Source organism: Salvia splendens, chromosome 3 (genome assembly GCF_004379255.2).
Source record: "Salvia splendens isolate huo1 chromosome 3, SspV2, whole genome shotgun sequence".
NCBI classification, from domain to species: domain Eukaryota; kingdom Viridiplantae; phylum Streptophyta; class Magnoliopsida; order Lamiales; family Lamiaceae; genus Salvia; species Salvia splendens.
Genome location: NC_056034.1, coordinates 6,454,436 through 6,594,242, shown reverse-complemented (window position 1 = coordinate 6,594,242; position 139,807 = coordinate 6,454,436). Strand labels below are relative to the sequence as shown.

General features: G+C 39.0%; 16 protein-coding genes and 1 non-coding gene across 24 annotated transcripts in view; 9 read left to right on the top strand and 8 right to left on the bottom strand.

The window, feature by feature from the left end:
• LOC121794612 (ADP-ribosylation factor GTPase-activating protein AGD4-like) overlaps positions 1–7,204 on the top strand; it is a 12,113-nt gene extending 4,909 nt beyond the window's left edge. For both annotated transcript variants that reach the window (XM_042192859.1, XM_042192860.1), the window contains exons 11-20: positions 62–277; positions 1,139–1,270; positions 1,726–1,944; positions 2,168–2,251; positions 2,355–2,612; positions 3,788–3,909; positions 4,522–4,606; positions 5,100–5,554; positions 5,930–6,063; positions 6,837–7,204. In XM_042192859.1, coding sequence (XP_042048793.1) covers positions 62–277; positions 1,139–1,270; positions 1,726–1,944; positions 2,168–2,251; positions 2,355–2,612; positions 3,788–3,909; positions 4,522–4,606; positions 5,100–5,554; positions 5,930–6,044 — 1,686 coding nt within the window. In that variant the 3' untranslated portion in view covers positions 6,045–6,063; positions 6,837–7,204. The remainder of the gene's footprint in view (positions 1–61; positions 278–1,138; positions 1,271–1,725; positions 1,945–2,167; positions 2,252–2,354; positions 2,613–3,787; positions 3,910–4,521; positions 4,607–5,099; positions 5,555–5,929; positions 6,064–6,836) is intronic.
• Positions 7,205–9,375: 2,171 nt separating this feature from the next.
• LOC121795015 (plant UBX domain-containing protein 7-like) lies at positions 9,376–15,163 on the top strand. The gene is made up of 9 exons (XM_042193443.1): positions 9,376–9,654; positions 10,352–10,578; positions 11,210–11,408; positions 11,973–12,050; positions 12,133–12,201; positions 12,749–12,892; positions 13,024–13,135; positions 13,995–14,251; positions 14,709–15,163. The coding sequence occupies exons 1-9, from the start codon at positions 9,553–9,555 to the stop codon at positions 14,871–14,873; spliced, it is 1,353 nt and encodes a 450-aa protein (XP_042049377.1). The 5' UTR covers positions 9,376–9,552; the 3' UTR covers positions 14,874–15,163.
• Positions 15,164–20,906: 5,743 nt separating this feature from the next.
• LOC121797199 lies at positions 20,907–24,244 on the top strand. The gene is made up of 6 exons (XM_042195945.1): positions 20,907–21,538; positions 22,450–22,548; positions 22,827–23,004; positions 23,433–23,530; positions 23,786–23,847; positions 23,945–24,244. The coding sequence occupies exons 1-6, from the start codon at positions 21,071–21,073 to the stop codon at positions 24,075–24,077; spliced, it is 1,038 nt and encodes a 345-aa protein (XP_042051879.1). The 5' UTR covers positions 20,907–21,070; the 3' UTR covers positions 24,078–24,244.
• Positions 24,245–27,647: 3,403 nt separating this feature from the next.
• On the top strand, positions 27,648–33,784 carry LOC121795423. Of its 2 annotated transcripts, none has more exons than XM_042193953.1 (9): positions 27,648–27,917; positions 28,699–28,933; positions 29,123–29,209; positions 29,356–29,525; positions 30,020–30,162; positions 30,838–31,427; positions 32,155–32,267; positions 33,018–33,261; positions 33,343–33,784. In XM_042193953.1, the coding sequence occupies exons 1-9, from the start codon at positions 27,748–27,750 to the stop codon at positions 33,565–33,567; spliced, it is 1,977 nt and encodes a 658-aa protein (XP_042049887.1). In that variant the 5' UTR covers positions 27,648–27,747; the 3' UTR covers positions 33,568–33,784. The 2 variants fall into 2 exon arrangements, with proteins under 2 accessions (XP_042049887.1, XP_042049886.1); XM_042193952.1 differs by having other exon boundaries at positions 28,699–28,942.
• Positions 33,785–36,323: 2,539 nt separating this feature from the next.
• Positions 36,324–38,099, top strand: LOC121794610 (E2F-associated phosphoprotein). The gene is made up of 3 exons (XM_042192856.1): positions 36,324–36,427; positions 36,514–36,679; positions 37,734–38,099. The coding sequence occupies exons 1-3, from the start codon at positions 36,373–36,375 to the stop codon at positions 37,975–37,977; spliced, it is 465 nt and encodes a 154-aa protein (XP_042048790.1). The 5' UTR covers positions 36,324–36,372; the 3' UTR covers positions 37,978–38,099.
• Positions 38,100–38,129: 30 nt separating this feature from the next.
• LOC121794611 (probable prefoldin subunit 5) lies at positions 38,130–42,033 on the bottom strand. The gene is made up of 4 exons (XM_042192858.1): positions 41,811–42,033; positions 41,629–41,732; positions 40,460–40,537; positions 38,130–38,373 (listed from the first exon to the last, which is right to left on the bottom strand). The coding sequence occupies exons 1-4, from the start codon at positions 41,989–41,991 to the stop codon at positions 38,290–38,292; spliced, it is 447 nt and encodes a 148-aa protein (XP_042048792.1). The 5' UTR covers positions 41,992–42,033; the 3' UTR covers positions 38,130–38,289.
• Positions 42,034–42,113: 80 nt separating this feature from the next.
• On the top strand, positions 42,114–42,185 carry TRNAT-UGU. Its single transcript has one exon. It is a non-coding gene; the product is annotated as a tRNA-Thr (tRNA).
• A 7,875-nt stretch (positions 42,186–50,060) lies between these two features.
• LOC121797196 (putative GEM-like protein 8) lies at positions 50,061–51,477 on the bottom strand. The gene is made up of 4 exons (XM_042195941.1): positions 51,041–51,477; positions 50,867–50,947; positions 50,497–50,771; positions 50,061–50,414 (listed from the first exon to the last, which is right to left on the bottom strand). The coding sequence occupies exons 1-4, from the start codon at positions 51,231–51,233 to the stop codon at positions 50,238–50,240; spliced, it is 726 nt and encodes a 241-aa protein (XP_042051875.1). The 5' UTR covers positions 51,234–51,477; the 3' UTR covers positions 50,061–50,237.
• A 3,136-nt stretch (positions 51,478–54,613) lies between these two features.
• Positions 54,614–56,786, bottom strand: LOC121794609 (transcription factor SRM1-like). 2 transcript variants are annotated; one of them, XM_042192855.1, is made up of 3 exons: positions 56,688–56,786; positions 55,972–56,606; positions 54,614–55,300 (listed from the first exon to the last, which is right to left on the bottom strand). In XM_042192855.1, exons 2-3 carry the CDS (start codon positions 56,340–56,342, stop codon positions 54,865–54,867), a joined length of 807 nt encoding a protein of 268 aa, XP_042048789.1. In that variant the 5' UTR covers positions 56,343–56,606; positions 56,688–56,786; the 3' UTR covers positions 54,614–54,864. The 2 variants fall into 2 exon arrangements, with proteins under 2 accessions (XP_042048789.1, XP_042048788.1); XM_042192854.1 differs by having other exon boundaries at positions 55,972–56,775.
• An 11,634-nt stretch (positions 56,787–68,420) lies between these two features.
• Positions 68,421–74,979, bottom strand: LOC121794608 (biotin carboxylase 1, chloroplastic-like). 2 transcript variants are annotated; one of them, XM_042192852.1, is made up of 17 exons: positions 74,759–74,979; positions 74,605–74,683; positions 73,974–74,299; positions 73,727–73,868; positions 73,212–73,310; positions 73,042–73,098; positions 71,631–71,702; positions 71,001–71,090; positions 70,435–70,494; positions 69,975–70,160; positions 69,780–69,872; positions 69,618–69,699; positions 69,417–69,523; positions 69,130–69,205; positions 68,892–68,938; positions 68,741–68,803; positions 68,421–68,643 (listed from the first exon to the last, which is right to left on the bottom strand). In XM_042192852.1, the coding sequence occupies exons 2-17, from the start codon at positions 74,653–74,655 to the stop codon at positions 68,590–68,592; spliced, it is 1,605 nt and encodes a 534-aa protein (XP_042048786.1). In that variant the 5' UTR covers positions 74,656–74,683; positions 74,759–74,979; the 3' UTR covers positions 68,421–68,589. The 2 variants fall into 2 exon arrangements, with proteins under 2 accessions (XP_042048786.1, XP_042048787.1); XM_042192853.1 differs by lacking the exons at positions 74,605–74,683; positions 74,759–74,979 and adding an exon at positions 74,586–74,603.
• A 5,631-nt stretch (positions 74,980–80,610) lies between these two features.
• Positions 80,611–83,220, bottom strand: LOC121794607 (zinc finger CCCH domain-containing protein 17-like). Its single transcript, XM_042192851.1, has 2 exons — positions 82,504–83,220; positions 80,611–82,268 (listed from the first exon to the last, which is right to left on the bottom strand). Exon 2 carries the CDS (start codon positions 82,194–82,196, stop codon positions 80,925–80,927), a length of 1,272 nt encoding a protein of 423 aa, XP_042048785.1. The 5' UTR covers positions 82,197–82,268; positions 82,504–83,220; the 3' UTR covers positions 80,611–80,924.
• A 1,177-nt stretch (positions 83,221–84,397) lies between these two features.
• On the bottom strand, positions 84,398–88,585 carry LOC121794606 (putative pentatricopeptide repeat-containing protein At2g02150). The gene is made up of 3 exons (XM_042192850.1): positions 85,937–88,585; positions 85,292–85,546; positions 84,398–85,202 (listed from the first exon to the last, which is right to left on the bottom strand). Exon 1 carries the CDS (start codon positions 88,368–88,370, stop codon positions 86,103–86,105), a length of 2,268 nt encoding a protein of 755 aa, XP_042048784.1. The 5' UTR covers positions 88,371–88,585; the 3' UTR covers positions 84,398–85,202; positions 85,292–85,546; positions 85,937–86,102.
• Positions 88,586–93,063: 4,478 nt separating this feature from the next.
• On the top strand, positions 93,064–99,123 carry LOC121794605. Of its 2 annotated transcripts, none has more exons than XM_042192849.1 (8): positions 93,064–93,717; positions 94,604–94,703; positions 94,877–94,933; positions 95,703–95,823; positions 96,084–96,166; positions 98,100–98,155; positions 98,233–98,329; positions 98,639–99,123. In XM_042192849.1, exons 1-8 carry the CDS (start codon positions 93,398–93,400, stop codon positions 98,693–98,695), a joined length of 891 nt encoding a protein of 296 aa, XP_042048783.1. In that variant the 5' UTR covers positions 93,064–93,397; the 3' UTR covers positions 98,696–99,123. The 2 variants fall into 2 exon arrangements, with proteins under 2 accessions (XP_042048783.1, XP_042048781.1); XM_042192847.1 differs by having other exon boundaries at positions 98,094–98,155.
• Positions 99,124–99,332: 209 nt separating this feature from the next.
• On the bottom strand, positions 99,333–102,486 carry LOC121793425 (inactive leucine-rich repeat receptor-like serine/threonine-protein kinase At1g60630). Its single transcript, XM_042191432.1, has 2 exons — positions 100,649–102,486; positions 99,333–100,191 (listed from the first exon to the last, which is right to left on the bottom strand). The coding sequence occupies exons 1-2, from the start codon at positions 101,934–101,936 to the stop codon at positions 99,527–99,529; spliced, it is 1,953 nt and encodes a 650-aa protein (XP_042047366.1). The 5' UTR covers positions 101,937–102,486; the 3' UTR covers positions 99,333–99,526.
• A 4,753-nt stretch (positions 102,487–107,239) lies between these two features.
• LOC121794604 (E3 ubiquitin ligase BIG BROTHER-related-like) lies at positions 107,240–110,399 on the top strand. 2 transcript variants are annotated; one of them, XM_042192845.1, is made up of 7 exons: positions 107,240–107,500; positions 107,885–108,194; positions 108,314–108,360; positions 108,833–108,874; positions 108,965–109,086; positions 109,393–109,501; positions 110,117–110,399. In XM_042192845.1, the coding sequence occupies exons 1-7, from the start codon at positions 107,339–107,341 to the stop codon at positions 110,162–110,164; spliced, it is 840 nt and encodes a 279-aa protein (XP_042048779.1). In that variant the 5' UTR covers positions 107,240–107,338; the 3' UTR covers positions 110,165–110,399. The 2 variants fall into 2 exon arrangements, with proteins under 2 accessions (XP_042048779.1, XP_042048780.1); XM_042192846.1 differs by lacking the exon at positions 109,393–109,501.
• A 1,092-nt stretch (positions 110,400–111,491) lies between these two features.
• On the top strand, positions 111,492–114,185 carry LOC121793739 (uncharacterized protein At5g23160-like). The gene is made up of 3 exons (XM_042191776.1): positions 111,492–112,004; positions 112,070–112,449; positions 112,778–114,185. The coding sequence occupies exons 1-2, from the start codon at positions 111,711–111,713 to the stop codon at positions 112,442–112,444; spliced, it is 669 nt and encodes a 222-aa protein (XP_042047710.1). The 5' UTR covers positions 111,492–111,710; the 3' UTR covers positions 112,445–112,449; positions 112,778–114,185.
• Positions 114,186–117,117: 2,932 nt separating this feature from the next.
• On the bottom strand, positions 117,118–130,747 carry LOC121794601 (serine carboxypeptidase-like 34). 2 transcript variants are annotated; one of them, XM_042192842.1, is made up of 10 exons: positions 130,386–130,747; positions 119,078–119,185; positions 118,859–118,957; positions 118,577–118,669; positions 118,383–118,471; positions 118,014–118,307; positions 117,801–117,940; positions 117,628–117,720; positions 117,443–117,551; positions 117,118–117,359 (listed from the first exon to the last, which is right to left on the bottom strand). In XM_042192842.1, exons 1-10 carry the CDS (start codon positions 130,633–130,635, stop codon positions 117,210–117,212), a joined length of 1,425 nt encoding a protein of 474 aa, XP_042048776.1. In that variant the 5' UTR covers positions 130,636–130,747; the 3' UTR covers positions 117,118–117,209. The 2 variants fall into 2 exon arrangements, with proteins under 2 accessions (XP_042048776.1, XP_042048777.1); XM_042192843.1 differs by having other exon boundaries at positions 117,801–117,937.
• Between the last annotated feature and the right edge of the window lie 9,060 nt (positions 130,748–139,807).

Sequence of the window (139,807 nt, the reverse complement as noted above, 5' to 3'; positions counted from 1 at the left end):
ATGCATGTGTTATATTGGTTTATCTCATTGTGATTCAGAGCTATTCTCTCTACAAGTTCAGGTGTTGACATATGCACAACAATCGAAGGAGCAGGCAAAAATAGAACAAGATAAACTTGCTAAAAGGATCCAGGAGTTTAGGACACAATCAGAGCTGGACCTGTTGCAGGCATCAAATAATTTGGCAACCTCCTCAAATGCTGTTGGGTTGAATGGATACCGCGTGGATGCTTATAAGAGCAAGGATGCAATTATACTGGCCACTTCTAAAGGTGAGGTGAGTTGTGTTGCTAACAGTTTGTTATCAGAAATTGAGTGCTTTCCTACTTACGAACAAATGCATGATTGACCAACGTCCAGCCCTGCCATTCAAGTAATTAATAATGTAGTATGCCTTAAGACGATGTCGTGGAGAGGCTATGCCTGGTTAACTTTTACAACACAGACCACGGATATGCTAGTTCCAGCATCTTCATCAGTAGTTACCCCGCACTAGGGGAAGAAAACTTGCGAATGAATGAATCTAAATGACAAGGAAAAGACAAGAATGTGAATATTCACATTTATTCAGAGCAAGAACTTATTCCTCGTTAGTGTTGGGTCTTAAATTTGACTATGCTTGTCAAGTTTATGGATGATATTAACGCTGTAGAGCTTCACCTATGAAAGAGGTGCAGTTTTGACTCATATCTCGTCTGGGTTGAGCCAGAGAAGATGGTAGCAGGATTTCCTGATTCTTACTCCATCCGTCAACGAAAAATAGTCCTATTTTGCCATTTTGGAATGCCCACAAAAAATAGTCCCATTTCTAAAAATGGAAAGTTTCTCTCTTATACTTTACCCACTTTTTCTCCCTATCTCTCTTACTTTACCTACTTTTTCTCCTTCTCTCTTATCTTACCAATTTCTCATTAAAACCCGTGCCGTCCATAAATGTAACTATTTTTTGTGGACGGAGGGAGTATTAAATTGTAGGGAATGATCAAAATTATGTCATAATCCAAATACAAGCTGTTGCACAGTTTCATTTTTACACCCAATGGATCTGAACACATAATGTTAATTTCCCAGCATTGTTACTAGTGAAAAATGATGCTTCATGCTTTATGAAACATCATACACCATTTCATTTGTTCAGGTCCAGACGATCAAGCAGGGGTATCTTTTAAAAAGATCTTCAAGCCTCAGAGCAGATTGGAAGAGGAGATTCTTTGTACTTGACAGTCAGGGGACTTTATATTATTACAGAAACAAAGGTGTCAGACCAGGGGTATGCTATACACTGTGATATTCAAATCAATGAGTTGCATTTCTTATGTGTCATATTTGTGTGTCCCTTATGTCTACTTTTTTTTTCAGTCAACTGCTAGTTGTTGCTGTGATATGCTCTCTATGTGCACTTTGATGTGAATGTTTGAGCACTGCTATTTATGTATATCTGCATTCAGCATGCCAGCATGAAGTGTATAGTTATCCTACTGAGTTTTGAGATTTCAATCATTATTATTTAGTTTGTGAACATGAAATCCCTTTTAGAATTGGGTCTGTGCTTGTTACTTTCTTGTGTCTCTGTCAGTTAATTTTAAATATTTCTGTCCATTGAATACCTCTCTACAAAATTTGACAAGAAATTGTATACCTTATTTCTGCCCACTCGATCTGGCGAGTAGTATGCTTCAGCACCTTCTCGTTGAAGTAGTCATGCTAATTTCATCTACTTCCCAGGTTTCTCCTTCACTGCATCCTTCCCACCCACCTGAGAATAATCATCGTGTATTTGCTAGATTCCGATCAAGGCACCACCGAGAATCATCTATTGGTGAAGAAAGCTTAGGCTGTAGCACAGTGGATTTGCGTACTTCAACAATAAAGATTGATGCTGAGGATACTGATTTACGACTATGCTTTCGAATAATTTCACCAATCAAAACTTATACATTACAGGTAATAGGTTGAGAATGCTCAAGTACATTGATGTTCGAAATTTTAATTTTTGTACCACTGCCATCAGTAATTTCTGTTTTCTGTTATGTTGCGTCTTTCCGGAAATTATGTTAGATAGAACAAATTTAGCTTGCGAATTGTCACGCTTGTGTACTGGAGAATTAGAGGTATTATTGATAGTCCATCACTCATTAGTTGTTTCATCTTTTGTTTGCCGAGATAGGCTGAAACTGAAGCTGATAGGCTTGACTGGATGAACAAAATCAGAGGAGTAATTGCATCCCTCTTGAATTCTCACCTGCACCAGGTGAAGTCTATACTTATGAGACTTGTAAATCAATTGTCTGAAATGTCTTATGGAAAGTGCAGTTCTTTTAACGAAGGCATTTATTTATTTATTTTGTTTACAGTTAGATATGGGGAATATTGGTGATGATAACTCTGGTGCGTCTTTTAATCAACAATTTGATAATGCTGGAAGCACTTCAGATGACACAAGAGTCAACCGAGCTGATTCTGTCTCCAGGATCCTAAGAGAAGTTCCTGGGAATGACCAATGTGCTGAATGCAGTGCTTCAGGACCAGATTGGGCATCTCTGAATCTTGGCGTATTAATATGCATCGAGTGCTCAGGGATCCATCGTAATCTTGGAGTTCACATATCTAAGGTATATACTTCATCCTCTTTGGGTATAATGTTGTTGGATCTAATATCTATCGATGTACTTCTTTCTGTAATTTGTTTTAGTTATTACGTATTTGATCTTCTCTTTGTTCTGAATTAGTTTAACATCTTTGGCAAATGCATAATCTGTGCTATTCCATGTAAAATGAAACAAATGTTATTCAAAGATTTCAAACAATCTTGGTAAAAAAGTTATGTATACTGACTACTGGGGGATTGGGCTTACCGTGTATGTTACCATACTTTCTTGTTTTTCTCTAAGTTTGAAGGCTTTATCAGAAAAATGGGGAAGTGATGGGTGATACTGATAGTATGCCTTGAATCCGTATTGTTGGCCGCTAGCGCCCCCGGCCCGACGCTATGCTATGTTTCTGTTTTATGCCCTAATTGTTATATTGGGCCTTGCCCGTCATCTGTGTGCCTATTTATATAGAAGTTGGGCACACAACTCTGTAATCTAAAAACAATCTAAATACAATCTCCTTACCTGATCTAAAAACAATCTGTAATCTAAAAACAATCTGATCTTCCTGCCCGTGGACGTAGCCAACACAACGTTGGTGAACCACGTAAATTTGTATCTTTCTGTCTGTCGCGATTACACAATTATTCTATTCTGTCACAGCAGATACATTTGGCTTGAAAGGAGTACGATTTGATTTTCGAGGATACATATGAATTTTTAGAATAGGTGCATGATAGGGTTAAGTTATAGAGTTGCTTGGTGGGTGTTAAATCGTAAGGAGTTTTAAGCTTTTACTGCATCATAGGTAGCTGGCAACTGAGTTGTATGTTGTACTTAGAATGTTCTCAACATTTAAGGCCTTTTGAACAATTCTTTCACTTTCAGAAAAATCGTCTCTTATCCAAAAACAGAAAAAAAGATACTCCCTCCGTCCCACTACATGTGAGACATTTCTTTTGGGCACAAGATTTTAGGTAGTTGTGTTTAGTTGAGAGAAAAAGTAAGAGAGAGAATGCCTCACTTATAGTGAGACGGCCCAAAAAGGAATACGCCTCACACTTATGGTGGGACGGAGGGAGTATGACATTTGTATTTTGGTTGAAAATCAGATGTACTTGAACTTTGTTTTCTCTATTCCAAGTTTCAATATCCTCCTTAGCCAAAGTTAAATATTCTTTGCCTGCCATTTACAGATTAGGTCAGTCACCTTGGATGTCAAAGTTTGGGAACCTACTGTCTTGGAATTATTCCAGATACTGGGTAATACATACTGCAATTCTGTCTGGGAGGAGTTACTTCCTCTGCACAGCAACTTGTAAGTTTCTTTAAACTTTACTGCAACCAAAGTGCATACGTAAAGAGGGTTACAAGGACCTCTACCTGAAAATTGACTATCTTTTGATTTATTACTGAATATGGAGTTTCCTAAATTATTAATTGAAATTATAGGTAAAAACAGAATTTAGTATACAAAAAGGTTACCCACTGTACAAGAAAATGGCATACCTGAAATATCTACCTATAACCTAGGAAATGAAAACTTAATCTGCAACACTCCCAAAAGAACTAAACTATATACACAAGTACACATACAGGATGAAACATTAGTTCATGAAGAGAATTTTTTTGAGGATACTGAGTGCACAACTAACATTAGATAATAGCGGTAACAGTAACAATGATGGTGTGAACTGTGAGGAGACTTGGCTCATGCTATTTAGTTTCAAGGAGAACCGGCTAAAATAGGTAATCTGCCAGGTTCTACTGATTCAACCTGGTAAAACATACCAAGGAGACTTGGGACTGATTGTATGTCCCGCACACATATTATACTTCTAGTTTTATTTTTATGAAGAAACTACTAATCACTTCCAAATTGTTTTGATTATAAAAAGTTCAAATTGATTTATGAAATCACTAAATGCAGAAATATGGAGAGCGAAGGCCCCGCTGTTACCAAACCAGGCCCAGAGGATACATCTCATCAAAAGGAGTTATACATTCAAGCAAAGGTATATTTCTTCAGAAATCCTGCTCATGTTATCTTTTACAGTACATTACTCAGTACTCAGCGGTGTATATTTTTATTACTAACTATTAGACATATCTCCAGTATTCTAATGGAAACAAATTACATGTGCTTGCCTAAGTTTGATATGGTAATTGGGGTAGGAATAGTCTTTTCTTTTGCGTATGCACTTAGGAAAGGAATGCATATCAGGAAGATTCAATAGTTCATAATTGGCATGATTAGGGGGCCGAGTCCTTTCTTTAATTGATACGGATTTTCTTGTCCTTGCTTTTTCTTTTTTTTTTTGTTGTTGGGGGAGGGCAGTACAATGAGGATTTAGCCAATATCTCTCCGCTTGATTGTCCCACAAGGGACTTGATATGGAAAGACTGTATTTGGTCTTACATCCTTGTGATATTCTTATTCTTCCTCTCTTTTGCGTTGCTTTCAACTTGTTTTTAGAAGACTGAGAGTGTTTAGTTACTATGATGCAGTATGTCGGCAAACTGCTTGTAAATAAAGAAGCTAGCACACCCAGAAATTTGTCTGCTTCCACCATCTGGGAGGCAGTTAGAAGCAACAATCTGCGTGAAGTGTATCGACTCACTATAGCATCAGATCATAATATAGTCAACTCAACCTACGAAGACATGGTTGCCTGCGGTTCGCAAAATGATGACATGGGTTCAAATGAATGCTCCCATGATACTAAAATAAAACAGTCCGATCCAGCGACATGCGAGAGGATAAACTCTTCTGGTGATCCCGGTAGCTGTCTGCAGGGTTGTTCTTTATTGCATTTGGCATGCCATGGTGGAAGTTTGGTTATGCTGGAGCTGTTGTTGCAGTTAGGTGCTGAGGTGAATAAGCATGACTATCATGGCAGAACTCCTCTGCAACATTGCATCATGAAGGGAAACAATGTGATGGCAAAATATTTGCTAAGAAGGTAATCCTCTAACAAAAAAGTAATAATAGTAATCTTCAATCCTTATTAAAAGATATTTGTTCATCTATACTCTATTGCCTGGTTTAACTAGCAAGAAGAGTATCATACATACAGTCTTTCCTTAAAGATGAGTTCCTGGGTATTGGTTTTATTCGAAGCTCTCTACTGTTCATTTTTCATATTGTTAACCGTCAAATGCACTGAAAAGCAAGGTTCAAAACAGTAACATGCCATTCCCGTATTTCATAATAAGTAATAATGTCATCTTTCAAAAATGTCAAACATCACATGTCATATGTTATGTATATTATCTGTCAAGGTATTGATTCGTTATCAGATGGTAGTCTCACTTTGTTTGCTCCACACATTAACCAGAGGTGCACGGGCGTCTATAAAGGATGGTGGAGGCTGCACTTCTTTAGAAAGGGCCATGGAGATGGGAGCAATAACTGATGAGGAGCTCTTCATCTTGCTTGCGGAGAGTGAGTGACTCGGAGGGCGTGGACAAGGTGAGTTTATATCCACTTCATCACTGTTAACATGATCATATCGTCATTCTTTCCATGATGCTTGTGTCTTTCATATCAAGTTCAGTTGTGACTCCTTTGCTAGTGAACCTAGTTCCCATCTCAATTCCTGCAAGACGAATAGAAAAAGGTTTCTAAGAGACTCACTATTCTAATGGTCCTGATTTTGATTGTTAGTTTTAAATAGTTTGAAAAGAGTTTTAGACATCTTCTGCACTTAGGGGCATTTACAATTCAGGATATGCCTCGATAGACAAAAATAGTACTCCCTCCGTCCCATAGTAGATGTCACACTTTCCTTTTTAGTTTGTCCCACAAAAGATGTCACATTTCCATTTTTTAAAAAAATTCCCTCACACATTAATATAAAAATTATATTTTCTCTTTCCATTTAACACAAAACAAAACTTCCTAAAATCCCGTGCCATCCCACATGTGAGACATCTTCTATGGGACGGAGGGAGTACTATAGGCTAATCTGTTATTTATTAAGATGGATTGAAAATTCTGCGATATCCTAAAGCCCTTGATTACTTTTACTATGCGAGATACCTTACTTTTACTGGATTGCAGAAATCCTTGTTGTGGCTAAGATAAAAATACTCAATCATGTATATTGTAAATCCTAAATAGTACTACTAGTAAATGGTTCCTTAATCATTTATATTGGTGCTTTGCATTTGCATTTGCATTACGTAACACGTTAATTTCCATAAGCTATTAGTGGTAGGCTTATATCCTCATTTTCTTCGCAGTTCTCTCCGTGCGTTTGGATGAATTTGTGACAAACCTGCCCAGAAAATTGAGATCGGCAATGAGAATCTGAATGCATAGTTTGATGTGAGACTTTTGAGGACATGATTCCTCTTGCAAGAACACAAGTATATGGTGGAAATCGGAACCAATATATTCACATCTCAAACTTTAAAGTAGCCATTTTGAGCTGTGTTTTTTTGTCTTTAGTTACAATGGCATGTATGAGCAGTTTCTTTATGACCGTTTCACTTCTATGTGAGTGTTGTCTGTTAATTTTTATAATCACTTTTGAATTTGAACAGATGATTTATTGGTGTACATTATTTGGGGACACTTTGCAAGTGCGCTTGACTGCTAAATTAGGTTTGATTGCAAATGAGTTCATTACCTTTTTACTCCCCCCACGATAAGAGTCATATTTTGTCATTTCGGTCCGTCCCACAATAAGAGTAACATTTTACTTTTACCATAAATGGTAAGTAAATCTCATATTCCACTAACTTACTTCACTCATATTCTATTATAAAATTAATATAAAAAAAGTGAACTCCACGTTCCACTAACTTTTGTAACTTACTATTCTTTATATTTTTTAAAACTCATGTTCTACCAAATGTGACTTATATTGTGGGACCAAGAAGGATTCATTTTCACGAGTTGATTTTACATATTTCATTATATGTTTATTGTAATTTCTTTAGGACATGTTCACTTTCTTTGGTGTGGGGGATGAGTAGAAATAAAACATAGGATGATTTAGTGGTGTTGGGCCCACATAAGTCAAACTCCGGGCAAGTGTTCAGTGACAAAGAAATAAGCCGTGTTTTCGTTATGGACAATTCTGTTCTAAGTAATTATTTTTCATTATGAGCTGACTAAAATGCCCCAACAAATTTGGCATAATTGGAGTGGGGGGAACGAAAATGAGAGGGGTACATGTGGAGTATTGCCTTCAATTCTATCGAGAATCGATGCAGTTACAAATACCACCTAAATATAGAAGAATTCATTTATGCCTATTCATGCATTAAACAGTGTGGGCCCAACATTAATTCTATGGCTGCCAAGAATTATACTCCTTGTACACAGAACGCTCATAAATACCTAGAAATTACCTCAAATCTTGCTATAACCTGAAGGGTGAATAGGTGGTTTTTTTGTTAGATAAGATTAAAAACTAGATAAAGATAAGTTATTGGTAACCTAGAACTATATCATATGTAAAATGACATTTTTACCTGGCCAATTTTCGGTCGGTCAAAAACTAACGACAATGAGGAGAGATTAATAAGCAGAAGGTGAATACTACATTGGGCCAAAATTATATACGGGCCTTGTTATTAAGAGCTCGTTTGCTTAAATGAGTTATCCCAAACATACTACTACGAACTTTTGGTTAATTTTTAATTAAATTTTAATATTTTCTTTGTGCCCCATTAATGATCATAGAGCACGGATTTTCAGAAATATAATAGAAAATAAATAAAAAAAAATAGTGAAATTTAAATATTTAAATGTGAAATTTAAATCCTACTTTATGAAGTATATTTAAATGTGAAATATTTATTTTTCAACCCATGATTTTATGTATTATTATTTACGAATTAATAAAGAAAAAATTTAGTGAGGTTGTTATTTCTATTTTAAAAAATATTTTATTTTAATGAAATAATAAAAAAAACATTTTATTTTAAATAGGATATAAATAATTAGTTTTATACTGATAAATGAGATTGAAAATAAATGTGCTTCGTAAAAAATCAATAGAAGGGGAGTGAGTAGTACACTGTTTGAGAGTGAGAAATTTCGGAATATGGGTTTAAATTCGCTGACCTTTCGAGATACGAGATTCAATTCGCTTACCTTTCGAAATATGGGTCCGACACATGCTTATTTTTCGGAATAAGGGTTTTACACCTTTTTATATTTATTCTTTTCATTTTTCTTATTATTTCCCTTTCAATAATTATAGATTTACTAAACTATCCTTTAACCCATTTCTCAAAAAGTTCAATTTACCTCCCTCCAAACTATTTGCGCTCCACTCTTAAAAGTCAATCTTCTCTCTCAAATTCTCACGAGAGAGTGATGATTCACTTCACATAATTAAGAAGCATGAATTCCTATCAATATCCAGTAAATGGTCATATAAAATATACTGACGTTAAGCTGCATTAACATTAACAACATTAGAGTCATATGGTATTTCATCACATTGTCAATACTATGTAACATTGTAAACTGAATTTTAAGTTGATTGAGAAAAGAAAGGGTTGTGATGGAATATAAAATACAACTTGTTCACATTAAGCAGTACCATTTGGAATTTGAATAATCTGTTCCTTTCTTCATTTAGACCAGTGAACTCGATTAATCCGGGCTAGTTTCCAGAAAATCTAGTAACACAGAGAGGTAAAATGAAATTTTTGAGAGATGGGATAAATGATAGTTTAGTAAATCTATAATTATTGGAAGGGAAATAATAAGAAAAATGAAGAGAATAAATATAAAAAGGTGTAAAACCCTTATTCCGAAAAATTCACATGTCTTGGACCCATATTTCGAAAGGTAAGCGAATTGAATCCCTTATCTGGAAAGGTCAGCGAATTTAAATTCATATTCTGAAATTTCTCGTTTGAGAGTCCTCTCTCTGAAAACTCTTGAATACTCTCTCCAAGAATCTAATTTCCAAGAATCAGGTGTGACAAAACGCCAATGGAGGGCGTCGTATCAGCTGTGGATCAGCAGTGCTTGGTTTCCTCCTTTTTGGAGATCGCCGTCGGCCAAACCGCTTACACTGCTCGCCAGTTCCTCCAGGTGCTTTGGATTTTTTTTTTATGTTTCAGATTTTTACGGCCAAACTCGATCTACTTATTCATGTAACCTACATTGCCAATGTCTCTCCTTAAACTTGTTCCTAATTCTTGTAATGTGCCTTTATGGTTCTTGAAGATGTTGGCTTTTCTTTGTTTTTTTTGGTAGTAGTAATAATTCTGATGTGAAGCATTGGGGATCTGAATTTTCTTCTAATCAGCGGGATTGAGAAATTGAAGTAAAAACCAATCTCACCAACTGCAAGTAACTTGTGATGGGTAATGAATGATGTTTAAGGATTAATAAGATTGTTTGGAGCAGGGGTCAAAATCATAATGACTTTCAGGCCTATTCTGTATCAAGATTTTACTAGAGACTAGGCTTGTATTGTCTAGATAGCGTATCTAATTTCTTAGGATTATTCCTATGCATTACTGAAATATTTATGTGTAAAAATTGCAACTTGGAAGGGAACCTTATCTTGTAAAAGGAATAGTTTGAGATCTCTATGCCCTGTTGTGTGTTGTCCAGATATCTTCAGGAGTTCTCTTATTGTTCTAGTGATATTTTAAAACTGCAGTGTGTCTATGCCTTGTTGTTTTATGTTCTGGAACATTAATTCTGTAATATATCTTGTAGCTAGCATATTAGAGATGGATAGTTTTCTCAGAAATTTAATGTAAAAGTTCGCATGACCCAGGCTACTAGCTGGAAGCTTGAGGAAGCTATTCAACTTTATTTTATTGGAAATGAAGGCAGGACAGGTCAACCTCCTGTGGGTTTTCCACCATTGGGAAATGATTTGCCCCTACATGATTTAGAGAAGGATTTGGGTGGTCCAGATGTTAGACAAGATGACACAGACGGTGTGCAGGCACCTTTACCTGTGAAAAGAGATGTTCTTTATGATAGTCCAATGCTTTATAGGTATCCCAACCTTTTTAATTGCTAAATCATATTTTTCATACCTTTATGATGTCTATAGCTTTATTTTATGACCCATTTTTTCTTGATTTTGTTTAATGGTGTCAGATCTTATAAGAACTTTCCTTTTCCACTTCTCTGAATTTGATTTTCCTTGTCAAGCTGATCATTTAGCATCATCCATGATTCCATGTGCAGGTTGTTAATTTGGCACCTTTGTATAATATAGTACTCTGTATTAATATATGTACATGCATTGTTTAGAGAGGTACTCCCTCCGTTCCTTGTTAATTGAGGTGTTTCTTTTCGGCATGGAGATTAAGAATAGTGTGTTAAGTGGATGGTGAATAAAGTAAGAGAGATGAAGAGAGAATAAAGTAAGAGAGATGGTTACTATTTGCTAAAAATAGAAATTACTCAATTAACTTGTAACTTTCCAAAATAGTAAAATGACTCTATTAACATGGAATGGAGGGAGTAGTTTTTAGTTTAGACATATTATCTGAAGGAGTTGTTACTGTCAACTTCTTTATTTGGTATTTTTTGTTTACCAGGTATAATTAATGTAATAGAAAAGTTTGCTAAAACTTCTATAGTATGGTATTGTTTAATATCATTTTGCTTTATCAAGCAGAACACTAAGAACGGGAGATTCATCACAGGGAACTCATTCTGTAGTTCCATTCCGCGATTTTCAGGAGGAAATGAAGCGACCTGGAGTATGGGAAGCGGAGCAAGGCTCATCGTCTTCTGTTCCAGATAAAATTCAGGATAATCTTGCCTCTCTATATCGTCCTCCATTTGCTATAATGTACCATGGCCCCTTTGAAAAGGTAAAATGTATTTTATGTATATATAACCTTGGGTTTTCATTTACTTTGGGTGGGGGTCACGGGGGGGTTAAGGGTCGAAATTCAAACTCTTTTTTAACCCACTTTCCCTTCTGAGCTTCAGTAAAAAAACCCTGCCTGTAATCTGTATCTAAATATGTTTTTAACATGGCATAGCAGCTTTTAGCACTCACTGGTATTAATATCAAACTTGGATGGAAAGTTTCTTATTGATTTTGAAATGTAATGCCTAATTATTTGGTGAATGATAGCTACGTATGTGATGAAAATAAGAAGAAACAATCTTTATTAGCAAAAGAGAAAATTAAACACCAACTCATTTGAGAGATCACTAATGTGGGTGGAGAAAAAAAACCAGGTTCAAAAGAGACATTAACGTGACATTTTTTTATCTGATGGGGTCTTTAACTTCAGAAAGTCATAGATAAAATATATGTTGGAGAATACTATTTGCTGAATTGCTGAGAACCTGGTTCACAAAACTTCTTGTATGGTTGATATGTTCATTGTTTGATTTGTTATTTGATGTCGGTCTATTTGTTTCAGGCTAAAGATAATGCAAGAGATCAGAACAAATGGCTCCTTGTCAACATGCAGTCCACCAAGGAATTTAGCTCCCATATGGTACTTGCTTTTATGTTCCTTCCCCTCCCCCAGTGTTTCTCTCTTACTATCTGAAACAATTATATTTTTGCCTGCTTTGCAGCTTAACCGTGACACTTGGGCAAATGAAGCTGTTGCTCAGACAATCAAGACATACTTCGTCTTCTGGCAGGTTTGTTTTATCATATGTTAACTGTCAATTTGGAACACTGGGCCTTATATTTATTTTAATCTCTACATGATAAGAAATCATGTTAAGGCTTGTGTGTTTTCTGCATCAAGAGGTTCTAATGTTGATACTGAGATAGGACAATCACATTTCTTGCATGTTCCACTTTAAGTATGCTATGTATGCTTTTGATGAGCAGGACAAAAATTTAAAGATGCATTCATATTTCGAGTGCTGGAATATAAGAGGAAAAAAATTGTTTGTGTTCAATTTTAAGGTCTTTCTGTTGCACACCGGGCACAACTGATGTATGATGGCTTTTGTATTTTATAACATCTGGATTTATGGCTAGTGATTTCTAAATTTAGCATATATAGATGTTCTTGAGCACTCTTCTTCTTTCTCGTGTAATAATTTTAGTGATAAACACTAGGAGTGTATGTAGTGATCTATTCCTTATTTTCTATGAGTTAAAAGCACTCTAATAGTTATTACCCTAGATGATTTTTTTAGTTTAATTGTTAATTTCTAGATGTTTAATATGCTTTAGGTATACGACGATACAGAAGAGGGGAGCAAAGTTTGTACTTACTACAAATTAGACTCTATTCCAGTCATTATGGTGGTTGATCCCATAACGGGTCAAAAAATGCACTCTTGGCACGGAATGATTCAGCCACAAAACTTGCTGGAGGTGAGTTTTCCATGTATTTCTCTTTCAACTATTTCTTGTTCTGAAATTAAATGTGTGTATGCTCGTGGAGGACTACATACTTTAAATTGAGGATTGTGCATTGATACTTTTCTGTTCATGACATGTTTTAGGATCTGTTACAATTTATGGATGGCAGCCCCTCAGATCTTCATGTCAGTCACTCACATAAACGACCCAGAGCAACCTTGAAGTCTCCTATTTCACATCCTCAATTAACTACAGGTTTTCTACTTCTACATCAAATCTATGCTTGCCATATGCAAATCACTAATCATTATTCAAGAAAAACGTTTATGTAAATATGTCAATATATGCTGGATAACATCAAGATTTTTGTTTCTGAATGTTCCAGTGTCACTTTGTTAATGTTCATTTTTTTGCTGATTGTGCAATTTTGGTGGTTTTGTGAATAAGTTTTGGTAGTATTGATTCAATAAACTAATGATTGAAGATCTCTTTCTACAAAGTAATAAATTCAAGTAAATAAGCATGAACTTCAATATTGTACAAACTCTTTGACCCAATGGTAATTTCAGTGTTGATTTGTTTGGCAGCAACTGATATGGCTAGTTGAGTCCATTTTAAAAATCGTCATATTCTAGCAAAAGGATATTTTCTGATTAAAACCTCTCTTCAATTGTCGACGATATTTTTTCATATTTTCAAGCTAGTTAATACAAAAAAAGTGTAAGATTGTCAGCTAGAGTTTCTATTAAGTTCCTTTACTTGATGATGGGCCAGTAATACATGGCAGAGAATGTATGACTACTCATCTTAATTGTTCTAGTGCATCATGGATGCCGTGATTACTGACTTTAGTGTTTTGTTCAATAGCTTCCCAGGCGTATATTGTAACAAACTGAATTGTTGAGTTCAATTGCACACTTTTAGCAACATTGGTAGCTAAGATGTGGTCCGGTTGTAATTACATGGATATTAATATAATACTCTCTCTTAAAAAAAATAGGCATGCCTCATGGCCTCTGCCTACTGAGTACTGCAGGAAGACTTCAAGCGTCCATTTAGTTACGATGTACTGACTTGATGTAGTTACTGATGATTGTTATAAATGTTTCAACAGCTGCAGATAACAGTATTGAGAATGATGAGGACCTGCAGAGAGCTCTGGCTATCTCTATGGATAATCAGAAGACGATTGATGTAGGTCAACCCAAGAAAGTGGATGATCCCTCTGTTGAGGCGCAAGTGAAGAGGCCAACTTATTTACCTTTGCCTGAAGAACCCAAATGTGACAGGAGTCTGCTTTGTAAGGTTGGAGTGCGCCTCCCTGATGGGCGCAGAATCCAAAGGAATTTTCTTCGTACCGATCCAGTTCAGGTAGATGTTCTACTATCTCTCTTTTGGAGTCTTGCTTAAGACACTTAGTGTTGTGTACTGTTTCAAATATTATAGCATTCCTCTAATCAGTGATTTGAAGAGAATCACATGCAAAGTATCAACTTATTATGGAATTAATGCTTTCCTCCTACTACACACCTCCATTATCCTCTTAGTCTTACCAAGTGCTGCAGTGCCAAGTTCTTACTCTAGCTATATGAACTCGATATGGGGTCCTGATAATTATATATATCGTATCTGGAATTGTATGTGAACTTAAATATTGTAGGATACTAGGATATTGTTCATCATAGAATAGCTTCTTAATTCTTTTGGAATCTCTCCAAATTCACATATGTAGAGGATGATGGTACACATGTCATGTGTTAGAAAAATTGTTGGTGTTGATACTGTGTTTGCTTTCAAGTGATTCCTTTTAATCGTTCATTTGGTACAGCTGCTATGGTCATTCTGTTCCTTTGAGCTGAAGGAAGATGGTAACCGGCCATTTTGCCTGAGCCAAGCTATTCCTGGTGCATCAAGAAGATTGGATTTTGATGTTAGTTCAACATTTGAGGAATCGGGTCTTGCCAACTCAATGATTTCGGTTACTTGGAAATGAAGACCAGGAGGATGAGATACGTAGGGGGTCCAAAACCTGCATTGGAGATGGGGTGGAAGGAAATCAGTCAAGGCTATTTATGCATCCCGCCTACAGTTTCAGTTTAACTATGAATCTGCAAATTTGTCGCTTTGCGGTGGTTGCCTTTTTCTTCCCAATTTAATTGAGTTTGTTTATGTTCTTTTTTACTTCTTTTAATCCCAAGCCCCTCTCTCTATTCACTACGAGATGTAAGAAATTGTCCAACATAAGAAACCAATAATCATTCAAAGACCAGATATCTTCACCAACTTCTCATACAGAATCCGGTACAGCGCACTTAATCAGATAATGCCTTCATGTATCCCAATTCTACTGCAAACAGAATAGCCAAAAGAAACAAACCTTGACATCCCGGTTCCAAAGGAACTTCCCTAACTTGTGGATTATTACCCTCTAATCTTCAACCTGAAAAGAGAAGAAATCAAGTTAGACACATTACTATTGATCTATTAAATATTGTCAGTGAAGGAAAAAACAACATGAAGGGGAATATCTTATAAGATTTGTTTGTCAATAGCACCCTTGGGTCTCAGATTCCACCTTGGCAACCTTGATTTTATTGTTTATATCATGATTGATAGGTGTCTCTGGAGTTTGCTCTGCAGTTTCTTGCGTTTTATTCTTTTCTTTCCGATCAGTATCACCTGCAACATCACTGCCTATCTTTTCTGCTTCAGGAAGTTTCTGCAAGGACACAGAAACAAGGTTAGAAGCACCACATGAAGCATATCTAGAGAAACTCATTAGCATCTTAGGGTTCGTTTGATTGCCATGATAGAAAATAGCAAGATAGTTATCTTAAGATAGCATTTTCGGGCCGAAAATGAGATAGTGTCTGATAGTATTTTTATGATGTTGTTTGATTGACAAGATAGTGTTTTATAAATAAGATGTAAAATGACAGAAATGTCCTTGTTACTAAATATATTTGTATGTAAATGTGTATCTCTATTTTATGATTAAGTTAAGTAAATTGGTGTTAATGATGATGCTATCAATAAAATTATTAACGATAATCAATATTGTAACGATAATCAACAAATCATAATTAAAATGTCCCAAGAAAAGATGAACAAATTAAATTTTCCATTGAAAATTTGAAAAAAAGATTGATTTTGAAGAAATAACATTCAGAATTTTGAATTTATCAACTCTAATATTTACGAGTTTTTAATTATTAAAAATGATAATAAAATTCTAAAAATAATTATATGCCTCTAATTAGTTGCATAATGATTTAATAGTAAAAAAATCAACTCCACCGCCGCCGTCAAGCTCTACCGCAGCAGCGGCAGCAGCCAGCGCGTGTACGCCGCCTTCAACCAGGAGCTCCAAATCCTGCTCCACATCCGCCACCCAAACATCGTGAAGCTCCTCGGCTACGCGGAAGATCAAGGCGCCCTGATAATGGAGTTCGTCCCCAACGGCACCTTGCACCACAAGCTCCATCACGCCTCCCACACTCCTCCACTCACGTGGAATCAACGCGCCGCCGTCGCGTTCCAGCTCGCCTCCGCCATCGCCCACCTTCACGATACCTGCGCCCCTCACATCGTCCACGCCGACGTTAAGCCTTCGAACGTACTTCTCGACGGCGATCTCAATTGCAAGCTCTGAGAAGCCCAACTCCAAAAATACAATAAAAACATCACCAAAATCATTCAATAGAATGAGCTTTGAAGATTTGCAGAAGATAGAGAAAAGTGAGTAAAATTGGGGGTGAGAGAAGAGTTGCAGGAGAGAGAGAGTGAGTAAAAGTGGGAGAGAAAGAGGGCAATATTGACTATCATAGGGGAACAGTACACTATCACTGCTTTTGCGTGGTGTAGTGTATTCACACATTTGTGGATAGTCCACCGGGCCTAGGCGGGCTTTTAGCAAATTTTCGGGCTTAGAGATAGTAGTATCATGGCAACCAAACACCTGATATACCTCCGATAGGCAGCCCTATCATGGCCTATCAGTACAACCAAACGAGTCCTTAAGATATATAATGGCCAAATGTAAGATGTCATGAGACGAGGTTAATGTTCAATGTCCCTGCATGTTCAAAACTAGTTGAGTCTAACAACTAATGATCTTGCCTCTTCAGGAGGAACTTGATGATGCCTTGCATTAGCCACTTCCTTAGACCTTAACAATACCAAGGACTTACTAAATCATTGTACTACAATCATAATTCATAAGAGTGTCCACAATGGTGGCCTTCAAAGGCCACCATTTGTGGCCCGGCCACCAATTGTGGCTCCCATGTGGCCTTTGTAATGACAAATGTAAAAAAGTCAATGCAAATTCAAAGGGCCACCAAATGTGGCCCTCTAAAATGTTAATTTTTTTTTGCTTTTTTTTAATGTTATTTTTTAATTTAATTTAATGTTATTAAATTTTAGTAGATTAATAATTTGGATAATAAAAATAATTTAATAAAGAGAGAAGTAGAGACAAATTTTCGTCGTACTATTAATAGGGGAAAATTCTACAACGAAAATATTTTAAAAACACAACATAATAATAAAAAGATAAAAAACGCCACCGCTTCCTACTCGGTGGCGTCATCGGAATCCGGCACATCTTCTTCACCTCCTCCACCGCCGCCGACACCGGCCCCACTGCCGCTTGCTTCGCCCGTCGCCGACCCATCGGAGAAGCCCAACTTCGACCTCAACCTAAGAATGAGGTCGTAGTACATCATCTTGGTGATAGGGTCCGTCGACTTCTCGTACAAGGACAAGTTATCCTGGAGTTGCTTCATCATCTGCACCTCCAGTGTTTGAGTCAACGCCGCGGTCGGTGTTGAATGGTGCGGTGTCGCCGCGCTCGCCCGAGAGACTTGGGAAGCGGATCTAGCTTCCCGGATGGCGGATTGTTGGCCCTGCGGGCGCTGGCGCCTCGACATTGTCGAGGGGGGCTCATCCCTCACATCGTCATTCAGGTCGAATGCACGTGAGTCGGTACCACTGCTGTACGTGCCGTCGGCCCCGATTTTTGTCCGCTTCCCAGTAGGACCGGTCTCATCGTCGCAGATCGCCTTGAATTGAGGGGAGTCTCGGAGAAGCATGTATTCATTCCAGTAGGTGAACTTGGGCCAGCGTTCAGTATTAAACAACTGAATTGGGAGGATTGGAATTGGGAGGATTGGAATTGTTGGGACGGGTTGTTGATCGCGTCCATATTCGGTCGGTAGTCCCCGAACCCCGATGGTTGGCGAACCAAGTTCCTCTGCTGGGATGGCTGGACCCGAAATTGGGGCGAGTGCGGACTCCACGTCTGATTGGGGAAGTTGTCGTATCCCGGGTCTCCATACCCCGGGGAATTACCATCTCCACCTTGCATTTTTTGTAGTGTTTGAGAGTGTAAAATGAAGGGATTGGAAGTGTAGAATGAAGTGAAAAAATGGAAATGAGAGTGTATATTTATAAAAAAATTTCGAAATAAAAAAAAAATTAAATTCCGCGGCTCAGCCGCGAAACGCGGCTCGATGCAATGGAGGGCCGCGGCTCAGCCACGTCTCTCGCCCCAGGGCCGCGGCTCTCGGCCTCTGCAATGGGGGGCCGCGCACCGAGCCGCGGGCCGCAGCTCCCCCATTGTAGACACTCTAAAGAAATGATCCAGGTCTTACCACCGTCAATTCATACTTATTCATAGCTAGAGAGAAACATAAAACGATAGACATTAAACTTTCTAGTTTTTCAAGGAAAACTGATTCGAAATGGAGTATCATTTAGGGATGTATCTAATTCAAATAAGAGATCCATTCAAATTATACTACCTCATGTCCCACAGTAGGAGGGTGGGTACAAATTTTAAAAAATATAAAGAAAAATGGGTTAAATAAGTTAGTGGACTTTAGGTCCCACTTATATATATTAGTTTTATAATAAAATGTGAGTGGATAGAGTTGGTGGAATGTGAGGTCTACTTACCTTATGGTAAAAGTGAAATGTGACTTTTATTGTGGGACACACCGAAATTGCAAAATGTAACTTTTATTGTGGAACGAGCGTAGTAAACTTTAGAGAAACCCATCATATATCGTGGATTGTTGTCAGTGAATAAGTAAGAACTAAGTAGAAATTTTTCTCATAGTGATTCTGATGATGCCTTCCACAGCTTAAGTGCCTTACATGAAAGCATTGGCAGACACACCTACACTCTTCCGCAAGAGCACAACTTCTACACAACACCCACATCCATAAGCATGAGTAAACTCTTACATCATTTAAGAGTCCCACCATTTTATTATTCAATTTAAATACTTTAATTACTAAAAACATTTCCACATATTAAAATGCATTCAAAATACCAGAAATACTATTACAAATTACTAAAAAAAAATTAAAAATTACAGTACATAATTAAAATCCTAAAAATTGAGATTGAAAGAGCTGTTTGGTGTAGTGTGATTTTTTGTGTTGAAATGATGGTATTTATAGATGAAAGTGTGAATATTTTGGATAAAAATAATGAAAAAATAAATTAAAAGTGTGGAAAAATGGATATATTTTATTAGGAAGTGGGAAAATATTTTTTTTATTAAATCTAAATTTTTCAGATTTTTTTGAATTTTTTTTAAAAAAAATGATAAACCAATGGCCAACCAGAGCATGCCACGTCTGCTGCTTGCCGTCGGCACGACGGTGCTCTTCGGCAAGAGCACGTCCGTGCCAATGGAAAGAGCGCAGCGGCGAGCACGGCGGCTGCTCTTACGGAAGAGCACCTCTGTGGATGCTCTTGAACCCATCCCAATAACAGGGTTTAACTTTTTGGTATTTTATACGTGTCCTAGTGTAAAAGCTCCTATCGTCACAATAAAACATGAGAACATTATTTTCTCAAAATTCTGAACACAAAATTTAGAATATATAGCACCTATGACCTCACCAAAACAATGTTCTAAGTCCAGCCCCGACTTGAAAGTATTACATAGACTCTAGTAGATAAAGAAAATTACTACACTTGATAGAGAATACATTAAAGTTTATAGAAAATACATTAAAATAAAATATATTCCTCCACCTTATTTCGGAGTACGCCCTGAAGGCGATCGTCAGTTTATGCTCCTCCTCCTCCATCATGTACGATGTATCATTCTTTTTGTGTTTTGAAGTACTGGTACATGGTCCTACTCATGTCGATGTCCTTTAATGAAACCGAAAAAATAGTTTACTTAGCTGGGTGAGGTTGATGGCTATGAACAATGCTTGATGTGGCCGTGTCTGTCAGTTCTTCAATAGCCCTAGATAGTTACCCAAGTTGTGTGTCCTACTTCGTATGCGAAGACTTCAGCAATAATGGGTAGTGCCTCAACAACTAACTCAATGACCAGGAAAGGTGTTAAATGAGGAATGAATTTTTAAGTGGTGAAGGGTAGGTATTTATAGAATTTGAAATTATTTTTAAAAGAATTCAAAAACCCTAACCCACACCTCGAAAACCACACCCACCCCAATTTTGCTTGTGGCGTCACGGCCCATAATGGGCTTCGCGGACGGTCACACCTCTCTCGGCATCGTCCACCAGCCTCCCCACGCCCGGCCACATCGGTTACAACGCCTCCCTAGAGCGGCGTAGCTTCACATATTGTAAATGCTCTTATCTAATTTTAATTGTGTGTTTGATGCTCATACTTGCTTTAGTGAATGACCCATACGGTCTAGAAATGTCCGTCTTGATTCCATATTTCAGCTTATAAAATTATAATTTTGGTGAATTACATTAACAGCTTTGAAAATTGAACCAAAATAGTGATTTAACTAAATTGTCCTTAAGTCTTTTTCACTCTCCATGCATATATATTATTAAAATTATTTTAGTCTACACAAAATTTTCTAAACATGACCTTCAAGCTTTTGCATCACACATAAATTAAAAACAACTTAAATTTTGATTATTCTATCAAACAGCACATGTAACTAGCATATATTCTAGAGTATTAAACATTAACATGAAAATCAAAAAATGAAATTAACTTCAAAATGATGGTGAAATTGTTGTACATACATTAATAGCTGTAGCCTGTACTGATTCTAGAAGGTATAACCCTCGCCTCACCCCCTACACTAGACGGCAGCCTGCGCCGATTCAAGCCCGCCCTCCGCCGCCCGCCTCGTCGGCACTCTACTCCTCCATCCGCCGCTTCTCTATCTCCACTCAACATGACCACTTGCAATGGCAGCTTTTGCTGCAGCTCTTCCCACACTTCAATCGACTCCTCCATTTCCCCATTCCCCAAACCCTTATCCTTAATTCCCAATCGCAAACCCTTCGCCCTTCAATTCGGTCCCACACTTCCGTTATTGACGCTATCCTCTGCTGCTTCTCGCCCGCTATTAGTAAGAGCGGCGGCCAGTAGCGGCAAGAGTAACAACATCGATACGAAGAAGGAAGCTGAAGCGGAGGAGGAGGAAGTGGAGGAGGAGCTTCCGTGGATACAGGAGAAGGCTCTGGATTTGGTCGAGTTCACTGGCTCTGTTACTCAGACCATTCCAGGGCCGCGCGTTGGGCAGAGCTCGCTCCCGTGGATGCTGGCGATCCCGATGGCTTATCTCGGCGTCACTTTCGTCATTGCCGTCGTGAAGACCGTCAGGAAGTTCAATTCCCCTCGAGAGAAACGCCGCAAATTGGTTGGTTTGCATTCCCCTCTGTCGGCAGTTTCTATGTTATGTTGTTTTACTTTATCTCAATGCGTATATTGTGTTTATTGGAGTGCAATTGTTGCGTGATAACTGTACCGGCGTTTGGTACTACTGATGATGGTTATGTGGAGATTGTTTAACTGTAGCATGTTCTCTGTTTTTAATGGTAGAATACCCGAAATTTGCAACCCTTGTGTTGGTGCAATTAGAAATGATGAGTACAGTATGCAATGCGTGAGTTTTTAGTAGATTAGTGTTAACTTTCGAATCGTTCAATATCTCCTCCCATATTGGTAACTGGAATAAGCCTCTCTCACTTTCTCACATTCGGAGATTGGTTCAAGTGCATTCGACCTCCATGTATTTGACAACCCAACTGCCATTGGCTTATAGCCTTATAGTACAACTTATTTTGGCTCGAGATATGCTCAGTAGTTGCTAAAACTTGTTACAACACACAGCCGAATGGTAAATGCTGATCCTGTCCTCTGACCAGAAGGGAATGATTGAACTTGTTCTATCTTTCTATGTAAGAGGAAGGAAAAGAAGAAGTGGAAGGACTACAATATCTAGCATGAAGCAGAAACTGTCAGAAAATATACAAGGCTTATGGATGTGGTACTTCAGTTCTGTACAAAATAGAGAGCTGATGGTCCAGTCAAGATGCAAATCACCTTCCGTCTGTGATATGCTGACTTTTCTCCTTTATACTATACTATTATTGTAGTATTTGCATGAAGTTGTGTAACTACTTTAACAGATAGTAATAAAAAGTGGTTTATTACATTCACTTAGCCATTATTGTCAGTAACATACTTTGTAGAAGTAGTGGGGCTTTATGTAAATATATTGTATACGGAGTACATGTTTGTTTGCTTGACAAGATTAGGATTTTTCAGGTCAACAAAAATGCTATGCTATGCATATCTCTGGATGAGCTGTTTGCTAAGGGGATGGGTGAAGTAAACCAGTCAGCTTTGAAGGAACTGATGCAAAAGGTGAGTCGCACATAGCAAGCATAATCCATGAATAAGTTATTTCCATAAAACTATTTAAATCTTTTGTAGAAGAATGGGAAGTCAAAACTTCATTCAGTTTACACCTCCCATTCTCATCGAAGTTTCTGTAATCTTAAAAACTCCCTATTGAAATCCATGAGATATTTCCCTGTCCCCTAGTATTACATACCCCAGTCATTTGTTTCCCACCAAGTGTGTTGATAGAGAACCATGGTGCCATGCAACTGCTTCATCTATTTTTGGTGTTGTATTTGCAGACAGGTTTTGACATGAAAGAGATTTTGCGTAAATACATCCGCTATGTGTTGAACGAGAAACCATTTAATCCAGATCTAATAGCGAATCTGATCCACCTCAGGAAAGAAACACAGTTGGAGGATTCCGAAGTGGCTGGCATTCTAAATGAGATTTCAGGAAGGATTGTAAACGATAAAGGTAACCATATGTGAACTTTTTGCTACTTATCTTCTGATGAAGTGTCCAAAACCTCTCTTGTTTCTAGACCAATGCAGTAGCATAGTACAACTTTAATTCGGCACTTAACCTAAAAAAATATCTTAACTTGCACATAGCTGTCAATGGGACTTGAACAAAAATATCGTCTAGCTCTGTGTGTGTGAGCAATTGCTGGTCAAGTTTGACACGGGCTGGAGGTTGTAGGGCAGAATGAACATTTTAGGGTAGGACTGTTCTTCTCGTCTTTTCTTGTAATTAGCATCCTACTTCCCTAAGCATTTTAGGGTAGAATGAACATTTCTTGTAATTAGGGCAGAAGAGACCGATCTACCGAGATTTAGATTTATAATGGCTAATTGATCCTCACCAAGCTCATTTACTGATCTAGAATTTGCATGCATTTTCAGGTCCGGTGGTCATGGATATATCAGGATATTCCGAAAAAGGATTCAAAAGGAAACTAGCAGTGCAAGCTCTGTTTGGAAAGATCTATTATCTGTCTGAGGTAAACTTGTACTCGATAGCAGCAGCATTTCATTTCCTATGAGAATATGTTAGAAATGATTGTTGCCTTTGATTTATTTGATCTTCGATATATAAACCCATAGTCATCCTTCATTATGGTCTTGAAACCACTTTAACATCTTGCCAACACCACAAATATGTGGTGGGTACAATAGTCAGATCAGATGTAGTAATCACTTAATTGAAGTTAATGTCAGTGCATTGGCTGATCATCTCTTCTTGTGTCATTGATTAGCTTCCCGAGTTCTGTTCCAGAGACAGCTCCTTAAACGTAAAAACAGCATTTGGTGTGACAGAGTAAGTAGCATTTCCAAAAATTTAAACAAACATAAAATTGTGATTTACCATCAGGGACATTAAGGAGCTGCACCTCTTTCTCTAATCCTTTTTTCAGTGAGGATGCTGAAAAGCTTAGGCTGCACACTGTCTCAGAAGTTGGGGATTTGGATTCACTAGAGAAGATGGTCGGTGAATCTGAAGAGGATGAGGAAACAAAATCAAGTGATGATTTAGCCAAGGCTTCTTGATGCTGCATCTATTGCACCGTTTTTGCTCTACGCAGAAGAAGTTAGCATAACAAGAGAATATATCCACTTCTTTGAAGACAATTTTCCTAAGATTTTTGTTCTATCAAATCCGGCTGACTGTTGTACGCGAGGTTTTCGGGATGCAGTGTCTTTGGATATTTAAACCATATGCTTCTGATTCTTCAACCATTAAATAAGGCCATCCACAATAGGAATAGCCCAGTAATAGCCCAGCCATAGCCCAGCCACTGCCACATCATCAACACTAAAAATCCTCCTGCCACAACATCAAAACAAGCAAATAGCCCAGCAATAGCTCAGCCATAGCCCAGTCACATACTATCCACATCATTATTAACAAATATATACAAAATGAAATAATTAAAAATCACACAATATACGGAATTAAATTTACGACACAAAAATGAGAAAATTCACTAATATTAATAAAATATAAAAAGTATATTAATTAAAATAAATTACATAATTAAAAAAAACTAACGGCGGTCAATCCTCCGTGCCCATAACTCTTCAATTAAATCCTTTTGGAGTCGAATATGAGCCGTCGTTTGGCGCATGTCGGCGTGTGCTTGTAAGAGGCCGGCTTCATTGTGAGGTACCCCACTCCGTACGTTGGGGGCGGCCACGCCGTGGCTTGGACCGGCTTCATTATCGTCGTTGACCCAATTGGTCAGTTCGCCACCTTCATCTTCGACAATCATGTTGTGCATGATAATACATGCGTACATGATATCAGCAATGCATTGGACTTCCCACAAACGCGTTGGACCCTTAATTGCCGCCCATCGAGACTGGAGCACACCAAATGCGCGCTCCACGTCCTTGCATGCCGACTCCTGCCGTGCCGCAAAGTAGGCCTTCTTCGCATCTTCTGGGCATCGGATCGTCTTCACAAAGACGGGCCACCTAGGGTATATCCCATCCGCCAAGTAGTAGCCCATATCATGTTGGTTGCCGTTGGCGACAAAACTGATGGCCGGACCGACGCCCTGACACTGCTCGTTGAAAAGTGGCGACGAGTTGAGGACGTTGAGGTCGTTGTTCGAACCAGCTATCCCAAAATACGCGTGCCAAATCCAAAGCCGGTAATCAGCTACGGCCTCCAGGATCATCGTGGGATTCTTTCCCTTGTAGCCGGACGTGTAGAACCCCTTCCAGGCTGCGGGACAGTTCTTCCAGTCCCAATGCATACAATCTATGCTGCCTAACATACCCGGGAACCCATGCTGACTCCCGTGCATCCGCAACAGATCTTGGCAGTCTTCGGGGATAGGCTTTCGCAGATACTGATCACCGAATACTTCTATCACTCCCAGACAGAAATTCTTCAGACATTGCAAGGCAGTCGTCTCACCGATGTGGAGATACTCGTCCCACATGTCTGCCGCGCCTCCGTAGGCCAACTGCCGGATTGCCGCAGTGCACTTTTGAATAGGTGTGTGGCCGGGTCTACCAGACGCATCGTGTCTGAAGCGGAAATGCAGATATCGAGACTCCAAAGCGTTGACAATACGCATAAACAGGTTCCTGGTCATCCTAAAACGACGCCTGAAAAGGTTGGCGTTGAACCGAGGCTCCTGTGCGAAGTAGTCTTCGTATAGGCGCTGATGTGCAGCTACGTGATCCCGATCAATCACACTGCGGCGGTGGACCACTGGGGGAGGTCGAGGTATCGCCGGCTGCAAGGCCCTTTCCATCCATTGGTTTATCGCGTTGGTCGTATAGGCGTCCAACGCCTCGGCCATTCGACGTTCGTACTCCTCAGCATCCCCTCTGCTACCACCACTACTACCACCAGCATTACTCATTTTGCGTTGTTGATCTTGAACAGAAATTAAGATAGAGAGAGTACTCGTTAAAACAAGTGGTGCGAATGAAAATGACGAACAAAGCGCGTATATATAGTGTTTCGAAAAAAAAATATTTTTTCGCGCTAGGCGGTGCGCTGGGCGATCCGGGCGCTGCAATAGCGCCGAACGGACCGTTCAGCGCACCGCCCAGCGCCACGCGACCGCCCAGCGCTGCGCGGTTTCTCTCTCCAATCGCCCGCTGGGCGGCTGCAATAGATCGCCCAGCGAACCGCCCAGCGCCGGCGCTCGGCTGGGCGGTCCCTGGGCGCCTATTGTGGATGGCCAAAGAGTGCGTAAGAGTAAGGTTAGTTTTATTCGTATCGATTTATTTTGTTATTGTGGTTCATCATTCTGAAATAAGAGATGCTTATAAGGTTAGCTTAGGTATTGTTTGTAACAAGTGTTATCTATTTTTTTTACTTTTATGGCTAGCATTTTTGCTTGCCTTGAGTTGTGCACTAATGTTATTTATTACTACTACTAGTTACTACTATTATATACTCCCTCCGTATTCAAAAAATAGAAACATTTGAAACGGCACAAGTTTTAATGCACAATTGGTAAATTAAGTAAGAAAAAATGATAAAGTAAGAGAGAGGAAAATAAAAATGAGTAAAATAAGAGAGAGGAAGAGAAAAAATAGTGAAAGTAGTAGATCGTATGTTCCATTTTAAAATTTTTACTTTTAAGGAACGATCAAAAATATAAATAACTTTTATTTTAAAAAAACAGAGGGAGTAGGTTAATAAATTAAACTAGTCAAATCTTTAACGCGCAAATTGTAAGAAACTAAATGCACGACGTTCTATGGATTTTCTATGTGTTACGTGTGTGGATACTTGCTAGTAACCTTACTTAAAAATACTTCATCCACTTTCAGTGGAAGATTTTCTAGTATTCAATATTTTTTCTTTTTTTCTTTTTTTTTATTTTAATTATAATATTTTTAAAAATACGTGCTAAAAAAATGACTCTAACTACTAAAAGACGATAATAAACCGATAAATATATAAATAATAGTAACTGTATTTACCTTTTGTACATAAAAAAAGGTAAATATATTTGTTCAAAAAAATTTACAAAATATAATACCTCCCAAAAAAGTGTTTTGTTTTAGAAAGACTTCAAATTTGGTCTTTTACATTTGAGCTAGAAAATTTTTGGGTTCAAAACAATATGTTTTGGTCCAGAATTAACATTTTTGATTAAATTTAACGGTCAAATGTGTTTTGACTAAATTAGTTACTTAATTATGAATCTAATTAGTCAAATTAATCTAACTAATTTAATACTATTAAATTTATAAAATCTGTATAAAAGTTACTGTTAAAATTGATAAAATATTTTACCTATAATTTTACATATAACAAAAATTAAACTTTTGAATATTTTATAATTTTAATTCAAATGTATTTTTATTATAGGTAAAAAAGTATTTTGTAACTTTTAATATTTATATTATATGTAAAAAATATTTTACGAGTTTTAATATTTTATTAGTGGAAATATTAAATTTTAATATTAAATTAATTAAATTAATATGATTAATTAGATTTATAATTAAGTCACTATTTTGATCCAAAAATTCTTTTTAGAGTAAATATAAAGCAAATTTGGAATTTAGTCTTTTAGAAAAAAAATATTTTAGATTTTACGTAAAAATGGTGGTAAACTAGGAATGTGAATGACGAAGAAAAGAATGTGTGTGTGATTGAGTCGGCAAAATAAACTGAAAACCAGCAACCAAATCCTCACAAACTTGGGGGGTTTTTCTATTTCCGCGGACGATTTCGAGATCAATGGACAAGCAGAATGCAGAACCGGCGCCAAAGAACCAAAGTCTCTGGATTTTGAAATCAATTTTCTCCAAGAAGACCAGCGCCGCCGCTGCCGAGAACCCGCCCAACGACAATCCGCCGCTTCCTTTTCTCGCACCTCACACCAACTCCGTTGTTTCTCGTTGCTCCAAGTAATTGATTTCGACTCTGTTTCTCACCCTTCTGTGCCATTCTATGTTGAATACACCTGGAACGGTAGATATTGTTGTTTCCTGATATGCTTGTGCGTTGTACGGTGGTGTCGGGAAAAGCATTGCTTGCATGCTTGCAATTACTTTAACAGGATCATACGATCGTCGCAGTAATTTGGGCTAGTCAATCTAGCTAATTTGATTCTCAATGCACTCCAATTTCTTACCCGTAATAGTATAAAACAGTGAGAAGGAAATGAGATAAATAACTACACACAAATTCAAGTGACTCCAACTTCCAGTTGTTTTGAAAATATCCAACTATTTTTGTATGATTGCTCTTGTTTCTTTCTTACAAGAAATGGAATAGTGATGAACATGATCTTTTGTAGTGTGTTAGATATATTCTATAGTTGATAGGGTTTAAAAAACACGTGAATACTTTGTATTGGCACACATGTGTGTTGGCACTATGTTTCTTTGTATCAACACATTAATGTATGACAAGGGATAGCGTTATATTATGATATCTTTAAAGGGGTTGTATATTATTTGTTTTATGTTTGCCTGTAAGTTTTACTTCAGTTGCGAATTCCCTTCATCAATTCGAAGATGATTCCATGGTGCAGGTTGAATCATTGCAATTAAGTACAGCTAATATAGTAATTACTGCATAATTTTGTTTCTACTGTTCCTTAGATAACACTTCATTGATTCCTTGTGCTGTGCACGAGTTATGTCTATATGAAGAATGATTTCTAACTCTATGAATTTCTTGTAGGATTCTTGGCATATCAGCCAAAGAGTTACAGGCCCTATTCGATGTTGAGCTACCTGATAAACTTAGGCAACCTCCATCCTACGCTAGGAACTTCCTTGAATTCTGCTCATATAAAGCACTGCATTTGGCCACCACAAAACCCAATTATTTAACTGACAAGGAATTTTGCCACCTGACATTTGACATGATGGTCGCATGGGATGATCCTGGTGTTGATAGTAACCTCATAGATAAAGTACGATTGGTACTAATATTTTCTTTGCCAAAAGTATAATGTCTATCAGATGATTGTTTGAATTGTTTTGTACTAATGGAGTACTCCACTATTTAGACTTTTCACAAGAGGGTGGGTGTGTGAAGTGAATTCCTGTTTTATTATCAGTTCGCTATCACTTTTGGTCTCATGAGTAATATGTCATTGCAGGAAACAGCTTCTTGCAGCAATCAGGACGTGGAGGGTGAAGATGGTTGGTCATTATTTTATTCCAATTCAACCAAAATGGCTTTTCAGGTGGTTTTATCACTCAAATGAGTTCAGTGTTAGTATTGACTATTAAGAAACTCGTGCTACATATGTTCTGGAAATTTTTTATTTATGAATTTGTTATATCATATTACCAGCACCATTTATGTCAATTATGTTATTGTAAACATAAGGTTGATGACAAGAAAACTGTTGGGCCAGAGGCTTTTGCTCGGATAGCTCCTGCCTGTCCAGTTATTGCAGATGTAACCACGGTTCACAATCTTTTTGATGTTCTGACCAGTTCTTCAGGTTCCCGACTTCATTTTCTGATATATGACAAATACCTTCGAAGTCTTGATAAGTATGCATCACTTCCTTTATCTAACTTCCTCCATGTTCTTTGTATTTGCTTTGCCTTATCTTTTTAAAGAACTTGATTCGTAGCAGATCTGAAGTAGTTGGGTTAGTTTGTTAAGTTTAAAGATGGATATAATCCCTGTAATGAATCTTATCTCAGTATTTTTTATCAAAATTTAACCACTGAAAGATAACAAAACTACCTTTGGTGATGCGTAGATGCTGAGAATCTCTCAACTTGCCTTCATTTGATTGAGTACTTTACAGCAAAAACAAATGTGCTTAAAACTATTTGCATCGTATGCACCCTGATAACTTGTTGTTTCACATTTGTTTTAAATGATAATTTCTAGTTGCATTTTTTTTTAATTTAAACTTTCTTAATAAATATTTATAGTGTGGTGCATGTATCTTTTCATCTGGGCTTTAGCTGAAAATGGGATGGATTGCCAATTATGTATGTTCTGGAAATCTTAGTGACTCCTACTTGTGGTGCAGGGTTGCAAAGTCAGCACAAAATGCATTGGGACCACAGGCCATTGCCGCTCTTTCACTTGCTGATGATGAAATTATTATAGATGTTGATGGCACAGTTCCCACACAGCCAGTTTTACAGCATATTGGCATGTCTGCATGGCCAGGTAAGCTGTAACGTCTCCTTTTGGAGCTGATTTAGTTGGTCTAAGATTCTCTGTAATATGATAATATCTGAATGAAACACCCAGGAAATAAGAGTATCACCTCAGACAGAAAAGTTATATTCTAAATTATTTCTTTAACGACTGTGCATTGTATGGTATTGTTTTATTCTATATCCTCTGGTACATCTTAAAATGATTGTAATAATGAATATCTGAATGTATCTACTTAGAAAAACAAGTAATTGTTAGATGATTTCACAATCTTAAAATTTAAAGATTTGCACTATGATTTGTGTTGCTTATAATTATTTGATTTAGTCTAGTTTTGATATTTGAAATGTTCACCATCTAACATTGAACCATTATCTTATATTGGCTGTCCATCTTGTTTGACCATTTTAGGGCGGTTGACATTAACAAACCATGCTCTTTACTTTGAGCCTGGCGTTGGTATATATGACAAAGCTGTAAAATATGATCTAGCTACTGACATGAAACAAGTTGTAAAGCCTGAATTAACTGGACCACTGGGTGCTCGTCTCTTTGATAAAGCTGTTATGTACAAGTCAACAACCACGTATGGTCTCTAGCTCATTTACACATATACATGTATTCTTAAATAATATAATTATATTGTGAGTCTTGACTCTTGACTCTAGTTTTGGTATATAGCAGAGCCTGTGTGTCTGGAATTTCCTGAATTCAAAGGTTGCTCGAGGAGAGACTATTGGTTAGATATCTGTCTGGAGATTCTACGGGCCCACAGGTTCAATAGGAAATATGGTTTAAAGGGAAATCAGCAATCAGAAGTGCTTGCTCGGGCGATTCTTGGAATTTTTCAGTTTCATGCAGTTAGAGAGGCCTTCCGCATCTCATTGTCCAACTACAAAGCATTGTTGTGTTTTAACTTGGCTGAAAGTCTTCCGGGTGGAGATATGATAATAGAAACTCTAGCGAGTCAAATGGCCCTCATAACTCCTAGTGCTGGCCAGCAAGATGTTTCTGTTTCTCCAAATGCAAATAGACGGCCCATATTCCCTGTTGCATTTCTGACGCTTATTAGACTAACAATTGTTTCACCGAAAGAGGAAGAAGTAAATGTAGAAGCAACATATCCCGCTGGGAATCTTCATGTTGGTGTAGCAAATCCTCTAGAAGCTGTCGTGAAGCAGTTGGAACAGGACACTGGAAAGGCTGAAGCTGCTCAAGCCACTGTGGATCAAGTGAAAGTTGAAGGGATCGATACAAATGTAGCAGTGATGAAGGTTCCCTTATTACATTAATTTTCCAGTTACATTCTTTTTTCCTTCTTTTTTCTTGATGCAGGTTTAACCGTTTTAGCATATAAGTGAACCTTTTTCTCCAATTTGCTGGCAAATATATACTGTGTATGATGCTGTAAGCTATTAATTTTATATTTTAATCAATGATGCTTCTTTGATTGACTTATTAATGTAAGTGAACTTGGTTTTCTAGATGATTAAAATTTGGTACACTCTTTTTTGCCTTATCGGGAAGGTATTGATTAACAAGTCTTAATTGTCAGAGTTTACTTCACATGAATGGTTATTTTGAAAGCTATATTCCATTTTAGATGGACTAGTGTTCCTAAAAAGTTTTTTGTGGCAGAGAAGTTATACTAGTATTAAATTTCAGCTGCATAAACATGTAAAAGATGGAAAGTAAGTACAAGGGAAAACTAAAGAGAAGATTCTGCCAAAAGCCCACACACAGTAAATGCTGCCTAAATTCCACCCTGTTTCTTACTGTTAATGTGTTTATATGATGACAAAACTCATGAAAGAAAATTTAACAGTGATTATTCTTCATATCATAAGAATATGAGATCATATTTCCTCTTGGAGAATGCCACCAATAGGTGATGGAAGAGATAATATGACTTTGTTTGGTCGGTTAAGTGAATACCGTTCTTGGGTTATATGTATCTTGTTCCTTGCTTTTCCCTGATAAATGATAGCCTTTTGTCTGCAGGAGTTGCTCTTCCCAGTTATTGAGATATATAGCCGGATTGAACGTCTGGCTTCCTGGAACGATCCCTACAAGTCATTGATGTTTGTGGTAATATTTAGCTATTTGATAGTTAGGTAAGAAACACTATCATATCTTTCTCTTATACTGCTGCACTACTCTTACTCTATAAACTGCACAAGATCATGCCACTTCGAGTTACAGGCTGTAAAAAATGTTTGAATTGCAAAAACTCCTATCACATCACAGGTCACACAAAATACCGTATCAACTTAGTTTAACTTTTTTACCAACTGATCAATTACCATCATGTCTGTGTGCATGTCTTGTTTGAACCATTTTATTCAATATGCTCTCAGGCAAAGTTCTTGTAGTAATAATCGCGCACAATCTTGCTTGTTTCTTTTAAAATTATTTTTGCTCCTAAACGCTGGATTTAAGAAGAAACCCGCTTTTGCTTGAGTCATACTTTCCAGGAAGAAATGAGAAAATGATCTCCAAAATTCTAGAATTGGACATTTTTTTTATCTAAGTTGTTTATATGAGATGGGCATGCTGTTCCCAAAAATTCTTTTTGTCCACAGCCCACTAAGGGAAATTCTTTGGTTCTCCTGCTTGGGTTATAAGCTATAGGAATCCTCTAATGTTCAGCTGAATTTTAGTTTCTCCTCTGATCTCTAAACATAGGATATAGCTGAGGCAAAGGTTTCAGACATGTATTCATAGACTTGTTAGTGATTATTAGGAAATTTGAGTAGTTATAAAGGGAGTTGTTTGCTTAAAATTGTGTAGCATCTAAAAAATGGGGTTGTACCAAATCCGTTGCAAGTTGTAACTGTATGTAAAAGGTGCATTACAATTTTCAGGGGTTGGAGCAAGTACTTAGTACCATCCATTTTGGTATTTATGGCACTCGTGATGCTGTGGCGCAAATACTTTTGGAGAAGAAGACAACTGGAGGCATGCAAAATTGTAGCTCCCCCTAGTAAGAATGCAGTGGAGCAGCTGCTACTATTACAAGAAGCAATATCGCAAGTTGAGTCATTAATCCAAAGTGGCAATGTCGCTTTTCTAAAAATAAGAGCACTTCTTTTTGCTGTTGCACCACAGGTATATTCTTTTCGGCAATGTCGACTCTTATAAAACTAGATGTTGTTGCTGTAACAATGAGATTTGTGTTTTGAATGGCAGGCGACGGATAAGCTGAGTGTGGTGTTGATTGCAATGGCTTTGGGACTTGTATTTGTGCCATTGAGATATGTGATCTTGATGGGTTTTCTGGAGTATTTCACGAGATATATGCCGTTGAGAAGGGAAGATACTGAAAGAGGGATGAGAAGGTTGAAGGAATGGTGGATCAGGATACCAGCAGCTCCTGTTCAGATTGTCAAGCTAGATGACAAAAAGAGGAAATGATCACCAACCATTTTCTACTTTCTCTGTGTAAATATTTTCCCTTAATGTATTAGGTTGTCTTGGAAAAATACTAGTGCAGGCCTATATATTTGTCAACATCAGTTTAATTTCACCATTATCCAGGTGAAATGTTGTGTTGTAGTACTATTATATACTCATGCTAAGAAGGCCATACATGCTGTAGACCCTTTCCTCGTATATATTAAAAATAAAAGGACTATTGGTTCCTAAAATTACAAATTTTGGTATTTGAATATGATTTAGAATTTCGGGAAAATGTATGAGAGATTTTAAAACTAAGTAAAACACAAAATAATATCATTTACACGTAATTAAAAGCGCTTCTTATGTTGATTGTTTTGTTTAATTTTATTATACGTGTCACGTCAAATTTTATTTAGGGAAAAATTGAACTTATGGGAAATTCTTTAATATGCATAAGTTCATTGATCAATTTTAACTAAAATTTCAATTAAAATTTGTGATTTTAATTTCATCAGCTGCCCAAAGTAAAAAAAATTATGAAGCCGCACTCCAGAGTCCAGAATGTCATACTTTCCTTTTTAGTTTGTCTCACAAAAAATGTCACATTTTCTTTTTTGGAAAAAGTTCTCTCACATTAATATAAATATATTATTTTCTCTTTCTACTTAATACACAAAACAACACCTCCTAAAATCTTGTGACAATCCCCAAGTGTGACATCTACTATGGGACGGAGGGAGTACTACTTAATAGTTAATACACAAATTTTAATTGAAGATCTTTTTCGTCACGTGTAGGGTTAGGGAATTATACCGAAATACCTGAATACCGGACTTACCGTACCTAAAAAATACTGAAAATACCGATTTTTCGGTATATCGTAGTTTTCGATACGGTACGATACCGTACCGAAAGATTACGTAGGGTAACGGCATTAGATTTTCTATACCGTGGTATACTGAATCGTAGATATATACTGACACTTCGGTATACCGTGGCATACCGGTATACCGATTGATTATTGCATATATAAACATATATTTATAGGGGTGATGTATTCATTTTCAAAAGGTAAAACATTTGTTATCTATTGGATCTTGTAATCTAACGGTTAAATTAATGTCACGTGTCATCTAATAAAGTAGATTATTAGTCTAATAATATAACTTAACTAATAATGTACTATTTTAGTAAAATAATGTAGCATTTTAGTGTAATAATGTAACTTGACTAATAATGTAATATGTAGCTTATCACAACCATCAAATCGAATGATTCAAAGGCTGTGATCTGTTTGATGCTTAACACTAAGGAGGTAGTAGGACCTTAACGTTCCCCATATATATATTTACACTTAATTAAAAGCGCTTCTTATGTTGACTGTTTTGTTTAATTTTATTATACGTGTCACGTCAAATTTTATTTAGGGAAAAATTGAACTTATGGGAAATTCTTTAATATGCATAAGTTCATTGATCAATTTTAACTAAAATTTCAATTAAAATTTGTGATTTTAATTTCATCAGCCGCCCAAAGTAAAAAAAAATTATGAAGGCGCACTCCAGACTCCAGAATGTCACACTTTCCTTTTTAGTTTGTCTGACAAAAGATGTCACATTTCTTTTTTTAGAAAAAGTTCTCTCACATTAATATAAATATATTATTTTCTCTTTCCACTTAATACACAAAACAACACCTCCTAAAATCTCGTGCTAATCTCCAAGTGTGACATCTAGTAGGACGGAGGGAGTACTACTTAATAGTTAATACACAAATTTTAATTGAAGACCTTTTTCGTCACATGTAGGGTTGGGGAATTATACCGAAATACCGGACTTACCGTACCTAAAAAATACCGAAAATACCAATTTTTCGGTATACCGTAGTTTTCAATACGGTACGATACCGTACCGAAAGATTCCGTAGGGTAACGGCATTAGATTTCCTATACCGCGGTATACCACGGTATACCGAATCGTAGATATATACCGACACTTCGGTATACCGTGGCATACCGGTATACCGATTGATTATTGCATATATAAACATATATTTATAGGGGTGATGTATTCATTTTCAACATGTAAAACATTTGTTATCTATTGGATCTTGTGATCTAACGGTTAGATTAATGTCACGTGTCATCTAATAAAGTAGATTATTAGTCTAATAATGTAACTTAGCTAATAATGTACAATTTTAGTAAAATAATGTAGCATTTTAGTGTAATAATGTAACTTGACTAATAATATAATATGTAGTTTATCACAACCATCAAATCGAATGATCCAAAGGCTGTGATCTGTTTGATGTTTAACACTAAGGAGGTAGTAGGACCTTAACATTCACATATATATATTTATGTTATATTTATACTAAAATTTAAAAAGAATTACTGTATGAATAAGATTTGATGTGGTGAAGTTTAATTGTTTTGGACTTTTTGAAGTAGTTGAACACTAGAATTGTTTTTTTGAATATTTTGGGTATAATAGATTTTTTTCAGGAATAACGGTATGTTGTGCCACATTTCGGTATACCGAAAACACGGTATGATAACGGTATAAAAAACTACCTTACCGAATTTTCGGTATACAAAAAAATTTGATACGGTATCGGTATTGTGTTTTGTCATATCGGAACTTTCGGTACGGTATATAGTATGACACTCACAATACGGTATACAGTACCAAACCACCCGTAGTCACGTGTGCATGCAGGCCAGCATATATATATATATATAAAGTTGTATTAGTACTTTGTGCATATTCGGATTACGAAAAAACAAGCGAAATATTAAAAATTCCAGAGGCTGCAAAAATGAATGAAAAAATTGAAGCTGAAGATTCCCCCAATCGCGACTCTGAGAAAATAGGTGAACATCTTCTCTCCCGTCTTGTGAATTTGTGACTTAAATTTTTGGGGGTTTAGGGTTTAATTTGTGAATTTTGTTGGCTGTAGTATCGGATGATGAAGAGATTGATTACAGCACGAAGCCCGAATTTTACGACCCAAAATTGGATGAGAAGAACGAATCATGGGCTGAGAAACAAAGAGGAGGCCGAACCTCCGACGCTGTGCTGAGCTGCCCTGCTTGTTTCACTACCCTCTCTTTGGATTGCCAGAGGTATTCTTCTCTTCTCATTCCAGTTTCCGATTAGATTGGGGAAACTGAAACCCTTACTTATTCTTTGTTGATTCTGTAGTAATTAATCTCCGTTAGTTATGTTCCCATTTTGTTGCTGCCTTAGTTGTAAATTGATCCAATGTAGGTTAGAATTAAAGAAACATGAAGTAGGTGAATCGGCTCAATTTCTCTTGAGCTTTGTGGACATTGTTGAAGAGTTCATAAATATGAAGGCCTCCAATCCCCTTATGCTTGATTCTAATAATGGCTGCTTAGGCTATTGCCACTGATTCTAATAATGCTTGAAATAAATATAAACCAAATTATTCTCATCAACCCTTGCAAATGAAATTATGAGTTATCATTCCAACTGGAGTATTCGTGATATAGCACATGTTCATCATTACATTGATGTTGTTGATCAACAAAGTGTTTGCAACTTAAAAGGGACGAGGATTGCATCTAAAGAGTTTTCTATCTCTTCAAATCCAGAAACTCCCTTATCTGAAAATCCAAGTACTTCTCAGTTCTCGGCCTATTGGCAGAGGCAAGGCAAAACGAAAAGGAAAATGTAAGAAAACACAATCTGATTCTGCCAATAAAGTATTAGCTGCGGAAATTCATGCATGGAGGTTAGCCTTAGATTATGAGGTTGAGCTAGAGAAGGCTCAACTGGAGTTAGAACGTGAAAAGATACAAAGAAATGATATGAAGATGAAAGAGAAAATGTTGATTAGTTGTTGGAGAAAGATCACTTATCTCCACTGGATGTAAAGATAAAATGCAAACTAATGGAAATTATATTTGAAAAATAAATGTATTATTTGCTTTGTATGACTTTAGTTTTGTGTATTTTCCAATGTAATATTAGCTTGTGACTTTATGTAACACTATGACTTATTTTTTACCATTTGGTTCGTCTCCCAAAAATCCGATCAGCACATGCTTCTACTAACCATCGGACTTGTGAATTTCTGCATCAACACTGGACTCATGTATGCATAATCAGGTTATATCTACTCTTGGATTATTAACTTACATTCTGTTAATGCAGGCACGACAAGTACGTAACCCAATACCGAGCTGTTTTTGTTGTCAACTGTAGAATAAAGGAGGAAGTGCCAAAACCAGGAAGCAGACGAAAGAGGAACACAAGAAATTCTCAAGCTGTAACAGATCAAACCGGTGCAGCTGAGACAATTAAACGCGTCTGCTGTGCAATTTGCTCAACAGATGTGGGTGTTATTGACGAGGATGAGATCTATCATTTCTTGAATGTTATTCCCAGCGAAGCATGACTTTTGCCTTTTGAATATCTACTAAGGTTCTCTTGCACTATTAGATGAAACAGAGCGGTTCTAAAGTATACAGAGAATTATTTACTTCAGTATTTGAATGAATAGAAGAAAATTATATGGAATTTTGCTAGCTGATTAGGTACACACATCCATAGCATAAAACATGAATATGATCGGAAACTGCCATCCCAAAACAACAATATCATTTTAACTCTCTGTGCTCCTATCAAACCATCTACTGCTCAATACGTTTTTAAAGCAGAACCAAATGTAAGAATGGCAAGTACCAAGTTGTTACAATCTAAAACACAATCACTTTGAGGGGGGCAAATGCTTCAACTTTGCTTGTAATATAGCCCCCGCTTCATCTGCTATACTTCTCTTTTTTGCGGCCACCTGCATTTAGTTTCAGTTATGACCAAGATACCGATTGCATACAGTGGTAATAGGCTTCGTATTGCTCACCTGTAGTATGAAATCTACAGTCTTAACACAATATGTTTTGTGACTTAAGCTTTGTTTTGATTTTGATTTCAGAGTATTCGTATTATCGTATACTCCCTCCGTCCGCGAATAGGAGTCCCGTTTTTCTATTTTAGTCTGTCCGCGAATAGGAGTCTCGGTTTACTTTTACCATAAAAATGGTAATAAGGTCTCACCTTCCACTAACTCATTCCACTCACATTTCATTTAAAACTAATATATACAAGTGAGACTCATATTCCACTAATTTTTTTCCACCCACTTTTCTTAACATTTCTTAAAACTCATGTCGCCTATGAATGAGACTCCTAATGGTGGACAGAGGGAGGACCATTTTAAGTCTCAGTGCTCCATGTAATTTACAATCTTAATGAATGAAATTGGCACACTGGAGTTGATTATGCAAAAGGTCAGAGAAGAGGAGAATTAGTAGCATGAGCATATGAGACAATGTTCATGTCCTTCAAATTTCAAAGTGGCATGGCGAGGATTAGGCGAACGACAAGAGCGACGTCGGACCAAGTTATATGGAAAGAAAACTGAACCGGTTGGATCAGTTAGCAAATGTCGTTGCCACTTGATCAAGTCGATCTCGCTTTATCTCGTTTACCCACCAAAGTAATTTATAACTCCCAATTTTGCACTGCTTTAACAGTAAAGCAGTAAGTTCGGGGTCAATCCCACAGAGAAGTTGGTGTATCAAGTGTGTGAATAGTGAACAGGGGTTGGCTGCTGCCACGCTTTAACTTGAAAGTTTTTAACTACTGATTTTACTCTAGACAGAATTAAACTGATTAATTTGAACAATGTAAATTTAACTACTGGATCAAGTGCATCATAACGACATTGAAACTAAAGTAGTAAATGCGAGGATGAAAACGGAAACAACTTCGATTAAACTAAGCTAACACTCTGGAAATTACGAAAGCAAGTAAAACCGAGAAGAGCCTCGGCGGGAAACTTAAGACTTCGCCGACAGATAACAAGTATTCTGCCGCGCTTCTTCAGTCCCTTTCTAACTAAACATTATTTTATCTAAGCTAAGCTAAGCTATTCTAGAGAACTGAACTAAGCTAGATAACTAAGCTAAACTAGACGGAAAGTAAAAGATCGGATCTCTTTCATGTGGTGGCACATTCTCTATTTATAGGCTCGGCACGACCTCCAGCTGGATAACGATCTTGGCAGGGTATATTCGCTCATGCTGAGAGTGAGCGACTCATTGATTGCTACGTGCTCTTCTAGAACGACGACGCTTTTCAGTAACAAATTCGTGACTTAGCTCTGTCCTTGCGTCTCATATATCAGCACGTGTCCCCTTCTAGAACTTTGTCCTTGATAACAGAATGTTGCGCACCATCCAGCTCATAGCCTCGCGTGTCCTTCTTCTGACATCCAGTGGTCCCCTCCTTAACTGCTTGATTACTCCCCTTGATCAACTTCCCCTGAAATCTGGTCTTTTTCGCCTATTGTACTCGCTTGATCAGTTTGGTCTTGTTGCTTTGGTCAAACGGCATTCCTGCATATTTAACACTTGCTTTGCGCGATAAACCGATCAAGTAGAGTACATTTTACCCTTAAATCGATGCATGAATTGAGCCTTATCAAGGCACATTTCCCATCACTTTGAAATTTCTACCTTACCGACTAATCTTTGGGTTTCATGTCGAGAGAATGTCCTTAAGGTGATATTTCATGAGTAAGATGTACACTCCCCTAGCTTCTTCTCCTAAATTTCTTATGCATGAAACACAATAATTGGAAGTTGATTACTCAAAATGGACAAGCAAGAGAAGTTGCTAATTACAAAATATGAGGTAAAAGTGGCATCTTATTTATAGAAAAACAAGGTCAATTAAAGAAAAAAGGACAAAATATTAAGAGCTGTCTTCCAACCACGTATCTTGAGTAATTTCTCACTTCTACGGCCGAGGATATCAATAAACAGATATTAGGAGTAACATCTAAAAAATGATGTGAGAAGTTTCAGAACACATACCTCGAGAAGTTGGTCATAATTCGACTTGAGCAGAGCAATTTTACGCTCACAATAATCTTTGCCTTCTACCATAGTTTTCTGCTTAGATTGAAACATCAGACTTAGGACTTCAATCAACAAAATTATTTTAAGTTGGGGATTTATCTCAAGAAATATGCAAGGCTAGATGATATGAAAGAGCACAAATTGTATCGGCAGACTAACAGGTTAGGATAAGGGTGAGACTAGAGAAGAGTCTACTACTTCTTGAAGCAAGCATAAAGATCTAGACCAACTTCACAGAATCTTAGCTATTTTACTATATAAAGACCAGCATCTTATAATTTTTAAACACTGAAGGCATTATAGTCTGTGTGTTAACCTATGTGACTTTTAGAAATACTTTGAGGTTGGTACAGTAAATTCATGCTTTCCTATTGTGAACATATTGACATAATGTCATGGCTAAACATGGTGGAAAAGAGAAACATGGATTATAATGGGATGAGAATATCAACTAAAAGAAGCAGCATCTCTGGCTTTATAAGTAAAGGAGCATGCCATGCATCATCAAGAGTTAGAGTTTACACAATAATCTCAAGAAAGTTGTTATTTGCCACCCTTTCTAACCTCACTATAAGACATATATACTCAAAACTGAACAAGAGTCCCTATTATGCAGTATCCTATTAAATTTGTTCAGAAACGTTAGCTTATCCAACCCAAAAGGCCGCATTGCCTTTGTGCCGTTAAATCCCCACATTGTTCTTCTACCATTCCCCAAGACTAACAACTTAAGATTCACACATGTATCATAATTCATACATATAGAAGTGGGAGACTGAGTTCAACTTTCCAGCTATAAACACACAATCAAGCCTTCTGTACACAAAACTTTCACATTTACATATACCTGTGTCTGGATTATGTAGCACACCAGAGACAACTCACAACCTCAAAGAAAAACAAATAAAGCCCCCATAAATTCAGCAAACCAACATCATATTCAAGTCTCAAGAGATCCACCACTACGAAAACCGAGCTGTGATATGCAAGACATGCTAACTAATCAACTGCAAAACAAAAGCTAGGGCTCGAGACACAATTCTACCTTCCAAAAAATTAAAAACAATACACAAGGTTACATTGAAGTGAATCGCGAATAGATAGTGAATATTTGCGGCGCTAACCTCGATGAAATAACCGGTCCCGACGTCCACTAAGACCTTCTCCACATCATCCAACTTTCCCGGCACGTAAAGCGACGCCGTCAAGGGCACCAGCATCTTCTTCCCTGCCACATAAAATTAGATGAAGAAACCGTCAAACTCCATGTAAACTAGGAAACAGGAATAGATCGTGGAGTGCGGACCTCGGGGGTGGACAGAGAGGTCGTGGAGGGCGACGGAGGCGATCTCGAGGCGGGCATTGGCGGAGCGGATGTTGTTGAGACTGTCTTGGAGTAGATTGACGTCCATATCGACCTGCTCCTTCAAACCCCTCAGGTGCTCCACGCTCATCTTCTCCAACTCCATTCGCGGTGTCGCCGCCATTTTTCTCACCGCTGAGAATTCTACTCTACTTCTTCACTTCAATTCCACCTCTACTGGTAAACACTCCTAGAATCTACGTGTATTGCTAATATATTCTTAATTAGTAAATTTGAAAATAAGTAGCCCCTATAGCTCAGTGGTAGAGCGTCAGTCTTGTAAACTGAAGGTCTGTAGTTCGATCCTGCATGGGGGCAATTCTTTTCCTTTACGTCATTACATTATTTTCCTATCTTGTTATTCTCATTTCGATTTTTATTATTTTATTTTTCTGATAAAAAACAAGATGATTCTGCATACAATATCATGGGTTATTAGTTTTATTTATTAGTAGTATTTACTTTTATTAAACATTTGATTTTCTTCATCTGGTATATAAAATTAGGAAGAATATAGCTCTGTTTTTTACTTTTTTCGACGACCATATTATTTTTAAAGGAATTTATGTCATCAACTTTAATTTAATCACAAAACTTATTTCTGAAAATTAATAGTAATCGCATAAAATTTGTTTTTTCTAATCTTTGTGCAAGAAAAATTAAAATTCTCATTGTGCATTAAAGTATTCAAATCATCCGAGGATGACTCACTCCTAGGGCTGGGGAAAAATACCGAAAAAATGATATATCGCTCGTATCGTATTGAAAAATATCGAAAATTTATCAAATTTTCGGTATATCGTAATTTTCGATACGATACAATACCGTATCGTAAGTTTTTGATACGATAACGATATGAATTTTCTTGTACCGTGATATATCGTTTTATATCGAATATACGATATATATCAATATTTTCGGTATAACGAATTATATTGAAAATCAATACATATTGAATTATCGATATATACCATATATATCGAAATATATTGAAATTTCGATACAATATTGAAGTATCGATATTTGATATATCGTTCTGAACGGTATACCGAATTTCGGTACGATATATCAAAATATCGATAAGGTAATGATATCGATATTATCCATATCGAATGTTCGATATATCAAAATTCAATATATCTAAACTTTCGATACGATAACAATATGAAATTCTTTCATACCGATATTTTCGATACGATACACGATAAAAATCGTAAAAAATGGAAGCTGTGTTCATGCATTATTATACTATGAGAGATTAAAAGTTATACGTCAACTAAATATTAGTATGTGATTATGAAACGTCACAAATGTCTGAAATAAATTGATTTGTTCCACAAATCAAATTATGCACTAGCCATCGACGGATGCGGATGGGATATAGATCGACCCACCAACGAACCACGAGTACCACTGGATACATATTTTGCTAAACCATCACGGATTTGTATCGGGTCTTCTAGAGCTAGCATTAAACAAGAACCATCACGATTTGAAAATAATGTGGTACTAGTTGATAGGAAATTGGGCGAGGATCACAAGATTGAAAGAGTTTTGTATAAAAAGAGTGTTTTCGCCAATCAAAATTAGGTCAGAGCTGAAAATTAATATAGGAGATTAATGGTTGAACGATATTTATTGGTTGCATATAGTGAGAAGAAATGTTCGCTACTATTTTAATGAAAGAATTTTGAGTGTTTCAAAATATGGATACTCAAAGGAATCAACAATCGTACACTATAACAGATGATGTTATTTAATTTATACCTCCACTCTACGAGTTTCATTTTTATTTATTGTATTAATTTTTTTTTATAAGTATTCAACTCCGCGAGTTTCGTTTTCGTAATTAATGGATCATTATTCAATCACCATATACCCAATGATGTGATTGACAAAAATTAAAGTTAATTGAAATTTCAAAGTCATGATTAAAATGACCCCACCATTTTCAGCAGTTTGTAAGTTTATTGCTAGACCCTAGACTAGATGTGAACTGATTAATTATGCTTATAGTAATGTGTATCAATATTTAACCAAACCTTAGCTCAGTAGGCCATCCACCACGTTGTTCCTATACCGTTCCTATACCGTTCCTTAAATCACTATTTGAGGGCCCTACTGTACTTTTTTACTCCATTCCTTAACTAAGGAACGGAACCTGCAACCCTCCGTTTCTTAACCGTTCCTTAAATTACTATTCATTCAATTTCATTTTTTTTTATTTCCAACCCAATTCAATTTAAATAAACTCACTTTATTAAAAAACAAACACACTTTATTAAAAAACACACAACATTAAAAAAAAATTAAACTTTTAGAAAAATAAAAAGCACACAATTAAAATCCTAAAAAAATAAAAAGCACACAATTAAAATCCTAAAAAAATAAAAGTACACAATTTTAATAATTTCATCTGCCAAAATTTACCCAAATATGCACGTATACATGATGTCGACCATGTTTTCCATGAACCACGTACGAGCCGGGGCTTTGATGATGTTGAAGCGCGCTTGGAGAACTCCGAACGCCCTCTCCACATCCTTGCGAGCAGCCTCCTGCTTCTGCGCAAAAAGAGCCTGCTTTGGGTTCGCGGACCCACTGCACGTCTTCACGAAGGTAGGCCACTTCGGGTAGATGCCATCGGCGAGATAGTACCCCATTTTATAAAGCCGGTTGTTGGCGACGAAGTTGATGGCCGACGCTTTACCATCCAAAACTTCGGTCAAGAGGTCGGACTGGTGGAGCACGTTTACGTCGTTGTTCGACCCGGGGACCCCGAAGTACGCGTGCCAGATCCAAAGGCGGTAGTCGGCAACGGCCTCAAGTATAACGGTTGGGTGGGTGCCTTTGTGGCCGCTCGTGTAGGACCCCTTCCACGCCACCGGGCAATTCTTCCATTGCCAGTGCATGCAATCGACGCTGCCGAGCATCCCGGGGAATCCGTGCACTGTTTCGTGAAGGTCGAGCAGGAACTGACAACCGGTCGTGCTTGGCCTCCGGAGAAATTCGTCAGTGAAGGCTGCCCGGACGCCTTTGCAGAATTTGAGGCGGTTGGGGTGGCGCGGCTTCTTCGACCTCCCGTCGTCGATCTTCTTCAAGTGATTGTTGCAATATTTGACGCATTTGTTCAAAAGGATCCATTAGTTTGATTAAATTTGGGAGAAGGAAAGCAGAGTTGATTTGAGATGAAAATTGAGGTGGAAATAGAGAGGAATAGATGTGTGTTTGTGATTGAAATGAGTATGAAATAGGAGTATTTATAGAATAAATAAATAAAAAAATAAAAAAAAATACAAAGCGGATATAAAAAAACGGTCACATTACGGTTGCAAAAAATAATTTTTTTTTATTAAATTCGAATTTTTTTTAAAAAAAATTGAATTATTGCGTCACCGGGACGAAGCCCACTCGCGGGTCAGCGAGTGGGCTTCACGCGTCGAATGGGAGGCCGCCACGTCGTCTCGGCGCGTGGCGGAACGTTTCGTTCCGCGTTCCTCCGGAACGGAACGCGGCACGGCATAGGAACGGCATGGGCACGGAATGGCGACGGAACGAAGCCCGCAACGCGTGCCGCCGCGGAACCGTTCCGCCGGAACGGCATAGGAACCGCAACGGCACAGCGTTGCGGGTGCCCTTAGCAATGAGGCGCACTAAGGTGAGTCACGTCATCAGTTTTATCCTCCTACCCTCACCTGCAATGGGGTGCCCTAAGACGCGCTCTATATGATATACTATTGTTTTGTTAATTAATTTAAATGTTTTCAAATATGTAATGCAAACTAAATTAAAAAACACAACGATTAATTAAAAACCGGCGAAGTTTGCATTCATTAAACAAAAGTTACACGATTCAAGGCTAATATACGCAATTCCCAACTTCCAGCGCAGCTCATCGATTAACCCCCGGAGATATTCGGCTTCGGCGGGGTCCGTACACTTCTTGAGGGTGTTGTGCGTCTGCAACAACGTCTTCGCTATCGAGATTGTTGCCAACTGCTCGTACGCGGTGGCCGTCGGGTTCGGGGTCTGCAGCGGGACTGGGATCGGCAATGGGGCGGCGGCGGTCAAGGATGATGTCGTCGCCGCCTTCCCCTTGGCCTTCGCAGCCTTGACGCCTATGGGACGCAGGGAGGACATCGGTGTGTGCCGGAACTCTCAATGCCCCCGTACGTCCGGTTGAGGTCCACCGGACGAGTTCCGCTTTCGCTGCTCGTGTAACCACCAGCTTCGGTGGTCTTCGTCCTCTTTGTCGCCCCGGTGTGCAGAATCCCGCCTTGGAACTTCTGCTTGTCCCTCAAGAGCGCCCAGATGGCCTCGTGCTTGAACTCGCCGTACAGGGACTGGTACGACAACAATAATATTAAACGGTAATATTACCGTTTATATCGTTTATAACCGTTTTTTTAAATTTGAATTTAAAAAAAATAATTTTTTTTATTAAACGGTAATATTACCGTTTATATCCGTTTTTCTTTTTTTTCTTTTTTTACTCTATAAATACTCCTAATTCATCCTCATTTCACACACAACTACACATCTATTCTTCCTAAATCAACTTCATTTCCTCTCCAATTTTCATCTAACATCTCGTCACAAAATGTCCGGCGTTGGCAACTCCGGTGGTGGTGGCGGCTCCGGCGGGTGGGATCTCAACACGTTTAATGATTGGGAGACCATGTACAACACACTGGGTGGTTCCTGTTCGGCGACGCCGGGCACCCAGGGTTCGGCGACGCCGGGTGGGTACCAACCACCCACTTTTGACGTGGATGCATACGCACGTCCCTCCGCCCCGCGGTATTCGCAGGGATTATCCCAGATTCGGGAGGATTTCCCCGTTGAACCCACTCTGGGAGGAGGCCGAGGCGGGGGAGAAGGCCGAGGCGGGCGAAGCTATAGGGCGGAGTCGGAGGCGGGCGAGGAGGAGGAGGATCTAGGCCGGCATTCGTACAGCAACAACGAAACGATGGCAGTGTACAACGCCTGGATCACCGTCTCGTACGATCCCGTCGTCGGGAATCAACAACCCAACAAGTGCTTCTGGGAAAAGGTCACTGAGATCTACCACCAGATTAAGCCGAAAGGGTCCCGGAAGCGCACATATAAGATGTTCCACTCTCACTTTGGCCGAGTCGACAAACAAGTCAAAAAATTCCGTGGCATCTACTCGACCGAAGCGGCGCACTACCAAAGCGGAGCTTCGGGAGCCGACATTCTGAGGGCGGCTTTGTGCATCTACAACCAGGACACCGGTAAACAATTCAAATATGTTCATATTTGGCAGGTCGTCAAGGACGAGGAAAGGTGGGCTGGCGGTGTCCGCTCCAGCTCGGGCTCAACCTCAAAGCGCACGAAGCACACGGCGAGTGGCCAATACTCGTCTGGTGACGGGGGTGAGGGCAGTGGCGCACAAGAGGGTGCACCGCATGAGTTTGTGGGCACGGCCAGCGATGCCGCGATATCCAGCCATGGGCGCCGTCGGCCGCAAGGGACCAAGGCGGCGAAGGCGGCTAGAGCGAGGAAGGGCCGAGGCTAATCAAGCCAGGCGGCCTCGGGCTCGGGGGACGCTCGAACACCCTTATGGCGGTGTACATGACCGCCACAATGGCGGACACTTCCTGCTTCTCGCCCTCCCAATACCATGCCTGGTGGAACGGAATTGTGCATATGGCAGCACAACTTGGCCTTCCGCCTCCTATTGCACCTCCACCGCCTTCGGGGGATGATTCGCCGGCGGAGTAGTAGTTTTTTTATTTTCTTTAAATTTTTATTTTAAATTATGCAACGTTTAATTTTTTAGGATTTTAATTATGTGTTTTTTAATTTTTTTAAATTTTAAGTTGTAATTTTTTTATGTTGTGTGTTTTTTAATAAAGTGTGTTTGTTTTAATTGGATTGGGTTGGAAATAAAAATAAAAAATGAAATTGAATGAATAGTAATTTAAGGAACGGTAAAGGAACGGATAAGGAACGGAGGGTTGCAGGTTCCGTTCTTTAGTTAAGGAATGGAGTAAAAAAGTACAATGGGGGTCCGCAAATAGTAGTTTAAGGAAAGGTATAACAACAGCGTTGTGGATCGCCTTAGGCCACCCGCAACGCGTTACGAGGGTGGCCCGTATTTCGTTCCTGCGTGACGGAACCGGGGCGGGACGCGTTGCAGCGTCTCGTCCCGTCACCAGCCCGTCACTAGTCCCGTTCCGCCGTGACAAAAAGCGGGACGGCTCGCCACGGGCCGAGGAGACGTGGCGCGCTCCCAGGCCATGCGTGACGCCCTCTCGCCGTCCCGCGAGTGGGCATCGTCACGCTGACGCAATAATTTATTTTTTTTTAAATTCGGATTAAATAAAATAATAATAAAAAAATGTGAAACAGTAATATTACCGTTAATAGCCGTTTTTCCTTTTTTTATTTTTTATTTTTTTACTCTATAATACTCCTAATTCATCATCATTTCACACACAACTACACATCTATTCTTCTCAAATCATCTCCATTTCCTCTCCAATTTTCATCTAACATCTCATCACAAAATGTCCGGCGACGGAAACTCCGGGGCGGCTCCGGCTCGTGAGATCTCAACGCGTTCGGCGACTGGGAGATTATTACAACACAATGGGTGGTTCTGGTTCGTCGACGCCGGGCACCCAGGGTTCGTCGACGCCGGGGGTATCAACCACCCAATTTTGATATGGATGCATATACTCGTCCCTCCGCCCCGTGGTATTCGCAGGGAGTCTCCCAAATTCGGGAGGATTATCCGGTTCAACCCACTACGGAAGAAGGCCGAGGCGGGGGGAGTTCCAGCGTCTCGTACGATCCCATCATCGGGAATAGAAAAGTGCGAGTAACATGAGATGGAGGAAGTATAATACTTTATCCATTCATAAAAAAATTAAAAATAGACATTCTTCCCATCTTGGTCTCTCATAAAAAAGAGTAGTTTACTTCTATTAGTATTTTTTTTCCTCTAATGAGATAGAGTATCAATTTTCACTAACAATACTTCAATTAATTTATGAGATAGCTTGATATAATTGAATTGAAGGGTATTTATGCTTCCATTCTATTCACTTTTCCTCAGGAGCTACTACCATTCCATTCGCTAAAAAATATTCATCCATTCCATTTAGCCAAGGATAACCATCCCGTTATCCTTTTTTCTTATTTTACATTTTAACAAAATTCTACAACATATTACTATTTTATATTATACTAGTATTTAAATTCAATAACATCTCAAATTTATAATTTATAATAATAAAACTAATGTTTTATTGGATTTTATACTAATAAAACTAAATTTTTAAAATTATACTACACACAGTAGATGATTCTAAGCTGTGTTTCTTGATGATAGCGGATGCTGCTTTTCAGGGGTTGGGAATAGATGATTCTAAGTTGAGTTTGAGGAATCTGAGGTTAAGTAATCACAGTAGATGGAATCCGGAAGCTCTTGAAGTCTTGTGAAGCTCTTGAATATATTGATGCAACTGAAGTAAGATGCCACGAGGCTGGATTGCAGTTTCCAGTAGGATGTAAGGTTAATTTTTGCGGGATATTTACTAATTGCTGCGACTTCTTTGATCAGAGTGGCTGAGTTCTGGAAACAAGTCTTCAACTGCACATGTATATTACAATTGCTACCTTTAATTGATTGCACATTTCATTAAGCACACACACTCCCCATTACCCTAATCATTTCTTTATTTGTAAACTGACATAAAGGGCTTCTTCTATGTCAATCTACTTCTTCTATTATTCTGATTCTTTTTTCTGCTCCTGTCTTTCAAATTGTAATTAAAAGTTTTTCCTCTCTTACTAATGGAATATTATCCCTTAAGGCTTTAAGTTAATCATAGAATTCTGAGATTTTTAGACAACAGGAAAAATGTTAACAGTTTAGGGAGATTTCATATGCTGAATCTCATTTACAATGTTCATGCAAAATGTCTTTTTGCATTATTTGGTACTCCTACTACTTGTTTTTAGCAGATTTGCACATTTCATGGGACGCTTGTGTTCTATGCTGTATGTTTAGATTCGTCTCCTTGGAAACACATTGGCTTGGTCAGGGTGCAGTAAGTATGTGACACTTCATAATCTCCATAGTTTTGCTATTGATGTTTTAGTCATTGCTTTTGATTGTACTCCAGAAGATGATTATGTATGCCTTTGGAGAAACACTGAACATAGTTTTAATCTTTCACAAGAAGTGAATTTGATCATTGCTACTAGATTATATCTTTTCACAAATTGTACAGGATAGCTCTGATTTAGCATCTACACATCCTAAGAGGAGGGATAGAAACAAGAAACAACAAATACTAGTACTAGGTTAAAACCAAAAAGATCATTGTGTCTCAACTCTCATCTTGCTTGCTGGATTACTTTTTGGAGATACTTTAATGTTCTTTGATGGTTGAGAAATCCCATGAACCAGAAATCAAAATTGTCCCCTGTCACCAGATGCACATACTTCTCTGCTGGTTTCTTCGCGTTCTCACTTTCATGTGCTCTCTTTAGCTTCCTCAGGGGGATCATCACCTGCATGTATATATAGTTTTATTTCTGGCTGAAATATAAATGTATTTGAGTTCGAAACATTGAAGCGAAGCTATGATCATACCTTGTAATGTGCTCTTAGAAGCTTTCCGTTTGAGGATGAGACTCTGATGGATCTCTCACTGCAGAAGGCAACTCTTTCAGTGGAAACAAAGAGGAGCCCTGCTATTGGCCCGGCTGTTGTTGATAGATAGCATTGAGAAGCCTTCAACAGCTTCTCATCATCTGTTACGTTGAATTTCTGCTTGAATACTTTCTCGACTCCTCCCACCTGCAGGATCCTCGCGCCTAAACTCAGTTTTCCTTTAACCGTTTCACTCAATTTCGGCCCTAGTCTCACTGCAGGAATCATCAGCATTTGTATATCAGGAAAAATTGAAGATGTGATCATAGATTCTGCTACATATGCTCATTAAACTTCACTGAGTCTATACCATGCTCTCTGATTCCTTGTGCAATGACATCCATGGCTTTGCTGAGCTTGATCATCTTAGCAATCACTGAATTTCCTCTATCTGCAATATCAACAAAGTTGTAAAGTTCAGATTCAGATAAACAGTTTTAATTTTGTCCTTCAATATCAGAGTGATCAAGAACGAATCGCTCACCAGTTCGTATCTTGGAATAGTGATTGGCCGGAGAAGGCAGCAGTTGGTAATGTGCAGCAGGATCAGGTAAAAGTTCTTTCAAACTGTTCTTATACGCGAATGCGTACTTTGATGAGCTGATAGGAGCCCCAAAAGCATGTTCCTTTAGCATGCTCGTCTTCCCAAACCTCGCTCTGATATGTTTCACTTCCATTGCTCGCAAATGCTTTAGAATGTTCGTCTATCCCTGGCCCGAAACTTGCTCTGGTACGATACGAGCATGTCTTCGACGCAATATATAAGGGAAGAAGAGCAGTTGTTTAATCTCAACTTTTTAGCTCCATGAGTCAGCTTTGTGTCATCAAATGTGCAAGGTGGGAAGATATGAGCCTTTTTTCATTTTTTTGACAAAGTTGGTTCCTCTGATTGCTTTCTTTGCTTCTTTAAAGTGATAAGATAATATTGAAAAATATTTATATTTGGGTTCTACCTTTCAATATAAAGGGGCTGATGTATTCATGGACCAAAGCAAAGCTTTGAAATTGACACATATGTGATGTGTAGAGAGGCCTAAAGAAAAAGGTGCATAGCAATGAGCTGTTTTACAATTTAGAAGAGAGACCAAACATGTTGCATGTTTTTGGAAATATGTGTGTAAGCAACACCTTTTGAGCTGGCTTAGCCCCTTTCTGATGCAACCATCCCACCATCTTCAAATTTTCATGCACCCACCAAAATTAGGGCTGTCCAATTTGCTACCAAAATCAATCTTGCAAAAGAAATTTGATAAGATTTTTAGTGCTTTCTTTGTCGGTTCAAGATCCATGTTCAAGAAATTATGTAAAGTGTATTAGACTTGGTAACAAATGACCGAGTTTTAGTCCGAAATGTATCAAGTACGAGACTGATAAAGTAAAAGAGTGTTTGAATTATTATTAGTGGGGAATGAGTTTCAATCTTATTAGAGAAATAAACTTACCATTATCATGAATAGAAGGTAATTAATATTTGTGGACGAATTAAAATAGAAAGACTTGGTTGTGGAAGAAAGAATACTAAATTTATTTTTATGAGTATAAACTATACTAAAATAATAAAATTGATATGATGATTATTAATCTATGGGGTTCAATGTTTTTTTTAATATATTGACTTGCGAAGTATTGTTGATTTAAATATAATGAGGAATCTCTGGACCTGATTACCATAAAAATCAGACAAACTCCTAAAAGTTGGTAAAATCTATTTTATTCGATTTCTCTGAAACTGAGGTGATGAAACGTTGTGCAAAATGAAGTTTGAGAATGATGAATAAAGTTAATGGTTTGAAATTGATATGTTAGTTCTTCAATTTAACACTACTATATAGTATAATATATTAATCAGAATCGATATTTGAATACGATAAAAAAAAAAATCGTAATTACTTTCGGCTGCATAGCAACGTCCAAACCATGCAAAAAGTGAAATGATGATGAGCATGTGATAATGTTAGATGACTCATAGACATGAAATTAGGTATATATATGTTTTTTTATACATACATCAAAGAGTGATAAATTTAGTTGGACCAGAAAAAGTTAGTTAGTTGGGGTAGGCAAATATGGAATAACTAATAAAATAAAAATAAGATAATAATTTAAATTGTTGCTTAACATGTAAGTCACACATTGAGAAACACCATGCATGATAAGAGGAAAATAGTGGCATTTTTTTAACTTTTTTTAAAAAAATCAGTAGGCCATTACATCAGCATTTTTTTAAGTGCATCTAAGGCTTACATGTTTATATACCCTGTTAAATAATTCATTCAGAATCAAATCTTGGCATGTGCATGACTTAAGTTGTTAATTAGAGTATTTTATTAATCTTGGCATGTTTATATTTGTATTTTTCGGAAACAATAACAATGATTTCTTATTAACATGTTTTTTCCACACCATGAATTAAATAATGGACTATGCGATCGCATGATAGGCTCAGGCTGTATCTTGTAAAATAGAAAACAGAAGTGATAATTATTGGAATGATATGTTATTTGAATATTTTTTATTTACTTAATTTATATGTTAATGTTAATAGCATTCAAGGATTGTGACTGTTTATATTTTTATAGAGGTCTATTCAAACGATGTAGATTCTCTACATAAGATATACATGGAAATGAATGGTGTAGATTCATAATAAATGGTGGGCGCTGTTGTAGATTTTTATATGATGTAGATTACAATAAATTAAATTAATGGTGGCGATCCAATGATGTAGACGACCAGACCAGACAGTCCTACAACTCCAATTATTATTTTTGATTCTCCATAATAAAATGACAACGAATAATAATAATAATAATAATAATAATAATAATAATAATAATAATAATAATAATAATAATAATAATAATAATAATAATAATAATAATAATAATAATAATAATAATTTAATTATAATTTGGAGATGGTGCAAAAGTATTGGACTTGTATGTCATTCTTTTTTTAGTTATTCATATCTTGTCTCACATAGTAGGGAGGGATCCTCTGCAGTTTTACATAACACAGCAGGAAATTTTGTGTTTAAAACGCAGGAAAATGTGAATGAAACGCAGTTTTACATAACATAGTAGGGGAGGGATCCTCTGCAGTTTTACATTATTTTAATCCTTACAGAAGCTCATTATCTTATATGTATACATAAGTTTTTTTACGTACCTTTTTCAAAAGAGTTAGCATACAAAAATATTTATTTTGATGTCGTAGTTTAATTACAGCGGCAAATTATAAACAAAATATTCAATATGCAATTTGCCACTACATGTTTATTTTTGTATTTTTTTTATTACAATCTTAATTTTTATACCATGTGTTTTTATTTTCGTTTCTTTTGTTAAATTTTCAATGCGGAACACTTTTTAAATTTGAACACTTAAAAATATTTTAAAATTCAATAAGATTTATAATAAACTAAAATACTTATAAATTCCAATTATATATATATATACTCCATATAACATACTCCGTATGCTTTCTTTTTCTTGTTTAAAATTTTATTTTATTTTCTAAAGCACTTTTTCTTTAAATACTCAAAGCTAACAATTTAGTCTAAAAGTAATTTATGATGTCATGATTAGAATTTATAAGTACTTAATTTATATATTTAATTGAAATTATATTATTTTTTAGTGTTTAAACAAAAAATACAAAAAATGTTAAAACTAAAAGAAAAAGATATAGCTAATTTGTAGGCAAAATATATATTTTGTTAGAAATTTTCAGTCTTAATAATTAAATCTATACATTAAATAAAGCAATGTAAGAAACAGGATCCACCATTTTCATATTTTTGTGTGTTTTAATCACAGCATTTCCTGCTGTGTTAGCCTGTTAGGTAAAACTGCTGAGGATCTCTCCCCCTCATAGTACTATGTAATAAATGAATATCGTGACATTGGATGTCATACGACCAATTTATAGGCATTTACCCACCTAAATTATCTATAAAAAATTCCTAGAAACATAATTCCAATACTTTAATAGTACTACTAATTTTTTATCCTAGAAATGGTACCGGAGATGAAGAGTTAACCAATTCCATCCACCATTAAAAACGAAGTCTCTTTCTTCCTCATATTAATATAAATCTCTGCTACAGCTAATAAATGCTTAAAATTTCTGAAGTCTCAATATAACCATATTATCCTAATCACCTATACAGATCTTTTTTCCCGCATTAATAAGCAAAAATAATATCAAAATGGTGCTCTAAATGGAAAAATTATTACTCCTCAACTGGAAATAAATCACTAATCAGTCCATATGATTCATCACCATCACCATGGATGATGAGAATGATCACCTGTGAACCGAGGCGTGGTACGCCATCGGGACAGGTGTCCCCACGCCATAAGCCATGTGTGGTGGTGGAGGGAGGCTCACTGGCGTCCCGACTGCTGAGACGACGCCTATGGGTTGCCCCATGGTTGGGGCGCCGTACATGGTCACTCCATGAGCTGCTGCACCACCCACCACCTGCTTTCCGGGTTTAACAGGTGGGACTCCGTTGGTCTGGCCGGTGATTGGAGCTTGGGGCACGGACACGTCCCCATTGGCAACGCTGGTGATGTCGTGGATGCTGGAACGCCTCCTGTCCTTGTTCATGGAGTTGAGGCGGATGAAGTACTTCTGAGCGTGGCTGGCCACCTGCGTGGGGCTCCTCGTCACCACAAAGTTACGAGAAATGCTCCTCCAGTCACCCTTTCCGTATTTGTCCAAACCAAGGAGGAACAATCTGTTGGGAGAGGTCATGAAAATGACACCATCAGTCAACTATCACATCCATGTTTCAAAATGATTCCCTTCCCTCACTATTTGCCCAAATGTAGCAGGTGTCGAGTTTGCAGAACGCGTAACAGAGGAGATCAACGGAGAGAAATGAGCACTCAGTTTCCATACAAGAGCTACTAACAACAAAGTACTACAAATCAACAGCAGATATTTCCTGACTGCTTAAGATGGTGATTGAATGAAAAGGAGTGTTTTGGTGAGATGATGCAGAAATAGCTTCTAGTGCAGTTGGGAAATGTTCAATCTCTTCACAGAGCAAATATGTATACAAGGAAAATAATCATAAAAATAGAGACTTTTGGTTGGACAAGCTGTCACAGAATACCCGTTTTCATGAATCAAACAGCACACTATCTCAATAACAAGAGTAAAATTTTGCATCATGTAAGTAGGGATATCAAAATACAAATAGAGATATAGTTAGTTAGTTATAGCAAAATCAGCAACAAAAAATCATCACTGACTCAGATTGGAGATGTAAGTAGCATTCAAATCATTGAAATTTGCTATAATCTGCATTCATCACTGGCCTGGTTGCTTTCATCCTTTACACAGTTTCAGTTAAAAACAAATTATGTGATAATTGGTCAAAACTGAGGAACAATGGAAGTATACCTATGTTCATCCTCTGTCCAAGCAATCCCCTTCCGGCGTTCCAGATCGGAGCGGGATGACTTGGCATCGCAGTTTAAATGGCCAAAACTGCCGCCTTTTTTAGCAGACACATCATCACCAGCAAGGCTGGATGAGCCATCTGAGGAAGGATTGTAACTAGGAACCTCAACAAAACCGGATTCTATGCGGCTAACATCTTCCACTAGGAGCTCATAGTGCAGCTTAATCTCCTCCACTGATTTCCCAGAAACATCAGCTGCAATTTTCTCCCATCTGTCTGAAGAATTCTCAGGATAAGCAGCTATTGCCTTTTCAAACTGCATATCCTGCTCCCTACTCCACAGAGAGCTACTTGATTCAACAGCAGGCATCTATCTAGGATTGTTAGAGTTTCAATTCTTGTTCTTGAAAAGGACTGTTTTTTTCACACCCCTCAGCAGAACTATTCCCACTCCCACCAACAATTCAACAAGGCAATCAAGAAATAAATAAGCTAAATCTTGGAATTGGGATCTAACCAATCTATTGCAATCAAGGACAGAGGAGGGGGAAAGTGGTGGTGGAGTGAATGATGAATGAGTGAAATTTGCTTGGCAAATTCAAGAACTGGAGTGTGTGCGTGAAATGGTGAGCCCCTATTGATGAGAAAAAGGCAATATTGGTTAGGAGAGCATGAGAAATATCTGAAAATCATAAAAACGAAAGCATTTACTTACTAGTAAAAAAAAGGAATTGCAATTATGGAACAGAAAAAGATGGAGACTTTTTAATTGGTGAGTGTATATTGAGTACTGAGAGTAATTAGAGGTGTGTAAAGTGTGAAAGAGACCACCTTGGTAGCAAACAAGAAACCCCGGAAGTGTAGAACGGATAAAAACAGCACTCAAATTGCCATCACTCATCCCTACAAATTTCCAATGGCCAAGCACCCCATATTTTGATAGCTCCTCTTTTCACTGCACAGGCCCACTGCCAAATATCAATTCTACTACTACTAAACTTTTACAGTTCAACCTATCTCTCTCTTTAGGGAAAGCCCTCTTTTTTTTGGGAGAGTAACAAACATAAAGACCAAGACTTTCTACACATTTAGAGTTCAAGAAAGTAGAAGTCAGAAAAACCCTTTCAGCATTTTGCAATAACAAAGAGAGAAAAAAGATGAAGTCCAAACTCAGTGATTCTCATTTCCTACCAACACCCATTTCAATAACACAAGACAGAGACAGGAAGAAGCGTACAAATCTGTCAAAAATGTAGCCATACTCGAAAGAAGCACAACCTTTTCAACTGATATTTACTTTATAACCATCTTTTGACAGTTTACCAAAAGCTTGCACACAACAGAATACTAAGAATTAATGAATAATTAAAGGGCTTTTATCTCAAACTGGATTTCGTTGTTTCAAGAATAAGTTTTTCAGCATAAAATAAAACATAGAGATTGATGGAGTACGTACTAAACAAGCCCAACAGCAGTAAAGCCCATCAGCCTAAAGCCTAAGAAAGAGTATCAGTTCGGCATGACTAAAGAGTATCGGTCCGGCATGACTAAAGAGTTCAGTTCGGCACAACCACAGAGTTCGGCCCCAGCCTACAGCTCGGTAAAAGCCAACCAATCAAACTCTGCTCTCAGGTCGGCATCAAGCTCTACTCTCAGATCGGCAAAAGCTGCCCGGCAATAATTCAGCAGTTCGGTCTCAGTATTCGACCGAACTAGGAAATAGTGGACTCATGCAGGATTTCCACCTCCACTACACCCACGATCTATTTAGTGGTGTCAAGCAGTCATTAACTCATGCAGGATAGTGGACCCATGCAAGATCGCCACGATCTCCACGACATCCACTACCTAGTAAATGGCTGCATGCCACGATCTAGGTTCAATGTATAAATAGAACCTAGATCCGATAGATAGGGTTACGTTCTAACATTCTCTCGATCTCTAGAGATAAAACACCATATAGCAAGTTTGTATTTGTAAGCTGTAGAGAACAGATCAAGCAATACAACTCTGCCCTCTTTTCTTCCCGTGGACGTAGATTTACCTCAGTAAATCGAACCACGTAAATTCACCGTGTCGTGATCTGTGTTTTCCAGCATTCACTACATCAGAAATTCGCCGATTCATCACTGGCGCCGTCTGTGGGAAACAGAGAACCAAATTTGTGATAAAGCGAATTTTTGATCCTTTTTCCACCCCAAAAAAATGCATACCAGATCACATACCACCCGTAATACCGTTCGTGATCACCGTGAGGAAGCTAGTCCAGCTCGCAGGTCTGAAAAACGGCCTCGGGAGACATCTACCTCCGGTTCTCACGAAGGAGGAACAAGCCACTCCAGGAGTCATCGCACCGAGTCTTCCCAGCAGCCTGATTTAAATGAAGCTGTCAAGCTGTTCTTGGCCGAGAAGCAGGAGGAGTTCTTAACCTTCCTGCAGAAGAGCCAACAGCCGGAGAAGACAACGGCGGATTCTCCCTCCTCATCCAGACATGAAAGTCACTACCGCAGTAGTGACGTGTCTTCCAGGAGAAAGAATCCTCAACCCCGACATGTTCCAGTTCCTCCTCGGTACCGGAACCACAGGAGAACTCCATCTCCTCCGTACCGAAGAGATGTCGGGTTCGCCATGTACGGAGCATTAAAGACTCCGTTCTCGGACGACATCACCCGAACTCCTTTGCCGCGGAACTACCGGACACCGTCAATGACTTATGACGGGCTAGAGGATCCTCATGACTTCTTGGGACGCTACCAATATAATATGGCGAACCAGGGTCTCAATGAGGTCCATATGTGCAAGCTGTTCCCCGAGCTGCTCATCGGGAACGCCAGAAGGTGGTTCGACAGCCTTCCTCAAGGCAGCATTAGATCCTACCGAGATCTAATGGATGCTTTCCACAGGAGGTTCTTTCAGAAAGCAGAAGCCCGGATCACTTCGGCTCAGCTGCTTTCTATACGTCAAGGTCGCGACGAAAAGATCAGCGACTTCCTGACGAGATTCCATAAGGAATGCCTACAAGTAGATAATCTCAATGATCTACTTGTCATTTCGGCATTCCAAAATGGAATCCTGCCCGGAGCTCTCTACAGAAAGCTCGTGGAGTGCGGTCCGCAAACAGCTCAAGAAATGTGGGACATTGCGGACCAGTTTTCCCGTGCGGATGAGGCAGACCGTCGAAAACGGTCTTTAGATAGCTCATCCCGAGGAGACGAAAAGAAGCCCGATCATAGCGATCAGAGGCTTCCTCGCCGAACTCCTTTTGAAAGAATTCAAAGGGCACCGGTACAAGGCAGATTGGGACCACGTCTCAATCCTGAGAAGCCGCCCGCTCAGTTCGTACCCTTAAACAAGTCAAGAGCGGAAATTTTCGAACTACATTCCGATATGTTCGAAAAACCAAGGCGGATGACGAAATCGGCCGCGCGCCGACCTCAGGATCAATTTTGCTCCTTCCATCAAACCCACGGTCACGATACCGAGGAGTGCCGAAATTTGGCTGCAGGTATTGATGTTCTTGTGAAAACAGGAATGTTAAAAAAATACCAAAGCAAGCAGCCGAAAAAGAACAAAAAGCAGAGAGGTGCGAACTGCAATCCTCAGGATCCGAAAAGGCATGAGGATCCCGAAGACGACGACGAGCCGCAATATGATGGAGTAATCCTGACTATTGATGCTCTCCCTGCCGGGAAGACTAAGTCGTCCCTAAAAGCAGAACGCAGAGTTTCCAATCAAGAGGAGCCAACACATAAAAGGCTGAAGAAAGACGAAGTGATTACATTTTCAGATGCCGATCCCGTCCCAGCCATCTCTCCTCACCAAGACGCTATTGTCATTCAAGCCGGAGTGGCAAACAAATTGATCCACAGAGTATTTGTGGATACAGGAGCGTCAGTCAGCATTCTTTTTAAAGAATGTTTCGATAAAATGGAAGTGGATCCAGCTCGGCTCAGTCCGGCTCCACTTCCTCTGAAAAGTTTCGCCCAGGAGGACACCCGCCCTGAAGGTATTATCAGCCTTCCGATCACGGTGGGAAAAGCGCCTACAAGCTCCAATACGATGATCGAGTTCTTTGTGGTGAAAGCTCGGTCCCCGTACAACATCATCCTGGGGAGAGACTGGCTCAACACAGTTCGGGCCGTTTGCTCTACTTATCACCTCACCATCAAGATCCCTACTAAAGGAGGGATAGCGGTCATCCGAGGTGACCAAAAGAGAGCAAAGGAATGTCTACAAATTGCGCTTAGAAGTGCCGAGCAGTCAGATCGGCACCACCAAGCATAGCAATCACAGCAGCCGGAGTCAGAGGCGATGACCGAAGCCATACCGGAGCCGAACTCGATGACAGTTCAGCTGTACGAAGACGATCCATCCAGAACGGTTAAGATCGGCTTCGCAGGAACGCCTCTACTCCGGGAAAAGACCATTCAGCTCCTCAAGGAGTACAAAGATGTCTTTGCATGGTCTCCGTTGGACATGACCGGAGTGCCCCCCGAGGTAATCACTCATCGGTTAAATATTGATCCTTCAATCCGACCAGTAAAACAGAAGCAAAGACTCTTTGCGGCAGAAAGAAGCCAAGTCATCCATGACGAAGTCCGCCAATTACTAAAAGCGGATGTACTATTCGAGGTGAAATATCCTTCCTGGGTGGCCAATCCTGTGATGATCAAGAAAAAAGAAGGAGGATGGCGGATGTGCATAGATTTTACCGATCTAAACAAGCACTGTCCTAAAGATTGCTATCCCCTTCCGAATATAGATAAAAAAGTAGAAGCTTTGATCGGCTTCGAAATTTTCTGTTTTCTTGATTTATACAAAGGATATCACCAAGTGTTGATGGATGAGAGTGACGCTCCGAAAACAGCTTTCATTACCGATTTCGGCATTTTCGCTTATAAAAAGATGCCATTCGGTTTAAAGAATGCCGGAGCAACTTATCAAAGGATGGTAGACAAGCTTTTTCGGCACCTAATCGGAAAGCAGGTTGAAGTGTATGTTGACGATATAGTCGTCAAAAGCAAAAGCACTTCGGAGTACGAGCTCAACCTCCAGTCCACTCTCAACGTGCTCAAGAAAGCCAACCTCAAACTTAATCCCCAAAAGTGTACCTTTTTGGTAGATTCGGGAAAGTTTCTGGGTTGTTGGGTTTCAAAGGACGGACTCAAGGCAAACCCCTCAAAAGTTCAAGTCGTTCAGAACATGGCAATGCCGAAGTCCATACATGACGTGCAAAGGCTAACCGGATGTCTAGCCGCACTGAATCGATTCCTTTCCCAAGCAGCCGAAAAGCAACTGCCGTTCTTCAAGGTGTTGAAAAAGGCACCAAAGTTCGAGTGGGGAGCCGAGCAGAAAAAGGCCTTTGACGAGCTCAAAAGTTATCTAGCCGAGCTTCCTATTCTCTCTGCTCCAACCGAAGCCGAAGTAATATTCTTATACTTAGCGGCATCAGATCAAACCATCAGCGCGGTGCTTGTACGAGAAGAAGGCCTAAAGCAGTTTCCCATCTACTTTACAAGCCGAGCATTAAGAGGTCCAGAAACAAGGTATCAACCTCTGGAAAAAATTGCTCTGGCATTAGTAAATGCAGCAAGGAGACTGCGGCCATACTTCTATGCTCACAAGGTATGCGTCTTAACCGATCTGCCTCTTCGGCAAGTTTTGACCAAGCCAGAAGCATCAGGCAGAATCGCCAAATGGGCCATAGAGCTAGGAGAACACTCAATCGAGTACCTACCTCGAAAAGCCATCAAGGGACAAGCCTTGGCAGATTTTCTTACAGAGGCCAAGTTCGATCAAGCAATCCCTGTCATTGCCGAACAGAAAAATTCTGCCAATGCCGAACTAGCACAGCCCTTGGAATCCGAAGTAGAGCCGCCAGACTGCTGGAGCGGATTCGTAGATGGAGCTTCAAACAAGATGGGAAGTGGAGCTGGTATTATACTCATCGCTCCCGACGGACACGAGGTAACCTACTCACTTCGGTTCCTATTCCCCACTACTAATAATGAAGCCGAGTACGAAGCCCTCCTTGCCGGACTCCAGTTAGCGCAAAGTCTGCTCGTCAAATCTCTCAAAGTCCATTGTGATTCACAAGTCATAGTAAATCACATGTTGGGTACAAGTGAAGCTCGTGACGAGAGAATGAAGAAGTATTTGGACAAAGCGCAAAGCATCAGCCAAAGTTTCTCCTATTTTCGGATAATCCGCATTCCCAGAGCGGAAAATAGCCGAGCAGATACCTTAAGTAAGTTGGCCTCAGATCCGAGCTCAAAGGCGGAAGAATTAATGCATCGAAGCATTGATGGAGCCGAGGTACATTCAGTATCCAGCTCGCCGAACTGGATGACGCCGATCTTGCAGTATCTGGATCAAGGACAATTGCCCGAGGATAAGAGAAAAGCTCGGAAGATCACGTGCCGAGCACTTCGGTACGAACTTCATGAAGGAGTCCTCTTTAGAAAGTCTTACCTCCAGCCGTTATTGCGGTGCGTAGGACCAGAAGAGACGGACTACATCCTCAGAGAAGTTCATGAAGGATCGTGCGGCAGCCACATCGGAGCTAGAGCTTTAGCTAAAAAAGTTCTAAGATGGGGATATTATTGGCCAACCTTGGTACAAGAAGCCGTGCAGCTCGTCAAGACATGCCCGAAGTGCCAAATCCATGCAAATATCCCAAGGATGCCGCAGACCGATCTATTCACTATGCAAAGCCCTTGGCCTTTCATGCAATGGGGCATAGACATAGTGGGACCACTTCCTCAAGCTCCTCGGCAAATGAAATTCCTAATCGTTGCCGTGGACTACTTTACGAAGTGGGTGGAAGCTGAACCATTAGCTACGATAACAAGCTCGAAGGCATTGGATTTTGTCTGGAAGAACATAGTGTGCCGATTTGGCATACCCCACATCCTCATCTCGGATAACGGGACTCAGTTCACCGACAAGACGTTCAAGAATTGGTGCCAAGAGCTGAATATTCAACAGCGGTTCACTTCGGTCTCTCATCCACAAGCAAACGGACAAACGGAGGTAACAAATCGTATCCTGGTGAAAGGGTTAAAAGCTCGGTTAGAACAAGCCAAAGGACAATGGGTAGAAAATCTCCCTCAAGTCCTATGGTCCTACCGAACTACACCCACAACCTCCAACGGTGAAACTCCGTACAGCCTTGTGTACGGCACTGAAGCCGTAATTCCGGTGGAGATCGGCGTACCCAGTCCCCGAACTCTAAATTTCTCCTCAGAAATGAATGACGACGGACTGAGAGCCGAGCTAGATCTTGCCGAAGAAAGAAGAGAATTGGCATGCATAAAAGCAGCCAAGTACAAGGAGCAAGTAGCCCGATATTACAACCAAAGGGTGAAGAAGCTGCAATTTCAAGTGGGAGATCTCGTCTTGAGAAACAACGAAGTAAGCCGAGCAGAAAAGCTGGGCAAGCTCGAACCCACATGGGAAGGTCCGTATCGGGTGTCAGAAGTCCTCGGCAAAGGGTCTTACAAATTGGCTCACATGTCAGGAGAACAGGTACCCCGAACATGGCACATTTCCAACCTCAAGAAGTTTCATTTGTAAGAGACAGTCCGGTCAGTCAGTCTTGAGTCCTGTCCGGTCAATGTGCTTTATTTGGTTTGCTTGATCTTTGTTTCTCTATGTGCTTTTTATTTGCCTCTATGCGTTTTGTCTATGTGTTTTGTCTGTCTCTGTGCGTGTCGTCTCTTACAAATGTTACTGAGGTATCTTGTTCTTCGAAGGCTGATCCCCTTCTTAGAACATATACAAGCCAACGATTGTGAGTCAAAGCTTCTACAGAAGATACAAGACCACAATTCAGCTTAAACAAGCAGTTCGTCTGAAACGAGCTGCAACAAGCCAACGATTGTGAGTCAAAGCTTCTACAGAAGATACAAGACCACAATTCAGCTTAAACAAGCAGTTCGTCTGAAACGAGCTGCAATAAGCCAACGATTGTGAAGTCCAAGCTTCTAAAGAGGATACAAGACCACAATTCGGCTTAAAAATCAAGCACTTCGTCTGAAACGAACTGCAATGAAAGTCCGATTCTCGCGATAAAACTCGCCGAATTAGGACAAGGGAAAGTCCGATCCCCAAATTAGGACAACGGAAAGTTCGATCCGAGCGATAAAACTCGCCAAATTAGGACACAAACCAAGTCCGGTCAAAGAAGAGTTCACTTCATCAGACCGAGGACAAACATCAACTCACCCCGTACCTTTATCCAGAATGCCGAAGTGATTCACTTCACTTTTCGGGGGGGGGTAGTGATGGAGTACGTACTAAACAAGCCCAACAGCAGTAAAGCCCATCAGCCTAAAGCCTAAGAAAGAGTATCAGTTCGGCATGACTAAAGAGTATCGGTCCGGCATGACTAAAGAGTTCAGTTCGGCACAACCACAGAGTTCGGCCCCAGCCTACAGCTCGGTAAAAGCCAACCAATCAAACTCTGCTCTCAGGTCGGCATCAAGCTCTACTCTCAGATCGGCAAAAGCTGCCCGGCAATAATTCAGCAGTTCGGTCTCAGTATTCGACCGAACTAGGAAATAGTGGACTCATGCAGGATTTCCACCTCCACTACACCCACGATCTATTTAGTGGTGTCAAGCAGTCATTAACTCATGCAGGATAGTGGACCCATGCAAGATCGCCACGATCTCCACGACATCCACTACCTAGTAAATGGCTGCATGCCACGATCTAGGTTCAATGTATAAATAGAACCTAGATCCGATAGATAGGGTTACGTTCTAACATTCTCTCGATCTCTAGAGATAAAACACCATATAGCAAGTTTGTATTTGTAAGCTGTAGAGAACAGATCAAGCAATACAACTCTGCCCTCTTTTCTTCCCGTGGACGTAGATTTACCTCAGTAAATCGAACCACGTAAATTCACCGTGTCGTGATCTGTGTTTTCCAGCATTCACTACATCAGAAATTCGCCGATTCATCAGAGATGGTATTGGCAGTCAATTATTTTCGAGATTCTCTGTTATGAAGAAGGCCAATGAAAGATAATTAAATAATTTAAAAATCCAATCTTCTTAGAGAGTAGGGGAAGATCGTTCAATCTAATTTTGGAAAGTCGTTAAACCTAAGCAGTTAATTTTGGAAGGGTGTAATTCCTTATTGCATTTTATTTATTTAGACTATTTACTTTGTTTGTTTGATTAATAGTAACTACTAGTAATAATTCTAGCAGGAGATTGGGAATAATGTTTGTGACATAGAGAAAAACGCATCTAGATAAATTTAAATTTATTGTGAAAAATAATGAAACCATTTCATGGTAGTATGACAAAGTTGTTTGGTGGTAGACGTCATAATTAACAAGTACAACGTTAAAGAATCAAATTATTTAATGATTAATCAAACAATATAATAAATTGAATTAGTAGTACTATATTTTACTGGAGTACTACTATTTAGTTACTATCGTACTAGTACATTTTTGTAATTTTATTAGTAATTCATGATTTTCCAGATTAGTGTACCTGCAGCATATTTTCTATTCTCACATACTAAAAAAATTGAAAGACTGAAAAAGTTAGTTTAGGAGGCAGAAATATAATTATCCACGCAATAATAATCCGGCCTTCATTTAATGCACGAGTGATATTGCAGAGATGCGAAAATGGAAATAAAAGAAAAGGTTGATTGGATATCCAGAAAAAATCAAACCCCCCAAAAAAGGAAACTTTACTCATTCAAAAGGTTTTATAATTTTTAGTGTTTCATTTCCTAAAATTTATAAGCACAACACATTTTCCTTTAAATTAATACTATTTAATATATAAAAATCGAACTAATATTTCCCTAGTATTTTGAATTCATATTTTCTAAAATTATGTTTAAAATATAAATAAGAGAGTAGGGGGTTGTGTCGTGTCGTGTCGTGTGGGTGCAAGAACTAGTGGGGGAGTGGAGCAGAGGGTGTTCATTTTGATTGAGAAAATACAGAAAGGGCAGTGGGGCCCACCAAGTGGGAAGTAGCGAATCAAAACACGCTGCTCTCCATCTTCAAATATATGAATAATTTGAATTTCAGTTTCATTATATAAACATTATAATTTGGTGAAGTCCATGGAATTATGAAATTGGTAATTATTTGGCATAGCATATTTTGGAAGGTAGATACTAATAATCTACTCTCTTTCACTCTTTTTTTTTCATTTCTTTTCTGAGTTTGGTTATAAAATCAGTTTTCATTTCTTTTCTTTATGTTCATCCATTTAAGTTTTAACTACTTATTTTTATTTCTCAATTTCTTTATTTTGTATTTAAATAGATTGTGATTTCAAAATAATTCCCTCATTAAACAATTAAGAATTCTTTTAAAAAGAAATTTCTATTCATAACATACTAATACTATACTTTCAGAAAATTTCATCATTTAACTTTAGAGCGCTGGAGTTTTTTATAATAATTGGTAATTAGTAAGTGAAGAAATATTCAACCTTTATTAATTAGAGGGGTAGGTTTTATCACAAAATTGAGCCACTTCAACCGAAATCAGCTATTCTTGATTTGTACATCAACTGTTTAACGTGGTGCCATGTGTTGTACAAATATATCATGCCATCCACACTGTCACTATACCGTCTCTTAATCATCCCTTAAAACACTATTTGCGAGCCTCATTGTACTTTTTTACTCCATCTCTTAACTAAGGGACGGAACCTGCAACCCTCCGTCCCTTAAATTACTATTCATTCAATTTCATTTTTTTATTTTTTTCCAACAAATTCAATTAATAAAAAAACACACTTCATTAACAATAAAATAAAATTACAGCATAAAATAAAAATATAATTTAAAAGTTAAAAAATTAAAAAAAAAACACAATTAAAATCCTAAAAAAATAAACGTGGCATAATTTAAAATACAATTTTATAGAAAATAAAAAAACTACTCCGCCGACAAATCATCCCTCAAAGGCGGTGGAGGTGCACTAAAGCCGGTAAGAGGTGGAAGGACAAGTTGGGCTGCCATAAAGACAATTCCGTTCCACCAGGCTTGGTACTGGGCGGGCGTAAAGCGGAAAGTGTCCGCCATTGTGGTGGTCATGTACATGGCCATAAGGGAGTTTGGGCCTCCCCCGAGCCCGAGCCAGCCTGGCTTGATTCGCTTCAGCCCTTCCTCGCTCTAGCCGCCTTGGTCCCTTGCGGCCGACGGCGCCCATGGGAGGATCCCCCGGCATCGCCGGCCGTGCCATCAACCTCCTGCGAGGCACCCTTTTGTGCGTCGCTGCCCTCACCAGCTTCACCGCCGGCCCACATTTCCTCGTCCTTGACGACCTGCCAAACATCAACAAATTTGAATTGTTTACCGGTGTCGTCGTGGTAGACGCTCAAAGCCGACCTCAGAATCTTTTGACCTCCTCTGTCTACTCGGTCAAAGTGAGCGCGAAGCATCTTATATGTGCGGCGGCGGGACCCCTTCGGCTTAATCTGGTGGTAGGCCTCGGAGACCTTTTACCAGAAACACTTCCGGCTTTGTTGATTCCCGACGATGGGATCGTATGAAACACGGATCCAGGCGTTGTACACCGCCATCGTTTCTTTGCTGTTGTACGGATGCCGGCCTAGATCCTCCTCATCTTCCTCCTCCTCCTTCTCCTCCTCGCCTGCCTCCGCCTCTGCCCTGGAGCTTCCACCGCCTCGGCCTCCTCCCCCCGCCTCGGCCTCCTCCCGGAGTGTGTTCAACGGAATAATTCTCCCGAATCTGGGATAATCCCTGCGAATACCGCGGGGCAGAGGGACGGGCGTATGCATCCACATCAAAATTGGGTGGTTGGTACCCCCCCGGCGTCGACGAACCCTGGGTGCCCGACGTCGACGGACCGGAACCACCCAATGTGTTGTACATGCTCCCCCAGTCGCCGAACGCGTTGAGATCCCACGCACCGGAGCCGCCACCGCCAGAGTTTCCGTCACCGGACATTTTGTGATGAGATGTTAGATGAAAATTGGAGAGGAAATGGAGATGATTTGGGGAGAGAAGATGTGTAGTTGTGTGTGAAATTATGATGAATTAAGAGTATTTATAGAGTAAAAAAATAAAAAATAAAAAACGGCTAATTAAACGGAAATATTACCGTTTACAATATTTTTTTTTTTTTTAAATTAGATTTTTAAAAAAAAAATGATTTATTGCGTCCGCGTGACGATACCCACTCACTGGTCGGCCAATGGGCGTCACGCATGGCGCCTGGGCGCACCACGTCGCCTCGGCGCGTGGCGAGACGGCTCGTCACTCGTCACGCCGGGATGGGCTGGGGACGAGACGGGCGCCTCAACGCGTCGCGCCGCCGTCCCCCGTGACGGAACGTGGGACACCCGCGTAACGCGTTGCCGGTGCCGTCACAATAAATGTGACCGTGCAGTGCAACACTCATTTCTTTGCCCCATTTTAAATAATCTCGACAACATAGAAACAATAAATATTTTCAATTGCGGCAGCAGTTATGCTACTGTATTTAGTTTTCTACCAAAAAGCAAACTAATTATTGGTATGAAGCTCATTTGACAATGTAATGAAAAGAAAAATAGAAACAAAAATACATTTGAGAACTTGAGCATGGGTCCACACAGCAAAGTTTAGGCCGCACTGATCATCTCGTTCCGGCTCGTAGCATGTTCATCCGCCAGCGGCTGCAATCACAAACAACAAACCATTAAAACGCTTCACACTTTCTGGATTAGGCCCTTTTGGTTTTTGTATCCTATGAAGGAGATGTTGGTAGCTTACCGCAGCGAGCTCTTCTTCGTGTTTTGGGATAAAAGCAGTGTCCACCTTGCCAGTTTTGAAGTCCTGGAGCATGTAGAGATGAATGCATATATATAAGTTTGTTTAAACTATTAAAGAAAGCAAGCCCAAGAAAATTGCAACGGATGAATACCTCGACTTCTAGGATGAGCTTATGGTAATCGATCGTTGTTGGAACACCTGGCCACAGAGAATCATTTAGGAACTTAACGATCTCAGTATGGAAAGATATCAGAGTATTAATGAACAGTACATTGAGCGCAAGACTCTGTAGAAAGCCACCAGATGCACAAGCACAACGAATATTTTCAAATATAAAGAGAGGATCAGGTTTAGGTTGTTGCATAAGTGAATAAAGTTGTCTCTTTTACCTGTAATAATGGTGTCATTAAGAGCCCTTTTCATGCGCGCAATTGCCCTTTCCCTCGTTGGACCCCAGACAATAAGCTGAAGTATAAGATTCATCGTACATATTAGGGTATATGGAAGACAACACTAATGAAATGATAAAGGAAACAAGGATATATAAGATTGCATCGAACAATCTATTATAACGATGCAGGTTCTCAATCATGCTAAATGGTAAGAAGCAGTTCAGCTAGATGTCCAAGAAATGCTTTAAAAAATTACAAGCTTCCGAAACACATAATCAGCCAACCTTTCCAAGAAGAGAATCATAGCTCGGTGGAACCACATAATCTGGGTAAACATGGCTGTCCATTCGCACAAACGGACCTCCAGCCGGCAAATAAGTAGTTATTCTCCCTGTTCAAGTAACATGATCGTATAACTTCATTCGTTGGTGGATTTGATTTCATGATGAATTTAAAAATGACACAAAAACACAATTGAGTGATACCTGGTCCCGGTCTGAAATTTTTGAAAGCATCTTCTGCATTAATACGGCATTCTATTGAGTGTCCTCGGAGCACAATGTCATCCTGTATACAAAATGCTCATATCATTGAAGATTTCACTTTGATTTCCGGGTGTCATACATCGTAAAGATCCTTCAAATTACCTGTGTGTAACGGAGCTTCTCACCCCGTGCTACACTAATCTGTTCTTCAATTAGGTCGACAGAGGATATCATTTCAGTAACAGGGTGCTCAACCTAACATCAGACCAAGGAGAAAGATCAGTGGAGAATGCTAAGGATGACATGAGACGGGTAGTTTATTTAGGAGTAGATAAATCCAAGCCTTGATCTTTTCACCTGGATCCTAGTGTTCATCTCCATGAAGTAAAATGAGCCTCTTTCATCCAAGAGGAATTCAACTGTACCGACGCCTATGTAGCCTATGGATGCAGCTGCTGCAACTGCCGCATCACCCATGGCTTTCCGAAGTTCTGGTGTCAATGCAGGGGAAGGTGCTTCTTCTAGCAATTTCTGGTTTCTCCTCTACAATGGAAAATAATAACCAAAGTTAATATGTCATGATTCCACAATTGACTGGGCCCAGACTGATAGTACTGATCTAAAGTATAGTGTTTGATGAAAGTTCAAACGAATACTGTTTGCTGTTATGATATGTCCACTACAGAGAGAAATCTATGCTTCTTTAGCTTTCATTAAACAGCTAAAATTTGTGAGATTGTCGCGATTAGAAAGTCACGTGCTTTCAAACCATGAAGCCTAGCAAAAAAGGTCTGGCATGGAATAAAGGCCATATTACCTGAATGCTACAATCACGCTCCCCAAAGTGTACGACATTACCGTATTTGTCAGCCAAAACCTGCAGGGCGACGTCAACCATAAGGTGTCACTGATAGCTCGTTAAGACAAAAATGTCAACATAAAGATACAATAGCAGGAAAAAGAAATACTCCCTCTGTACGCCATTAATTGTCACAAGTTAACCCGACTCAGGTACTAAGAAATTTATTGGAAAGTGAGTAGAAAAAGTTAGTGAAATGTGGGTCCTATTTTTATATATTAGTTTTATAATAAAATGTGAGTGGAATGTGCGATCCATTACCAAAAGTAGTAAAAAGTAAGTGTGATAAGTATTGGCGGACATACCGAAAAGGAAACTAGTGACAATTTATGGGGACGGAGGGAGTATAAGAATTCTCATACATTTAAATACTTTCAACGAGAAGTTTCCCTACGCAATACCTTCATAAACATAGAACAATTAGGTCTATATATACCATATAATCCACATTTTGAGTTTGGTTATTGCAGTTAAAACGACATCAAGTTAAATTCAAAATTTATGTTATAATAATACAAATGTACCTGGAACTCAATATGCCTTGGATTCTGGATATATTTCTCAAGGTATACACCATCATTACCAAATGCAGCTGCAGCCTCACTTTTTGCTTGCTGTCAAAATGAGCAGATACTTGATCACAATGAAATAGTCAAATGCATGGAAGAATTTGCAAGAAAATTATTGTTAGGTCTCAAATGACACCACATTCTGGATATAATACACAAGCAAACAAACACGCTGAAGATTCTCTAACCAAAACCATACTCCTGCACCAGGTAGACCTCGATGAAGTATAGTTTTGAACAATCAGAAATCAAGGTGACAACTATTGTAAACTTGTTCGATTACCATGCGACTCCAAAGAAAAATAGAAACCACAAAAGTAGTGCGCTCCGGAAAGCAACAAACAGCCAGTGACAAAATATAGAGCAGAATATCAGTCACAAATAGTCAGTAATTGGCTTGTACGACTATGAGTATGCAGGGCATCCGAAAATAGATCTTTTGTGGAAGAGAGATCGTTTCCACACAAAAAAATAGGTTTATGATGTGCACATCTCACTATTTCATTTTTTCAGGTTGATATATTTTGAACCACATATAAAAAAAGGTCAACAGTATATTAACCCAGCAATGTTGAAATGGAGTACCTGCATCAACTTCACAAACTCATCACGCTCTTTTGCAAGGCGCATTCCACGTCCTCCACCACCTGCTGTTGCCTTCAGGAGAATAAAAGCCTTAAATTAGCATATGAGTATTTTTTTTTCCATGGAGTTCCCATGCAGAAGTCCATGTATATATTAGGGCTAACATTTTATGCAAGTGAAATATTTGAGAACTTTATTATATAAAACCAGATTAGCTGAATATATGCCTATATGGTCAAAATAACATAAACCCAATGTTTGTAAGTCGTCCGATATATCGCGATATATCGCCTGTATCGGTAGGCCAAGGGTCGATACACACCCAGATGCGACTTAGGCGACTAACATTCGAGTCGTCCGATATATCGCGCGACTCGACCGATTAGTCGCCTGATCGAGTCGAGGACGACTTAATGGGCTTCACTCCAGATTGGGCCAGGCGGACATGTAGGTGTCTATTCAGCCCATTAGGGTTTCTTTATACATCCCCCACACCCCCTCCCCACGTCCTCCTCCTCCAGAACTGCAGCCGCCGCCGACGCTCCCTCCACCTCCAGAAACTGAAGAACGCCGCCGCCTCTCCTGGACACGCCTCCGGCCTGCCTCATCCGCCGCCTCTCCTCATTCAGGATGAACTCTAGTTCCGGTAATGCTCCAGTTCCTCTTCCTCTCTTATGTCTCTCATCTCTCGTCTATTATTTGAGTTCCTCAAGCGCTCCATCTGTTCTCTATTGTTATTTTTTAGAGCAACTTCAATTCTTGCAGAGGGTGGTGGAGGTTCAGCTGCAGGGGCTTTCCAAGTGGATGATGCTGTGCTTTGAGTTTGCTTAATTGCTTGTTAGTTGTTATCATGCAAATCGTTGAACATGACTAAATCATTGAACAATATGATGCTGTGTTTTTTCCTGTTGTAATTTGAAGTATATATTGCATATTTTACATGTGTAAAAGGGCAAGTCGCCCGATATATCGATATATATCGGTCTTGAGGGACCTGGACGACTTGTCTGGTGAGTCGCCCGACTTACTATCGATATATCGACTAAGTCGACCGATATATCGACTGAGTCGATATATCGGTCCTATGGCGACGCGGTTCGATTCACCGACTTATAAAAACATTGCTGATAAACCAGAAACAATATAAAAAGAATTAATAAGATGGCACATAATTTCCAATTGATTATATGAGTCGGTTAAGAAGTTCCAACTTCCAACTGATTTTCTTGCTCTTGTTCTGTTTAGTAAGCTAAGTCAAACCGAGAATTCTTTGTAAAATTTTGTTCCTAATGGGCCATGTAACGTCCCTTTGACTAGCATAAACATCTATGCTACGTTTTAAATCATGCCTCCAGTTAAGGGAGCAAGTAATTACATTTGTACTTTTGGTTTGTCGAGAGGTTAAACATACCTTTATCATGACAGGGTAACCGATCTCATCAGCAAGTTTAATTGCTTCTTCAGTACTCTGAAAACAAAAAGTAGTTCATAACGAGAAAATTAAAAGTGAAGAACTGAATGATGATTCAATATTGGATTTCTTATGATAAGTTTTACTAACATTCTTTACAAAAGCAGTACCTGTAACAAACCATCACTTCCAGGGACAGTCGGAACACCAGCATTCTTCATTGTTTCTCTAGCTGTTGATTTGTCACCCATCACCCGAATGCTGTCAGGCTGCAGTTCAGGTTTCAACACCAATAGTTTTAATGCATCCAGGATTTTAAGAGACTATAAATAGAATGCCATAACTTGGAATAACCACAATTGGAAGAAGGTTAACCATATAAGGCTACAATATACTAATTTTCTCCGATATACAGGTTTACTTGATATGGACAAAAACCTAATGGCCACGGAAGGAAATTGTTTATCGTATGAATATTTATAGAGATTTCCAAATATCTAAACAAGGAACAAGATGTCAACAAATCATAACTTACTAGAACAGTTATCCAAATATCTAACCAAATTGCACTGATAATGTAGCAACAGAGTGGCCAACTCAGCTGGCAAGAAAGCTTGCCACATTTAAGGATAGATGGTACTCCTATGATGTTGACTCTATAAAAACACTCCAAATTGAAACTTACATTTGGCCCAATAAAGTTGATCCCATGCTCTCGGCACATGTCAACAAAAACAGCATTCTCAGAAAGGAACCCATATCCAGGATGAAGCATGGTACAATCACGGCTGATTGCAGCAGATAAGACATTCGGAATTACCAAGTAACTGAAAGAAAAAGAAATTTAGTTTATTCACTACAATCAAGAATACTATGTTTAAGTCCTATAATTGTGATGGAGTGATATGATTTGATGATGTTTAAGTCCTTACGATTGACTGCTTGGTGCTTCTCCAATGCAAACAGACTCATCAGCAAGTTTTACATGAAGAGCATCTTTATCGATTGTTGAGTAAACCGCTACACAAGGGATTCCCATTTCATGGGCTGTCCGAATGACACGAACAGCAATCTCTCCTCTGTTAGCCACCAGAATTTTATCATCACGGCATGTGGCAGCATGCGCGCCACCACGCTTTCCAGATTTAGTACCAGCCCGAGAAGCCTGGACCCTCTGACGAAGGAAATTAAACCTATTCCCTGTCATGAAGCTACACTGGGAGCTCCTGATTCCAGGCGTAGCCTCCATGAATAAACCCTTCATTGCAAAATACATCAGAAGTTTAGAAACAAGGCCAAAACTATGAATTACATGGTTGAACTTGGATCACGCAGACATCACATCCCATTACATTCTAAACATGTTCTAGACAGATCAAACACTCAATAATCAAACATCTTAAGAAGTTCAATTACTTTAAATCGAATTGCATCGCACGGATAGAAGCACATAGTATTACATTACTCAGCATGCAATAAATGGTGTAGAAGAAAACGAAAAATCAAAACTTCACACGCAAGAAGAGATGTGCCAAGAAAGATACGCTAAATCAGATTACTCACGGGGCGTGAGCAAACTGAATTGCTGCAAAATGTCATGGCTGCGGAGTCCATTTTCAGATCAAGCGAATCAGTTAATTTTCTGAAAGGAACAAACAGAGAAACAAAATCAGACCCATTATTTGGAAAGTAGAAATCTTTTCAGGAGAGCTGGTACCTCGTGAAAAATCCAATCTTGATCGGGGGCACTCTCCGTAGAAGACAGAGATGGGAGGAACGAATTGAGGGGAGAGTGTGGGAAGGAGGAGATTTGAAGAAAATGGCGTAGGGTTCGATGCAATCGAGGTTTAGTAGTTGGGGGTTTTAGCAGATAGAGTCGACAACTCCGCCTCAAGAGCTGGATTTCTTGTGGCTTTGGCTCTATTGCTTCATGCTTGCAAAGAATGAAAAGAAAAGAAAAGAAAAGAAAAGAAAATAAAATAAAATAAAATAAAATAAAATAAAAAGTTCCATTAACAATTTATGTTGTACGGGAGTAAGTATTAATTATCAAAAGTAATTGTCGTTAAATATATAAACGTTGGTGTAACGATAAATATATAAGTCATTGGAGTAACAATTTTTAGGTGAATTACCTACTTAATACCATATGTGACCATAAATAATGGTACTCCTAAGGCCATCCACAATAGAAATAGTTCAGCAATAGCCCAGCCATATCCTAGCCACTGCCACATCATCAGCACTAAAAATCCTCCTGCCACATCATAAATAGCCCAGCCATAGCCTAGCCACATCATAAATAGCCCAGCCATAGCCTAGCCACATCATAAATAGCCCAGCCACATCAATAGTCACATCATTAATAACAATTATATAAAATGACATAATTAACAATCACACAATATACGGAATTTAATTTACGAGACATATACGAGAAACATTAATAATACTATCCACATCACTATTAACAAATATATACAAAATGAAATAATTAACAATCACACAATATACGGAATTAAATTTACGCCACAAAAACGAGAAAATTCACTAATATTAATAAAATTTAAAAGTACATTAATTAAAAAAAATTACATAATTAAAAAAAAACTACAGTCGTGCAGTCCTCCGCGCCCATAACTCTTCAATTAAATCCTTTTGGAGTCGAATATGAGCCTCCGTTTGGCGCATGTCGGCATGTGCTTCGAGGCGGTCGTCTTCATCGTTGGGTACCCCACTCCGTACGTTAGGGGCGGCTACGCCGTGGCTTGGACCAGCTTCATTATCGTCGTTGGCCCAATCAGTCAGTTGTCCACCTTCATCTTCGATAATCATGTTGTGCATGATTATACAGGCGTACATTATATCAGCAATGCAGTCGACGTGCCACAAACGCGTTGGCCCCTTAACTGCCGCCCATCGAGCCTGGAGCACACCAAATGCGCGTTCCACGTCCTTGCGCGCCGACTCCTGCCGTGCCGCAAAGTAGGCCTTCTTCTCATCTCCTGGGCATCGGATCGTCTTCACAAAGACGGGCCACCTAGGGTATATCCCATCCGCCAAGTAGTAGCCCATATCATGTCGGTTGTCGTTGGCGACAAAACTGATGGCCGGACCGACACCCTGACACTGCTCGTTGAAAAGTGGCGACGAGTTGAGGACGTTGAGGTCGTTGTTCGAACCAGCTATCCCAAAATACGCATGCCAAATCCACAGCCGGTAATCAGCTACTGCCTCGAGGATCATCGTGAGATTCTTTCCCTTGTAGCCGGTAGTATACATCCCCTTCTAGGCGGCGGGGCAGTTCTTCCACTCCCAATGCATACAATCTATGCTGCCTAACATCCCTGGGAACCCATGCTGTTCCCCGTGCATCCGCAGCAAATCCCAGCAGTCATCGGTGGTAGGGCTTCGAAGGTACTGATCACCGAATATTTCAATCACGCCCTGACAGAAATACTTCATACACTCCAGGGCAGTTGTCTCACCGATGTGGAGGTACTCGTCCCACATGTCTGCAGCGCCTCCGTAGGCCAACTGCCGGATTGCCGCAGTGCACTTTTGAATAGGAGTGTGGTCGGGTCTGCCAGACGCATCGTGCCTAAAGCGGAAATACAGATATCGCTGCTCCAATCCGTTAACAATACGCATAAACAGGGACCTGCGCATCCTAAAACGGCGCCTGAAAAGGTTGGCGTTGAACCGCGGCTCCTGTGCGAAGTAGTCTTCGTATAGGCGCTGATGTGCAGCTACGTGATCACGATCAATCACCGCTCGGCGGTGTACCACTGGTCGAGGTCGAGGTACCGCCGGCTGCAAGGCCCTCTGCATCCATTGATCAATCTCACGGTTCGTATAGGCCTCTAGCGCTTCGTTCATTATACGCTCGTACTCCTCAGCATCTCCACCACTCACACCACTACCACCGGTGTTACTCATTTCTAGGTGTTGATCTTGTACAGAAATTAAGATAGAGAGAGTACTCGTTAATACAAGTGGTGCGAATGAAAATGACAGGCAAGTCGCGTATATATAGTGTTTCGGAAAAAAAAAATTAAAAATTCGTGCTAGGCGGTGCGCTGGGCGATCCGGACGCTGCAATAGCGCCTAGCGGATCGCCTTGCGCACCGCCTAGCGCCGCGGAACCGCCGAGCGCTAGGCGGTTTTTTATCACGAAATCCGCTAGGCGGTTGCAATAGATCGCCTAGCGCACCGCCTAGCCGAGCGCCGCGCTCGGCGGTGCGCTAGGCGCTATTGTGGATGTTCTAATATCCCAAATAATCTATATCCATACTATCCTATCAATAGAAATATATAAGCTTCATAGCCTTCGAAAAGCAGTCTACTTGGCATCCACGTGGATATAAATAGGATTAAAGATATATTTATTCAAATAGGAGTAGTATTTTGTTGTAGTCTTGTAGATAACATAAAAGTTTTGGACTTTAGGGGAGACTAGTTTACAATAACCAAATACTGTATTCGAAAATATTTGATGGTGGGCCTGGCCTAGGTTGGTCCGGGCCGGGCCACTTAACAACTAGTACAGAAATACCGTTAAACTTATGTATCACAATCGTTATTAATGTTAGATAAAAACTAAACCAAAAACACACAGATAATTTAATTCCAATCTAAAAAAGTGGGGTAAAAATTAAAATACTAAGGCATCCCCAACTTTTATTCTTATTTTTCTCCATAGCCTTAAATTTAATTTTGTGCTTGGCATTTCACAGAAAAGATCAACGGAGAGAGTGTTACTTTTGCAGCATACCGTGAAATAAAAACATTAGTAGTAGTAATATTTTTCACATAAAGCATGGAGATTTAAATAAGATCAGAAAACAAATAATTAGTACTAGTACAACCTAACCGGCTAACATTAGTCCATTAATTAGCAACTTCATTACAACTTAATCCCTCAAAATAGGAAGAACACAACACAACATGATTCTTGAAAAAGAAAAAAGAGCTGTACAAGACCATAGCAGAAATTCAAACACTATCTATCTATCTATCTAGGTGCAAAAAAACCCAAAATTGCCGTCATCAAAGTTGAGAGCATAGCTCAAAGGATCATAGCAGAAGCTGAAATCAGTCCTCTGCTTCTTCCTCATCTTCCTCATCTCTGCTCTCACTCTCCACACCAATCTCTTCAGCATCCTTTTCCCATAAACAATTGCACCATTTGACTCACACTGCACAGCTACATCATCTAGCTCACCTCCTTCTCCCATTCTTATTAGCCAAAAAGAGCTCTCTTTCAACAATTCTCTATGATAGGAGATAAAATTGGTGGAAGAAGTATGTTTATATAGATAGATATAGGGGAGTGCATTGTATATGAGGGTTGGGTTGAGTGGTGAGTGGGGGGTTGCAGAGTGTGACAGTGACTTTTGTTTGTACAGTTAGCAGTGTGTGTAGATTGAGGGATGGAGTGAGAGAGACAGATGATGTTTCTCTTTGTGCTGTCTCTGTCCCTTCTGTTCTTCTTCAGCTTTGCCATTCTCACATTTCTTGTTTTTTTTCATCTTGACCTTTATCATAGTATATGGGACTCATAAGTTGTTAATCTTGTTTTTTATTTAATTGTTGGAGTATGATCTATCCTAATTGTATGAAAAGAAACTTGATGGTAGAATAAGGAATCATTTTATCAAATAAAATTGAAACTGAACTAGTATTATTTGACTTAAATTTGATTTCAAATAAATAACACATCTATTCAAAAACAAATGCAGCATTCGAATGTTTAATTAATTTTTACTTTTATTTCTGTCCTTACTCTTTTTTTCTAAATAAAAAATGTTCTTACTCCTCAGTAGTCAAATTTTACAAGTGAGCAATTTTACCCTTTTATCTCTAGAAGTTTCATGAAAATAGAAAGTTTGATTCATAAAATTCTGAGACAAGATACATATTTAAAGATAGAATGCATGTTCAAATAAAATTGCTTATCTCATCAAAATCCAAGGTGTGGACCAAAGATTGTGAAATAATGAATGCGGTGGGTGGTAAATTCTAATTTACCCAAATTATTTAGATATAGTACTATATTATCTAAAAGTTACTATTTCTCATGTGTCAAAATCTAACCCATGAGTATCAGAAAGCCTAAAAATGAGAAACCGGCTTTTGGAGTAGAAATTAAATCATTTCTATGTAAAGCAAGTTGTCTATAAATAGATGATAGGTGTAGACATGTAGGAAGTTGAAATTATATGATAAAGTTTCTTACATTGAGATTTTGTTGCATTGTTGAGACATGTGATTAGATTTGGTACATGTCTCATATATGAGTGTACAGTGTAAATAATGGTAGTAGTAAAATATTTTTAGTTTTGTAGTACTACCCCCACTATAAAACGCCTTTAGGCTACTGTATATTGATCTCGTGTTAACATTACCATATGTGGAATACAAATATCTTAATAAATCTCATGATTAAAATCTGAAAATCCACTATATATATCAAGAAAACTTTTTGTCACATCATCCCAATAATTTTTTTAGATAAAGCTCAGAATGGCAGGATCAAAATATATTTTATTCCTTATGACGATGGAATCACTTCAGAGTCCAGATAAAAGCCTGGTTTGTGTGGGTGAGGTTTCTTGGAACCATTCTAAGAGGGTGTGGATATCTTCTTCTTTTTGATGTGGAAACTCTATATTTTTATAGATATAGAGGCTTACTTTATTAAATTTGTCATAAGCATAAGAATCTTTTTTCTTATGTAGGGAATAAGGTCAATATCTTTCTACCAGATTTCATTTTCACACCCAAAAGGAGAAAAAAAATTGAATAGGATTGCAAGAGGGGGGACCTCTCTTTATTCTGATTTTTGGGGGCCTGTTTTTTGCCTCTACTTTTTTCTTTTGACAGCTTTTCTTCTTTGCTCTCTCATATCATGGGACAAAAGAAGGGACATTTTTCTTGATGATAATATAAGTAGGGATCAAATAAAAAATACTGTACCAGTACAAATTAAAAAACTTTACACTAAATTTATAGTAAGTCTTAAATGTGGGATGATGGAATGATTTTGTCTGGACAATTCTAGAGTGAACACTCTCTAGTTTGAATAAGAAGATCCAACGGTTGAGCACTACACATATTATTCACTTGTTTTTTCACATTTCTGTAATTTCCAATTAAATGAATTTATAAATTAAAATTTTGAAATTTATATAGTTAAAGAAACTACGAATTCCACTTGAATTGCAGATGTATTTCCCACCACCTACGTCGTTACAAAAGTAAACACGTTGTTATGTGTACAAATTGTAGACTTCCTCGTTACAAGATCATTTATTTTCCTATCATAGTTGATTCATCCCTTTTTTTTGGATGGATTTTCAACCCCTCAGTGTTTCCAAAGGTCGAACCAGAGGTTATAGTTTTGGAACCGAAATCGGCAGTTTAACATCAACGGTTCCCGTTACCCAATGCATAAACTAGAGCTTGCAGGAGGACGACAAGTTGATGTAGTATAGATTTGGTTCAAGGTTTACATTAATGATAAGTTATTTTGAAGATGATGACTCCTTTTTATTTCTAATGTTGAAATCTGTAACGTGTGTTTTTTTTGGATTGCTGATCATGGCATGGCGTAGCACAAAAAATATATCGTCAGGAGGAGTTGCAAAGCAACAAAAAAATAACTCCCACTGACCAAAGGGGACCAACCATCTTTCTCTACTTGTTACCCCAAAACAAATATCCAAATATTATCAAAAAGACGAATTGAATCAATCTTTCTCATTTTTCCTTTCAGGTCTACATAACACCCAGCTTCTATGCAAACTCGTCGCCATTGCCATCAAGATATTCCTCTTCTTCACCATTATCACCCTCATACGTATCAAAATCCACCCCACCACCTAGTCCCTCTGTTCATACACTGAACTCTCACCAATCCTACTACCATTTTCGCCCTCCGAAGAATTCCTAATGTTGACAGTTCCTTCGCCTTTCTTCCGTTTCAGAATCTCCTCTAGAGGCTTTGGCCCTTCAAAAGAAACACTGCTCCCATTTCTTTCAATGGTGTCATATTTTCTCTTAACTGGTTGCTGTTGATCCGTAGTGTAATGCGATTCTTTATGATTCTTAACCCTTTTAAAGTGCGGGCCTTTATGATTCTTCCATCCGTTGGCAGAAGACAGTCTACCATTGTCAGCTCGCCTAATCATTTCCCTATCAGCTGGATATGATGATCTTCGTGGAAGCCTTATTCTTCCTTGAAGGCGATTGCTAAGAGCATCCTCATGCCGGGGAGCATATCTTTCATGGCTATGATCATTAGCAAGCTTGTCACGAACCTGCTCATGACAAATTACAGACCTCAAACCATGATGCTGCTTCTTCCTTGTCAAACAATCTCGTAGATCTAATTCACCCCTAGCATAAGGCCTCCCATTGTGACCTGCTGACATCCTCTCAGATGAAGCTCTGTTCTGCTCCAAACCATATTGACCCCTGGGGTACCCTTGTGGCTCATAGCCATGTATATACCTGTACCTATCATTATCAGCTTCAGCAAATATATCTTCTTCAGTCAAATTATTGTTATCATTATTGTTCTGTGCCTCATATTCCCTTGACATCCCATATTGGTCTTCACTTAGAAAAAAATCAGAATCTCTCCCCTCGTCATCAACAAGAACATCAAAACCAGGTGAGGGTTCCCTTGAGTCATCTCCTACATTCTTGTCATCGATCATCACAGGGTCATCCATTTGATAAGGCTGTTTAACACGGACCATGTTTTCATTAGAAACAGGACGGCTATTATAGTCAGGAAGCTCATTGATGCACGATGTTTCGATCATCCTTTTGTTTTTAGGAAGTTCATTACTATGGACGTCAGGTTTCACTCCGCCTGCTGCGAGTTGTTGATCTAGAGGACACATGATAGGTTTGCTCTTATTTGTTGGTGGAGGAATCTTCTTTCCCAGCACTGAGATGTCAACCTTATTGAGATTTGAAGGTTCAGTCGCAACTGCTCTTACAGGCACCACTGATGCTTTATATCTCATGGAATTCGGTGTGTGAGTAAAAGAACACCAGTCACCTTTCAGACATAACCCACTTTGGAAAAATTTACAGGGCACCCCTTGTATGCTATTTGCATCCATGACCTGCACCGGAGTCATAGCGGCTGTCTGTGGTAGAGGTTGAGCAGACCCTGAGGGTGTTGGTAGTTGTGTTCCAAGTAAACCAAGTGGCTGATGAACAAAAGTTTAAAACTAGTGTTAGAAAATAATCCATGTCAACCTAATAATCTGTCATTTCATGTTCTGTACTATCTAAGCATGTCATGAAGTGCTTAGACTCTCATCTGCACATGTATTATACGTCAAATTACTCTATTTAAGGACAATATATCATATTCATGATAAGGATCTAAATAAACTGAACTTCAGGCTGGGTATTTACAATCAAGAGAGGTAAATGACTAACCGGATGTCGAAATCCACAGCTTGGGTTCAAGCAGTTACTATTTAACCAGAACCAACAGTCCCTTGGATTTAGCCTAGCGAAGTCACTGTGTCGGTACTCACACTCATGTCCCTGAAAAAAATAAAACTAACGATTTATATAAATAATTAGCAAATAAAACAATGCTAACAAGCAATCCCTAAACTTCCAGTCCCAATAAACCATTTAAACAGCTAAAACAACAGATGGAACAAAACATGCAAGGGTTGATAGATGATTAGCAATTTAAACCAACTCAGGATTCTAACCTTTTACTAATACAAATTGTACTAGCATATATCTTTCTATCGAGACTCCACTCGATTCAAGACAAAAATCAAAAGGGGACATGAACAGAGTGACAGATAGCAACTAACTTGCTACATGTCAAAAAGATACTATTAGACGCAAGAGGAAAAAATTACTGTATTAAAAAATAAGGTAGGGTTTATCCATGGCTAACAAAAATTGGCAAATTCATGAATAAACAAAACTCTAGATCTCCAAAGCTGTTTGAACCACCAGTAACAATTTAAGTCTTCACACACACAAAGAAAATATAAAATCGACAGGTTTAATTCAATAAAGCCTTCAAGAAAATTATTACAAAAAAGTCACATTCATCAACGAAGAAAGATTATATTAAGGCAGGAGAGAGAGAGAGAAAGCGACGAACAAGCGCATGTGGTATCATAAAATAAACACGACAAAAAAAAGGCGAGAAAAAGTGAATGGAAAAAAAAACCTTAATGCATGTTAAAGGAGAAGCGAGAAAGTAAACACAATCGGTGCTCTTCTTAAGCGCTTCTTCTTGGGCAGAAGGAGGTTGAGGTGCGGCGTCTCCCGCCATTCTCCCACCATTAAGCTCACCAGTTTTCATTATTAACCAAAAAAAAAGGGAGGAAGAGAGAGAGATCTAGGGTTTAAATGGTGAGGCGGATACTCTCATGCAGTTTCGTTAGCTTCTACCTGCAACAGATACAATTACACAACCACACTCTGACAAATGGAAGATGATGAATTGACGAGAGAGATCCCCTTTCTTCACTTCGCCATTTCCATTCTCTGTGGATTCCCCTTATATTTCATACATTTGGGGGTTTGGATTTAGGGCTTATGACGAAGATTGAGTTTCTCTCGTAGTATTTCCCATCGAATTTAATTTTGAGTTACTAACTTGCCTCAAATATTCCTTACCAATTACCATACCATCATGGTAAATATCATCAATTTAAATAATGTGATCCAAGTGTAGAGTCCAAATTTAAATTCTTCTCAAACTGTGTTGATGGTTGGATGTTTTACCATGTCACTATCAATTTCACTTTGATTATTATTACTTTGATTTATAGGTTAGAAGTCTAATATATTTGACATAGTATAATCTATAATGAACATTAATCACATTTAATATGTAAAATGAACTTGTCTAACGCAAACTTTCGATATGTAAAATGAACTCATCTAACATAAATGTAGTACTACTAACATTTAAATTGTTGGGTGTATAAAAATTAAAAAGTAACACAGCTGGATTATTATACATGTATATATTTTTTAAAATATAAAATCCATATAGTTTCTCCAATAGCTTAAAAAGTCAGAAGTGTATTTAACTATTAATTGAGGAATACAATCTAGTCAAATGTCAAATCAATTGAGAAATTACGATTCCATTCCAACCAAAAGAGTAGATAACATCATAACTGCATTTTTAATAGCAACCATGAGAATTTTATACTACTTATTTCGATGTAGTCTCTTCATTTACATTCCCATATAATTTCATTTCTATACCTAAGAAGACTACACACAATCCCAAGCAAACACTTGCGCATCAATGCAAATCTCCAGGTACCACAAATACCTACTGTAGTTAGCAAAATGTAACATCTAAATTTAGCATATATTTCAATTGGCCAAGAGCATCAATGCCGTATGTTTCGTAGAGAAGCGTAATAAAAGATCTGAAGTTACTTCAATCAGCATTGACTAAATGTGAACCATCAACTATGGAGTCTCTAAACTAGAATTGCTATTTCACAAACACTTTTTTCCAAGCAAGAAAGGAGATAAATTGGAATATCAGGAATCTTTACAACTCAACGTCAAGAATGTGCACCTCTATCCTGTTGCCAAAGCAGATTATGCAGCTTCGATCTCAATACCTGAAGTATGAGTGTGCATCAATCTCATCAAAATCTTCTTCCCTGACGGAATTTTGCACCCAATCAATTAAAACATTAGTCTGAACTACCATAGACATAAACTCGTCAGATTATAGATAGGTTGTTGAAGATTTCGGAAATTGACTAACTAAAGCTGAGAGAACTGTAACTGATGTTAATGGTGTCCTTAACAAGACGCACACCCCAAAGGTACAACTGAAACTAATGTGTCCAGAGAAGAAAAGTCATAGCTGAGCTTGTGTAGAGGTACTTTTCAGAAACCTCTTTCTATTTCCATACGACGAAATAGTTTTTTTTATCAGAAAGTCAGTTACCACAAATGCAACGTGAGGACTCTCACGCTCTTCGAAGCCTCTGAATTGGCTTTTATCTGCAAATCTCTGGCTTCCATGTGAAAGATTCACTTATCATCACAAATATGGCGGAGAAGAAAGCAGCAAGAGATGGATCAGCCCCTATATTCTTGTACAAGATGCCCAAAGCAGAGGTAACCTGAAATGGGAGTAACCAAATGCCATGTAAATGCCAAGAAATCTATGCAATTCTCTCAATGTCAATATTGATGTAGTGAATGATTTTACCAGTCCTTGTACTTCAAGACCAGAGATTTTTATATATCAATGCCATGACCTGCCATGACACTGATGTCTGATGCCGATCCGACGAGCACCAAACGTACCACTGCCTCTGAGATAGTGACTCCAAATTCTTTGCAAAGATGATAAATCCAATCATCAAACCATGATGCCATCTCAAGTTTTCGTCGTTTGATGACATAAAGTTTGTGAAGGTTGCGATTAGCAGTGGACCGATGTAAGAAGCAATTGTATTGACTCCTAGAAGCATCAGCAAAAAACACAGATTATGCAAAAAATTAAAAAAGTAGAATATGCCAATATCATGTCCAGAATAAAACTAATCATCAAGTCAATATTAGAAAAAAGTTCTACTACTCAAACAAACTCAATAACAATATGTATGAGGACCATATTGGTCTCATCTAAGCTCAAGCAAAAAAAAAGTGAGCAACATCTTGGGAGTCAATATCTTAACTTACAACCACAGATTAGAATACCCTAGTCCAAGTAAAGTTTTAGGCAGGGTGTTACACATTAGTGTTAATGCTTTTCCTCCTCTCTCAAAATCATTGCTAGGACATAGCTACTAATTATTTTGTGTAAAAGTGGTAACTTGATTGGAGTGAACTAGTGAAGACAAAGGTATACCTGCATACACTGCATTTACGGTCAGGGTCTCTGAATGATTGCTGAGTGCTTATCCCTAACAGCAATCTGAAGGTTCAGGAATATGAGAGTAACCAAACATGACATGTTTGTCTACGTTTCTCATGTTTCAATATAGAGTGATTCATTGATGCTTCAGAAAAGGCGCTTATGTCAATTCAGGTCCGTATGTTTTTTCCAGCAGCACACTTTTAACAGGAGAAAGACCTTTTTCGATCATTTCATTCAGTAAGGCATCAGCTTCCTTGCTGTTGCCATTCTCATGGTACTTACGTATCAGACATACATAAACAACTTCATCAGGCTGAACTCCATTCTCAATCATCTCGTGAAGCAAATCTCTTGCTTGATGGAGTTGTCCATGTCTTGAGAGCCCGGAAATTAAACATGTGTAGGTATGAAGATCAATCTCCAAACCAGTTTCAGTCATTTGCTTCACCAGATTCAAAGCTTCCTGAATATCTCCCTGCTTCATGGTTCCATCAATCAAAGATGTATATGCAATTTTATCTGGAATCAAGCACTTCTCAGGCATTTCCTGGAAAAGCTTTCTGGCATCTTCAACGCGATCATTTTTACAGAGACCGTGAATTAGAGATGAATAAACGACAATATTTGGTTGCAAACCAACACTTATGAGACTATGGAAATAACCAATTGCTTCTTGGACATATCCCAGTTTGCATAAACCATTAATTAGTGAACAATATGTCACAATGTTTGGTGCCATACCTCTCTCTTGCATTTCATTAAGCATATTCCGTGCTTCTACGTTTTTTCCAGCTTTGAAATAGGAATCAATTAGTGTGGTGTATATTACTTGACTAACCTCTATATTGTAGTCCTTCATTTCAACCAACAATGGTTTTACATCTTCGAACCTTCCCAGATTGCAAAACCCCCAGATTATAGTACCGTACAAAACTAGATCTGGTCTGATGTTATTTGCTTTCATTTTTTCATGAATCCTCATAGCATCATCTATCCTTTTGGCTTTAAGGTACCCTTGCATTAAAGCTGTATATATTTTCTCATTAGGAACTACTCCATCTTTCAACATGACCGTAAAAACTTCTTCTGCTTCATGCAACCTCCCTTCTTCACATAGCCCATCGAGCAACGCTGTGTAGGTAACAACATTCAACTTCACAGCAGCTTCTACCATTTCTTTTACAAACTTCAGGGCATCCTCAAACTTTCCGGTCTTAAAGTTAGCATCAATCAGAGAAGTGTAAGTAAATTCATTAGGAATCAGACCAACTCGTCTCATGTCAACAAAATACTTAATAGCATTCTGCAACATCCCTTCTTTACAAAACGCATCAATGAATGTGCTGTAAGTTACAACATTAGGTCTAATGCATCCTTCTTTCATTTCCCTAAGAAAGTTGAACGCCTGTGGCATTTTCTCAAATTTACAAAAGCAATTAATCAATGTGTTATATGTAATTATGTCTGGAGAACACCCTGCCGCTTTCATCTCCTCATATACACAAACTGCCTCGCACAATTCACCAAGTTTTCCATAGCCATCTACGAGCGAATTATAAGTAACAACATCCGGAGAGATGTCCATGTCCTTCATCCTCTCAAACAAGCTCCTCGCAGCTTTTAAGTCCCCTTCTTTACACAAGATCCCAATCATTATGTTATAGGTATAAATCGATGGAACTATTCCAGCTCCAATCATATCACTAAAAAACTTCTTTGCCGAAACTCCATCTGCCACCTTAGAGTACTTCCGTAACAGAACATCACAAGACCTTGCTTTCGGAATCACTCTAAACTTTATCATCCTCAGGAAACACTGCCTAGCTTCCTCCAACATCTCCAACTCCATCAATACACTGAACAATGCATCAAAAACCCCATAACCAGGCACGCAAACATTCCTCCTCGCCCATAAAACATCCACAATAGCAAGCAGAGGGAGATGCCTAATATCACCTCCCCTGTCTCTGTGAAATGTAACCAATTGCCTGAGCACAATGTGCACGTCTCCATACATCCTCGAACAGAACAGTATATGAGCAACGACACAATAATTATCCACTGTATGACGAAAACCATTCTGCGATTCAGCCCATTTAAAGAACCTAAGAGCCAATAATGGATCCTGCTTCAGCATAATCAATAATCTAGACACCCAAACGGGGGCCAAGGCCGAACTTAACAATCCGACGAGGCGAAAATCATCCCACCTCTCTTCTTTCACAATTTTAACTACTGTCTCGCGATGAAAAAGCCCATTAAAATTGCTAAAAGTTGAAGTTGTCGAAAATGAGCAACGAGAACACAGAAAACAAGTGTCCCAAGCTAACAAATTTCCGGAAAACAGACAGCATGCGGAATTAAACAACGATGAGCTTACAGAACGGCAATGAGAGGTTTTGAGCCGGCGTAGCAGCATGGACATGGCAGGCAAAACCGGTGCAGCATGAAAGCGGGTCAGGCATGGGATCCGATTCCGATTGAAATCGGACTCCAATCACTCATTGCAATCGTAAATAACGGCAGAAATGTTGAAGATGCTGCCTAATTTTTTTTCGAGGAATGAGATTTGGATATTAGGGTTTTGGCGGTGAAGAGGTCTGTAGTAGAAGAAGGGAACCATTTTCTTAAACCTCCACAGTCGGGTTCGGGCAAAAAACATATGGATAGTCCGATCAAAATCTGTAATAATAATAATAAATCATATGGATAGTCCGATCAAAATCTGTAATGATAATAATAATCCACGCATTTTCATTTGATGGTTGAAATTATTTGAACTCTAAAATGATGAATATTTTAGACAAATTTTGGTACCTTTCCTGAATTTAATAAATGGAGCTAATAAATCATAAATTTTGATATTGCAGATAATTTTTCTTATTTTAGAATGCCTATGAAATTAAATTTTATGTGGCAATGAAATTACATGTGTGCTGGATATTGAATGACATTATAGCCAAAATATTTTTAATGAAAGGACGTTGTATCATTTAAAATTTTAAAATTAATTTCAAATTTTTATGCTACAGTATCTTGCTTGTGAAATTTTCTCTCTCACCATTGCTTGCTACCACTTCTGCCCCACAGTAAAAGTCATGTTTTATCATTTCGGTTCGTCCCATAATAAGAGTCTTATTTCACTTTTACCATAAATAGTAAGTAGGTCTCACATTCCACCAACTTATTACACTCATATTTTATTATAAAACTAATACATGTAGTATAAGTGAGACACATATTTCACTAATTTATTCAACTTTATTTTCTTTATATTTCTTAAAACTCGTGTTATAACCAAATAGGACTCCTATTCCTAGACGGATGGAGTAGGTCATATCTCTCGATTTCCATTGATTCATCTTTCAATTTATGATGCCATCGTCGCCATCAAACATTGTCGTTGCGACCTCACCTTTAGCAGCTATGAACGAGAATTCTATCTCAGCAAAAATTGAAATCATCAATTAAAATCAAAATCAATTATAGCATGCATACAACACGATCTAACATCAATGGACCAAAAGAGTGTCATCCGCAGTGGTGGTTTCACCAGACTTTGTGAAAAAAAATGAAGGCCTTTTCGTAAATATTTGTGTGTGAAGAGGCGGGTTGGTAAAGAGAGGCGAGGGTTGAAATATTTGAAAATTGACGAATGGTGACAACAACTTCACCAAATAGATGAAAAATAACAAAACTGAGTAACATAGAAGAGGAAGATGTATTGCTGAAAGAGATAAGTAGAAGAGGAATAAGATGTATTGCTAAAAGATATAGGAAGTTGGCGGGAAATTGGGGGGATTTTATTGTAAATAATCATGAAATGACGTTGTTTTGAGGCTAGAAGAGCGACATCGTTACTTTAAATGTTTGGTATGTCCACATAAAACATCATGGCATGCCATAAAACATTTGATTTCATTTGGACAAAAATCGATTTTGGGAGTAAAAGTTCATGACTTTCCCATATAGATCGAATTCGTAATTTTAGAGGATAACCATAGTTGTTTTCATCAGATTTTGAGTCTTTAATATTAACTTTTTTATTTAATAACCTTTGTTCTATATTTCAATACTAATTTTATATATTAGTATATTGATATTTATTTCATGGCAATAGAAATTTATGCAAAATTAACACTCTAGATTAGGAAATTTATTTTTATGACATTTCCTTCAAACTAGTTGCACGCTCATCATTTTATTTTGGCGAAGCCCATCATTTTCTTAGATACACTTTATATTCGGCCCAAGTATTTCAAAATCAACTTAAGCCCATTATTCATTTTAAAAACAATTCCCAATTTTTCTAATTTAGGTCAACGCTGAAATTTGTTATCCCAGTCACTAGTAGATAGGAAGTTCTATACTTGGTCAATATCTTTTAATTAGTCATAATGTGTTGGTACAAGTATATTTGTTCCTGATACTATACATTTAGATTTACTGTACTTTTTGCCCTACCCTTACATAACTCAATTTCTATTTAATTTGATTGATTTATGTTTGCTGTTAAATCTAGTACTCCCTTCGTTCCATATTAATAGAGTCATTTTTATATTTTGGAAAATTCCAAGTTAATTGAGTCATTTCTATTCTTGTTAAAAAGTAATTATCCCTTTTACTTTATTCTCTCTACATCTCTCTTACTTTGTCGCCATCCATTTAACACACTATTCTTAAACTCTGTGCCGGAAAAAAATGTCTCTATTAACAAGGAACGAATGGAGTAATTTTTTATACATAATACCAAGTTTAAGTGTGCTTGTCAAATAGCAAACAATGCATGAAAGCAAAGGAACATGCCCTCCCAGTGCACCGCCACAATCACGACTCGTAAGTTAACACTTGACAACATGGTCGGACCTAGATGAGGACATGAAGATTGAAGGGGCTAAAGTCCTCTTTAAAATTATTTTTAAAATATTCTTCTTTTACAAAATCTTAAAATTTACCTAAACTTAATACTACAAGTTATTATGAAAACCCTACTGTAAATTTAAATCAGACAACATTTATATGTTCAGGTAAAATTTAAGAATCATACCCTTGACTAATATTTTTACACATATTCAAGCATGTTGGCAAAGTCCAATAGGCCAATAGCATTGACACATGTTCTTTATTGTTATATCACGGGAGTTTGTTTCGTCATGCATTCACACATCTTGTCGGCGTGGGATAATGGCTCCTTCTGTTGCCCAAACAATAGTCACTTATTACACTACATTTGATTTCTCAGTTTTGTTCTGATTGAAATGCTTGCAATAAAATATAGAGTCTTATTACGTCCTCAAAAATAGTTGGAATTATTTTGCATAAACTTTTATTTTTATGTGTGTTGGCATAAATGAATGTTTGTGGGGGCCGCAGTAGGTATGGAACATTGGGTGTCACTGGCGCAGTGCAAAATGACAACGTGATACCTTATTTCCACTACGAGCCATAAATAACTTCAAAATTACAACAAGTATTATTGTTGCTAATTTATATAGAAGGCTAATGTGTGTTGAAAAAGTGGATGCATAATTGAATTTGGGAAGTTTCTATTTTTATTGAAAATTTATATACTTTTGAATTTGTAGACACGTGTGACACAGAGATTTAAGATAGCACCTTAAAAAGGCAAAAAGAAAAAAAATGAGAGATTATCTATTTCTTACGTAAAACTAATTTATTATTTTGGAACTTCGAAAACTTGTTATATTTGGTATGGTCTATAGATGTGGAGACATGTATGGGAATGGGAGTCCTTTTGTTTATTGTATGAATACAAATCACACGAAATGCATTACGTCAATTGTTTGGTAGCTGTGTTTAGAGCCAATTTACATCTCCCATTCTTGACTATTTATTTTGTTTTATTGCATGTTATGTTATGGCACACATGATGATTCATATACACAAGTTTTCTTCTTTTAGTAGTACTATTTCAATCTTTGCAGAATGATAGTGTCTGATTCACAGCATCCAAATTTTGTGAATGCTTATCTTATTTGGACATATTTTGCGAGTTTAAAAAAACAAAACATATTTATAAGTCCTTATACTATATATTTTATTTCATTTTAAGTTATTTTATAAATTTTTACTTCATTAGGTTTTTGTGTTATTGCATTTTATGAATTTTTTTTCATTAAATACTTATACTAATATATTTTGATTTAATAAGTTCTTTGATTTGATCTTTATTTATGAACTTCATAATTTAATTGACTTTTTTACGTGTTAATTAAATTTTTATTATTTATTTATTTTAATTATTTTATAATTAATTCAAATGCAATATTGACTCATGAATTATTGTAATATATTTTTCCTATGAGAAAGATAAAACAATCATTGGAATATAAGTAATATATTATTTTCTAATAATAGTTGGACATAAAGCAGTCACACATTTCTCTCTAGAATAAACGCATATGCTAGTCCTGAAATTAGTTAGAATAGTATACGTGAAAATCTACCGGAGTATATAAGCATTCAATATAAGCATCCATAGTATTTTTATGCATTTTGTTCAAGTAGTATGTATTATATATATATATATATATATATATATAGGAGTAAATTTTACGTGTTTAAAATTAAAAATATGTGAATATAATCTGAATACTTGATGAAAAGGTCAGATTCAAACAATTTTATAACTTAATTTTATGCATTTTATGTTAAGGTTCAACGACATGTTTGTGCCCAATAATTGTTCCATGTCCAACCGTATATATTCGGCATGGATATAAACTTTAAACTATATGAGGCTATTCAGTTGAAAATACAAATAAACTAAAATTGTAAAATTCGGAATTTACTTGATGTATTTTATTTGAACAATTATATTTTTGTGTTTAATTGCATTCAATTTTTTATTTAACATTAAAAATACATATACACTTTTAAAAAAATCTCAATTATTAGATAAACAAGATTATATAGTTCACGGTACTTGTAAGCAAAAAAAAAGGAAGGAAAAATAAATATAGAAGTGGTAGAAATAGTTACAGTGTATTGAAACAGAAGAAAGTTGTGAAATTGAGAAATATCCATTCATCCCACTTTTGATTGTTTATATATATCCATTTGAATAATATTTCCGAAAACCAATCATATTAGCAAAATTATGTATGCATCTTCACTACGCAATAATTACAGAGCAAAAGAGAAAAAGGAGCCAACACCCATAGCTTGCTCAAATCTCCATTCCACCTCTCCTCCTTCAATCCCCTGTCCCTCTCTCACCTCTCTCTCTCTATCTCTCATACACAAACAGTCGCAAACGCAATCAGACAACTGGAAGTGCGCTGTTCTTCTTGCAATTGCAATTGGAGTTGGAATTCAAAGTGTGGCGGTTAGTAATGCGAAGGAGACCCAAAATCCAACCAACTGTTGCCATAAAATCTAAGTGGAGCTGCGATTTTTTATGATTTTCAACCGAGACGAATTCACAAGTATATGGCGGGTGAGTTCAACCCCGGATTTCACCATCACGGCGCGCTCTACGAATCTGGCGCCGGGGAGATGAGCAGCGGCAGCAGCGGCGGCTCCGCAGGGTATGACCTAGCTCCCATGCCTAATTACTACAGTAGCCCAGGGGGAAGCTTGAATTATTGCTCTGCCGGGGGGATGCAGTATATCTCGGCGCATAACAACTCCCCAGGCCCTTCCACGTCCCCTCTTTTGCTGGACTCTGTGCCGGGGTTGAAGCACGACACGGGGCTGGCCGTGGAGTGGTCTGTTGAGGAACAGTATAAGCTGGAGGAAGGTCTGGCCAAGTAGGTAGTTCCTTCTAGATTATTAAAGGAAACCAGTTTTGTCCACATTTTTGAAGAGCACTTTGCACGATCATAATTGATCAAGGAGTATAATTGTACACAAGCACGCGTGTGATGTTTGTTAGTTGCTAGTGATCGTTTTCCCTATTGGTCTACATATTTTTTTAAAACAATTGTATGCTATCTGCAGTCGTAGATGCCTAATGCATGGGGCCATTAGAAATTGATGGAAGTGGATTAGAACCTAGATGCAATTTTTGGTTTCAAATGCGCGTGGATTTCTTTACTCGATAGATAATGAGCTGCTGCTGTATGATCCTGAACTGCATTTTGTTTCTCTTTGGTGCGATGATTACTGATCGTTTGAATATGTCAAAGTTGGATGTGAATTTGGGTTATCCTAAATTTTGTTTTACGTGCACCCTGCCGTTACTACTAGACGTAATTCATTGTATAGAACTTATCAATTGAGATTTTTTTCTGTGGATCAGCTGTTATTACTTAATATTAAGCTGGAACAATGTGTCTGAAATTCTTTTACTTATATTACAAGGGGGTATCTTTCTTAAAGGAAAACTGATATTCTCTAGATTGACCAAATCAATAAAAATGTTGTAATGCCATGAGTAGTCAAGCTTCTATTATTGAGGTGTATCAGTTGCACCAGTTTCCTACTCATACGATTCAGGTTGATGCAATTACTTCACATAATCCCTCTATTAAAACACGGAGAACTTTTTTCTGCTGCACATACTGTCTTCTTGTTGTATGTAGTTTGTGTTGTTTAAGGAGTTCTTGTTTAGATTTACTTTCTATCAGTGTCTATCTTATTTTAGTTCCAAAAGGTTGACTTATATCATTTGGTACAATTTACTTCAATCTGTAGGTATGCGAATGAGCCCCATATTATGCAGTATATTAAGATAGCTGCCTACCTCCAGGACAAAACTGTACGTGATGTTGCTCTTCGGTGTAGATGGATGATGGTAAGTTACAATATATGTGGAGATCCCAATTGATTGTTGTGTATACCCAAAAAATGTCGTACTAGTTTTTATAATTAATATCAATGTCAAAGCCATGTACTTTTCTTGTGCCTGATTTAGAGTGTTACAACTTCTTTTTGTTTAGTTGCCTAATTAAGACTGCTGTCTTTTAGAGAAAGCGAAGGAAACAGGAGGATCCAAGCTTCGGGAAGAAAATGAAACACATGAAGGTAGATTAGTGTTATTTTTTGCTTGTGTGTACTTTTCATTATCTTGCTTTTCTCTGTATCTTCTTTGGTGTAATTCATGGAATGCTTTTTTTTTAAATCTTATTTTATAGCCACTAATTTAGAAAAGAGTAGTATACTTGTGACTTGTGAATTTAGAAATATTGAGCATTGAGAAAGTCAAGTGGAGAAAAACTACTCCACTGAGGCCTAAGACGATGTTTATCCTAGCAATGCATTGAAAAGATAAGCAATTGGGTTTTTGTTGATTGAAATGCAAGCTGCCTGATCAGGTTTGGATCTTCCACATGGGGAAGTGGGATTATACCTCTGGGACAGCAGGGGTAGTCCAATGGGCCTTCACCCCTCCCCCCAAATAAATAAAACGAATAAAAAATACCAAAACACACATGCACAATTACCATGTACTTCCGAATTTTGAACTCAGGTCGTGAATCTTGTTCAAGTATCATGTACTTCCGAATTTTGTTCTTCTAACGCTAGTTGCTACTAAATTTTTGGCTGTGGCCTCGAGATACTTTACCTTGATCATCTTTTTATAGTGTATAGTTTTTCTGTTGCTTTTCACATTATGTTTCTGAATTTTTTGCCTTTACCAATTGAAGTGCCCAAAAATACTTTAATGATTGAACTTGTACACTATATTATTCAAAAAGTGCTCTTACCTTACCATGCAATGCTTGTCTGATAATGACTCACCAGTTATCTTCTTATGAGAAATTAGCTGTTTAAAGCTTACTTATTTTCTCAGGATACACTAATGGAGGCATCTCTGAAGAATTATGTCCCTTCATCTCCATCGGTGAACTTAGCTGCATATTCTTTACATTCAAACCATCATAATCAAAGTGGTGATTACATATTTTCAGGAGGTCTGTCTCATTTTTTATTGGGATCGCTCTGATTTCTTTATAATCCAGGGTTTAGATTTATTTCTTACTTGGAACAACTTCGTGATACTATGAGATCTTTTATATCTTGCTATTTTACTAGTCTGCACACACTGTGCATCACTTTTGCCTATGACCATAAACTGAAGTCGTGGGGGTTTTCTTTTATTTCTTTCCCCATTCTCTTTCCTGTTTCAGTTCTTTTTTTAATGTAGTGAACTAATTTTCCGTATATGTTTCAGTACTTAGTTCCAGAGCCAGGCATCTATTGGAAGATAATAACCATACTTTTGGTCAAATATCTGCAAATCTTTCAACTCTCAAGGTAATGCACCTTCAAACCCTGAAGGAATAAAGCATTGCAGTCCCTTGTAAATTTCATTATGAAATATATGCTCATTATGAAATATATGCTGGTGTATATCGATACAATTGTAGTTCTTTTATGTGAATGAGATATGTTTTCAATCAAATTTAGAACAATTTTCCACGCCGGTTCTAAGTATACTCACCCCCCCCCCAACCACTTTTCATAGCTATAGAAGACCAAGAAATGTAAGGATAGTAAGCAGCTAGCAAGGAATTAAATAATAAAGAATGTATTTGTTGTGGTCGGGGGTGGGATGATAGAATGTCTTAATGTGTACGTGCCATTGTGCCAATAGTAGCTGGAAAACAAACATTTTTCCTGACCATAAAGTTCTCCATGTGAAATTAATCATGTATAACCTGATAAGTACCATTCTCCGACGGAGTTAAAAATTTTCACTCTTTTTATGCAAATACCCGGGGATTGCTCTATTGATCATACACATAGAAGCCAAATTTTAATGATGTCAAACTTTTTTCTTTTGCCATAACATTTCTGCTTGAAATACCATAGTGCCCAGTCCTGATTGATGCGTTATCAACATCTAATTAATTGTTTCATGTGCTACATGAATCAGCTGCTTGAGAAATACCAATGATAACATTGTTGGAACTTTATCCGGTTCTCAGTGAAATTATATCAATAGTGGATGTGGTTTGTGTTAATAACGATGTTTATCCCAAACAATGGTTTTTTTTAATTGTTTTAGGATTGTTTTTAGCAATATGTATCTGATCTAATATATCCTATTAATTCTAGAAAATAGTTGATATATGCAATGAACTTCTCACCATGAAATGGATGATTCTGGTAACTGAAAGTAGAGAGTGCCCATTTTGAAAATTTCAGCTATTTTTTGTTTTTGTGATTTTGTAACTGGAAACTTGAATTTTTGATGCCTCAAAGTTTAAAATGTAAATCGGGAGTGCGACTCTGAAATCAATATTATGTTGGTTGTCTTGTACTTGTAATAGAAGACCTTGGAGGAGAAGCATAATATCAACTTGGTTTGCCCTGTTTTATATCAACATGGTTATTCAATGCTAACTTTATGCATATTGGAATGGCAGTTGCTCTTCACTATTAATGGATGGTCACTGTCACGTACAATATGATAATGATGTAAACAAATCGGATCTTTGGATGGATAAAATAGAAAGCTAGAGAGAATAGAAGGTAGTACTTTCCTATCAAGTATCAATGTTGAAGAAACCCATCGAAAAGTCCAAAATAATTTTGGTGACAATTAAATTCCAAATTACGAAGACTACTCGAGTAATAGATGAGCTTAGAATCTACTACTCCTTTGAAATGGAATTTAACACCAAGTAGGGAACTGGTACTGGATCTTAACCTATTTTAAAACTGCAACTATAAGTCAGGCCGTGAATCCTACCTAAAGACTCCCATAAAGAAAATCTGCATTTATAAAAGTTTCTTTACACCATCAACCTGTGTAGCAGCTTTAAGAGTACACGGAACTCTTCAATCTTCCTCTGGAAAATCAGATTCAACTTAGAAGTTTTTTGTCGTTTGAGTTGCACTTGAATAAAGTGCATGATTTGTATCTTTTTTGCTGGATCTTTTTTGTTAGCATAAAATGACAATGATCTTGAGTTGTATCTTCTTTCTATGAGATGGTCCATAAATATGGATGCTATGTGATGTGGTTGTTGGTTCTTATTAGGTTCACTGCCAATCAAATATATAATCAACGAAGTGAAAAGAAACTTGTGGCTGGCATTTTGGGTCTGTGTCTTGTGTATGAAGTATTGATAGGTGGTGGATCTATTTGTGTTCGATTTACTTTTTGATAATCTATTTCCTTCTTAAATCCTTTACTTGTGTTCAGACCCTCCTGATCTTGACATCCATGTATCAGTTGCAGGAAAACATTGATTACTTTTTCCGTACGAGGAACAACTTAACGACAGTTTTGAATGAGTATGTGACTCTTGTTGGTCCCTTACGTGTAACTTACTTTTTTAAGCGAGTATAGTTTTCACCTCTTATTCATGCAGCATGAAAAACATGCCTGGGATTATGAGTCAAATGCCACCACTTCCTGTTCTCTTAAATGAGGAACTTGTTTGTAGTATTTTTCCATATTCATCTCAGGTATGTCCTGCTGTTTCTCTTCAGGATTATCATTAATGGCAATAAATCATATATCACATTGAAAATGGAAATAGCTTGAGAACCTGTAACAAGTATTGAATGTTCATTTTTGGCTTATCTATAGATTCCTCTTATTTCTGCAATGAAACATCTGCTGCTAGTATATGTTTTACTTCACACAAATAAACCATAGTAAATGATAAGAAATTCAGAGTATTAGCTCAGCCTCGACCAGAGTCAATATATCTTATCGTATTTCATTGCAATGGGTCATGACTGATATTGCCTCTCTCTGTTTCATATCTCCAGCGCATGACATTTGGTGCTTCAAGTTCAATACCTCTGAAGCAGGAGCCAGGATGCTGATGAACATTCTTAACTCGGGTCATACCAGCTTTTAGCGTACATCTCCAGGAGAAATAGCGCATTATGCCTCGTTTATAATTGGTTTTGGAGATATTTGAAGGCTGGGATTGTTTTTGGTGGAGGTGCAACAGATGCAGATGGTCGCAAAGAAACAAGACGCCTTGTTTTGGAGCATGAGATGAGACAGTGCCTTGTTTTCGGAGACAACTAGTTAGCTACCGCTGCAGCCTGCCTTCTTCTATATGTAAATGTGAAATACTAGAAACTAGCATTTGACAGAAAGTTATGCTTATAAAATTTGCTGAACTATTTCACCTAATAGCCACCCATTCAATCATGGTTCTATTGAAGTTGTAATTTATTCCCAATAAAAATGTTTAGTCTGATTTTGGATGAGATTTCATCAATGAGAAGGAAAATTGATTCAAGATGGCTGTATAAATTTCTCTAATTATTCAATCTTGTATGCAGATGTTTCGACCTTAGTGAGTTGAGTATCGATCGACTTCGATTTAATTATGCGTGTGATTAGATTTATTTTGTGTCTTTTAAGATAAGATATAACTATATTTGTTAGAAATCAAAATTATCAATCCAGAAGCAAAAAATAGTTTAGTTAGAAATTAGAATCATGACAAATAGAAAGGAGACTGTCTTGTATTCCAAACGTCACAAACCATTTATAAAAAGCCAAACATCCCAAGCCAAAGAGCAATGACTAAATAAAAATATAATCTAACCTCAAAAATACACTTTTGGAGAAACGAAAGAATACACAAAATCATCATTGTATATATTGGCATGAAACCAAACCATCACATTCATGTTCACTCATATGCTTGAATGATCCTCCCTTGTCAAGCTCTGCACCGTGTCCGACCACCGTCCGGGCGAGTGATCACTGCTGTTCGACGACACGTGCACCTGTGCCTCCGCCCTTGCCTCCCTGATCATCCTCACAACGTCCTTCATGGCCGGCCGGCTCCCACTTTCGACACAAACACACGCCATCGCAATGTTGACAAGAGCATTCAGCTTCTCCTCAGACGCCTCATTGCCCGACGAATGCTCATCCCCAGACTCCGTCGTCTCCTCCCTGACCGACTTCACCCACTTAGGTATATCCGAGCCGTGCTCCTCGACGAGATCCTGGAAAGGAGTTTTTCCAGTCAGCAGCTCCAGCAGGAGGACTCCATAGCTGTACACATCAGCCTCTTGAGTCACGGGCTTTCTTGGGTCGCGACATTCAGGGGCCCTGTAGAAGAGGGAGGAGACCCCGGACTCCTCGTGTGAGTTTGGGTTCCTAAAGGGGGTTAGGCCATAGTCCGTGAGACAGGACTCAAAGTCGGACCCCAAAAGAACATTGGTGGCCTTGAGGTTGCCATGGGTTAGGCCCGGGTTTTGATGGATGTGAACCAATCCGGCAGCTAAGTCCTCTCCGATTTTCAGACATGATGTCCAATGCAGAGGCTTTGAACCACCTGCAGATTTTGTTCCTGCAAAAGTGGTTTCGAGTAAGCAAAGTATCCACTTGTTCGGGATAGAATTCGTTTCCAGATAGGACTCTTATTCGGGGATGGCTGGAGTATTAGAAGTAAGAAACATGATAAGTGGTTTGCTCTCTTTCAAGTGACCTCTAATGTCGAGTTTGAACCATTTTTTAAAGCATGACCAAAGATGAATGTAAGATATATACTAGTACAGTGTATATATCAAGACTTTTTTGTGTAACAGTTCAGTCTAGCAAGCACAAATGAAAGTAGTAGACATTTATTTACATGAGCAAGAGAGAAACACAATGTGTTCTTGAAAACTGGTTTGCTAGAAAGAGAGTATTTCATAATTATCTCATCACTTTTCATACAAAAGTTTCGCAGGAAGTAGAAAATAATGACAGAAACAGCACAAAAACCAGACACATTTCAAGTAATTGAAGTGAAAGATGCAGCTTACCATGTACTAGAGTGAAGAGGCTGCCATTTGGGAAATAATCATACACGAGCAGGCGTTCCTCCTTCGCGTGGAAATAGGCTCGGAGGGGGACCAGATTAGGATGCCTTAACCTACCAAGAATCTCAATGTGCCTCCTGAACTCCTCCATCCTAGGGTACCTTGACTCCTTGAGCCTCTTAACGGTCACAATGTACCCCGACTCCATCACTGCTTTATAAGTGCTCCCCATCGTTCCCCTCCCCAACGTCTCAGCTGAGGCCTTCAACAAATCCTCCATACTATAGCTCATCAATTGGTCACCGGGCCCAAGGAATGCCAAAACACCAAGCCCCTCTCCCCCTTGATCCCACGAGAATCTCCCTTGCTCCCTACCACTATCATCCCTACCAACACCACTAGGTGTCCCCTCATCCACCCCTCCTGCAACCACCTTATCGCTTTCCTCCTTTCCCTTCCCCCTTCTCCTACAACACACGATTAGAAGCACGATTGCAGTACATAACAAGGCAAATCCTCCTATACTTACTGCAATGATCAAAACAAGCTTCTTATTCCTCTTACTGTGCCCTAAATCTTTATGGGGTGCTACTGAATGTGATGGACTACTAGATGGACTAACACTACACGGTTTTTGAATCAGTTCGCCACACAGATCAGTGTTACCAACGAACGAGGAACTATTGAACCTAACCAATACAGGAGTTTTGGGGATGTCCCCAGAGAGCAGATTATTAGACACATTAAAGAATCTCAAACTATTTTGAGCAAATGGAGGAACACCACCACTCAATTGATTATCCTGCAAATATAGCTCATACAATCTACTCAAGTCAAGCAATGAACGAGGAATGTGACCGGATAACTCGTTACCAGACAGCACGACGACCTTGAGGCGATGCAAGCGGGAGAGACCAACTGGGATTTCGCCAGAGAATCTGTTGTCATTGAGGAAGAGAGACTTGAGATTCACAAGTCCAGAAAGCTCTGGAATTTCCCCAGAAAGTGAGTTATCTTTGAAACTCAACACCCTCAGCTGATCCAACTGATTAAGGCTTCCCCCATTCAATCTCCCACTCAGATTAAACCCCTCAACCACAAGCTTCATCACTCTCCCATTAAGGCATTCCTTCACACCTTCCCATTCACACACATCCATCCCCTGCCGCCATTGCAGCAATCCCAATGGATCAATGGAGTCATTGAGAGAGAGCAGAGCCTCAGCATCACCTGATCTCACTTGCGGAAATGCAGCCAACACCAACAAAAACAGAGAGAGAGCAATAGCCATTGATGAATACTCGAAATGAATGCACTAAAGCATTGCTTTATCCTGAAAGGTGCAATCTTGGATGGAAACTCAAATCAATGATTAGAATAAACAAAAAGGGTAATAATCTTGATCAACAGAAAATAAACATGGGGGCTCGAAAAGGAGACAGCTTTCTGTCTTGAGCTTTAGCATCAAGATAAGTGGTGGAATCTCCAGATCTAGCAGTGTAATTATAGGAGAGTGACACAAAATTATTGTGAATCATTGGGGGGCCAGTGAAGTGTAAAGTAAGAGCGCCAATTAGCGTCGCTGTCTACACATTAGGTTTGACCAGTGGAGAGAGGGAGACAAGCAAGCGCCCACAACAAGAGTCAAGAATTGGAGTAAAAATTTATGGCGATTTATTCCTACTCACACAATACAGGGTGTTTCACTAATGGAGGTTTGTGTTCAAAGATTATTTCTTGCAAGTAATTGATCTCTTTTAAATAGGAGCTAGATGATGTATACAAGAAAACGACCTATTTGCTGAAAGTAAATAAACCTATTCTACACAAATTATTTCACCAATTTTTCCATACTTTGGTAATTGATTCTTTCCATTCTAACAATTTGTTTTGTGTAATGTGAATTTGTGATCTCTACTACTCAACTCTCTCTCTCTCTCACGGGGACATGGCTGAAAAGCATCACGTGAAATAAACACAGGGTTTGCAGACCCAAAAATGCCTTCTCTTTTCTATTTCTTGAACTAATTCTTTTTTGTTTTGCTGCTTAAATTCAGCCATTTTTACATGCACGCTTAACTCCCTCGAACCAAGTGTTAAATCACATTTCTTTCATACATTTAAATCATCATTGGATCCATTGCTAACCAATCATCCTTTTATTACAATTTAGTTTAGTGGTTTCTCAGCAATACTATTGAACTTGTTTGTTTTGTTAAGTCAAACAATTAATGTGTCTTTTAGCATTAAGTTTAGGAGTGTTAGTTGACTACGTGAGGATATTTGTTAACTCGTGAATTTTCCTTTGAGATTTGGATGTTATCAATACGAAATTTTCTTCTCGAAAATCAAGGGCTCCTAAATTCCCCACCAATAAAACAGCTAATTTTCTATAAAAAGAACCAATCCAGTACATTAATAATTATTCCTTGCTTCATTAAATGGAATAAAAATTTAATAGTATAGTGTATTCAGTTAGTCGTAATTATAAAAATATTAGGACTTCCTCTATCCCTAATATAATATGAACTATTTCCTTTTTAATCCGTCTCCTAAAAGTATTTGAATTTTTAAATTTTAGAAATTCAACTACCCTGTTAATAATGTGGACTCCACTCTCTACTAATACTACTTTCACGGTCATTTTTTTATTTCTCTCTTACTTTATCAATTATATATTAAAATTCGCGTTCAATCAAAAGTTCATACTTTTCATGTCATGGATTAAGAGATTATTTATTTTCCTAGTTATAATTATGATTGACCTAATACATTATATATGGTGTGCATGTTCATGTGCGCGTGCGCGTGCGCGTGCGCGTGAGAGAGGTAGATGTGAATTATTGTGATATAAAGTTGTTTTCATTTTACAAGTGACATAGAGTTGTATATTTGAAATGGGAAATGGGTGAACAAATTGAAGGCAATAATTAATAAATGAAAGGGTAGGTGCCACACAATTCGGCTTCATTTTAAAAGCATGCAATATTATTAATATTTTGCAATAAATGTCCGTGCAAGAAATGTATGCCTACTTCCTAAGGCCATCCACAACGTTGTTTCTATACCGTTCCTTAAACTACTATTTACGGGTCCCACTGTACTTTTTTACTTCATTCCTTAACTAAGGAACGGAACCTGCAACCCTCCGTTCATTAACCGTTCCTTAATTACTATTCATTCAATTTCATTTTTTATTTTTATTTCCAACTCAATTCAATTAAAAAAACACACTTTAATAAAAAACAAACACACTTTATTAAAAAACACACAACATTAAAACAAAGTTACAACTTAAACTTAAAAAAAATAAAAAGCACACAATTAAAATCCTAAAAAAATAAAATTACACAATTTTAATAATTTCATCCGCCAAAGTTTGCCCAAATGTGCTCAATTAGATCCTGTTGGAGTTGGGTGTGGGCGCTAGAGTCGCGTGTCCTTGCACGAATAGATAACCGTTCTTGTATAGACGGATGCGCTCCACTTCGAGGCGGACTACTTGCGGTTGAGCTTCCGGGGGATTCGGGGTCGAACCAATTTCCCGCCTCGGGTCCTTCGTCTTGGACAATCATGTTGTGCAAGATTATGCACGTATACATGATGTCGACCATGTTCTCCATGAACCACGTACGAGCTGGGGCTTTGATGATGTTGAAGCGCGCTTGGAGAACCCCGAACGCCCTCTCCACATCCTTGTGAGCAGCCTCCTGCTTCTGCGCAAAAAGAGCCTGTTTTGGGTTCGTAGACCCACTGCACGTCTTCACGAAGGTAGGCCACTTCGGGTAGATGCCATCGGCGAGATAGTACCCCATTTTATAAAGCCGGTTGTTGGCGACGAAGTTGATGGCCAGCGCTTTAATATCCAAAACATCGGTCAAGAGGTCGGACTGGTGGAGCACGTTTACGTCGTTGTTCGACCCGGGGACCCCGAAGTACGCGTGCCAGATCCAAAGGCGGTAGTCGGCAACGGCCTCGAGTATAACGGTTGGGTGGGTGCCTTTGTGGCCGCTCGTGTAGGACCCCTTCCACGCCACCAGGCAATTCTTCCATTGCCAGTGCATGCAATCGACGCTACCGAGCATCCCGGGGAATCTGTGCACTGTTTCGTGAAGGTCGAGCAGGAAATGACAATCAGTCGTGCTTGGCCTCCGGAGAAATTCGTCGGTGAAGGCTGCCCGGACGCCTTTGCAGAATATGAAATAGGAGTATTTATAGAGTATATAAATTATAAAAAAAATAAAAAAATTACAAAACGGCTAAAAAGAACGGTAACAATACCGTTGCAATTTTTTATTTTAATTAAATTTGAATTTTTTTTAAAAAAAATGAATTATTGCGTCACGTGACGAAACCCACTCGCGGAGCAGCGAGTGGGCGTCACGCGTCGAATGGGAGGCCGCCACGTCGCCTCGGCGCGTGGCGGAACGTGTCGTGCCGCGGGCCGCGGCAACGACACCCGGCACGGCATGGGCACGGTTTGGCGACGACACGGCGGCTGCAACGCGTGCCGCCGCGGAACCGTTCCTCCGGAACGGCCTAGGCATCGCAAGGACACAGCGTTACGGGTGCTCTAAATTCTTTGGCATACCAAAATCTAGAGTAAAGGCCAAAATTGGTCCTGAAGATATGGTCATTTTACCTTTTTGATCCTAAATTTTATCTTCTGGATTTTTTGGTCCTGCACATATGAAAATTTTATCATTTTAGTCCTCCGTCAATAGTTCCGTTAAAAACTTAACGGTCAACGGATTTAATCTGATTTTGACCAAATTAGACTTTTAATTCTGATTTTTAATTCACTAATTATTCCCTACTGATTATTTTAACCGCCACGTAGCCGCTCCGGTGATTGGGGTCGTCGGAAACGTAATCAATCTCTTGCGTCTCGTAATCGTCCAGCAAAGTAATGTTCCTGCCAGGCTTTATGCACGACGACGAAGTCGCTTCATCTCCATCTCCATCCTCTTCTACCTCCTCTTCCTCCTCTTTGCTCTGCACGTAATACCTACTGCTGTGTAATCCATCTTCTATTTCTTCGACTTGTAGAGGTTTGCTCGATTTTCAACGGCTACCAGCGGCGGCAGAGCTGCAATTTACACACCTATTCCTAGTGGACTGAAATTAAGGAAAATTTCTCCGTTGAAAAATTCCTAATTTTGTGGTGGAAGATAGGGGAATGCTGTATTGCAGAGCTAATTCCTTCATTTTAAGCTTTCTTCAAGTTCACAGGCTAAATCCGATACACATCTCCGCCGTATCTTACGCCTCCAACCGCCGTCGCTGGATTTTCAAGCGTGGGGAAAGCTTGCAAACTATTGACGACCCCAATCACAAGTAATCAGAATTATTTGTTAAAATAATTAGGGAATAATTAGGGAATTAAAAATTAGAATTAAAAGTCTAATTTGGTCAAAATCGGATTAAATCCGTTGACCGTTAAGTTTTTAACGGAACTATTGACGGAGGACCAAAATGATAAAATGACCATATGTTCAGGACCAAAAAATCCAGAAGATAAAGTTTAGGACCAAAAAGGTAAAATGACCATATGTTCAGGACTAATTTTGGCCTTTACTCAAAAATCTGTTACATATCTTTGTTTATTTTTTGACACATGTTATTTCTTTTTTATTTTATCATCATTCATTCAAAGCTTAAAAAAGTTAGAAGTGGAGCATAGAGATAATAGATTTTACTATACAAAACTTCTTTTTATTTATGAGATAAACAGAAGAACCTATGAAATAGTGCAAGACAAATCAATATGCCTTATTTTGCGACATTATGGTCCGACATAAATTCATATTTCAAGCATTGCCCTTTTTCCTTACAAAAGTATTGGTCTATATTTTCTCACCTGAAAATTATTAATTAAAAGTGACCTATATATTTGCTTGGAAACTGGAAAGCATTATTGTTGGTCCATAAGTGTTAATACGTCCATACAAGTGAGTGCCTGCTGTTATGAAAAGGGGTGAGTACATCACTAATTTGAAACAAAATTGCATTTTAATAGTCAATTCTATATAGAAGAATAGGAGAATCACATTGTCGTTGTCCAAATAGAGATTTGGAAATCTAAAGGTGGCCATGTTTTTCACATCAAAAACGTCAATTATCTTATAGTATGATTACATAGTTAAAGACCCACTTGCCAAAAGGTAGAACCTAACTAACCATAGCAACAAATCATCCCATCCCGAAAGCTTTAACATATTATAAAAGGAAGAGTTGAATCTAACATGACAAAATAAAATAGTATGATGGACAAACCTCATTTCAGATAATATCGCCATCTTTAATTAGTACTTCAAATATAATCACATTATTTTGTTATTATATCATATTTAATTTTATATTTCAATTTCAAAAGTTATGGAGATGACCCGAAATCAACGAATATTTATGCAGTGGAGTAATATAAATATCCGTCGCTTTTCTTGCTCCCGGGCTGGCTAAACGGCCCAAGACAATTCGACCCGACTATTTAATGGTCTCAAGCTCGATAGCCCGGCCCAATAATTAGGCAATTACTAATTCCAAAAATAAAAATGTGAAAACGATACCGGTATAAAACAGATTTTGAAACTCGGAATATCCAAAATCGCACTACTCTCTTGCTAAATTATTCCTCTTCCTACATCTCCTGCAACACGCATACGCCCCAATTTCGCATTTTGATTCATCTTCATGGAGAACAACAATGACACCGCGCAGGAAAACCCCAACAATCGCTGCAATCCTAACCCTATCGCCGCCGATGTCGCCGGAAATCGCCCCCGAAGAACTCCTTTCACCGACCTCAGTCAAGTTGACGCCGATCTAGCACTTGCTCGTACTCTCCAAGAACAGGTTTTTCCTTTTAAATTTTGTTTTCGCTTCCTTTTCTGCGTTACGGTAGCTTTATTTTGTTCTTTCCAGTTTTGTCGCCGTGCTTGATTTCTTGTAATTAGGGTTTTGATTTCTTACCCAAGCTAATTTACAAGTACGTAGGTTACCAGCAGCATTAGCTAGTTGTGTTTTCTGGCGAAAATATTCGTTTGAGAAACATTTAGATTCGGTGTTCGATATTTCATTTTTAATTCTTGGTTTTGCACAACATTTGGTAACGTAGTTCTTCACCCTTGCTGAATTGTTTCCTTATCAGTTTTATGGCAGTGATCGGTGGAATATTTTTGCATGTGATCCATTCTATTAATTTTGAAAATCAGTTGAAGCCTTGATTTTTTGAAACAGGAAAGAGCTTATATGATGTTGAGAATGGGAGTCGATGGTGGCAGTGATTATGGGAGTTGGGAAGCCGAGAGTTACGAGCATGACGATGCTAGTGAAGAGGATTACGAAGAGTCAGATGTTGAGGTGGGCGATGGTGAAGGACATGTATTTGACGAGCATGCTCATGCTGAAGGAGAAGATGATGATGACCAAGATGTTGAATTGGATCCATCTGCATTTTCTGACGATGAGGCATTTGCGAGAGCCATGCAAGATTCTATAGATGAAGACATGGCTGCTAGATTGTTGGCCCTGGCTGGGATGAATGAAAGTGAGAGTCCAAGTTAATAGTTGTTTATTTACTTGCTTGTTCATTAGTTCAACTGGGTATTAGAACTGTGTGATTACTGACATAGATTGAACTATTCCAATATGGATTGTTTGGCAAAGGTGAAGATGAAGATGAAGAGGAAGAGGATCATGGTGGTAATTCTCAGGTATAATCTGATATGATTGTCATATGTTCTTCGTATGACTGTAGCGTAGTTGTAGACCAGGGACAGGGAATATACGAAATTTATGCTGTCAACTGAGTTGAAGGTTATATCCATGTTTTACCGCTGATCCAGAAATCATGCTTTGAGTTTCTGTTATACATAATACGTATATATCATCCTGTATGCTATTAAAACTGTAACGGAAAGAGGGCATATGTTTCTGCCAACATATTTCTGGAAATGCTTGTGGTTGAGACTTGAGAGCATACCATTAGTTTTATGCATCTTAACTTTAGAATCCTTCATGTAATTAGCTACTTTGGCACTGTAGCACGGCTTGACGCAGTATCTCATCTGTTTATCTCTGTGCTTACACCTGGCCATCTGCATTGTTATTTCACTAGAACTGCAAATGCATATACTTAATTTGCTTGTGCCATGCCTAATCCTGTTATCAAATACCAATCCTTAGGATGCATGGGAGGAGGTTGATCCGGATGAACTATCATACGAGGTAACTTAGATTATGAATGTATTTTATATTTATTCTTGTAGCATACTTTACTTTCCATTTCATGGTTATCTTTGCGTCATACTGTTATAGGAGCTGCTTGCTCTGGGTGAAATAGTTGGAACAGAAAGCAAAGGCCTTTCTGCAGAGACGATTGCGTCCTTGCCATCAATTAACTATAAATCACAAGGCAGCCAGGAAGGAATCAGTGATTCGTAAGTAATGTAAACTTGTTCTTTCAGACATAATTATTTGCCTATCACCACTAGTCCACCAGGGGTGCTCATTATGATTAATTCCTCAATGGAGCATATCATTATTATTTTCATCTTTTTAAATCAAAACTGAGATGAAATGTTATGGCCCTGATTTATTGATTTTTTTTCTAATTTTTCTTTCCATCTACACTGAACTGAAAAATGAAATTGTATATGGAGTATATATATACCAAATATCACCTTTTATCTTGCAAATTGCAATGATGCTGGTATGCTGACAGCATTTTATTGGTGGGTTGTCAGCTGTGTGATATGTAGGCTAGACTTTGAAGATGACGACATGTTGACACTTCTTTCTTGTAAACATTCCTACCATTTAGAGTGCATTAACAACTGGTTACAAATAAACAAGGTATGTTCATGTTCTTATGCCACATTGCTTTAAGGGGAACATTCCTGACACACACGGGCCTCATGTGTGCGTGTATATTTACCTATATGACAGGAAAGCACGTGAAGAAAATATGCATCGTATGTAAATTTTTATTTCTATTTTCCCATGATATATGCATGAAGCTGGACACTCCGATGCCCTAGGTTATGCATTCATATTTTTTTGTCTCGCCGATCATTTTAGGCCACTGCTTCTGTTTTGTCATCTATTCAGTATGGTATACTTGTCAACCTACTTGGGCCTCAACAACGCTAATTAAGCACAGACACACAGTTCATTGGCATTGTTGAGAAAAAAACGAAACAGAGATTTGTTCTGTTGTTTGTAAGATGAATTTAATCCTCATGAGCATTGATGACTCAGGTTCATGTCCCTTAAAACTAGAAACTTTTATCCAGTTGCATGATTTTCCACTTTTGGTGCCGTGCCATATATTTGGATGCATGAATAATGAAATTATAAAGCTGATAATGAACATCACGCTAGTAGATCACTCTTTGGAAAGTTAGTACCTGGATGATTGGAACTGTGAGGAGAAATGATCATTGGTATATGACGTTGCCGTTTGTGTAGGTCTGTCCTGTATGCAGTGCTGAAGTCTCGACTTCATGTATAAGCTAGCGGACTCTGCGATGATGATGGAGCTTTGCAAAACGTCGGAGCCATAGCCTCCAGGATGGTGAAGAGATGAGACATTCTGTAAAAAGATGGAAGCAAATAATTGATAGCTTTTCCATCCTTCTATATTGTACTTAATCTAAGAACAAATCCAACTGTATCAACGTTCATTCATTTTCTTGTACATGGATATATATATTTAATATGATGACTAAAACTTTGACGGATTACACTAAAAGGAGGTGCTCAATTGTGCATTTTTAATTTACAACATTATTAAAATTCAAAGGTGGCAACTGAAACTGTTGTTATATAGCGAGGTATTCCATATCTGTTCAACTCCTGATTCAAATTTGTCGACCCTCAGTTTGTCGTTTGTTACAAGTTATTTTACAAACTCTTATTTTTATGCTAAACGGATATAATTTAAAATAAATAAGTTATTATCTTCTGTTATGCTTAATACAGAAATTAAATTAACTGCTACACACGTATATTGGTGAGGGCAGGTCTTTTTCAGTGTGTTTTTTTCTTTAGCTAAACCACGATGTATGCTCATAAATTTTAAATTAATGCTTTGAATCGGTCAATTTGAATATCATGTTAGAATCGTTTTTTTTAATCAATAATAACTAAGACTTAACTACCCAATCAAATCTTCCTATATATGCAGATGATTTGATAATTAGGATATTAATTAGTACTAGTGTTTAAAATTCATAAAACGATTTATTTAGTAGTACCTTGCTTCTTGTGGACGTTCCCCTCGTAATTTCTCTGAGTACTACTACTTTATTGTCTTACATTCACATTTGTATATAGACGATATTCTATTCAATCAATTAATTGATGATTTGTATCACTATAATACGAACTAATTCACATCGTAAATAAGAAATGATTATTAATTTTTAGAGATTTATGAGGTATTTGGTCAAAATGGATAAAGAAAAATAAACGAAAAACAATTATAATTTACTCCTCTTTTGGAGTTGCAAATAGTCACAGATTATTTACCTAAGTCATTTTGTGAAGAAGGTTGAACGAGTAAAATTTCAGTGTTTTTTACAAACTGTCAATCACAATTACAAAAAAAATAGTGAAAAAAGGAAAGAAAAAGGAGTACTACATAATTCAATTATTATTAGTAGAGCAGTCCACACAATAATATATCCGAACCAGTAGTAATTTTTATTCGATGACTTAGGAAATTGCAGTGTTCTATTTCACCAAATCCAAAGTCACGTCGTCAGCTAGTCACACTCCATTCATAATTAACCAATCCAACATTTAATTTGCAGAAAATAACCAAATCAAATTCCATACATTTCATTTTTCCCTAATTCAATAGGTTATAAAACCATTTGCACTACACCACGCACTCACACCGTTGTATTTATGCAGAATAAAAACTAACAAACAAAAAAATATAAAAAGAAAAGAAAAACGTGGGGGCCAAAAATGTGCTGGTTTAACCATACATATTAAGAAAAACCCTTCATGCATTTGCAGGCTGCAGCTTACATCTCCCCTCTCTCTTCTCTCTCCCATGGCTGCCGCCAAAAAAGAGAGAAAAAAAGGAAACAGAAGTAGCTTCCTCTGCTCCTTCGCTGCCTGCTTCGGTATTTCCAATAAAGTCTCCGCTGATCACAGCGACAGAAAATCGCTCTCCGACCGCCACTCGAGAGCTGCTCCTCCGGTCAACGATCAATATACCGCCGTGCCTCTGCCGGAGATCCTGAAGAGTAGAGAAATCGATGTTGTGGAACAAGATGAGGAGGAGGAGGAGCAGGAGAAGAAGATCGCATATCCATCTCCAGATCAACTAATTACCGCTAATAAGGTAATTAATCATCTCTTAATCTATCACAATTCACATAAAATTAATCACATCTGCAAAAATTTCAGAGGCGCGAAAACAGAGACGAATTGAAAGCGACAACCACGAGTTCGATATTAAAGCGGACGGATAATCAACGCAAGCTGGTTTCTATGCCGATTATACATCAGAGGAAGCAGAAAGCGGCGGCGGTGGTTGACTCGACGGTTGGAGCGGTGATCGTATCGGTGACTCTGGTGGTGATGATAATTTGGGGGAAAGTTTGGGCGATTGTGTGCGCGGCAGCATGGTTTTACTTCGTGCCGCGATTTAGGCCGAAGATGGACGAATCGTACGCCGTTAAATTCAGAAGCGGTGAAAGCGAGGGCGTTGATTTTGATTCGTGGGAGTATAAGAAAAGGGTTGTTTTGCAAGGTTTGCTCCATCGGAATCAACACCTATGACACATGTGAGTTTAATTTTTGTCTTTTGTAGGGGTGGGGTGGGGTGGTTGGTTTTAATTTTGAAAAATTGGGGGTGTTTGTTTAATTTTTTCTCTCAACATAATTGTATACATTTTTTACGAGTGTTTTTTTTTAATATCGAAAGTTTTTATACGAACACTTACACGCGTGTGCCGGAAATTATTTGGATGCTATATCTCATTGTTGTAAATTAGTTATATGTATTGTGTATTTACCAATAAAGGTAGTTTAAGAATCACCGTGAGCATTTTACCTCTCTCTTTGAGGCATAGTATGTTATCACTAAAATGTGGTTTCTTATTGATGGTCCAGCTAGATGGAGGGGAGGACCTTATATTTGTTAAAATGGGTGATTGTTAATTTAGGTAAGTATGGTTCATTGCTTAATACTTAATATTAATAGTATGTGATTTTTCACTTGTTTGAAATTTTAGTAGTATATTTTATAAACGTAGTGATCATAGTAATATTTTTCTTTAATTTATTGCAAAATCAACACTTCTAATTTGTTTGGTCACTAGATAATTTACATTGCATTTATGATCGGAGCTTATCTGCTTATGTGACTAATAAGCGCTTACACACCTCAATATTTTAACAGGTATTGGCGCCTCATATCATTATCTTTTCAAAAATTTATTCATTTTCACAAACTTTAAATTGGATATATAATATCACAAACTTAACTTAAATAGTCGTTGAATTTTTCATCGGCGGCGGAATCCGGCTAGATCTCGTTTGTCATAAAATCATTGTTGGGGGAATGACTGGAATTACAAGAGATAAACAAAAACCGGGCGTAATACAACCCAAGAAGGAAGAACAGAACTGAAAATACAATGAAAACAATGAAATCAAACTTAGCCGAGTCGAGGAAAGTCCTCTTTCCGCAAGACGAGATACGCCCCGGTAGTGCTCTCGGTTTGGCGTGTTGTCCCCAAAGATAAAACGGCAACGTCTCTGGTGAAGCAGCACCGCTATCAGCAGAGCTCCGGCGAACTGGAAGAGGAGAGGGCAGGGCTTCGGGAAGAAAAGACTATGCAGAGAGAGTATGATGCTTTGTGTGTATGTTCTGTCTTGATGCAAGAAATGACTAGCAGATTTATAGGGCCTAGTCCACTGCAGGGGTCAACTCAGCCTTGATGGCTGTCATCAGGGCTCATCATGCCGAGGTTGTAATGGCTGGCCGTTACGGATTTGAAAGCTGGAGAGGTTGACGATGAATCTAGACGCGATACATGCCCAATTCATCCGTCACACGTGGACTTCGTTACATGGCAGCCTCGTAGACTTTGATTGCGTCATAGTTGACGATATGTCATGCCACTAGTCTCGCTGACTAAGCGTTGGTCCAAAAATTAAGTTTGGGCCCAAGCACCAAGCACCAAGCCCAAAGACCAATTGCCAAGATCCAAGCCCAAGGGTGCGGGCACGGCTCGGCGCGTGTGCGCGCGCGTGTGGGCTTCTTCAACCCATCTTAGTCCACTATAATTATTAAGTGTAGTAAAGTCACTTAATAAATACTACACATTAAAAGATGTGTCTAATCTCCTATGTGGGATAATTAACACTAGTTAATTACTCCCTAAGCTTTAATCTCATAGTTTTATTAAAAGCTACAATGTGACCAACTTTATTCCACTTTTTCTCACTCACCGGGAATCGGATTTGAGAAAGTGAATATACTATGATCATCTACGCGGAACATAGATCGACGCTATATCATTTAATTTCCAAAAATTAAATGCCTTGTCACATTTATTATTGGTTAAACTTAGTTGACCGAGCATCTTAAATTCAAGATTCCAATAATCACATTAAATATTGTTACCATATAAAAATGATGGTGATATGATTAAAGTCTCTAAAAGCGAGATATTGTTATTCATCTCATTTTAATGTAGTCAGATTTTGTCGTTAGTGAAAAATATAAATTTTTGGAAAAAATTATGATATTAGGGTGTTAATTTTAGAGTCCATGGCTATGGGTGGTTTTATTAGTATTATATGTTTGTGTTAATTTTAGAGCAATGGCTTTATGGGTGGTGTATAAGTATATCCAATACAATATCTTAAGTACAATATTAAATTGAAAAGTAGATTACAAAACCTATGAAATAGTGGTCGATTATTCTTTGTTGAAAAGATTAATGTTCGTGCTTCGGCTAGCTAATTAGCAATTTATGTCGTGCTGGCCTAAATTAGTCTATCCGTTTGTCCCCAATATTATCTTATACTACTTACTAAATCTACATTTTTTATTTGATCACTAGAAAAAAATATTTTTATTATGCTATTGGATTTGGATAGTATATTTGACTCTTCTGCAGAGAGGAATTAACACACAAGTGTGCTACATGAATACCGGGAGGCAAAATGACGTCGTATTATCTACTATTTCTCTATATAGAGATACAACTACAATTTAATATAAACCAAAATATTTTTGGTAATAACACACAATGTTTGATATTTCAACTTTTATAACTAAAAAATTGATTCCCTCGCCCCAAGTCTTCTACAACCTGACCAGACAAAATAATGAGAGAATACAAAATCACTATAAATCTCATGTTGTTCCTCAAAGAAATGGATCACAATATTTTACTCTATATACAGAGTTGTGGGTAACTTCTGAAGATAAGTTAATGAATCAATTGGTGAGATTTATTCACTTGAAGAAAAAACCACTCACATGTACACATTTTTCAACTCCAAGTTAAATACATGTTTGTTTTATGGTTTATATGTCGTCAAATAAATATGCAACCACGTGAACTTATTTAATTATGTAAAATTAGGGGATCCAGGGGCCGGCTTTGAATTAATTGCTACCTAATCGCTTGGTTTAGGATAGGGTTAAAGCGTGGGTAATGAATTTAAATCTAACAGCCTAGTGTGTTAATTATTCTTAATTGTTGACCATAAAAAATGAAAACAAATCGACACACAATTCAAATTAAATTAATATACCTGAATGTAATGCTAACAGAATCAAAATGGATTTGGTGGGTATTATAATATTTGTTTATATTTATTTATTTGTTAGTGTGCCACAAACAATGAGCATTTGATTGTATATATATTTGTGACAACAACTACTGATTGAACATGGAGACAAGTACCCATGTCTATAGACAGTTGGTCCTCCTACTATATTTATTTTCAATTATTAGTTATTACGTATTGCATCACTTTTAAACTTGTGGCTTTATCAATTGATGCATGGTGATTCAGTAAGTCCAGCTAATTAATTAGGTTTAGAATTTTTAGATTTTACTAATTATTTACTTCAGTTTGGTTTGGAATTTATGCTGTATAATAATTTAAAACCTTCCATAAACATTTATATATAGAACTAGAGAATTCAAACAATCATATATTGTTTGGGATACGTGCGTATGTACTAGTATCAAAGAATAGTTTACAACTTTACATCTTAATTATTGGTCATTTAATAAAATACGTTTAGGGTTTTAATTCTAATTTATTTAAATGGAATGACATTTATTGCAAAATCAATGATACGCCATATCTTTGTGCGACTCAATAAACATTAATCAAATTAACGAAATTCAATCGGAATAAAATAAAATAAACTACTACTACTATAACAATAGTCAGAGGTAATTATAATTGGGCTAAACAAACCTAAATCCAATGAAGATAAAATTGGGCTGTACAATATAGGCTTTCAGCCCACTAATCAGACCCATGGAATAAAATTGAACGTAGTTCAGATCATTCTTAGAGCATCCACCATGGTTTTCGCCCAGCCATAGCCTAGTCACAAACTCCTCTTGCCACATCATCAGCACTAAAAATCCTCCTGCCACATCATCAAAACAAGCAAATAGCCCAGCCATAGCCCAGCCACATCACTCAAAATTATATAAAACAAATAATGAACAATCACACAAAATACGAAATTAAATTTACGACACAGATACAGGAAAATGCAACAATTTTATTTAAATTTTAAAAAAATTACATTTTAAAAAATTACATAAATAAAAAACTAACTCCGAGTAGTCCTCTGCGCCCATAACTCTTCAATTAAATCCTTTTGGAGTCGAATATGAGCTTCCGTTTGGCGCATGTCGGCATGTGCATGAAGTGCAAATCGCGTATATATAGTGTTTCAAAAAAAAAAAAAAAACGCTGGGCTATGCGCTGGGCGATCCGGGCGCTGCAATGGCGCCGAGCGGATCGCCCAGCGCATAGCCCAGCGGATTTTGACCGCCTAGCGCTAGGCGAAATTCATTTCCGAAAAACCGCTCGGCGGTTTTCGGCTCCTGCAATGGTTCGCCTAGCGCCGGCGCTCGGCTAAGCGGTGCGCTAGGCGCCATTGTGGATGCTCTTAAGGCTTGATTGGTCGGTTGGGGAAAAAAGGAATATCAGTTTTTCCTGCCTTTTAAAATTTGTTTGGTTTCACATAAACTTTACATAGAGGATTTGGAAAAATGTAGCAAGTTTTCAGTTCTAGATAAAATTTTCCTATACGAAGGGTGAGAAAGTTTAGTCCCACCCTTTAATTTCTAAGTTTTTAAGTAATATATATTTTCAGCTTTTAATTTATTTATAATTAAAAAGTAGAGTATATATGAACAGAACAGAACAAAATAAAAAAAAAAAGAGAGGAGAGAGATAAATGGGAGAAGAGAGTTGCAGTATAATTAAATTGGAAACTTGAATTTCTTCCTTATAAATTACAGGAAGGAAATGTAAAAATGAGAAAATAAACTCAGAAGGGAAGAGAAGGAAGTTTATTGTTATTGAGAAAATGATGAAGCATTTGCAAGGCTTGTCTCGGCTTAAATGTGGGAACTTGATGCCCAGCTCCTCTCAACGTCACAAACATCAACCCTTTGTACTCAACCATCCATCCTCCCACCTTAATATGTGTATGAATACAATTTGTAGTAACATTTCAAGTATATATACATAGTTATGAAATTTGGAAATTATATAAAGTACCTGCTTATTGTCTGTGAACCAAGGAGTCCAGTCTTGTTGGATATCCAATTTTAACTTTCTCAAAGCATACCTCGTTGACGTTACTGGAACCCTACCGTCTGTATCTCCACTTTAAGATTGTTGCATACCCAAATTAGACTTTAGATCAAGCAAATGAAATAAGAACTAACTGATTAGCTAATTACCTATATACCCAAACTCTTAGATTCGTGGTGATGATTTTTTTTATTGTTGGGAGTAAAGAAGTGATGCCTTCGTCTTTATATTCGAGGCTATCACTGCATTATTGTACATAATCATTCTTGCATTAAATTTCATAATATAATAAAAACAATAATAAAACTAAAGTTGATTATACCTGCAATGTACCCATTCATAAGGGATTTTTGTGACATTAGCATGTAGAGCTTGTTGAACATCTCGCCTATTGAAATAGTTCTTAGTATATACCGAAGCACACGGATCGTACCCTTCTAACGCCCTTCCGTGAATTCCCTTCTTCAAATAAAATTCATAATAAGTTTTACCTTATAAAGTCGGTCGGACCAGGTTAGTGGAGCATGAGACTTACAATGTGGGATATATACTTTGGAACACCGTCCTTAAAACGTGAATAAGGTTCGGAAATGGCGGTGTAGTTGCTATCGACGCAATTTGGAGTGTACAGACTGTACATATCTATGATTTTATAGACCTCAAAGTATTTATCAAGAGCGTTGTTGCAATCAGTCGACACATTTTCCAATTTGAAGTTGCATTGTTTCTTGATCTCTTCATATAGTTTGTCAGATATAACCGCGTGATGCCAAGCATAGTCTATCAAGCCCTTTTGGTCTGTTTCAGAGTCGATTGCTGCATTCCCGATCTATTACACGTAGTCAGATGAGTTAACTTATAATGCTAATAACTAATTGAAGATGATGAAATAATTAAATCTTACCATGATGCCTTTCAGATTAATATGATCGTCTTCCGATGCTATTTTGTTTTTCTCTATTATTAACTCAGCAAGCTGAGGGACATAGTGTCCTGAAGATTTTCAAATATATAAACAATTATTTTTAATGTACTAATAATTTCCTTATAGTAAAACTAAAAAAAAACTAATAATATGATTTTAATTAAGGTAGCTACCTGCATAGCTTTCCCCAGCAATGTAGAATTCATGAGATTTAAATTGCGGAAACCTTCGAAACCAGCCCAACAGAAAATTGTATGAATCCAGAGCTGATTACATAAAAAAAAATTCAAATCGAGGTTAAATTACCAAATGAACATTGATATAATGAATATAAATATATGTAATCATATAGAGCATGAAACATTATTTTAAATCATAATTAGAAACCTATTTTAGCTGAAACAACAAATATTGATGAAATATAGGAGAATGATAAGATGAATTTAATCTATTACCAGTAATAGTGTCACCAATGTGCTCCTTTAAGTCACTACTTGTGTTAGTGTATGAGAATCCAACACCAACAGGGGATTCTAGGAATAATAAGTTGGCCGCTGCGTCATAAAATAAATTCATATGTAGATAAAATAATAGTAATTATTATTATTCACAGTATAATAGTAGTATAATATAAGTAGTTAGGTAGATATTTGAAATTATTATAGAACTACTACCTTTGTTCCATGAGTTATTGTTAAGTTTAAGCTTTGGTTTCCCTTGCTGGGGAAAGAAAGGTCCCAACTCTTCTGATTGCCCATATCCAATTGACGAGCATCCTGGACCTGAAATTACAAATTCAATTAATCATTATACTATGGAAATAAATATCTTATAATTTAGTGCAAATGCAATAGAAATTAAGTCAAATTTGGATGATAGGTGGGTGCAGAGAATACTTGCATGCGCTGTCAAAATAAATCTAATTTGACTCAACGGGTCGAGTTTAATTTTAATTCGAATTAAGTCGTATGAATTTTAGCCCGGTAGAACCATGTAGGTGAACGAGCGAGCTAATCTGGTCTGAACGGTTGCTCCGACTCAGTGTCTGGAGAGTAGACTTAGTCGTTACTTTGACAACTCTAGTAAGTAGTACACATACATATATATGATAGAAATCTACTGGTGATAGGAGAAGCCATGGGATTTATATAGTGATTTCAGTTATCTCTTTAGATCGACGTGGAATAGTTATATTATATATTACACCCTTCTTGAAATGGTCAAACTCTTCAAGCAGAATTTTGGAGGGTTGAACTTTTTTTTTCCTGAAAAGTTGGACCACTGGACCAAATTTAACCCCAAATATACTATTGTGGTAGTCATATTTTTTAGTTTTAGTACAAATATATAGCGGGATCAGTTAAATTTGACTCATAGTTAGCGACCCGCTTTGATACCATGATAAAAAATTTATGAGATTTTATCCTAAAATCAATTAAAGATAGAAGGAGAGACATATGAGACTTGTATAGTAATTTGAATTATTTCTTTAGATCAATGTGAAATAGTTATATTAGTATTTAGTTTTAATTGCCAACAATACATAATAAAACAAATTTGTGATGGTCTTTTCACATCTGCCTCAAAAATCTTTTCTAAGTATTGCCAAAGTTTATAGTAACTATAGAGAATGCACCTAATAAAACAATCACACAATCTATAGAACAACTTGGTAGATATTTTGGATATTGATGAGTCCGCGAATTGTTGATGTTAGTAAATGCAGGAAAATACAGATCACGACACAGAGAATTTTACGTGGTTCGATTTACTGAGGTAAATCTACGTCCACGGGGAGAAATGGGGGCAGGTTTGTATTGCTTGATCTGGAATTACAGCTTACAACACAGACTTGCTATATGGTATTTTTCTCTAGAGAGCTTCTAACCCCTTTCTATCAGATCTAAGTTCTATTTATACATTGAACTAAGATCGTGGCTTATATCATCACTCTAGGTCGTGGAGGTCGTGTAGGTCATGGCCTAAGATCGTGGCCTGAGTTGACGCCACGTGGTAGTGGGTATGTTGGAAGTCGTGGAAATCCTGCATGGGTCCACTAACTCCTTGTTCGGTCGAAAACTGAGACCGAACTGCTTTGGTTGCCGATCTGAGAGTAGAGCTTGATGCCGACCTAAGAGCAGAGCTTGATTGGTTGGCTTTTTCCGAGCTGTAGGCTGAGGCCGAACTCTTACTGAGACCGAACTGCTTTGGTTGCCGATCTGAGAGCTTGGTGCCGACTTGAGAGCAGAGCTTGATTGGTTGGCTTTTACCGAGCTGTAGGCTGAGGCCGAACTCTTTGGTAATGCCGAACTCATACTCTTCCTTGGGCTTTGGGCTGATGGGCCGTCACTGCTGTTGGGCTTGTTTAGTCCGTACCCCATCACTACCCCCCCCCGAAAGACGAAGTGAATCACTTCGGCGAAGCGAGTCACTTCGGCATTCTGGATAAAGGTACGGGGGAGGCTGACGTCAGGGGACGTGCCGTGCACGTGACTGCATTAAATGCGACAGTAAAATCCGGCCGTTGAATCCTGAAAAGGTGGGATTCGAAACGGTGTGACGATTTTGAAATCTTCGCCGAATCTGATAAATACCTCCCTTCTTCATCGTTTGAACACCTTTGCTATTGGCTTCTTCTGCACTCTCTATCTTTTGCGTGAAAGATTTTCTTCCGCTTTCAAAAATTTCCTCAGATTTTGCAAAGAGTAAGGACCATGTCTGCTTCTTCTTCGTCTGAGTCTGGTAGCGGTGGTGAAGGGGGTAAGGGGTCTTCTAGCCGGAAAGAATCCGGGGAGAAGACCGTAGAGTATTTTCACAGTATCTTGAGTAAGGATACTGTGATATCCCTTCACGAAAAATACTCTTTTCCTGGGGGGAAGGTTGCGATTCCTGACGACCTTTATAGGGCGGACTCGCCGCCGGAAGGTTACGCCACCGTCTACGAAGCCAGCTTAGAATGCGGGCTTCGTTTCCCCCTTCCCCTTGCCTTTGTAGAGTTGCTAGATTTTTTTCAACTCCCTTTAGGTCAGGTGACTCCGAACTCTTGGAGGCACTTATCGGCTTTTGCTGCCGAACTGCGTAGGCTAGATAAGGATCTGTCTCTGAGGGCAATCCTTAATTTTTTCCAGTTTAAAAGGAAGGGATCTTGGTTTTACTTGGTCCCTTTACAGCCTTTTAGGGCCTTTTGTAAAACCAAATGGCCGAAATGGCAAAATCGCTTCTTTTTTTATAATAGGACTGCGGCTCCTAGTTTTCCCTGGAGAGGGCCGAAGTCCGTTATCCGTCATCCTCGGCCTGAACCGTTGGACGAGCTCGATGGCGAGCTCAACAAGATTCCCATAGTTAGGAAACAATACACGGAGTCTGAGCTCGTCAAGGGCGACGTCGTGTTCGACATCTCGTCTTCGGACGAAGAGGCCGAGGGTGAGGATTTCTCTTTATCTTTATGCTCTACTGCTTTAACGAAGAAAACTAACCTTGCTTTCTTGCTTTTTGGCAGTGTACATGCTGAACAAGGCTACCCGAAAATCTTCGGAGTCCAAGGAGCCGGAGAGAGAGAAGGCTACCAGCTCGGCGCCTGATGCCGAGAAGAATCCGAAGAGGCAAAAGACTTCTTCGGGTCCAAAGAAGCCGGAGTCGACTTCGGCAAGTAGGAAGGGGAAGACCCAGAAGCCCCCGAGAGCGCCAGAGAAAGACGTGGTCTTGGCGCCTCCTTCGGAGCATATCTGTGAGCCATTTTTATGGCCCACGGACTTCGCCGAGGTGAATTGTCTTCTTGATTCTTTGGCTTGGCTTCTGTCCTGTATTTTTGGTGCCCTCTGTAGACTTTTTTCCTTATCCATTTTCAGAGGAACGATATGCTCTCCAAGCTCGTCGCCGTCGAGCTCTCCAAAGCGTCCAACGACTATGCTGAGATGCAGAGGAAGTTGGCGGCTGCTTGTCACCGGGCCGAGCAGGCTGAGGCAAACTTTGAGAAAGCCAGAGCTGCTAGGATTTCGGCCCAGGATGAAGCTCAGTTTGCCAAAAACCAGCTCGTCATCCAGCGAGAGCAGACGAAACGGAGTGATGCTGCCGCCGTGGTTGCCCAAGGAGAGGGTCTCCGTGTTTACACGGAGAAACTCTTTTTGAGCAGCCAGTTCTCGGCCTTTGTCGGTAGTCTGGTAAGGCTAATTGCCGATAAGGGCGAGCAGGGGGCCGACGTCGTGCTGCCTCTGTACAGCCGAGAGATAGCAGCTCGGCTTCAGAATCTGCCGCTCCTTGAGGAGCTCGCTTCATCCTCGGTCCTGCTTTCTGCAGACCGAGTCCGGAGTTGTCGAGCTGATCGGGATGAGAACCTGGAGGCTATCTTTGCCTCTGTGGGACCCGTTTCACCCGCTTCGACTTACAACGGAGAGGGTGAGGCCGAGCCGCTGGAGCTGGAGGCCGAAGTCGAGCGGGCCGGGCATCCGGAGAAGGAGGCCGATCAGGAGGCGGAGGCGAGGCCGGCAGGAGGCGAGGCCGAGGCTGAGGTAGCCCAGGAGAAAGAAGCTGTACCAGACCGAGGAGCCGGAGACGAAGCTGGCGGAGTATGATTTCGTCTCCCTTCTCTTAGTCTAGTTTCTTCCTTGTAAAATGGCCTTGAAGCCCTAGTGTAAAAAAATTTTCCTTGTGAATGAAAAATTCTCTACACTTGTCTTCGTATAGCTTTTCGTACTCGCCTTTATTCCTGTTGTATTTTACTATCTGCTCGGTACAGCTGCCGAACTAATATAGCTGCTTTGTACCCAAGGAGATGGAGATACTTCACTGGAAACGGCTGTACTCTTCGGCTTTGGACGAAGCTGAGAGAAGAGCTATAGCCGATCAGACGAAGAATGACGAGCTTCTGGCTCGTTTAGTGAAGCTGGATGCCGATAATAAGGACTTAGAGTCCGATAAGAATGATCTGGAGGTCGAGCTGAATACGACCATTGCTGAGAGGACTGCGTACGAGGATTACATCCGTGTGCGCGGGGGAATGACCATATCAGATGTTCAGAGTCGAGTTGACGAACTGTGGGAGGAATATAATGTACTCCGGAGGAACAATGCGCTGGAGAGCTCGGCTTGCCAACAAGTCGTGACATCATTGCGGCGCTGGGCCTCTCGGTACGACATAGTTCTTGCCCGGCGTCCCTCAATTGAGAGATTCCTCCGGCATTTCCCGCCAACAGATGCTAGTACTCCAGCTCAAACCTCTGATTCACTTGCTCAAAACCCTACTCCAAGTCAGCAACGAACTCAGGGACAACCGGAGACGTCAAGTCGAGGACGGACTGAAGTTCGCAGAGGAGCTGTGGTTATGAGTGAGCAAGATCGGCAAATGCTTCGTGAAGAGACTCTTCGCCGCCGAGGTGCTAGGGCTTCCCGGGCTCAGAGAAGAGGTGGCAGGTCGATTAGAGCATCTCGTCGACCTGCTTATTCTGCAGCTGCCTGGAACGCCCGAACTCAGCTTCACGAGGATTTTGTGAATAGATGGCTCAACTTTAGCAACCCTGGACAGTAGAATAGTCCTTTGTAATAGCGTAACGCCATCTTGTAGGGTAGCGGAGTTGTGTGCCGAACAAGATTTGAAAATGAAATTTTGTTTTTGTTTTCGCTTCTAACACTGTGTATTTACAGCTTAGCGAAAAAATTTCATCGTACTTGTCCTCGGTCTTATGAAGTAGACTTCTTTGACCGGACTTGTCTTTGGTCTGATGAAATAAACATCTTTGACCGGACTCGTCTTTGGTCTGATGAAATAAACATCTTTGACCGGACTCGTCTTTGGTCTGATGAAATAAATATCTTTGACCGGACTCGTCTTTGGTCTGATGAAATAAACATCTTTGACCGGACTCGTCTTGTGTTCTAATTTGGCGATTTTTGTCGCCGGGATTGAACTTTCCCTTGTCCTAATTCGGCGAGTTTTATCGCGTGGATCGGACTTTCCCAGTTAACCGAAGTGGTCTTATGCAGTAAACCTCTTTGACTAGACATGGTCGTCCTCGGTCTTATGAGGTAAACTTCTTTGACCGAACTTGGTCGTCCTAATTCGGCGAGGTTTATCGCGTGGATCGGACTTTCCCTTGTCCTAATTCAGGCATGTTTTATCGCGAGAATCGGACTTTCGTTGCAGTTCGTTTCAGACGAAGTGCTTGATTTTTAAGCCGAATTGTGGTCTTGTATCCTCTTTAGAAGCTTGGACTTCACAATCGTTGGCTTATTGCAGCTCGTTTCAGACGAACTGCTTGTTTAAGCTGAATTGTGGTCTTGTATCTTCTGTAGAAGCTTTGACTCACAATCGTTGGCTTATATATGTTCTAAGAAGGGGATCAGCCTTCGAAGAACAAGATACCTCAGTAACATTTGTAAGAGACGACACGCACCGAAACAGACAAAACACACAGACAAAACGCACAGAGACAAATAAAGACCAAGCAAACCAAAGAAAGCACATTGACCGGACTGTCTCTTACAAATGGAACTTTTTGAGGTTGGAAACGTACCATGTTCGGGGTACTTGTGCTCTTGACACGTGAGTCAATTTGTAAGACCCTTTGCCGAGGACTTCTGACACCCGATATGGACCTTCCCATGTGGGTTCGAGTTCGCCCAGCTTTTCTGCTCGGCTTACTTCGTTGTTTCTCAAGACGAGATCTCCCACTTGAAATTGCAGCTTCTTCACCCTTTGGTTGTAATACCGGGCTACTTGCTCCTTGGACTTGGCTGCTTTTATGCAGGCCAATTCTCTTCTTTCTTCGGCAAGATCTAGTTCGGCTCTCAGTCCGTCACCATTCATTTCTGAGGAGAAATTGAGTTCGGGGTTTAGCGAGCTCAACAAGATTCCCACAGACGGCGCCAGTGATGAGTCCGCGAATTGTTGATGTTAGTAAATGCAGGAAAATACAGATCACGACACAGAGAATTTTACGTGGTTCGATTTACTGAGGTAAATCTACGTCCACGGGGAGAAATGGGGGCAGGTTTGTATTGCTTGATCTGGAATTACAGCTTACAACACAGACTTGCTATATGGTATTTTTCTCTAGAGAGCTTCTAACCCCTTTCTATCAGATCTAAGTTCTATTTATACATTGAACTAAGATCGTGGCTTACATCATCACTCTAGGTCGTGGAGGTCGTGTAGGTCATGGCCTAAGATCGTGGCCTGAGTTGACGCCACGTGGTAGTGGGTATGTTGGAAGTCGTGGAAATCCTGCATGGGTCCACTAACTCCTTGTTCGATCGAAAACTGAGACCGAACTGCTTTGGTTGCCGATCTGAGAGCAGAGCTTGATGCCGACCTAAGAGCGGAGCTTGATTGGTTGGCTTTTGCCGAGCTGTAGGCTGAGGCCGAACTCTTACTGAGACCGAACTGCTTTGGTTGCCGATCTGAGAGCTTGGTGCCGACTTGAGAGCAGAGCTTGATTGGTTGGCTTTTACCGAGCTGTAGGCTGAGGCCGAACTCTTTGGTAATGCCGAACTCATACTCTTCCTTGGGCTTTGGGCTGATGGGCCGTCACTGCTGTTGGGCTTGTTTAGTCCGTACCCCATCACTACCCCCCCCCGAAAGACGAAGTGAATCACTTCGGCGAAGCGAGTCACTTCGGCATTCTGGATAAAGGTACGGGGGAGGCTGACGTCAGGGGACGTGCCGTGCACGTGACTGCATTAAATGCGACAGTAAAATCCGGCCGTTGAATCCTGAAAAGGTGGGATTCGAAACGGTGTGACGATTTTGAAATCTTCGCCGAATCTGATAAATACCTCCCTTCTTCATCGTTTGAACACCTTTGCTATTGGCTTCTTCTGCACTCTCTATCTTTTGCGTGAAAGATTTTCTTCCGCTTTCAAAAATTTCCTCAGACTTTCAAAGAGTAAGAACCATGTCTTCTTCTTCTTCTTCTGAGTCAGGTAGCGGTGGTGAAGGGGGTAAGGGGTCTTCTAGCCGGAAAGAATCCGGGGAGAAGACCGTAGAGTATTTTCACAGCATCTTGAGTAAGGATACTGTGATATCCCTACACGAAAAATATTTTTTTCCTGGGGGGAAGGTTGCGATTCCTGACGACCTTTATAGGGCGGACTCGCCGCCGGAAGGTTACGCCACCGTCTACGAAGCCAGCTTAGAATGCGGGCTTCGTTTCCCCCTTCCCCTTGCCTTTGTAGAGTTGCTAGATTTTTTTCAACTCCCTTTAGGTCAGGTGACTCCGAACTCTTGGAGGCACTTATCGGCTTTTGCTGCCGAACTGCGTAGGCTAGATAAGGATCTGTCTCTGAGGGCAATCCTTAATTTTTTCCAGTTTAAAAGGAAGGGATCTTGGTTTTACTTGGTCCCTTTACAGCCTTTTAGGGCCTTTTGTAAAACCAAATGGCCGAAATGGCAAAATCGCTTCTTTTTTTATAATAGGACTGCGGCTCCTAGTTTTCCCTGGAGAGGGCCGAAGTCCGTTATCCGTCATCCTCGGCCTGAACCGTTGGACGAGCTCGATGGCGAGCTCAACAAGATTCCCAATGCCGAAATGACAAGTAGATCATTGAGATTATCTACTTGTAGGCATTCCTTATGGAATCTCGTCAGGAAGTCGCTGATCTTTTCGTCGCGACCTTGACGTATAGAAAGCAGCTGAGCCGAAGTAATCCGGGCTTCCGCTTTCTGAAAGAACCTCCTGTGGAAAGCATCCATTAGATCTCGGTAGGATCTAATGCTGCCTTGGGGGAGGCTATCGAACCACCTTCTTGCGTTCCCGATAAGCAGTTCGGGAAACAGCTTGCACATGTGGACCTCGTTGAGACCCTGGTTCGCCATGTTATATTGATAGCGTCCCAAGAAATCATGAGGATCCACGAATCCGTCATAGGTTATCGACGGAGTTCGGTAGTTCTGTGGTAGGGAAGTTCGGGTAATATCGTCCGAGAACGGAGTCCTCAATGCTCCGTACATGGCGAACCCGACATTTCTTCGGTATGGAGGAGATGGAGTTCTCCTGTGATTCCGGTACCGAGGATTCTTTCTTCTGGAAGGCATGACACTACTGCGGTAGTGACTGTCTCGTATGGAGGGAGAGGGAGAATCCGCCGTTTTCGCCTCCGGCTGCTTTTGGCTTCTCTGCAGGAAGGTTAAGAATTCCTCCTGCTTTTCAGCCAGAAACAGCTTGACAGCCTCGTTCAAATCGGGCTGCTGGGAAGACTCGGTGTGACGGCTTTTGGAGCGGCTTGTTCCTCCGCCATGAGAACTGGTGGTGGATTTATCCCTAGGCTGTTTTCCAGACCTATGGGGTGGATTGGCTTCCTCCTGGTTCTCACGGGCAGGAATACGGGTACTCTGCGATCTGGTATGCATTTTTTGGGTTGAAAAAATGGTCAAAAATTCGCTTTATCACAAATTTGGTTCTCTGTTTCCCACAGACGGCGCCAGTGATGAGTCCGCGAATTGTTGATGTTAGTAAATGCAGGAAAATACAGATCACGACACAGAGAATTTTACGTGGTTCGATTTACTGAGGTAAATCTACGTCCACGGGGAGAAATGGGGGCAGGTTTGTATTGCTTGATCTGGAATTACAGCTTACAACACAGACTTGCTATATGGTATTTTTCTCTAGAGAGCTTCTAACCCCTTTCTATCAGATCTAAGTTCTATTTATACATTGAACTAAGATCGTGGCTTACATCATCACTCTAGGTCGTGGAGGTCGTGTAGGTCATGGCCTAAGATCGTGGCCTGAGTTGACGCCACGTGGTAGTGGGTATGTTGGAAGTCGTGGAAATCCTGCATGGGTCCACTAACTCCTTGTTCGATCGAAAACTGAGACCGAACTGCTTTGGTTGCCGATCTGAGAGCAGAGCTTGATGCCGACCTAAGAGCGGAGCTTGATTGGTTGGCTTTTGCCGAGCTGTAGGCTGAGGCCGAACTCTTACTGAGACCGAACTGCTTTGGTTGCCGATCTGAGAGCTTGGTGCCGACTTGAGAGCAGAGCTTGATTGGTTGGCTTTTACCGAGCTGTAGGCTGAGGCCGAACTCTTTGGTAATGCCGAACTCATACTCTTCCTTGGGCTTTGGGCTGATGGGCCGTCACTGCTGTTGGGCTTGTTTAGTCCGTACCCCCAGTGATGAGTCCGCGAATTGTTGATGTTAGTAAATGCAGGAAAATACAGATCACGACACAGAGAATTTTACGTGGTTCGATTTACTGAGGTAAATCTACGTCCACGGGGAGAAATGGGGGCAGGTTTGTATTGCTTGATCTGGAATTACAGCTTACAACACAGACTTGCTATATGGTATTTTTCTCTAGAGAGCTTCTAACCCCTTTCTATCAGATCTAAGTTCTATTTATACATTGAACTAAGATCGTGGCTTACATCATCACTCTAGGTCGTGGAGGTCGTGTAGGTCATGGCCTAAGATCGTGGCCTGAGTTGACGCCACGTGGTAGTGGGTATGTTGGAAGTCGTGGAAATCCTGCATGGGTCCACTAACTCCTTGTTCGGTCGAAAACTGAGACCGAACTGCTTTGGTTGCCGATCTGAGAGTAGAGCTTGATGCCGACCTAAGAGCAGAGCTTGATTGGTTGGCTTTTGCCGAGCTGTAGGCTGAGGCCGAACTCTTACTGAGACCGAACTGCTTTGGTTGCCGATCTGAGAGCTTGGTGCCGACTTGAGAGCAGAGCTTGATTGGTTGGCTTTTACCGAGCTGTAGGCTGAGGCCGAACTCTTTGGTAATGCCGAACTCATACTCTTCCTTGGGCTTTGGGCTGATGGGCCGTCACTGCTGTTGGGCTTGTTTAGTCCGTACCCCATCAGATATAAAGTGGAATTTAAACCACACATTACACATATGCTCTTTTTCTTTTCCTTAAACACAAGTTGCATGTGGACGTGATGGTATGGCATAACATGGGCCAAATTATGAGACATGGTTTTAAATAAAAGATGGGGCAATGTATATTCATTTATTGCAAAACCCCTCAATGTTGGATATACGACTCTAACTTTCCGCCTACCGTCATGGTTGAGTTTCTTTCGTAATAAACATACATGTCTAGTACTACAATACAACCACATAAATAAATAAATAACTCTTCTTTTTTTTTTCTAAAACAAAAATATCTTTCATGGATGGATTATTAGTTAATTACAAAATATGAAATCACGAGTCATGTGATACCACATATGTAGAGGGTTTGTCTAAGTATATCCACTATGTGCAATAATTGATAGGATGTTTAACTAATGTTTAGCTTATTTTAGTAAAATAAATTGAGAGATATCTTGTTTGCTCTAGATTAATAAAATGTTACTACAATTATAGAACCGTGAAACCGATATTGTAACGCTTTAATTCAAAATTAGATTAATGTAGTATATTAACTTGATGTGTAATAACTTATCTTGATTTAGTTTATTAGTATAAAAAATAGTCGTTAGAGCCAGCATGCTAACTAAACCGTGCTAGCAAATGGTTGTTGAGCCTAAATGACTCTTCTATTTAGACTCATCTATTTAAACGGAACCTAAATATAATAATTTTTTGGTAAGGGACTTAAATATATATGTGTGTGGGGTATCAATTTTTATTTCAACCAATTCTTAGATTTATACGTATTGTTGGAATAAAAAGAATGACGTGTGAAAGGTAGAATAACTCAATAGGGTCCAAACTACATGTAATTGTGGTGTGGACCATTTTCATAATTATACAATTTGACTATAATATATTGGTCCAACTGATGTATAAGTTTCCTTGTATTTTCTTTTTGTTACTCTCTCCAAATGAATAATGCAAGCTTGGCCCATGAGCCTCACCTACAAATTCTCCTAATTTAATGGAGTACACAACCCTCCTAACAAATAGATTATTAATCAAATAACTTTGTATCCTACTAGTAATAGTTAGCATAGAAATGAACTAAAAACTAAAAGTTGAATAAAAATCAATCTGTGTGTGTGTGTGTGTGTGTGAAAATGTAAGTGTAATACCTCCATTGAGCCACAAGAGGAGAGGTTTCTTCTGAGGATTTTTGGTGGCTTCAAAAAACCAATAAAACAGTGCTCTTCCATGGCTCTCGTTGACGGTGACGTACCCCGCATAGTGCTCGAAGCTCACCGGTGGCTGCCCCGGCAGCGCCGACACTCGGTCGGCCTCCTGCTCTGCCGTCCTCCCGTGGCTTGCCACCGTCGCAACCGCCGCCAATAATAACAGAATCGCATGATGCATCGCCTTCTGCATCTCTCTATCTCTGTTTGTGTGATGTGATGAGGATTTTTTGTTAGTTAAGGACTAGGTGGAGTCTAAGTATTGGTGAACATGTATGTATTTATATTTGTGAGAGAGGAAAGATGCATGTTGAAAGCAACCAATGGACAAGTAATTAAATAGGTTGTCATGCTCTTCAATTCATATTTTTAATATACTACTGTACAATATTTCCATCTACTCCGATCATACCCAGAATTTATCACCATTTGATCCGGCATGGATTTTAACAAATACAAGAAAATGAATTGAATTATTAGTAGAATGCATGTTCTATTTTAATATACTTAAGTCGTGTTTGAATTGGTAGATAGAGACATTTAGAGTGCGTTAAATGACTCAATCTAGTGTTTGATTTATTGGTTAAATTTTTTGTGTAACCCGTTCAATGGGTAAGAGCCCGTTGAATTAAGGCTGAAAGTGACTGTTTTATTATCATGAAAAATTCAGTGATAACAATCTATGCAACACTATTTCAATCTTAAATTACCTGAAATTACAAATATAGCCCTCAGTCGTGGAAATATAGAAAAAATCATAGAATAGTTTTGAAATTTCCTACTATAATGTGACTTTATATAACAAACCAAACATGTGCTATTAAAGATTATAGATAACATGTCATTAATTCAAACACCGCAAATAAAAATAGGAAACAAAGAAAAGTATTATTGCAAAATGGTTGTGTTTTATCTAAATAAAAAACACTCCTTCAACTCAAACACACCTTTAGTTTTATACTAATAAAATGTGAGTTTGAATGAGCTATCAGAATGTGGGACTCATATAAAAACTAGTAAAAAAAAATAAAAGATTGACAAATTTTTAAGAACGAATAAATATAGAAATATGTGACAAATTTTTAGTAAAGAAGGGGGTAATATTTAGTAAATGGTTGGTATTAATTTAATTCCCTTCTTATACATGGCGCCGCCTAGATAAAATAATGCATATACTTGATTTTATGATTTACGCTTAGTTTTCAAAGTATAAATTCTTATATATGGCGCCGCCTAGATATAATAATGCATATACTTGATTTTATGATTTACGCGTAGTTTTCAATGTATAAATTATATTTTATATATATGACGTAATTGATGACGTATAATTCACAAGTTAAGTGAAAAGGATTGAAAGAAATTACAAGTAATATAGTATATGAAGAAAATGTGGATTATAATATAATGCCAAACGATGATGAACAGAAATGATAGGGACTTGCTTGGAATGATGGGAAAGGGCAGTTTTCAACTTTCAGAATCTTAAGCTTCACTGCGAAGAATTATACACTCAAAGCTTTATCATAATTATTTTAATACTACTACTATATGATAATATATTAGTATCATATACTGTATATTGGTTGGCCGTCTTCAGTCAATTGCTTTGGTTTTAAAATTCTGACCTCAATTACATGATTATACTTGGGACTTTTTATTACATCAATTGAATCTCAGACAATTTAATGGAGTTTGAATATTCCTAAACTTACACTCTTTTTGTTTGACTATCACGTGTTATGAGTCATATATATCATAATGATCTGTAACTGTAACGCAATATTCTCTCTTCAATACTTGAATTATGCTTTTTTGTAACGACCAGAATTTTTTCAAATCGATATTAGTGATAATAATATTTTAATTCCATTTTTTGTGAGTTAGTGATAATAATAATAATTTTCATATCTGGAATGACCAAGTATGAAATATCCATTAAATAAGAAATTAAAAATCACTAACACGGAAAATAAACAAAATTGTTTATAATGGTGAATTTTGCAGAATTAATACAGTAATAGTTTGTCCTTTAATTAGTTATATGCTGGGCTAAACAACTAAAAGGCTCGACATTTTCATTTCAAATCGACTAAACCAAAGTGTTGGTTGAGCCCCAATATAATCAGAATTTTTTTTATTTCAATTTGTTCAAGTCTAGTATTCAAGCGTCAGATTCGGACCATTTATTTTATGAAAAATATAAAATTAATATTGTTTTTTATTATTCAAAAGCAAGATATCAATTTCTAATTTATTAAACATCGTATAATTGTAGAATATTCGCTCAAAGGTGATAAATTATGAAATATAGGCATATAGTACTATTAAAATCAGTGACCATTGACAAAGATGATGGTGGGTTTTTTGAGCAATGATACATGGGTATCTCACAAATCGTTTGAACAATGATACGTGGGTTCTCATAAAACGTTTAACATATATATGGACTATGAGGGATTTTTTGGAATGATGGAATGGAATAAGAAGATAATGAAGTGGAAGTGAAAATGGAATAAGGATTTTCATTTTATTCTTGTGCTTGGTAAGCTCAAGGAAAACAAATGGAATGGAATTATTATTCCTTGATTGAAAATTTTCAATTTAAAAATTTTAATTAGGTCAAATTATTTTTCAGTGCTATAATTTGGCACTATATAAATATTGAATATTTTGAATTACTTTATCAAAATTAAAAATTTTCTCGTATGAATAAATATTGAATATTGTGTGTAGCATTTAGAATTTTTTTTTCAATCATTTGAAATTTCAAAATTATTATATAAAAATTAAATTTTAAATTGAAATGAAATATTATATAGTATGTAATATAATTCGGTTAAAATTTAAATAAGAAAAAAGGAGAATGGGAATGAAATGTCCATTCCTTAGCTTAGCTTAGCTAAATGGAAGGAAGGAATGAATGCTCCCATGTTGAATAGAATAGTGATTCCTAAAGGGAAAAATAGTAGTAACAAACAAATGAATATAATAGAGGTAGGAAATTCCAGTCCACTGATGATTGGCGAATTTTTGATGGTAATAAATGCAGGTAATAAATATAGATCACGACACAGAAAGTTACGTGGTTCGATTTACTGAGGTAAATCTACGTCCACGGGAAGAAAGGAGGGCAAATTTGTATTGCTTGATCTGGATTACAGCTTACAATACTGACTTGCTATATGAGATTCGATATCTAGAGAGCTTAACCCTTGTCTATCTGATCTAAGTTCTATTTATACATTTGAACCAAGATCGTGGCTTGCAGGTTGACAACTGCTTCATACCACTAGATAGATCGTGGGTGTAGTGGAGGTCGTGGAGGTCCTGCATGGGTCCACTATCTCCTTGTTCGGTCGAATACTGAGACCGAACTGCTGAACTTTGCCGATCAGCTTTTGCCGATCTGAGGGTAGAGCTTGATTGGTTCTTTTGCCGATCTGAGAGTAGAGCTTGATTGGTTGGCTTTTACCGAGCTGTAGGCTGCGACCGAACTCTTTGGTTGTGCCGAACCGAACTGAACTCTTTGGTCGTGCCGAACTGATACTCTTTCTTGGGTTTTGGGCTAATGGGCCGTCACTGCTATTGGGCTCGCCATTAGGGTTTAGTTGTTTAGTTCGTACCCCATCACTACCCCCCCGAAAAGCGAAGTGAATCACTTCGGCATTTTGGATGAGTGTAAGGGGGAGGCTGACGTCAGGGGACGTGCCATGCGCGTGTCTGCATTAAATGCGATAGCAAATCCGGCCGTTGAATCCAGAAAAAGGGGGATTTGAAACGGCGCTACGGATTTGAAATGCCTCTGTGAATCTGATAAATATTACCATTTTCCATCATTGGAACACTTTTGCTATTGTTTCTTCTGCATTCTCTCTCTTTTGCGCAAAAATTTCCTTCCGCTTTCAAGAATTTCTTCAGAACTTCTTCAGACTTTCAAAGAGTAAGAACCATGTCTTCTTCTTCTTCTTCTGAGTCAGGTAGCGGTAGGAAAGGGGGTAAGGGATCTTCTAGCCGGAAAGAGTCCGGGGAGAAGACCGTAGAATACTTTCACAGCATCTTGAGTAAGGACACTGTGATATCCCTACACGGAAAATATCTTCTTCCCGGGGGGAAGGTGGTGATTCCCGACGACGATCATAGGGCTAACTCGCCGCCGGAGGGTTATGCCACCGTTTACGAAGCCTGCTTAGAATGCGGGCTTCGTTTCCCTCTTCCCCCACCTTTTGTAGAGCTTCTTGATTTTTTCCAACTCCCTTTAGGTCAGGTGACTCCGAATTCTTGGAGGCACTTATCGGCCTTTGCTGCCGAACTGCGTAGGCTAGATAAGGATCTGTCTCTGAGGGCAATCCTTAATTTCTTCCAGTTTAAGAGGAAGGGATCTTGGTTTTACTTGATCCCTTTACAGCCCTTTAGAGCCTTTTGTAAAACCAAATGGCCGAAATGGTAAAATCGTTTCTTTTTTTATAATAGGACTTCGGCTTCGGACTTTTCCTGGAGAGGGCCGAAGTCCGTTATTCCTCATCCTCGGGTAGAACCGTTGGACGAGCTCGAGGCCGAGCTCAATAAGATTCCCATGATTAGGAAGCAGTACTTGGAATCTGAGCTCGTCAAGGGCGACTTCGTGTTTGACTCCTCGTCTTCGGACGACGAGACTGAGGGTGAGGATTTCTTTTTTATGTATTACTGCCTTGACGACGAAAACTAACCTTGTTTTCTTGCTTTTTGGCAGTGAACTTGCTAAACAAGCTCGGTCGCAAATCCTCCGAATCTAAGGAACCGGAGAGGCCGAAAACCAGCAGCTCGGCGTCTGATGCCGAGAAGAATCCGAAGAGGCAAAAGACCTCTTCGGATCCAAAGAAGCCGGAGTCGACTTCGGCAAAGGGGAAGGCGAAGCTTCAGAAGCCCCCAAGAGCGCCAGAGAAAGACGTGGTCTTGGCGCCTCCTTCGGAACATATCTGTGAGCCCTTTTTATGGCCCACGGACTTCGCCGAGGTGAATTCTCTTCTTGATTTTCTGGCCTTGCTTTTTTCCTGTATTTTTTGTGGCCCCTCGGTTGACTTTTTCCTTTTTCCATTTTCAGAGGAACGATATGCTCAGCAAGCTCGTCGCAGTTGAACTCTCTAAAGCGTCCAGCGACTATGCTGAGATGCAGAGGAAGTTGACTGCTGCTCGTCACCAGGCCGAACAGGCTAGGGCAGACTTTGAGAAGGCAAGGGCTGCTAGGATCTCGGCTCAGGATGAGGCACAGCGGGCAAAAAACGAGCTCATTATCCAGAGAGAGCAGTCGAAACAGAGGGAGGCTGCTGCCGTGGTTGCCCAAGGGGAGGCTCTCCGTGCTTTCGCGGAGAAACTCTTTTTGAGCAATCAATTTTCGGCCTTTGTCGGTGATCTGCTGAAACTGATGACCGATAATGCTGAGCAGGGACCCGAAGTCGTCCTGCCGCTGTATGGCCGAGAAATTGCAGCTCGTCTCCAGAGTCTGCCGCTCCTTGACGAGCTCGCGTCTTCCACGGTCCTGCTTTCTGCTGACCGAGTCCGTAATTGCCGAGCTGACCGGGACGAGAACATGGAGGCCATCTTTGCCTCCTTGGGACCTGTTTCACCCGCTCCAATTTTCCAAGGAGAGGGTGAGCAGGAAAACGAGGCCGGCAAGGAGACCGAGCAGCCGGATCGGCAGACCGGCGACGGGCAGGCCGAGCAGGAGGTGCAGCAGATCGGCTATGGGGGCGCCGAGCAGGCTGGGGGGAGTAGGGAGGCTGAGGCTGAAGCCGAGGTGGACAAGGAGGGAGAAGCTGAAACCCGGAGGGGAGCCGGAGATGAAACTGGCGGAGTATGATTTCATCTCCCTTCTCTTAGTTTAGTTTCTTTCTTCCTTCTTGTAAAATGGCCTTGAAGCCCTCCTTGTGTAAAAAATTTTTTTTCTTATGAATGAAAAAATTTTCTTTCTACACTCGTGTCTTCGTATGGCTTTTCTTGATCTCTTTTACTCCTGTTGTGGTTTACTGCCTGCTCGGTAAGCTGAAATGCCGAACTGACCTAGCTGCTTTGTATTCTTTAACTCTAAGGAGCTGGAGGTACCTCACTGGAAGCGGCTATACTCTTCGGCTTTAAACGAAGCTGAGAAAAAAGCCATAGAGGACCAGATGAAGTATGACGAACTCTTGGCTCGTTCAGTGGAGCTGGAGTCCGACAATAAGGACTTAGACTCCATAAGGAAGGATCTGGAGGCCGAGCTGGATATTGTCGTCGCTGAGAGGACTGCATATGAGGATTTCATCTGCGGACGCGGGGGAATGAGCATATCTGAAGTTCAGAATCAAGTTGATGAACTGTGGGAGGAGCTTCATGTACTCCGGAGGAACAATGCGCTGGAGAGCTCGGCTTGCCAACAAGTCGTGAAATCATTGCGGCGCTGGGCTTCTCGGTACGACATCATTCTTTCCCGGCGTCCTTCAATCGAGAGATTCCTTAGGCATTTCCCGCCAACAGATGCTCACACTCTAGCTCAAACCTCTGATCCACTTGCTCAAAATCCTACTCCAAATCAGCAACGAACTCAGGAGCAACCGGAAACGTCAAGACGAGAACGGACTTAGGAGCAACCGGAAACGTCAAGACAAGGACGGACTGAAGTTCGTAGAGGAGCTGTGATTATGAGTGAGCAAGATCAACAAATGCTTCGTGAAGAGACTCTTCGCCGCCGAGGTGCCAGAACTTCCCGGACTCAGGGAAGAGGCGGTAGGTCGATCAGAGCATCTCGTCGACCTGCTTATTCTTCAGCTGCCCGGAACGCCCGAACTCGGCTTCACGAGGATTTTTTGAATAGGTGGCTCAACTTTAGCAACCGTGGACAGTAGAATAGTCCTTTGTAATAGCGTAACGCCTTCTCGTAGGGCAGCGGAGTTGTATGCCGAACAAGACTTAATAAATGAAAATTTTTTTCATTTCGCTTCTATCACTGCGTACTTACAGTTCAGCGATTTTATTTCGCTTCTATCACTGCGTACTTACAGTTCAGCGATTTTTTATTTCATTTATTGTACTCGTCCTCGGTCTTATGAAGTAAACTTCTTTGACCGGACTCGTCCTCGGTCTTATGAAGTAAACTTCTTTGACCGGACTCGTCTTTGGTCTTATGAAGTGAACTTCTTTGACCGGACTTAGTCCTCGGTCTTATGAAATAAACTTCTTTGACCGGACTTGGTTTGTGTCCTAATTTGGCGAGTTTTATCGCTTGGATCGGACTTTCCCTTTGTCCTAATTTGGCGAGTTTTATCGCTCGGATCGGACTTTCCCTTTGTCCTAATTTGGCGAGTTTTATCGCTCGGATCGGACTTTCCCTTTGTCCTAATTTGGCGAGTTTTATCGCTCGGATCGGACTTTCCCTTTGTCCTAATTTGGCGAGTTTTATCGCTCGGATCGGACTTTCCCTTTGTCCTAATTTGGCGAGTTTTATCGCTCGGATCGGACTTTCCCTTTGTCCTAATTTGGCGAGTTTTATCGCTCGGATCGGACTTTCCCTTTTTGCAGTTCGTTTCAGACGAACTGCTTGTTTCTTAAGCTGAATTGTGGAGTCTTGTATCTTCCTGAGAAGCTTGGACTCACAATTGTCTTTAATACATGTTCTAAAAATGGGATCAGCCTTTAAAGAACAAGATACCTCAGTAACATTTGTAAGAGACGACACGCACATAGAGAGACAACGCACATAAAGACAAATAAAAAAGACGAAAAAGGTTTTAAACTTTTATAAAACGACAAGCATGAAAAACAAGTAAAAAACAAAGAAAGCACATACCCCTAGGACCGAACTAGACACAAGACTGACTGACCGGACTGTCTCTTACAAATGGAACTTCTTGAGGTTGGAAATGTGCCATGTTCGGGGTACTTGTTCTCCTGACATGTGAGTCAATTTATAAGACCCTTTGCCGAGGACTTCTGACACCCGATATGGACCTTCCCATGTGGGTTCGAGTTTGCCCAGCTTTTCTGCTCGGCTTACTTCATTGTTTCTCAAGACGAGATCTCCCACTTGAAATTGCAGCTTTTTCACCCTTTGGTTATAATACCGGGCTACTTGCTCCTTGTACTTGGCTGCTTTTATGCAGGCCAATTCTCTTCTTTCTTCGGCAAGATCTAGTTCGGCTCTCAGTCCGTCCTCATTCAGTTCTGCTGAGAAATTAAGAGTTCGGGGACTGGGTATGCCGATCTCAACCGGAATCACGGCTTCAGTGCCGTACACCAGACTGTACGGAGTTTCACCGTTTGAGGTTTTTGGTGTAGTTCGGTAAGACCATAGGACTTGAGGAAGATTTTCTACCCATTGTCCTTTGGCTTGTTCTAACCGAGCTTTTAAACCTTTCACCAGAATACGGTTTGTTACTTCCGTTTGTCCGTTTGCTTGTGGGTGAGAGACCGAAGTGAACCGCTGTTGAATATTAAGCTCTTGGCACCAATTCTTGAATGTCTTGTCGGTGAACTGAGTCCCATTATCCGAAATGAGGATATGGGGTATGCCAAATCGGCAAACTATGTTCTTCCAGACAAAATCCAATGCCTTCGAGCTCGTTATCGTAGCTAATGGTTCAGCCTCCACCCACTTCGTGAAGTAATCCACGGCAACGATAAGGAATTTCATTTGCCGAGGAGCTTGTGGTAGTGGTCCTACTATGTCTATGCCCCATTGCATAAAAGGCCAAGGGCTTTGCATAGCACATAGATCGGTCTGCGGCATCCTTGGGATATTTGCATGGATTTGGCACTTCGTACATGTCTTGACGAGCTGCACTGCTTCTTGTACCAAAGTTGGCCAATAATATCCCCATCTCAGAACTTTTTTAGCTAAAGCTCTATCTCCGATGTGGCTACCGCAAGATCCTTCATGAACTTCTCTAAGGATGTAGTCCGTCTCTTCTGGTCCTACACATCGCAATAACGGTTGAAGGTAGGACTTTCTGTATAGGACTCCTTCATGAAGTTCATACCGAAGTGCTCGGCATGTGATTTTCCGAGCTTCTCTCTTATCCTCGGGCAGTTGTCCTTGATCTAGATACTGTAAGATCGGCGTCATCCAGTTCGGCGAGCTGGTTACTGAATGTACCTCAGCTTCATCAATGCTTCGGTGTAGTAATTCCTCCACCTTTGAGCTCGGATATGAGGCCAACTTACTTAAAGTATCTGCTCGGCTGTTTTCCGCTCTGGGAATGCGGATTATCCGAAAATAAGAGAAACTTCGGCTAATGCTTTGCGCTTTGTCCAAGTATTTTTTCATCCTCTCATCTCGGGCTTCACTTGTACCCAGCATGTGATTCACTATGACTTGTGAATCACAATGGATTTTGAGAGATTTGACAAATAGA

Bases quoted from the DNA above. Each gene is read 5' to 3' on its own strand.
- LOC121795015 (XM_042193443.1), top strand. From the start codon at position 9,553: ATGGAGGGCGTCGTATCAGCTGTGGATCAGCAGTGCTTGGTTTCCTCC. The intron at 12,893-13,023 runs GTGAGTTTTCCA...GACATGTTTTAG, and splicing joins AGCCACAAAACTTGCTGGAG to GATCTGTTACAATTTATGGA. The intron at 14,252-14,708 runs GTAGATGTTCTA...CATTTGGTACAG, and splicing joins TTCGTACCGATCCAGTTCAG to CTGCTATGGTCATTCTGTTC.
- LOC121797199 (XM_042195945.1), top strand. From the start codon at position 21,071: ATGACCACTTGCAATGGCAGCTTTTGCTGCAGCTCTTCCCACACTTCA. The intron at 21,539-22,449 runs GTTGGTTTGCAT...AGGATTTTTCAG, and splicing joins GAGAGAAACGCCGCAAATTG to GTCAACAAAAATGCTATGCT. The intron at 23,531-23,785 runs GTAAACTTGTAC...GTCATTGATTAG, and splicing joins AGATCTATTATCTGTCTGAG to CTTCCCGAGTTCTGTTCCAG.
- LOC121795423 (XM_042193952.1), top strand. From the start codon at position 27,748: ATGGACAAGCAGAATGCAGAACCGGCGCCAAAGAACCAAAGTCTCTGG. The intron at 29,526-30,019 runs GTATGCATCACT...CTTGTGGTGCAG, and splicing joins TACCTTCGAAGTCTTGATAA to GGTTGCAAAGTCAGCACAAA. The intron at 31,428-32,154 runs GTTCCCTTATTA...TTTTGTCTGCAG, and splicing joins CAAATGTAGCAGTGATGAAG to GAGTTGCTCTTCCCAGTTAT.
- LOC121794610 (XM_042192856.1), top strand. From the start codon at position 36,373: ATGAATGAAAAAATTGAAGCTGAAGATTCCCCCAATCGCGACTCTGAG. The intron at 36,428-36,513 runs GTGAACATCTTC...TGTTGGCTGTAG, and splicing joins TCGCGACTCTGAGAAAATAG to TATCGGATGATGAAGAGATT. The intron at 36,680-37,733 runs GTATTCTTCTCT...CTGTTAATGCAG, and splicing joins CTCTCTTTGGATTGCCAGAG to GCACGACAAGTACGTAACCC.
- LOC121794611 (XM_042192858.1), bottom strand. From the start codon at position 41,991: ATGGCGGCGACACCGCGAATGGAGTTGGAGAAGATGAGCGTGGAGCAC. The intron at 41,733-41,810 runs GTCCGCACTCCA...TTTATGTGGCAG, and splicing joins CCTCTCTGTCCACCCCCGAG to GGAAGAAGATGCTGGTGCCC. The intron at 38,374-40,459 runs GTATGTGTTCTG...AACTAAATGCAG, and splicing joins ATTATGACCAACTTCTCGAG to GTGGCCGCAAAAAAGAGAAG.
- LOC121797196 (XM_042195941.1), bottom strand. From the start codon at position 51,233: ATGGAAGTGAAACATATCAGAGCGAGGTTTGGGAAGACGAGCATGCTA. The intron at 50,948-51,040 runs GTGAGCGATTCG...TTGATATTGCAG, and splicing joins CTATTCCAAGATACGAACTG to ATAGAGGAAATTCAGTGATT. The intron at 50,772-50,866 runs GTATAGACTCAG...TGATTCCTGCAG, and splicing joins ACAAGGAATCAGAGAGCATG to TGAGACTAGGGCCGAAATTG.
- LOC121794609 (XM_042192855.1), bottom strand. From the start codon at position 56,342: ATGCCTGCTGTTGAATCAAGTAGCTCTCTGTGGAGTAGGGAGCAGGAT. The intron at 55,301-55,971 runs GTATACTTCCAT...CTCTCCCAACAG, and splicing joins TGGACAGAGGATGAACATAG to ATTGTTCCTCCTTGGTTTGG.
- LOC121794608 (XM_042192852.1), bottom strand. From the start codon at position 74,655: ATGGACTCCGCAGCCATGACATTTTGCAGCAATTCAGTTTGCTCACGC. The intron at 71,703-73,041 runs GTATGTTTAACC...ATTCTCCTGAAG, and splicing joins GTTACCCTGTCATGATAAAG to GCAACAGCAGGTGGTGGAGG. The intron at 70,161-70,434 runs GTAATATGGCCT...TTTCCATTGTAG, and splicing joins AGCGTGATTGTAGCATTCAG to AGGAGAAACCAGAAATTGCT.
- LOC121794607 (XM_042192851.1), bottom strand. From the start codon at position 82,196: ATGACTCCGGTGCAGGTCATGGATGCAAATAGCATACAAGGGGTGCCC.
- LOC121794606 (XM_042192850.1), bottom strand. From the start codon at position 88,370: ATGTCCATGCTGCTACGCCGGCTCAAAACCTCTCATTGCCGTTCTGTA.
- LOC121794605 (XM_042192847.1), top strand. From the start codon at position 93,398: ATGGCGGGTGAGTTCAACCCCGGATTTCACCATCACGGCGCGCTCTAC. The intron at 96,167-98,093 runs GTAATGCACCTT...TCCATGTATCAG, and splicing joins CAAATCTTTCAACTCTCAAG to TTGCAGGAAAACATTGATTA. The intron at 98,156-98,232 runs GTATGTGACTCT...TTATTCATGCAG, and splicing joins TTAACGACAGTTTTGAATGA to CATGAAAAACATGCCTGGGA.
- LOC121793425 (XM_042191432.1), bottom strand. From the start codon at position 101,936: ATGGCTATTGCTCTCTCTCTGTTTTTGTTGGTGTTGGCTGCATTTCCG. The intron at 100,192-100,648 runs GTAAGCTGCATC...CCACTTTTGCAG, and splicing joins CCTCTTCACTCTAGTACATG to GAACAAAATCTGCAGGTGGT.
- LOC121794604 (XM_042192845.1), top strand. From the start codon at position 107,339: ATGGAGAACAACAATGACACCGCGCAGGAAAACCCCAACAATCGCTGC. The intron at 108,195-108,313 runs GTGAGAGTCCAA...TGTTTGGCAAAG, and splicing joins CCTGGCTGGGATGAATGAAA to GTGAAGATGAAGATGAAGAG. The intron at 108,875-108,964 runs GTAACTTAGATT...ATACTGTTATAG, and splicing joins CGGATGAACTATCATACGAG to GAGCTGCTTGCTCTGGGTGA.
- LOC121793739 (XM_042191776.1), top strand. From the start codon at position 111,711: ATGGCTGCCGCCAAAAAAGAGAGAAAAAAAGGAAACAGAAGTAGCTTC. The intron at 112,005-112,069 runs GTAATTAATCAT...CAAAAATTTCAG, and splicing joins AACTAATTACCGCTAATAAG to AGGCGCGAAAACAGAGACGA.
- LOC121794601 (XM_042192842.1), bottom strand. From the start codon at position 130,635: ATGCAGAAGGCGATGCATCATGCGATTCTGTTATTATTGGCGGCGGTT. The intron at 119,186-130,385 runs GTATTACACTTA...TTGTAATTTCAG, and splicing joins CCTCTTGTGGCTCAATGGAG to GTCCAGGATGCTCGTCAATT. The intron at 117,360-117,442 runs GTACTTTATATA...ACACATATTAAG, and splicing joins GGTTCACAGACAATAAGCAG to GTGGGAGGATGGATGGTTGA.